The sequence below is a fragment of the Prionailurus viverrinus genome, chromosome B2 (assembly GCF_022837055.1).
Source record: "Prionailurus viverrinus isolate Anna chromosome B2, UM_Priviv_1.0, whole genome shotgun sequence".
NCBI lineage: Eukaryota > Metazoa > Chordata > Mammalia > Carnivora > Felidae > Prionailurus > Prionailurus viverrinus.
In genome coordinates, this window is record NC_062565.1 from 78,583,795 (window position 1) to 78,705,690 (window position 121,896).

The 121,896-nt window shown below is 38.5% G+C and overlaps 2 protein-coding genes, 1 long non-coding RNA gene and 1 other non-coding gene across 8 annotated transcripts; 3 read left to right on the top strand and 1 right to left on the bottom strand.

Annotated features, from left to right (window-relative positions):
* Nucleotides 1–17,975: 17,975 nt before the first annotated feature.
* On the bottom strand, nucleotides 17,976–21,503 carry LOC125166335 (uncharacterized). The gene is made up of 3 exons (XR_007152433.1): nucleotides 21,336–21,503; nucleotides 18,446–18,519; nucleotides 17,976–18,286 (listed from the first exon to the last, which is right to left on the bottom strand). It is a non-coding gene; the product is annotated as an uncharacterized LOC125166335 (long non-coding RNA).
* A 15,940-nt stretch (nucleotides 21,504–37,443) lies between these two features.
* On the top strand, nucleotides 37,444–81,174 carry CFAP206 (cilia and flagella associated protein 206). 5 transcript variants are annotated; one of them, XM_047860395.1, is made up of 13 exons: nucleotides 37,444–37,749; nucleotides 40,505–40,613; nucleotides 41,222–41,305; nucleotides 44,506–44,596; nucleotides 46,031–46,219; nucleotides 47,015–47,173; nucleotides 48,447–48,655; nucleotides 59,641–59,760; nucleotides 61,130–61,328; nucleotides 63,529–63,669; nucleotides 66,738–66,931; nucleotides 70,504–70,647; nucleotides 80,651–81,169. In XM_047860395.1, the coding sequence occupies exons 2-13, from the start codon at nucleotides 40,506–40,508 to the stop codon at nucleotides 80,879–80,881; spliced, it is 1,869 nt and encodes a 622-aa protein (XP_047716351.1). In that variant the 5' UTR covers nucleotides 37,444–37,749; nucleotide 40,505; the 3' UTR covers nucleotides 80,882–81,169. The 5 variants fall into 5 exon arrangements, with proteins under 5 accessions (XP_047716351.1, XP_047716355.1, XP_047716354.1 ...); XM_047860399.1 differs by having other exon boundaries at nucleotides 37,641–37,749; nucleotides 40,501–40,613; nucleotides 80,651–81,170; XM_047860394.1 differs by lacking the exon at nucleotides 37,444–37,749 and adding an exon at nucleotides 38,063–38,162 and having other exon boundaries at nucleotides 40,501–40,613; nucleotides 80,651–81,170.
* Nucleotides 63,910–64,016, top strand: LOC125166861 (U6 spliceosomal RNA). The gene has a single exon (XR_007152570.1). It is a non-coding gene; the product is annotated as a U6 spliceosomal RNA (small nuclear RNA).
* Nucleotides 66,484–121,530, top strand: SLC35A1 (solute carrier family 35 member A1). The gene is made up of 10 exons (XM_047860403.1): nucleotides 66,484–66,488; nucleotides 68,322–68,329; nucleotides 88,973–88,997; nucleotides 90,564–90,741; nucleotides 111,899–112,058; nucleotides 112,251–112,403; nucleotides 115,864–115,930; nucleotides 117,791–117,967; nucleotides 118,412–118,546; nucleotides 120,611–121,530. The coding sequence occupies exons 3-10, from the start codon at nucleotides 88,982–88,984 to the stop codon at nucleotides 120,736–120,738; spliced, it is 1,014 nt and encodes a 337-aa protein (XP_047716359.1). The 5' UTR covers nucleotides 66,484–66,488; nucleotides 68,322–68,329; nucleotides 88,973–88,981; the 3' UTR covers nucleotides 120,739–121,530.
* Nucleotides 121,531–121,896: the final 366 nt, after the last annotated feature.

Genomic DNA, 121,896 nt, shown 5'->3' on the forward strand with positions numbered 1-121,896 from the left:
TTGTGTCTGGTGTAAGAAAGTGGTCCAGGTTCATTCTTCTGCACGTTGCTGTCCAGTTTTCCCATCACCACTTGCTGAAGAGACTGTCTTTATTCCATTGGATATTCTTTCCTGCTTTGTCAAAGATTAGTTAGCCATACGTTTGTGGGTCCATTTCTGAGTTCTCTCTTCTGTTCCACTGATCTGAGTGTCTGTTCTTGTGCCAGTACCATACTGTCTTGATGGTTACAGCTTTGTAGTATAGCTTGAAGTCTGGGATTGTGATGCCTCTTGCTTTGGTTTTCTTTTTCAAGATCGCTTTGGCTATTTGGGGTCTTTTCTGGTTCCATACAAATTTTAGGATTATTTGTTCTATCTCTGTGAAGAATGCTGGTGTTATTTTGATAGGGATTGCCTTGAATATGTAGATTGATTTGGGTAGTATCGACATTTTAACAATATTTTTTCTTCCTATCCAGGAGCATGGAATCTTTTTCCATTTTTTGGTGTCGTCTTCAATTTCTTTCATCAGCTTTCTATAGTTTTCAGGGTATAGATTTTTCACCTCTTTGGTTAGATTTATTCCTAGGTATTTTATGGTTTTTTGTGCAACTGTAAATGGGATTGATTCCTTGATTTCTCTTTCTGTCACTTCATTGTTGGTGTATAGGAATGCAACCGATTTCTGTGCATTGATTTTATATCCTGCAACTTTGCTGAATTCATGAATCAGTCTAGCAGTTTTTTTGGTGGAATCTTTTGAGTTTTCTATATAGAATATAACGTCATCTGCAAAGAGTGAAAGGCTGACCTCCTCCCAAGCAGGGCTATTTGTATCATTTACCCATTTGAAGGACTATCGTTTAATTACACAATAGAATTATCCATTGAGTTATAGATTTCAATTAGAAATCTCATATTTTTAGGATCTCTACAATCCAGAGAATACAATCTCTAGAAACATATGGGATATATAGAGACACATGGGATATTAACTATTACTTTTGTTTATTCAACATGCATCAGGAAGCAACCTACTGTGTGTCAGGTACTAGGTTAGATGCTTGGGTTCTTAGTACATGAAATAGGTGGTAGTCTTTACTCTTGGAGAAGTCAGCCAAGTGAATAGAAAGATAGTGAATACATGTGTTATAATATTGTCAGGGGCTGGAGAAGCAACAATAATGTACTCACAACCCCATTCCCTAATTCATGTTTTTTATTCTGTACTGGCAGATGTTAAAATTTACCATGAGTCACCTTCTAGGCTAACTGATATTTTTGTTTAGTGCTAAGTCCTATCCACATTAGTGAAGGAGTGGCTTGATGCAAATTTTGTTCCCAGCAAAGTGACTTCTACAATCTGAAGGGAAATTTTTCCTAGTTCTCACGGAATTTTGTTCTTCTCAAAATTGTCATATGGCCAAGAGTAGATGGTTATTTTGTCTGTTGGTTGAGGCAAACAGACTTCTATCTGATTAAATATGATCTCTGGGTTCTTTATAAGTCAAGGAGAATCACAGCCTCTTTGGGAAAGGCCTCAGGAAGATACAAAAGAAAATCTTGCAACTGTGGTAACTCAGTTCCAGGAAGCTGCAGAGGGTCATAGTCTGGCTTCATGCTCTCTGGTCTTACATATCCACTCAGTAGACTCTGGCCAGGGAGCATCCCAAACATAACAGGTGAGTTGTGAGAATAAACTCCACAATTTTATTGCTGAGAAATTTAGACAAGCCAGTCTCCAAGGGGTATGTCCAATCACTCCCTGTGTCTCGTCTCTAGGCTTTTATCTGCCTCCATAAAGACACTGATACCCTGAGAAGACTTCTTGGCCAACAGGTAGTATTTGGTAATTCAATTTACTTGAAGTGTGTATCTTGACTGATCTTGACTTTGTCACTCATCTTAACTTTGCAACATAACAATATGCACAATATATTGTTAAGGAAATGCCTAGACTCATCTATCACTCATTTTGTTTTGCATTTTATCCCTTAATTTCTGCATAATTAATAAAAAATAATTTAACATTATTTCCAGATAAGCAATAAAAGAGGTTATTATTGAAATAATTAACTAAAAATGAAATATACTCTTTTGTATTAATATGGTTTTGTAGGCTCCTTGGATCAGATAACAATAGGCAATCATCGCATACCATCTTCATAATTTCCCCATATCTAAGAACTCTTCTCTGTATTATTTATTTGATATTTGATTTAAATCTTTACTTAAGTAAACATCATGCTTTGGGAAGAAAGAGAGAAGGTAGGAAGAATTATGGCCTCATGGAGACTGGCAGGGCAGAGTGGAAATGCTAAAACCAGACAGAGAGAAGAGGGACTAAGCAGGTAATAATGACCCCAAGGGCTAAGAACAAGAGTGGGCAGGAATATGGTAAGGATGGGGAAGGAGGCAGGTATTGGCAGAACCTTGGCAACATGAATTCCCGCAATTCCATGAATTGAGAAAGAAAGACTAGATCCAGAGGTATGAATGGAATTTGGAGGGTAGGTGGTTAGGAGGTTTGGGGATTGATTTGGAAGAACTGGGGTAGTAGACTGAAGTTTGACTGACGCTGTGAACACCTGAGGAATGAGTGTTTAATGCTGGGAGAAGAGTGAAAAGAAGGTATTGATGGAAGTTGAGGAAATAGAAGTTAGTGGAAGCATCAGGATGGGAACCGAGTCAGTACCCTAAGGTTGGGTTGAAGAAAGAGGACCTGAGAGTGGAGTGTGAGAGCAGAGAACTGGGGAGCAGGGAGGTACCAGGAAGGCTAAGGAAGAGGATGCAGAAGGGTACAGAGTGAGTGCAAAGGGCAAGGTTGCACTAAGGAGGAACAGAAGCCAGAGTGTCTGTTGAAATGGGGAGGAGGCAGTTGTTTACCCTGGAGAAATGGACACAAGGATTAAATGTCCACCATTACAGTATGGTCTCCTGAGACTGCAGTGGTCCAGGTCAACGTCCATTGAGTTAAGAGGACATGTTCATGTACCACCCAAAGCTACTTTCAAAGAGTAGTTTGTGGTACAGGTGCCTCTGTGTGTGTGTGTGTGTGTGTGTGTGAAATGAATCATGTAGAGATGAAAAATATGACATCTGAAATGAAAAATACCCTGTGTGGGATTAAGAGGGAAAGATAAACTTGGAGTTAATTGCAATAGAAATCCAAACTGAAAAGCACAAAAAAGAAAACAGACTGAAAATATTAAAAGTCTCAAAGACCTGTGTAACAACATTAAAAAAAAAAAGCCTAACATACATGTAATTGGACTTGCAGGGGGAAAAAAAGTGGGAGATGCAGAAAAAATATTTGAGGAAATGATAGCTGAACATATTCTAAATTTGAGGAAAATACAAAGACACAGATCTATGAAGCTTAATAAACTCCAAACAAAATAAGTAAAAAGAAATCGACACTGAAGCACATCAATCAAACTGTCAAAAGTAAGTGATCAAGAAAAAAGCTACAACGCAACCAGAGGAAAAAAGATACTTTACCTATGGAGGAACAAAGAACCACAGCTGACTTCAAGTTTCTCATCAGTAACTAAACAAGGCAGAAAACAATGGAGCGACATCTTTAAAGTGCTGAGAGAGAAAAACAAAACTAGGTCTACTCAATAAAACATTCTGCAAAAATGAAGGCAAAATATCAGACAAACAAAAGCTGAGAAAATCTATTGTTAGCACATCTGCAATATAATCAATATGAAAGGAAATTCTTTTGGCAGCAGAAAGTGATATCAAATAAGAAGTTGGATATACATAAAGGAATAAGGAACACTAGGATTGATAAATATGTGAGTAAATGTAAAAGATATTTTTCCTCACTTCCACCTCTTTATAATTGACTATTTGAAGACAAATAATGTGTTGTGGAGGTTATAACATATGTAGAAGTAACATGTAACAAATCAAAACCACACTGAGATACCACCTCACGCCAGTCAGAGTGGTTAAAATGAACAAATCAGGAGACTATAGATGCTGGAGAGGATGTGGAGAAACGGGAACCCTCTTGCACTGTTGCTGGGAATGCAAACTGTGCAGCCACTCTGGAAAACAGTGTGGAGGTTCCTCAAAAAATTAAAAATAGATCTACCCTATGACCCAGCAATAGCACTGCTAGGAATTTACCCAAGGGATACAGGAGTGCTGATGCATAGGGGCACTTGTACCCCAATGTTTATAGCAGTACTTTCAACAATAGCCAAATTATGGAAAGAGCCTAAATATCCATCAACTGATGAATGGATAAAGAAATTGTGGTTTATATACACAACGGAATACTATGTGGCAATGAGAAAGAATGAAATATGGCCTTTTGTAGCAATGTGGATGGAACTGGAGAGTGTTATGCTAAATGAAATAAGTCAGGCAGAGAAAGAGGTATACCATATTTTTTCACTCATATGTGGATCCTGGGAAACTTAACAGAAGACCAGCAGGGAGGGGAAGGGAGGAAAAACAGTTACGGAGAGGGAAGGAGGCAAATCGTAAGAGACTCTTAAATACTGAGAACAAACTGAGGGTTGATGGGGGGTGGGGGGGACAGGTGAAAGTGGGTGATTGGCATTGAGGAGGGCACCTGTTGGGATAAGCGCTGGGTCTTGTATGGAGACCAATTTGACAATAAATTATACATAAAAAAATAAAAGTAAATAAACTTAAAAAAATGCCCCCCAAAACCCCACTCCCATGTATGGCAACAATTACACCACATGGGAGGAAGAAGATGGAACCATAGTATAATAAGACTCTTACACACCCGTGTTAAATGGTAGTATAATATTTGACCATGATAAGTTAAAGATGTACAATGTAAGCCCTAGAGCAACCACTAGAACAAAAGGCAAATAGTTATAGCAACTAAGCCAATAATGTATGAATGGAACCACAAAATATATTCAATTAATCCAAAAGAAGGCAAAAAAATGAGAAAAAAATAGAACAAAGAAGAGAGGAGATTAGTAGAAAATAAGTATCAGTATGGCAGGTTTACCCAGCTATATGGATACAGTGTAAATGGTATTCAGTGTAAATGGATTCAGTGTAAATGGTATAATGGTATATATAATGGTAAGTGGTATAAACACTATAATTACAATGTAGAGATTGTCTGATTGGATAAAAAAGCAAGACTCAACCATTTGCCACCCACAAGAAATCCAAGTTAGGTATAAAGACACACAGGTTAAAAGTAAAAGGATGAAAAATGACAATACCACACAAACACTAGTGAAAAGAAAAGTCGATTGGCTATATTAATAATAGGCAAAGTAGATTTAAGAACAAGCAATCTTATCAGAGGAAAAGAGGGCATTTCAAAATGATAAAGAGATTGATTCATCAAGAGATCATGCAACCACAAATGTGTATTCGCTCAATATCACAGCTGCAAATTATATGATGCAAAAACTGATAGAATAGAAAGGAAAAATAAATGAATCCTCAATTATAGTTGGAAACTTCAACAATCCTCTCTTGGTTATTGGTGAAACAAGAAGACAGAAAATCAACAAGGACTTAGAAGACATGAACAACTCTATGAAGCAAATTGACCTAATTAATATTTCAAATAAATATGGAGTATTCATAAATAAGGACCATAAAATGGGCCAAAACCAAGTCTCAAACTTAAAAGGATTGAAAGTATGTGAAATATATTCTTTAATTACAACTGAATTAAATTAGAAATACAGAAAAAGGGGCACCTAGGTGGCTCAGTCAGTTAGGCAGCTAACTCAGGCATCTCATGGTTCATGAGTTTGAGCCCTGCTTTGGGCTCACTGCTGTCAGTGCAGAGCCTGCTTTCGATCTTCTGTCCCTGTCTCTCTCTGCCCCTCCCTTTCTCTCTCTCTCAAAAATAAAGAAACATTAAAAAAAAAAAACAGATATGTGAAAATCCCTAAATATTTGGAAATTAAAGAACTTCTAAAGAACCCACACATCAGAAAACAAAGTGTAAGTGAATTTAGAAAATATTTGGAACTCAGAAAGCAAACCACAAAATAACGGAAAATATTTGGAAAATATATATCTGATTAAGAGCATTAGTGCAGAATATATAAAGAACATTCACAGTTCAATAAGAAGTCAGTCCTTCCCACTAAAGTTTGAACCCTTTGCCAAAGAAGATATACAAATGGCAGTTAGGGGTGCCTGGGTGGCTCAGTTGGTTAGGTGTCTGACTCTTGATTTTGGCTCCAGTCATGATCTCATCGTTTGTGAGTTTGATCCCCACATCAGGCTCTGCAGTAATAACATGGAACCTGCTTGGGATTCTCGCTCACTCTCTCTCTCTCTCTCTCTCAAAAACAAATAAGTAAACATTTTTTAAATGGCAATTAAATACATGAAAAGCTATTCAAAATTAATATTGGGGAAACACAAATAAAAACCACAGTGAGATTCTTGGCCTGCTGCTCTCTGGCTCCTGCTCTCTCCTTCTCTCTTCTGGGGCCCTGCCATCATGGGTCCCTGATCCCACTGGCTGCTCTCCACCCTCTTGCTGCTTCTCTCCAGGGTCCACACTGCACACCACAACACACTTGCCAACTTCACTTAGCCCCTGAGCTGCTGGGCACCTGGGTCTTCCAGGTGGGCCCTGACGGTTCCCTGCATGATGTCAGTTGCTTGGTTATGGGACCACCAGAAGGAAAAAGTAGTGGTGCACTTGAGAGTTTGGACATAGCATGGCTATGCTGGCCATTTCACCATTTACGATCAAGGCTTTGAGATGGTGTTAAATGATTACAAGTGATTTGCCTTTTTTTTAATTTTAGTTTAGAGAGAGAGAGAACATGAGTGGGGGAGAGGGACAGAGGGAGAGGGAGAGAGAGAGAGAGACAGAGAGAGAGAGAGAGAGAGAGAGAGAGAGAGAATCCCAAGCAGGCTCCATGCTCAGCTGGAACCCCACATGGGGCTCAATCCCATGACCCTGGGATCATGACCTGAGCTGAAATCAAGGGTGGACGCTCAACCAACTGAGCCACTCAGGTGCCCCAGTTTGCCTTTTTATAGTTATTGAATAGAGCATCTGTTGAGGGGCTCTTTTATTTTTATTTTTACTTTTATTTTTATTTTTATTTTTATTTTTGGAAGGTCTCTTTTTAAAAGACAGGCAAAAATAGACTTTGGGACTAAGAGAGAGGGCAGCACACAGCCATGGACCTGCCTACCTCTAAGAGCTAGACAAGGCCTCTAGCAGGCCTTTATATTCACGTTTTAATGCTGAAGAGTCCTGGTGACCAACCTCCAAGGCAGCTGCCCTCCTGAACATTTCCTTGGAAAGCAGCAACGGCCATTTCGAAATGGGAACAACCAGAGACTACACAGGAAAAAGAAAGAAAAACCTGGAAGTCCTAGGTGGCTTACCATTCAGCCTTTGAATAAAAGGAACAATATGCATCAAGTTTTTCTCTTTGGGATATTCAGTTGAAATGATTTTTCCAAACTGATTAAGATTTGAATTTTGTGTTTTATTTTGTTCATAGTGCAAATTTTATTCCCAGTTAAATTATCTTCCCTTGTGCCTTCTTTCTCTAATTACCGTGAGGAGTCCCAGCCCCTACTGTAAGGAGAAAATAATGCTTCAGGATATCTTGAGATGCACAGATATGTTATTGGTGGAGGGGGGATGGTTCTGTAGAGGACACATCCAGGGGAACAGGCTTCCTGACATAAGTCAAACTGCTAAAGGGTATCTTTACAGGTCATAGGCCTGCAGTACCCTGGCCAGAAAGATGGGATGATTAGTATATTTTTGTTTCTTTGTTTTTTTTATTAGGTACAGCTTTGTGCTCAGAACTCGACATACTTTCCTTACAAAAATCCTATGAAGTAGATATTACGGGCTTAATTTTACAGATAGAGAAAATTAGTCTCTTACAAATGCTTAAGATCACACAGCATCTAATTGTAAAATGACAAGAGCTAGTCTTTCAAGCCTAAGGACCTCCCTGGGGCTAAAGAGTGAAAGAAAAGCCATTTCACAAAGAAGTAATGGTACTTGGAGTGACATTTCAGTGGATTTTCTGGTGAATCCCAGTTCATAAGCATCATGGATGTTAGTTTAATGGGATGGAATATGCATTGCGTTGGCTCCTGTTGAAATTTTAGGAGAATTGGCTTAAAGTTTATGTTTCCTTACCAAATTAGGCTACTCCCTTTCTTTCCTAAACCAGGGTCCTTTGTTCAAGACAAAAACTTACCTTCTTTCCTTTTGTAGTCCTCCAAATTGGAAGGAAAGCTTTGTAAATTTCAAATTCAGTACAAAATAAGTACCCTTGCCAAGTTGACTTTTCTCAATTACACTGTTGTTCACACTGATTGCTTTCTTTTGGTTCCTTCCTACTAAACAATGTACTAGTTTCCTACCCAGTTGTCACAACTGATTAATATCAGCCTTGGTAAACTGAGAAGCTGTGGGGCCACACCCAGTCCAGATTTTCTGGGAGGGCTTCTCTCCTATAATTTTGCTTGAATGGAAGAATCTCTAGGTACCAGATTTTTGTCGTTATTTTATTGGTTCAGATACTTTTGTGTGACATCTGAGAGGCACTGGTCTGCTATTCTGGAAAAGTCATGACTTACAAAGGTGAAGTAGCAGTATACCTCATTACTTCCACCTGGATACTTTCTTCCATCCTACCCCTGGACTTGATAATTCATCACTCAGGATCTTGATGCCACTTCTGTTGAAACCCTCCCCAGCTCTCTCCATTACTAGGAGACATGCCATTGTTTTGGTTTGCACTGTGCTTTGCAGTCACCTCTGCTCAGGTAGTACTCTACTAACTGTTGTAATGGAGTGATCTGACAGCGTGTCTTCATCCGCTTCCAGACTGAAAAGTTGTACATCTCCCTGTGTATCTTCAGAACCTAATTACATAGAACTTTATGAGTGTTTGGGAAATTGACCACACTTCTCTTGTCTTTTCAAAGATTTTCCACAAGTAACATCAGCTTACAAAGAATTAATTCTATAGGATTCTAGAAGCACAAATCAGGATTGATGCTGTGTTTATATTTTTGGTTCTTTGCTCTAAAAAATACCAGGTTCCCTGTCTCCAGAGTTCTAAAAGATTGTGTATTTTCAAACTGATTTTCAGGATGTAAATACTGACAAAACAGCTAGTATGTATAAGAATGTTGTTAATATGGAGTTTAAAATCACCTCTATGGAAGTCTTTTTTTTTTCTTCTTATTTCTCTGAGCAACTTTGCATGTAAATGTTTCGATTATGGAAAAGAAGTCTTGGTGGGTACAAAATTGCAGATATTTTGTGTTAGGAGGCACCATAATACAGCACTGCTTAGGCATTCTCTGTCGTAATTGCTTATTTGTCTTCCCCTCAGGTCTTTAAGCTCTATGAGGGTGGGGATCAAGTTTGTATTACTAACCATTTTACTCCCTATGTATAGCATGGTACGTGATAAATAATAGGCCTTCAATAAATATTTGTAGATAGAAAACCCCACAATGAAATACCACTATACACATACCCACACACTAATGCCTAAACTTTAAATATGGACAATACCAAATGTAGACAAGGATATAGCGTAACTACAACATTTACCCATTGCTGGGGGCAATACAAGATGGTTCACACTCTTCGAAAAATTATTTGGAAATTTTGTATAAAGATAAATACAGCTTTATCATATGACTACATGATACCATTTGACCCAGAAGTCTTATTTGTAGTATTTACTCAGAAGAAATTGAAACATATGTCAAACAAGGATTTGTATTCAAATGTTCATAGCAGCTTTATTTGTAGTTGCCCCAAACTGAAAATAACCCAAATGTCCATCGATTGGCAAATAAGCAAATTGTGGTGTACCCATACGATGGAATATCACTCAACAATAAAAAGAAATAGCTTACCGGGGCACCTGGATGAATCACCCTGTTAGAGTTAAGCATTGGACTCTTGGTTTCGGCTCAGGTCGTGATCTCACGGTTCGTGAGTTGGAACCCCGCATCGGTCTCTGTGCTGACAGCACAGAGCCTGCCTGGGATTCTCTCTCTCTCCCTCTCTCTCTTCCCCTCCTCTGCTCTGTCTCTCAAAATAAATAAAAACTCAAAAAGATTTTTAAAAAGTAATAACTTACTGATACATGCAACAACATAATGAATTTCCAATGCATTATGGTAAATTCAAAAATTCATCCTCAAAAGACAACTACTATATGATTTAATTTATATGAAATTTTAGAAGAGGCAAAACTCTCATGAAAGAAAGGAGATCAGTGGGGTTCCCAGGAGCCAGGAACTATGGAGGCAAAGAGGTCAATGGTGAAGATGCACAGAGAAACTTCTTGGGATGATGAAATGTTCAATATTACAATTTTGGTGATGATAATACCACTGAATACATGTTTAAAAACATGTATCTAATAGTATACACAATTAGTGAATTTTGTTATGTATATTAAACTTTCATAAAGCTGATTTTTAAAAAATCATTTATAATTACCCCATCTAGGAAGAAACCCTGCAAATGCTCCCATTTTAGCATCTCATTTAAGTCTAGTAGCAGCATAGAGATCTGGAGTCTAGCTTCCTGGGGTAAATCCTGGTCAACCAGCTGGTAGCTGCTGGCTTTAGGCAAATTGCTTATTAATCCTAATATTTTTTAATCTACAAAGTATAGATAAAAATTGTACCCAGACACTTAAGGTCTTATTGAGGAATCAGTAGAATACTTAGCATAGTTCCTGAGACAAAGGAAGTACTCCAAATGTTAGTTATTTTTCATCCCTATAAAAATGAGACCACAGGACACATATGGTTCTGCATTTCCCATGCAGATCCTAAAGCATTTATTCTAAATTGTAGGATGTACCAACTTCATTATATCTTATTTCCTCAGTGTGTGTGTGTGTGTGTGTGTGTGTGTGTGATGTGTGAATTATACCTTATTGACTCCTTGTGGATTTTAAAGTATATTTAGTTTATGATGGGTAGAACTTCTTTTATTGTAGCTTTTAAATTTTTAATCTTATGAAAACCTGCTAAAAGTTAAAATTCTTTTACTCGATTCTTTTTTTTTCCCTCTTTCACCCTGTGGAGTATGTTTATTGACTACAGATGTTAAGCACTTCACTAAGGAATGGAAAGCAGCAAGATAGAATATGTACTTCACCTGAGTGGTTGCATAGAAACCAGCCATGTCTCTGAACCTTTAAGAACTCAAGTGGAAAGTATACTTAGAAATTTAAAGGACAGAATTGTAACATAAAGTTTGAATTGGAATGACTGCAAGATTGTTTCAGGATTTTAAGACTTCTGTCTAAAAGAAGTTAATAAAAAGCATATTGTGGTAAGTCCCTTATAATTATGATTTTGAACAAACCACTTTAAATTATGCTATCGCATGAACTGATAAGGAAAAAATGAATAGAAAGGTAACAGCCTTGCTGAAGCTCAGAGCCCAGGACAACAGCCTAAGGCAGTCGTGGGGGTGAAACTATGCTTGCCCCTGCAACCAAACCCCCAGAAAGAATTAGCTCAGAGACAGAACAGGAAAGAGTTTGTTTTCTAGTGATTTCAATATGCTACAGGAAATAGCCAAGATTGGAGCTGGAGACCATGAATGTAAGAGAAACCCAGAGAAATACCTCAGGGTTGTTGTTGTTGCTTTTGTTGTTGATCTTGGGCTTGGTCCTGGCATTGTTTTTGGAAGGTAATTAGGCTGCTTCTAAATTCAAGTGAAAAAGTAAGCAGCAAGAATATTTAGGGAAATTCCAACAGTACCTATGAGGATGGGCCTTTTCACTATATGCCATTAAAACCTGAAACAGGAGTCCTGGGCGTGAGTAGACGCAAGAATCAGTGGCACAGAATAGAAATTAAGAATAAAATGAGGGTGCTTGGGGTGGCTCAGTCGGTTAGGTGTAGGACTCTTGATTTCAGCTCAGGTCATGATCTCACAGTTTGTGGGTTCAAGCCCCGTGTTGGGCTCTGCTTTGGTGGCACAGAGCCTGCTTGGGATTCTCTCTCTCTCTCTCTCTCTCCCCCTCTCTCTCTCTCCCCCTCTCTCTCTCTGCCCTTCCTCCCCCTCAAAATAATAAATAAACCTAAAAAAATTAAATGAAAGAATAAAATGTAAAAGTATAGGGAAAACTTAAGAATACTGTCTCAAACGACAGAATATTTGATATTGAATCTTCTTAATGTCATTTATTCATTTAGCTTAGGTCAAAGATGGCACTTTGAAGTAGCGAAAAAAAATGACTTATTCAATTAATCAATGGCTTGGAGGCAAGTGGGTAGTCATTGCCAAGTTATCAACTCTTATCTCATAGCACATCAAAAGATGTTCCAGGTGGATCAAATGTTGAAAAGTAAAAATGAAACTGCAAATGTATTAGAAGAAGCCACTTGAGAATGTTCAAATAAATCAGATTGAGGATGGCCATCAACGTTTGATGCAAAACCCAGAAGAAAAAAGCATGAATAAACATGGCGCAGGGGCACCTGGGTGGCTCAGTCAGTTGAGCGTCCAACTCTTGATTTTGGCTCAGGTCATGATCCCAGAGTTGCGGCATCAAGCCCCAGGTGGGGCTCCACGCTGAGCATGGAGTCTGCTTAAGAATCTCTCTCTCTCCCTCTGCCCCTGCCCCCACCCTCTGCTCACAATCTCTCTCTCTCAAATATTAAACAAACAAACACAGTGCACCCAACTTCTAAAAAAAATTTTTTTTAATCTGCTAGGCCAAAAATCGGAGGAAGGCCTAAAGACAAACCACAAACCAAAGAAAATTATTTGCACTTCCTATCACAGACAAAGGGCAAATATTTCTGCTATATATAAAGGACTTCTAGGAAGCAGTAAGAAATAGATCAACAACCCTATAGAAAAATAGATCAAAAATATAAATAGTAAATAGAAAAGAATCAAATGTCAGTTAAACCTGTGGAAAAATGTTCTAATCGCTCAAAATAGGAGCATGCAAATTAAAGCTACATTGTCTACCTATCAGACTGGCAAAGATAACAAGATTATAAACTGCCATGGGGCGCCTGGGTGGCTTGGTCAGTTGAGCGTCTGACTTCAGCTCAGGTCATGATCTCACGGTCCATGAGTTCGAGCCCTGCGTCAGGCTCTGTGCTGACAGCTCAGAGCCTGGAGCCTGTTTCAGATTCTGTGTCTCCCTCTCTCTCTGCACCTCCCCTGTTCATGCTCTGTCTCTCTCTGTCTCAAAAATAAATAAACGTTAAAAAAAATTTAAAAAAATAAAATAAAAAAAAATAAACTGCCTTGATGAAAGTGTGAGCAAACATTCTCATACATTGCTGGAAGGAATGTAAATTGGTACAAGTTCTATATAATTCAATTTGGCAGTACTATTAAAATTAAAAAGCATATACTCTTTGATCCAGTAATTGCACTTCTAGGGGTTGATCCTATAGATATTCGCACATATGTAAAATAAGCATGGACCAGATTATCATTACAGTATTATCAGTATAAATAAAAAACTAGAATCAATCTAAAATAACTGGTTGGGTGAATTATGTAAATTATGATATATCTTTCCAACAATGTAATGCCAATGAAATAATAAACTTCTGTAAGAAAAAAGTATGTGCTGGTAAAAAAATTCCAAGGTCTCCAAAATATATTTTCTGGATAAATGAATACATCATTTAATGAAAAGGTGCCAATGATATGCATAGTATAATCTAGTTATACATTCATGTATTCATCAAATACACTTGAGCAGCTGCTATGTGTCAGGCATCACACTAGACACTTGGGATATGTCCATAAAATAGATGAAGATCTTAACTGTAGTGGAGCTTGCATTCTGTTAAAGGAGACAATCAGTAAATAACAAACATGAACATTATATAGTATATCAGACAATGGTAGGTTTTATGGGTGAAAGAGTAAAGCAAGGCATGGGAGATCCAGAGGGCTGGGGGTGAAGAAGAAGATAATGTGTACCACTAAAAATACCTTGGTCAGTCAGCTGTAGCAATTTCTTACTTGACATATCCCCAAAGGCAAGGGAATTAAAAGCAAAAATGAACTACTGGGACCTTATGAAGATAAAAAGCTTCTGCACAGCAAAGGAAACAACCAACAAAACTAAAAGGCAACCAACGGAATGGGAAAAGATATTCGCAAATGACATATTGGACAAAGGGCTAGTGTCCAAAATCTATAAAGAGCTCACCAAACTCCACACCCGAAAAACAAATAACCCAGTGAAGAAATGGGCAGAAAACATGAATAGACACTTCTCTAAAGAAGACATCCGGATGGCCAACAGCCACATGAAAAGATGCTCAACGTCGCTCCTCATCAGGGAAATACAAATCAAAACCACACTCAGATATCACCTCACGCCAGTCAGAGTGGCCAAAATGAACAAATTGGGAGACTATAGATGCTGGAGAGGATGTGGAGAAACAGGAATCCTCTTGCACTGTTGGTGGGAATGCAAACTGGTGCAGCCACTCTGGAAAACAGTGTGGAGGTTCCTCAAAAAATTAAAAATAGACCTACCCTATGACCCAGCAATAGCACTGCTAGGAATTTACCCAAGGGATACAGGAGTGCTGATGCATAGGGGTACTTGTACCCCAATATTTATAGCAGCACTCTCAACAATAGCCAAATTGTGGAAAGAGCCTAAATGTCCATCAACTGATGAATGGATAAAGAAATTGTAGTTTATATACACAATGGAGTACTACGTGGCAATGAGAAAGAATGAAATATGGCCTTTTGTAGCAACATGGATGGAACTGGAGAGTGTATGCTAAGTGAAATAAGCCATACAGAGAAAGACAGATACAATATGTTTTCACTCTTATGTGGATCCTGAGAAACTTAACAGAAACCCATGGGGGAGGGGAAGGAAAAAAAAAAAGAGGTTATAGTGGAAGAGAGCCAAAGCATAAGAGACTCTTAAAAACTGAGAACAAACTGAGGGTTGATGGGGGGTGGGAGGGAGGGGAGGGTGGGTGATGGGTATTGAGGAGGGCACCTTTTGGGATGAGCACTGGGTGTTGTATGGAAACCAATTTGACAATAAACTTCATATATTGAAAAAAAATAAAAATAAAAATACCTTGGTCAGGTTGAGCCTCTTTTTTTTTTTTAATGTTTATTAATTTATGTTGAGAGAAAGAGCAAGAATGGGGGAGGGGCAGAGAGAGGGGGAGAGAGAGAATCCCAAGCAGTCATCACATTCAGCCAGGCTCAACTCAAGGTTTGATCTCACCATCATGAAATCATGACCTGAGTTGAAAATGACCTAAGTTGAAATCAAGAGTTGGAGGGTTAACCAACTGAACCACCAAAGCACCCCTCAGGTTGGGCCTTCTAAGGCAAGAGTTGAACAAAGCCTTGATGGAATTTGTTTCCATCAAGTTTCTGAGAGAGGAGTTCCCAGCATGGGGGCTAGAGTAAAGGACCCGAGGGTGGGGATGTGTCTGCTGGTGTGGGAGCAGCAGAGAGGTGGGCCAGGCTGAGTTGAGGGATCTGGAAAGAGCAGTAGGAAGAAAGTGAGGAAGACAGTGGGAGACAGATCAAGGCAGGGCCATGTCAGGATGGTGACTTTTATTCTGAGGAATGAGGAGCCCTGTAGGGATCTGAGGCACTGAGTGACATTGTATGACCTCGAATTTAAAGGCCTTCATCCTGTGTTTTGTGGAGAATAGGCTGTGGGAGACAGCAATGGAAGCAGAGAGAGCCCTGGGAGGCCAGGGGAGGCAGGGACTTTCAGAAGACAGGCTGGTGTCCGTCACCTGGGTGACAAGAGAGGGGTGGTGAGCAGTGATCAGATTCTGGAAATGTTTTCATAGTAGCCAACAGACTTTTCTGATAGACTAGACATGGCATGTAAACAGGAGGGTCAAGGATGACTGAGCAACCTGAAGGCTGGGGGTGCCATGGACTGAAAGGGAAGTCGCTGATGGAACCTGTTTGGAGGAAAGATCGGGAATTCAGATTTTGAAAATGTTGACTCGGAAATATTTATTAGACATCCAAATGTCTGTCTAATCAATGTCATCTGTAGATGGTATTTAGAGACATGAATATGTTACTATTTGTATAAACAGAGAAAAAAAGGATATATATCCATTTGCTTGTATATGTATATAATATCTCTTTTCCAGACATATGCACAAAAGCTGGTCATTTTGGTTGCTTATTTAGGAGAGAAGTGAGTGTCTGGGGATCAAGAGTTGAATGGAGTCTTAGTTTTCATTGCATGTCACTTTAAACCTTTAATTTTGAACCATGTGAATATATCACATTAAGAAAATAATAACTATAACTCACATTATAAAACTGCTACATAACTGTTCCTGGAAGTTTTTTTCTTGTTGCTAATTTTTTGTTTGTTTTTAATTTTTTTAATGTTTATTTATTTTTGACAGAGAGAGAGAGAGGGAGAAGCAGAATCCAACGCAGGCTCCAGGCTCTGAGCTGTCAGCACAAGCCTGACATGGGGCTCGAACTCACAGACCGCGAGATCATGACCTGAGCCGAAGTCGGACCTCAACAGACTGAGCCACCCAGGCGCCCCTCTTGTTGCTAATTTTTTTAATGCTGAGAAAAGGATAAATTAGTTTCATGGAGGGCGCCTGGATGGCTCAGTCTGTTGAGGGTCCAACTCTTGATTTTGGCTCCAGTCATGATCTCACAGTTCACAAGATTGAGTCCCAAGTTGGGCTCTGTGCTAACAGTGCGGAGCCTGCTTGGGATTCTCCCTCTCTCCCTCTCTGTCTGCCCCTCCCCTACTCACACTCTCTCTGTTTCTCTCAAAATAAATAAATAAACTTAAAAAAATTAGTTTCATGGATTTCAAAGATATTTATTGAACATCTACTATATATAAGATACTAAAATTAAAAAAAATTATCAAGATGTGGTCTCTTCTTTAACACAATAATGTGTTAAATTTGAATGCAAATCTGTCTTCTGAAACTAATTAGTAGCAAAAGTTACACCTTATTAGGATTAACAAGCAGCTAATTTTATAAAGCCCAGCTTCTGTGCTTTTTGAATACAATAGAGTAAGTAGTTATCTATCGTAAGGCTATTCTGACTCTTGGAAAAAATTCAGAATTATTTTATGATCTAAAACTAAATGAAATAGCTGGAGATTAAAGTGATCAGACATAGAAAAAATATATATACCTGATTCATTCTTCTAATTCTTGCTCAATACTTTCTGGTTCCTGTGTGTTTGTTTTGTTTTATTTTAATACAGAAAAGTACAGAGAATCATATAAGAAGCACCTATATAGTCCACTACTCAGAATGAACAAATGTCAACATTTGGTCATTGTCTTAATCAGCTCAAGGTGCTATAACAAAATGCCACAGACTGGTAACTTAAACAACAAACATTTATTTCTCACAGTCATGAAGCCGGGAAATCCAGAATCAAGGCACCAGCAGATCCAGAGTGATGACAGTCTTGCAGATGACAGTCTGGTTCATTGTGTCCTCACACAGCAGGGAGCAGAGGGAGAAAGCAAAGTCAAGTCTGTGTGTGTGTTTAATAAGGGCACCAGTTGCATCCACAAGGGCTCCATCCTCATGACCCCACTACCTGCCAAAGGCCCCAGCCCCTAACATCACCTCACTGGGGATTAGAATCTCAACATATGAATTTGGAGGAACACATTCAGTCCATAGCATGGTCATGTTTGCTTTATATATTCTAATAACACACATAAAATAGCACAGATAAAATGTAGGTCTTCTGTTCTCTTTTCAGTTCCATTTTCTTCCCTCCTTAGAGATGGTCACTCTCCTGAGTGCACACCCTCCCAGTCTTCATTTTACTATACTTTTGTACTCAGAAATAAGAGATAAACTTTAAATAGATGCTCTTATTTTGAATACATTATTCTGACGCTTGCCTTTTTCACCTCACATTATGTTTTTGAGATCTATCCATGTTGATACGTGTCACCATTTTATTATCTAGAGAGAGGTAAAATCATAGCAATTTTTTAAAAGTTTATTTCATTTATTTTGAAAGAGAGAATGAGCAAGTGGGGGATAGGAGCAGAGGGAGCCTTGCAATCCTCCATCGACTTCATTGCTAAAACAGTAAGTGATGATATGGAGCACCTAGAAGGAATCGTTTAATGTTTTAACTCTCTGGCAAATTGCCTAAGATGAGTTTCTGAATTGCTTCAAATATATGGTTTTCGCCCCAAATGCCCCTCACTCTGTGATAAAACATAAACATGCACTTAGCTATTTACTTGTGCCAGGAGCTAGGCAAGAGTTGAGAGAGGGTCAGTTTTTGGGAGTCTGCAAATGAAGAGGAGAAAAAAGATCTCTGGCATGGCTTTTAATCAATAACCAATCCATCAGCTCTTATTCACAAACTGTGTTTCTAAAGAGTTAACCTATGATTCATCCCTTCAGGGAGACCTCGAACTCAACTTGTGGAATAGTATGAACACTTACCCCTCTTTCATCTCAAAGGATGGCATTAGGGTCCATTTGAGGGTCACTAGGAGTGCCATTGGGGACACAGGTTTCTGCAGAGGGAGAAGGTGATTGAGAAGACAGAAAAAGTGACAATGCTATTCTCCTCCATCATGGACACATCTGTACATATTCTTCCCCCCACCCCCATAATCCCAGGGCCAAGCCACCTCCCTTGCACCTCTCTGGTCCCTATTTTACCTACACTCAATTTTGTATTTCATTTATTTCTATTTAAACAAAAAAGCCCTGGGGCTCCTGGCTGGCTCAGTCAGTAGAGCATACAACGCTTGATCTCAGGGTAGTGAGTTCAAGCCACATGTTGGGTATAGAGCTTACTTAAAAAAACAAAACAAAACAAACAAACAAAAAACACCATAAACATAAAAAGCTTTATGACAGAAAAAAAGGGATTGTTTATAAAAAGTCATGAGGAGGGGCACCTGGCTGGTTCAGTCTAAGCGTCTGACCTCAGCTCAGATCATGATCTCATGGCTCCTGAGTTTGAGCCCCATGTGGGGCTCTGTGCTGACAGCTCAGAGCCTGGAGCCTGCTTAGGATTCTGTGTCCCCTCTCTCTCTGCCCCTCCCTCCCTCACACTCTGTCTCTCTCTCAAAAAAAAATTTTTTTAATTAATTAATTTAATTTAATTTAATTTATTTAAGAATAGGTTATATAAACCTTTAGAAGGAAACATGAAAAAGTCTGGGTGAAAATAAAGTTAAAACAAAAAATCTGGGTGTGGGGGGAAATTGCTGAACTTGAAAAGGGTAAAAAACAGTAGCTTTTAGAGGAAATGGCTTTTGATTTTACCCAAATTAATTCCTTATGTTGCTAAGAAATCTGAGCTGAAAATATACTGCATTCTCTTCCTGAGTAAGTGATATCCATCTCCCAAAGGACCATCTGTGGTCATTATGATGTCACCTTGGCAGAAACTTAAGGACATTAGTGGATCAGATGTCTTGAGTCTTAGTAAAACACCATTAACATTTTAAAATAAATGATTACATAACGGATTCCTACTTTCTTTGTAGAGGGGGCACTTCCAAAATATATCATCAAACATATTCTCTTTCAATTACAAATGGATTCAGATGTAATTTTTTCCACCATGTCAATGTCACACTTTATGACCCATCGCAGAAAAATAAATAAAATGGAGTGTTTTCTGGATTACTGGAATCTAAAAGTAAAGCCAGCCTTGAGGTCATGTTATCGTTTTGTAAAACCTAAAGCTGTCCTAAAGGTTAGCATCAGATTCAGAGTCATGTTTGCCTAGTCCTTATGTGATTGTAGTGTTTGAATAAGTGCCTATGGCAGATGTTTTTCATTTTTCCCAGAACTATGATTTTAGGTAGAAAAACACCTAGCAGTGGCATATCAAACATCATGTCAAAAATGCTAAGGTAAAATCTGGTACTCGATAAGGAAGGTGATTTGACTCCAAAATGTAATGAAAACCCTTAAAAATTGAATTGTTTTCATATCTTGTATAGAGAATTTAGGCTGGAGATGGTAGGTTTGGTCATTCATTAAGCGTTTGTGGAAAACCTATTATGTGCAATCATTGTGCTAAATTTGCAGGAATTAGAGATATATCAGACAGTAGTGGGAGATGATGGGTTTATAAATAATAATAATAACAACACAATGCCAGAGTGCTCCAGGGAAAGCATCAACAATGGGATGTAGGAGTTGTGAGAAATATAATGGTTTAGTCGTGATCAGGGCCTTGAAGGACTAGTTGAATCTCAATTGGCAGATTTGGTAAAAAGAAGTTAGGGTAATCTAAGCAGAGAGAAATTTATGAGGAAAGGCACAGTCAGGGAAATGTAAACAAAATGGTACATAAAGAGGGGTCAAGAGGAATGAAGCTGGAAAGAGAGGTCACAAGTAATCATGGAGGCCCTCCAATACCATGCTACAGAATTAGGAATTTGCTAGTTAAGTCAACACATGATCATGAACATCTTCAAAATGGATCAGAGAAAGATATCCACAGTAAGATCAGGAAATAAGGAGCTAAATCAACCAGGTGATACTCCAGATTCATGACTCAGGAAGCTCTTCAGTTAAGAGGAACTTTTCTATTTAGGAAGTAAAAAATAGGTAAAAGCTCTTTGCTGTCATTATTTGTTTTTGTAATTTGGAACATTGCTTTCTAATGGGGTGAGAAGACCTAAGGATTAACAAATTAAATCATGGAAAAGAGCTTTGCAAACAATAAAGTCTTTTATTTATTTATTTACCAGTTAAATTCCAGTATTGTCAACATCTAGTGTTATATTAGTTTTAGGTGTACAATATAGTGACTCAAAAATTCTATACATTACTCAGTGCTCATCATGATAAGTGTAATAGAGTCCTATTTATTTCTTTCATCTCAAGTAACATGAAACAATCATTTACATGAGTGGAAGAATAATATAACATTAAGGATATGGAAGAGAAGTATTTTATTGCATAAAAACTAATAATACTCTTGAGGATAAAGTAAGAGAGGAGGAGAAAGGACGGTGCGCAGGGAGGGAGATGGAGGAAGGGAACAGGGAAGACAGGAGCAAAAAGGAAGATGGGGAAGAAAGGAAGGCACATGGATACAAGTAGACCAGGTCCACAGAGAGAGACACGGGGTGGGTAGTGCTTAGGCACACAGCAGGCAAGAACTTCAGAACATCCCTCATTTGTTCACTTTCTCCTGACAACTTCTCTTCTTCCATCGCTGGCCCTGTCTCCAAGGTTCTGAGCTGGGCATTTCTCGCTCTTCTCCAAATCAGGAGAACCTAGGGGTTATATTTAGGTCATAGTTCACATGATAAGACTCTCAACAGCCTATGAACAGATAGCAATCTTAGGAATTGCCTACTTTTCAAAAGGCTCCATACATGTATAATTTTACTGCAAAGACATTTCACTTCTCGAAGCACCTTCATATCTACCATCTCCTTTGAGCTTCCAGTTATGTAGAACAAGCATTCTTACTCTCACTGTGCAGATAGAAGAGGAGAAATGGTTGTAAGGTCTTCCTGAGGAAGTGATATCCATTTACCAAAAGACCATCTGTGGCCATTATGATGTCACACTGGTAGAAACGATGATATGAGAGGATCAGATGTCTGGAGAGTGAGTAGAAACTATCTCAAGTCTTGATAAAAAGCAATAACATTTTAAAATCAATGATTATATAACCTATCCCTGTTTTTTCTTTGGGGGAAAGTACAGTTTATATAGTGTAAAGGGTATTAGGATAAGTCAAAAGATCTGAATTTTAATAGTAATAGTGATATTATTAGCTAATAAAAATAGCTACATTTAGTAAACGTTTATGCCAGACACTGTGCTAAACCCCTTATGTGTTATTTCCATTCCCCTCTACTGCAACTGTATGAGGTCAGCACTGTTTTTTGGTAAGTAATAGAGCTAAGGTGTAGGGAACTTAAGTAATTTTGCCAAGTGTTTTAGCTCAGGTTCTATATCACTCAAACTATTTATAACCTCTTTGGGTCTCTTATTTCCTTACAAATTACATTTGTAATTTCTAAGACGACTTGAAAAAGAATGAAGATATAGTTTGTTCATCAAAGGAAGACAGTCTGATACACAATGTCAGGGGTTGCTAATCTTTTTCTGTAAAGAACCAGATACGAAACATTTCCAGCTTTTCAGGCCATACCAGCTCTGTCACAACTCCTCAGCTCTGCCGATGTGGAGCAGAAGCTGTCATGACAACACCCAGGACAAGGATGGCTGGGTTCCAATCCAAGTTTATTATGGACCCTGACATCTGAATTTGGTGTAACTGTCACATGTCACAAAGTATTACTGTTCTTTGTTTTTTTCAAGTAGTTAACAATATAACAATTATTCTTAGTTTACAAGCCATACACAAACAGGCAAGGTGATTAATTTGGCCTGCAGGCCAGATTTACAGAACTTCACTTTGTGCAAAGATGTCACAGATATCTACGTGCACAGAAAAGTTTTCCTAGAAAACAGTTGCATCTACAAAACCGACATGATTGATAACATTATTTCTAAACGATCAGGAAGGAAATATTTTTCGAGTAGAAGAAACTATTTCATCTATTCTTAACAATAACCACTGCCTCTGCAGTGCCTTATACTTGTGATATGTGCCATGTTAGAAGGCATTGCTGGAGGGGCGCCTGAGTGGCTCGGTCGGTTAAGCGGCTGACTCTTGGTTTAGACTCAGGTCATGATCTCACCACTTGAGAGATCAAGTCCCAAGGTAGGCTCTGCACTGACAGCTTGGAGCCTGCTTGGGATTCTCTCTTTCTCCCTCTCTTTCTCTCTGCCCCTCGCATGTGCACATATACTCTCTCTCAAATTAAATAAATAATTTTTTTTTAAAGAAAGAATTGCTGGAACACATAAGAGCCTATATATCCTGGGATTGATGGGGTGGATTCACTAGAAGCTAAGACCAAATTGATCCCAAAACAAGCCCCAGAAAAAGGCTTCTAGGTAAAGAAAGCATTGTTGCTAAATTCAGAAAGAGTTGGTTTTTTTAAAATAAAAGCATTAAACAGGCATTTAATTAAATTAATGGATAGCTTTTTGAGCATCTCTAATTATGAGTCTCATTCTCCTCAAGGTAGTCAGGCTCCTGGCAGCAGCAGACAAACAGGTTTGGAGGCAGTGTCAGTAGAAGTGATCGTGAATATACTGTCCTCAATGACTTTATCTCCATACATAGTCTCCTTGATGATCTCCCAGTCATTAGCACCTCAGATTACAGTATCTGGAAACAAAAATGCCCATCAGCACCCTCTAATCCATGCCCATGCAGGCTCCTGTGCACATGCACATGTTTTGGGAGATGAGCTCTTGGCTGGAGTTCATTCATTGTATTGGCTTCATTAATCTCTTGGGCATTCTGGTATGAGAATTCTTTTCATCTTTTGATACCCTGGCCAACGGCATTGGTTTGTGGCCATCTACTACTGTACCTGTAAATATATTATAAAGGCATGAGATTTAGGATGTCCTATTAGCCTTAAAAACAGGTCTCATTCCTGGAGGGAGTGGCTAACGGGAAGGTATCTCCCCAAGAAAGCGTTCAATGCCAGGGTCTGTCATCTGTGGAAGAAGCAGGAAACAGGAATCTGAATTCTGTCTCATCCCACAGAAGGGTCTTATTTTTCCTGGACCAAGCCCTCTAACGGCCTCATGACTTTGAAGAGGAAGCGTGCCAGGTGAGTGCTCTTGTGGGGTAAACACAAGAATGGAGCCTCAGCAGGAAGGAAGGTCAAGCGTACATTTTGTTCAAGCAGGCCACATCTTTTTAATTTTTTTAAGTCTATTTATTTATTTTGAGAGAGAGAGAGAGAGAGAGAGAGAGAGAGAGAGTGAGGATGAGCTGGGGAGTGGCAGAGAGAGAGGGGACCAAGGATCCAAAGCAGGCTCTTTGCCCACAACAGAGAGGGGCTTGAACTCACAAACATGAGATTGTTACCTCAGCTGAAGTTGGATGCTCAACTGACTGAGCCACGAAGGCGCCCTCAGCAGGGCACATCTTATAAGCAGATTATGGTACTCTTTGTTAGGCTCTTTCTTTATTTGTTTTATTACCCTGGACTTTGGCAAATTCTGAATGTTCCAGACTTTAAGACTGCTGTGAGTTTTAAATTTTTTTTCAACGTTTATTTATTTTTGGGACAGAGAGAGACAGAGCATGAACGGGGGAGGGGCAGAGAGAGAGGGAGACACAGAATCGGAAACAGGCTCCAGGCTCTGAGCCATCAGCCCAGAGCCTGACGCAGGGCTCGAACTCCCGGACCGCGAGATCGTGACCTGGCTGAAGTCGGAGGCTTAACCGACTGCGCCACCCAGGCGCCCCCAGATTGCTGTGAGTTTTAAAAGCAAACGTGTCAAAGCCAAGGTGTTAAAAGGGGAGCAGTGCCCCCCTGAGGCCAGCTCATGGTGGCAGCAGTAACCAGTGAGGTCCCCAAGGGACTGTGCAATGCATCTGTGGAGACTCACCCTCTTGTACCACTCCTGCAAGATTGGGAATTGGTATAAGATGGGGAAGGTCATCTTCATTTTATAGCCTTCAAAATTTCTAAACTCTTTTGTAGAGAAGCATTCTTATGTAGTAAGTATGAGATGATAGCATGTAGATGAGGCATAGGCTGGAGTCTGTGTGACCTCAAGCAAGTTATTCTACCTCTCTGTGCTTCAGTTTCCTCAATGGCCAAATATGTATAAGCATACCTTTCTGAAATGACTTATTCAAAGGATTCAATAAGTTAGTATATAAACATACCTACCACGGTGCCTGGCTCATAGTACATCCTCAGTACAAGTTTCCTGGTATTACTGTAGTATCTCTTTTTTTATCTGCCTGATTAAATGGGACAAAATGATCTTCTTCTCTCAGTCTTCTGACTTACTGTAAAATTAGTAAACTGTGGTAAAGCTGTGGACATCAGCCCCTAAGATCCTAGGGCCAGGCCAGGCACCGCGAAAACTCCTGAAGAATTTTACAACACGGTTCTTGTTCTCTGGGTGCTTATAAGCAAATGGGAAAGGCTGATGTGTGAGTTTAATGGTGGCCACATGGTGTGATAGCCTTGATGGTGTCGGACAGGGGTCTTTTTAGCCTCGCTCGGGCTCAATTTCCTCTTCTGCAAAATGGGGATTATAATAGTAACTACCTCATAGGGTTGTTACGAGAACTGAACAGGTTAATACAAGTGAAGTGCATACAACAGTGCGGATGTGTGGTAGATGCTGGCTGTCAGCATATGTTACCATGAAGCGGTGCGTGGACGATGATGTGCCAACTGGTACAGCAGAGGTCCAAGGAGAGGTCGTTGTATGCTAGAGCAATGACAGAGTCTTCATGAATGCAATAAGGCTTGAACTGAGGATGTGGGTTGGGTGGGACTGGGACAGGCAAAGACAAGTTGAGGAAGGAATAATATTACCAAAAACACGAAGAAGGAAATTGACAGGGACGTTTGTGATTACAGACTGCCGTATTAATTCCTGCATGACAGAACCCTCTTTGAGAATTGCAGTATGTAATAAATGTATTTAAGTGAATATCTTATGACTTGCAAAATGAATATTCAGAAGAAATGAATATCTTCTGACTTGCAAAACAGATTGGGTACTCTGAGTTACTTCTCTCTAAAAGTGATTTATGTCAATTTCTCGGATTCTACAGAATTCTATAGAATTGTTGGTCTGGAACTAGCTTATGCAGTTATGTAGTTGCGGGGAGAAGTGGAAGAATTTGTAGCTGTAGGATCCTGTTTTGACAGTAGATGGCTCCCTTACATATAGGTAAGAAAAGTGGCATGATGGTCTACATAGGAATCCTTTCCATCATTTGTGTGGTTATCATTTGTGTGGTATATCATTGAGGCTGAATTTGGAAGTAATCCTTCTCAGTGTTTTTTTTTTTTTTTGTATGAAAGATGATATTAAAGCAGCAGGAGGAGCTTCCTTCTTAGGAGCTCTGCTTACCTCTGAGGATAACAACCTGATTATTATTCTTTCTGGGAATGAAGAGTCACACACTTGGCAATACTTATTCCCTTAATTCTCTCATAGAGGTTGTTGTTCAGCCTCCATAGTACCTCACTTATACATGCTGTAGACAGCACAAATTTGGTCTTCCAGCCATTCCAACGTGTTTTAGTGATAACACTGATCACACACCAGGAAATTTTCATTTCACCGTTTCTCGACATTTAGACTCCACAAACCTCAGCTTCGTCTCACTCAGTATCAGAAGTAATAGCACTACTCTCTCCTTCCACCACGTGGGTCTTGGTAAACACACTTGGTAAACTCAGCCCCATCTGGTCAGCTTGGCACATTTTCCCATACTATTTCTCCACGTCAGTTTGACCTTTGCTATTGTCTTTTGCTTGGCGTACTGCTGGGGGAAGTACACAAATGGAGCAAATCTGGGTCATTGCAGATTTAAAATAACAGGATTACAGTGTTGGGAGCTTACTTAGGGCTCCCCTTTTTTGTGGCTTTCTAAAATGAGGAAACAAGAAAGGTTACCTGGTCCATCAGTTCCACCTTTGCCTCCGCAGGCCAGTCTTAGGTCTCCCTTCCCTGCACATACCCTATCGACTCTCTTATTTATTCCATGAGCTGCACCCAGAATGTTTTATATAGGATAGACTGGGGCAGCAACATACTGGAAGGAGCTGAGGACTTGTCTAGAAGCTATATTCACATAGCACACTCCTCTTTCTACTTAGATGTGTTTATTAAGGAAGTAAGATGAATCTAACGCTCTTGTCTCTAAGCCACCCCTTGTTTCCACTACTGTACTGTGCTCCTTGGCCTCCCTGCCCAACATGGTAATTGTCAAGTTTGTTTCAATGAGGGATGGAGAATATGAGGCTGGAGTGTTGTGGAGCAGAGTATTTCCTCACCACGGCACTCTCTGTTCTCACCCTCTCAGTCTTTTCAACCCTTAACCTTTACTGAATCATAAAACTCTTTGAGGATCTGATAAAACCATGACCCCTCTCTCCAAAAAAAAAATGCCCACGTACACAGCAGTTTGAATATAGTATCAGGTCCATACAGCCTTAGAAGTTCCCTATGCACCTCTGATTAAAACTGTCTTAGAAAAAGAGATATTTTTTTCCTTCAGAAACAAAAACAAACAAACAAAAAAACAAAAAACCAAAATGGGGCACCTGGGGGGCTCAGTCGGTTAAGCATCCAACTTTGGCTCAGGTCATGATCTCACGGTCTGTGAGTTTGAGCCCCTCGTCGGGCTCTGTGCTGACAGCTCAGAGCCTGGAGCCTGTTTCAGATTCTGTTGTCTCCCTCTCTCTCTGCCCCTCCCCCGCTCATGCTCTGTCTCTCTCTCTGTGTCAAAAATAAATAAACATTTAAAAAAAAATAAAAACAAACAAAAACAAGCAAAAACACCTAACCATTCTACCTGCTGTATCACATTCTTTCTTTATGATGTTTTCTTTTCTTTTTTTTTAACATTTTTTTTAATGTTTTATTTATTTTTGAGACAGAGAGAGAGACAGAGGATGAGCAGGGGAGGGGCAGAGAGAGAGCGAGACACAGAATCCGAAGCAGGATCCAGGCCCCCAACTGTCAGCACAGGGCCAGACGCAGCTCGAACTCACGAACCGTGAGACCATGACCTGAGCTGAAGTCGGACACTCAACCGACTGAGCCACCCAGGCGCCCCTGATGTTTTCTTTTCTTACGATAATTGTTAGCACAGGATCTTCCAAGGCTTTCTGTATCTTAAATAACCGGATGATCACAAGGACCATTTGGTCAGTAGGCACTGTTGTACAGATTAGAAAAGTAAGACCCACAGAGTTCAAGTAACTTTTCCAAGTTCATGTCCAAAGCCTTAATCACTCCACTCTATTTATGTGTTTCTTTTCTAGCATATTCAGCTTGTAGGTTTAAATGAGCAGATGCTATCCAAAAAGTCCATGTATTAATTTCCTAGGGCTGCGGTAATAAATTCACATGAACTGAGTAACTTAAAACAACAGAAATTTATTCTGTCACAGCTTTTAGAGCTCAGAAGTCTAAAGTAAAGGTATCATCAGGCCCCACTACCTCTGGAAGCTTTAGGAGAAAACCTGTTCCTTGACTGTTCCATCTTCTGGAGATTGCTGGCATCCCTTGGCTTGTAGCTACATCTCTCTGTGCTCCCTCTTCACATTGCTTTCTCCTTATTGTGTCTGTGTTCTCTTCCTTTGCCTCTCTCTCTCTTTTTTTTTTCAACGTTTATTTATTTTTGGGACAGAGAGAGACAGAGCATGAACGGGGGAGGGGCAGAGAGAGAGGGAGACACAGAATCGGAAACAGGCTCCAGGCTCTGAGCCATCAGCCCAGAGCCTGACTCGGGGCTCGAACTCCCGGACCGCGAGATCGTGACCTGGCTGAAGTCGGACGCTTAACCGACTGCGCCACCCAGGCGCCCCTCTTTGCCTCTCTCTTATAAGGATACTTGGAATGGTGTTTAGGGCCCACCTGGATAATCCAGGAGAATCTCCTCACTCACTCCTCACTCAGGGTCCTTAACTTAATTACATCTGCAAAGACTCTTTTTCCAAATAAGATAACATTGATAGGTTCCAGGGCGAAAAGGCCAAGACTGGATGATAACATATGTAAACAGTTTTTAACTGGGTGAATGACAGCACCTCAAGAACACACATAATAGATTAATTTCAGCCTTGAGAGAGGTTTCCAGAGCAGTGTTTCTCAACTGTGGCTACACACTATAACCACTTGGGCATCTTGGAGAAATACCAGTGGAACCTATAACAGACCAGTTGATTCAGAATCTTTGGGAGTGGGGCTTGAACATCAGTACTTTTCCAATGGCCCTCAAATTAATAAAAGATATGCAAAACATATGCACAGGAAACTATAAAATATTATTGAGAAAAATTAAAGAACTAAGTACATAGAAAAATATACCATGCTCATGCATTGAAAGACCCAATATTATAAAGAAGTTAAAGATTAATTTAAAGATTCTAGTTGATCTATGGAAACCAAAAAATATCTAACCAGTATTTTTGTGAAAATTAACAAAATTACACTAAGTTTTATATGGAAGGGCAAAGAGCTAAAAATAACCAATATAATCTTAAAGAAGAACAATGGTTATTTTGTTCTTAGCAATATTTATTACAGAGCTACAATAATTAATACAATATGGTATTGTGGCAAGGATGGATAAAAGACTAGAATACAGGTCCATAACAGCACATTTACACCTACTGACTTGTGGTAAAGGAGACACTGCAATATGATGAAGAGGAATGATCTTTTTAAATAAATGGTGTAAGACCAACTGGGTATCCATATGGGGTGGGGGTGGGGGTAGGGAAGAATATTTGCTTCTACTTTACACCAATGACCAAAATCAGTTCACAGTATAGCAGAGATCTAAATGAGAAAGGCAAAAGAGTAAAGCTTCTAAAATGCAACTTAGAATATCTTCACAACTTTGGTGGTAGGTAAGCTTTTCTTTTTTTTTTTTTAATTTTTTTTTAACTTTTATTTATTTTTGAGACAGAGAGAGACAGAGCATGAACGGGGAGGGTCAGAGAGAGAGGGAGACACAGAATCGGAAGCAGGCTCCAGGCTCTGAGCCATCAGTCCAGAGCCCCGCGCGGGGCTCGAACTCACGCACCGCGAGATCGTGACCTGAGCTGAAGTTGGACGCTTAACCGACTGAACCACCCAGGCTCCCCGGTAAGCTCTTCTTAAATAGAACATAAAATGTACTAACTGTAGAGAAAAAGATTGATAAATTAACCTCATTAAACTTAAATGTTTTGAAATTGACTGTTGTACCTGCTACCAACTTCTTATGATAGATTTTTCAGTTCATATTCTATTTTTATTTTCCAAATTCCTCACCCTCCTCTGCCTTCTCTCTTTCAGACTTTGTTCTCATCACAAAGATCCTACCTTGATCCTACCTTTTCTCATAATTTATTCTTCATGTCCTTGTTTGGGGAATTTCTGTAATGTTAAAGAGTTTCTAATCTGTTCTTCTAAGCCAAATAACTTTGTTATTACCACATTAAAAATTTGGATTTACTAGTGACAAGAAAATTGTGGTATATCCATACAATGAAATATTAGTCAGTAAGAAGTGGGAATGAACTATTGATGTACACAATGACATGGATGAATCTCAAAACAATTATGCTATCTGAAAAAAAATAGAAAAACAAAAAATACATATTGTATGATTCCATTTATATAAACATCTAGAAAATGCAAACTAATCTATTGAGACAGAAAGCAGATAAATGGTTGCCTGGGATTGAAGCATAAGGGAGGAATGAGAGGGAGATTACACTGAGACAGGAGGGAACTTTGGGCAGAGGGGCTGGTGATATGTTCATTATCTTGATTGTGCTTATGGTTACCTGGTTACATGCAATTTATTGTACCAGAAGTCTTCAGCAATTCTAATATTGGTTAAAAAATTATAAGTGTCAATAAATTATGACATTTTTGGTATTTTAAGTCATGTTTATTACTCCGTCAACAACATAGCTGATCTATTTTTTTAAAGTGTCTAATACACAAGTGTATCGTTCTCCATTAGAATCAAAGACAGAATTTGTATATAATGCTAAAAAGATGGGGAATTCCTTGCTGGATATGGTATTTTTCTATTAGTTACTTTTTCAAAGTGTGTGTCTCTGGACCACTTGAACTAGAATAGCCTGGAGTGTTTGTCAAAATGCAAATTCCCATACCATGAATAGCAGGGAGCTTCCTTAACCAAAAAAAAAAAAAAAAAAAAGGCGGGGGGGGTATTTATTTTTAGCAAATACTATAATTAATGTGATAATAGAAGCATTTCTCTGATGGAGAATGATGGAGCTCAGTATTACCAATACTACACTTCAACATCTAACCAGAAGGCCAAATTAGAATAGTAAAAGATGAAAAGACAAGAAAGTAATGGAATAACTGATGGTACCTTACTTTCAGACTTACTACAAGCCTATAGTAAACAAGACAGTGTGGTATTGGTCAAAGAATAGACAGATCAATGGAATAGAATAGAGATACCAGCAATATTGATCCGTACAAATGTAGTCAGCTGATCTTTGACCAAAGGAGCAAGTACAATTCAAAGGAGAAAGGATAATCTTTTCCACAAATGTGCTGGAATGACTGGACATCCAGAAACATAAAAACAAGCCAACAAATACAAACTTTAAACCTGTCACAAAAATTAACTCAAAATGGATCATAGCCCTAACTGTACAAAACTGTAAGACCTCCTTGAGGATAACATAGGAAAAAAAAAAAAAACAATCTGCGTGCCCTTGGGTTTGGCAATCACTTTCTAAATAAAAAATCAAAAGCACAATCCATGAAAGAAAAAATTGGTAAGTTGGACTTAATTAAAATTAAGAACTCTATTCTGCAAAAGAGCTGATTAAGAGCATGAAAAGACAACCATAGACTGGGACAGGCTTTGCAAAACACATATCTGATAAAAAACAACAACAACAACAACTATTTCTCAAAATATACAAAGAGTTCTTGAAACTCAACAGCAAGAAAACAAACAACTTGATTTTTATTTAAAATTTATTTATTTTTGATAGAGAGCGTGCATGAGAGGGAGAGGGGCAGAGAGAGGGAGGGAAAAAGAGAATCCCAAGCAGGCTCTAAGCTGTCAGTGCAGAGCCCAACTTGGTGCTTGATCTCACGAACTGAGAGATCATGACTTGAGGCAAAACCAAGAGTCAGATGCTTAACTGAGCCACCCAGGTGTCCCAAACAACTCAATTTTTTAAATGGACACAAAATATGAATAGACACCCCACAAAAACAGATATCCAGATAACAAACAACATTTGAAAAGATGTTTAACATATAGTCATTAAGGAGTTGCAAAACTAAAGCAGTGAGATACTATTACACACATTTTAGAATGGGGAACATCCAACATATTGACAATATCAAGTGCATGTGAAAATGTGGAGCACATGGAACTCTCATTCATTGCTGGTGAGAATGCAAAATGGTACAGCAACCTTGGAAGATAGTATGGTAGGTGTTTTTTTGAAAATTAAACATAGTCTTATGAGTCCGTAATTTCACTCTTTAGTATTTACCTAAAGGAGTGGAAATTCTTTTTTTTTTTTCTTCAAATTTTTAGTTAAATTCTAGTTAGTTAACATACAATGCAATATTGGTTTCAGGAGTAGAATTCAGTGATTCCTCACTTAAATAAAATACCCAGTGCTCATCAGAACAAGTGCCCTCCTTAATGCCCATCACCCATCTAGCCCATTCCCCAACCACTTCTCTCCATCAACCCTCAGTGTGTTTTCTGTCTGAGTCTTTTATGATTTATTTCCCTCTCAGTCTTTTCCCCCCCACTTCGCATATGTTCATCTCTTTTGTTTCTTAAATTCCACATATAAGTGAAATTATATGGTAGTCTTTCTCTGACTTATTTCACTTAGTGTAAGTAATCCCTTTTGAGTTAATTCTAGCTCCATCCATTCATGGCAAATGGCAAGATTTCACTCTTTTTGATGGCTGAATAATATTCCACTATGTATATATACCACATATTCTTTATTCATCAGTCAATGGACATTTCGGCTCTTTCTATAGTTTTGTTATTGTTGATAATGCTGCCATCAACGTTGGGATGCACATACCCCTTCACATCTGTATTTTTGTGTCCTTTGGGTAAATACATAATAGTGCAATTGCTGGTTCATAGGGTGGTTCTATTTTTAGTTTCTTAAGGAACCTCCATACTGTTCTTCAGAGTGGCTGTACCAGTTTGTATTCCCACCAACAGTGCAGGAGGAAACTGTTTTATATCTTCATGGTCAAATGCAGTAGCCACTAGCCACATGTGGTAGGGAAACTGAGGAATTGAATTTTAAATTTCATCTAATTTTAACTAATTTAAATGTAAACAGATCATATGGCTGGTGGCTACCATTCTGGACAGTGCAGGTCTAATGATGAAGAGGCCAGATCAAGAAGGAACTTGCATCCCATGCAAGGGGAACTGGATTTTCTCCTGTAGGTAATGAGAAGTCTCCAAACGGCTGTACATAGGGAATTATACGATCAGCTTTGCCTTTGGGAGTGGAGCAGGCTGGAAGCAAAGGAAACATGTAAGAGATTCCAGTAATGGACCTCAGAACATGGTAGTTAGGGAAGGGAATGGCTATGAGACACGCTAAAAAGGTAGGATATATAGGCTTAGTGATGGATCTGAGTGTGAAAGATTAGGGAGGGAGAGAAGCAGGGTTACCCAAAGCAGGTTTGGGGCTGCTTAAATTACTGGGCCTGTTAATAAATTAAAGGCAATTCATCCCAATAAAGAATGAAGAGAGTGGGACTGGTTTGGAGAGAAGATTGGTGTTAGAGATAATGAGCTTGGAGTGGAGTGAGAAATCCAGGCGATACATTATCCCTTGCAGTGTGTCAGGAGGACCTGGCAATCCAGCCTACCCCATCAGAGGGACAATTGAAAGGAAATAATTTGATGGGTCTTTGGCCTTTATTTGGTCATAAGAAGACAGCTGCTGAAAGTGGAATGTAGCTCTTTTATAATTTCAGCAAACCTGGAATGGGAGCCAAAAAAAATCCCTCCTCACAAAAATGAGGACTTATGGGCTACAGAGCAAGGTGAGCTCCTTGATAACTGAGAAAATATTCTTCCTTTAATAAAGGTTTAGACTGTACCAAATTAAAGTTCACCTTTGGGAGTCATGCCATAGTTCTCCCCATTGTGGGAAGAAATAACAAAGATGAAATTCAATCTGGAACCAAATCCCCACCCCCACACCCCATGCCTACCTCTAACACCTGGTCTCCTAAGAAGTCTTGTAAGCCTAGGGGTTAGTTAACTCAGCCCCCACCTTCTGAAGCCCAGGTACCACTAGAAACTGTTCAGCTCTAGTTTGAAGCATGGAAGGAAGGGGAGAAGACTGAGGGCAGTCTCTTCTTGGGGCTGTGTAAAGGGGTGCTTGGGGATAAGTAGGGCATCCTGAATCAGGAGAGCCAAGGTAGAGTCAGAAGTTCTTCTGGAGACCTATAAATGCTTTCTCCTTTCCCTCTAAAATTGTTATTTCCTTCTGAAATTTATCCAACCCTCCAGTAAAGACGTTAAAGACTTCCAAAATTTCTCTTTTTTTCATTCACCCACACCTATACTCACCTTCTTTATCCAAATAATCTGGTGTGACTATTTCATACCAGGCTCTGTTCTTAGGTCCACAAAACATGTTCCCTGCCTTCAAGGAGCCTATGGTCTAGTAGAAGAGACAGACAAGAAAATAGCCTTCCCTAGAGTACTGACAGCTCTGTCAAATGTAAGTACTGTGGGGAAGGGGAATGGGGAGTGATTGCTTAATGGGTATGGAACTTTCTTTGGGGAGTGGTGAAAATGTTTTGGAATTAGATAGATGTTAAGGTTTAGGACCCTAAACCTAATATTGTCAGGCCACAGAAAGCTTCAAAATAGACATGACTTCTGGAAACACGGAGAAATTAGCCAGGTGAAGAGGGAAAAGGGACATCATCTAGAGGGAGTAACCTATATGCAAGGGAGGCCAGTGAGTAATCCAACATGGTCGGAAAATGGAAAGAGTGTTCTGTGAGGAGGAGGGAGGCAGTTGCAAGAGCTGAGGTTGGATGGGTGGAGCTGAGATCACATCATGAAGGCCCTTACATGCCATGCCTAGGAGGTTGGACTTCACCCCAAAGCCACTCAGAAGCCTTCATGAGATTTTAAGCAGGAGAATGACACAATAAGATTTATATTTTTAAAATATCATTTTAGTATAGGCAAAGATTTGGAGGGTATAACACCGAAGTCAGGGAGCTCAGTTAGCTGGCTGCTGCAGTAATCCAGACAAGAAAAGATAATTGCTTCAGTTAATTCAAGAGAAGTGGGAATGGAGAGAACTGAATGGATTTGACAGACATTAATGAAGACTTGGTTATAAGTTAAAGATTGGGGAAATGGGTGTGGGAGTGGGTGGGTAAAGACAGGAAGACACTCGCAGTAATATTGTCCACATACACAAAATGGATAAGTAGGGCATATCAGAGTTCATCACGGGGGACTCCCAAGGAATGCTACCCATCTCCAGACTTAGACTTGAGAATCTTGGCCACAGAGCCTATAATAGCAAAGGTTGTTGTGCTTGGATCTTGTTTTCCTGATGAGGATTATAAAGGAAAAATAATTTTAAGAAAGAACCACTACTGCCTTCACTTTTTTTTAGAGGTTTCAATTTCATGATAATAGAATTCACGGGTTTAATTTGTTTCATTTTGTGTTTTTATAATTTTGATTCATCCATAATACATGAAAGAGCAGGACCCCATGCTCGGTTATCTGCAGTAAAAGTTTCAATTTCCCCCTGATTTGTGAAAATCTGATCCTAAGGCTTGTTGTTTGTCTACTGGTTGACTCATGTGATAGACAAAAAGATAGGAAACAAAGAATTAATGCTTTCACTCATCATTTGTTACCTTTAAAAAAATGTTTATTTATTTATTTTTGAGAGAGAGAGCACAGCAGGGAAGGGCAGAGAGAGAGGGAAAGAGAGAATCCTAAGCAGGCACCAAGCTCTCAGTGCAGAGCCTGACATGGGGCTCGAACCCATGAACCATGTGATCATGACCTGAGCCGAAGTTGTAAACTCAACCGACTGAACCACCCAGGTGCCCCTCATCATTTATTGCCTTTAAAGATAGTTTGCAATCATAAAGAAAAGTAGATTTTTAAAAATAATTTTTAAAATTTAATTAATTAATTAATTAATTTAAAGTATGGTTGACATGCAACATTAGTTTCAGGTGTACAACATAATGAATAAATACTTAATACCTCATGAAATACTTACCATGATAAGTGTAGTTATCATCTGCCATGATTTGTCACCATACAACATTATTACAGTATTATTGATTTTTTTCCCTAGGTTATGCTTTGCATACCTGCATACTTGTGACTTACTTGTTTTATAACTGGAAGTTTGTACCTCTTAATTCCCTTTACCTACTTCACCCCGTAACATTTTTTCCTGTAGCTTTATTGTAAGGACACAGTAATATAATACATACAACATGCAAAATACATGTTAATCAACTGTGTTATGGGTAAGTTTCTGGTTAACAGTAGGCTATTAGTAATTAAGTTTTTGCAGAGTCAAAAACTTTCGATTTTTGAGGGAGGAGGTGGGTGTCAGAGCACCCAAAGATGTTCAAGGGTCAACTGTCTTTGCTGTTTCAGAAAAATTGTCAGTAGCCTGTTTAAAAATAAAACTTTGTTGATACTGGTTTCTAGTATCGGTTTAATCCCATTTTGTACTTCCACGTCAGTAGGCAGGCCTAATGAACATTACTGTTAAGGAATAAAACCTCATTATCCCAACTTTAGTCGTGGGTGTGTCCTTATAATGTGCTTCCTTGAATGTGTGGTTTTCTCTTCTGACATCTTACACCATCCTATTACAGACTTCCTTTAAACAGGGCATGAAGTCAAACTGTGATCCTTTTTATTTAAAAAAAAAAAAACATGTACTTTTCTATAAACTCCAACAATACAGCCCCTCCATTTTCTTATCCTCTCCACACTGGATCCTGCCTCCCCTGGCTCCCTTTTAAAGGTGGCACTGACTTGGTTAAGTGACGGACTTTTGATTTGGGCTCAGGTCATGATCTCACCATCTGTGAGTTGGAGTCCTGCATTTGGCTCTGTGCTGACTTTAAGAAAAATAAAGCTTCAGTTAGTTCACTAGCAAAATAGGTTTATTCAGGAATAACAGATGACTGCAACTTGGGATAAGAGCGGTAGGCAAAAACAACAAACAAAGCAAAGGAACATTATTTAATTGAGAAGGAGGAAGTTGGGAGGGGTTGTTTTGAATAAAAGTCCATTGGAGAAAAGCAAGAGTTTAGGGGGATGAAGGTTTCTCACTGGCTGAGTTGCAGGGGTAGTCAATTTCTTATAGGCTACAATATACATCTTTCTCTGTTGGGGCCTGTAATTGATGATTCTTTCCTTTTGAGGGTTCTTTTGTTGAAGTGTGTAACTGACAATTCTTCCTATAATTTAATGGTGAAGAGGTAGAGGCTCCCCCTACAGGCTCCCCTTCTAGTCTCTCAACTGCGCTTTTAGTGCGGTTTCCTTTTATTAATTTTTCACAAAAGTAAATACTCTTTTTTAGGAAATCTTGTGTTTTGATACAATTAACCACTGAGGTGTAGTGAACCTGTAGTCTACCTCGGGTTTAGGACCTTCCATATTCTGTTTCTGTTTTTAAAATCTCTTGCCCATCCTTCCCGGGAAAATCTGCAGCTTGGGCCCAGCCACGCCTCCCTACGTTGGTCCCACCCATGCCGGCCCCGCCCATGCTGGCCCAGCGTTCCATCTCCATGGTTACCGGGACCTCTGGGAGTACCCAGCAGCTTGCCGGCCGCGTGGTTACCGGGCCCTCGTGGAGTACCCTGAAGTCCCGCAAAGCGGGGGAAGAGGGAAACCATCGTATAGACTGGCCGCCGGCTCTCCAAGCCACGGTGACCCCACCCGGGGCTCTGCGCCCTTCAGGCGCGAGGAGGGAGCACGGGCAGCGGGTATAGCCCCTGAAGCTGGAGACTCTCTGTGCAGCCTCGGTTGAGACCTAACTGTCGGTCAGAACTCCTTTCCTTGCGCCCAGGCCGAGCGGAAACAGCTTGCTTCCGGCCGGAGTCGCCCAGGCCCGCAGGTCAGACCTCTAACTCGTTCTGAGCCGGCATCAGAGGTTCGGGTCTCTCCGGGGTGCTACTCGCACCCCTAAAGGCCAGATGTCGGGAGATATAGAGCTTCAAGTGGGGAGGAGGAGGGTACTGAGGGGAGTCAGTAGTGACCCCCTGCGCGGGGCCCACGGCACTCGGGAACGCGCACAGACATGGGCGCACGCAAAGACGGACACGCGCACACGCGCAACTAACACTTTTTGAATACTAGTTACACGTTGTATTAAGCGCTTGCGTTATGCCACGTGCTGTTTTAAACACTAAGTGTATAGAACTTACTTAGGTCTTGGGACAACTCTGGGGAGAGGGTAGTAGTCTCATCAAATTTTTTAGAGGAGGAAGCCGACTTACAGAGAGGGGAAGCAAATGTCCAGAGTCTCAGGTACATGGCAATGAGAAAGAACGAAATATGGCCCTTTGTAGCAACGTGGATGGAACTGGAGAGTGTGATGCTAAGTGAAATAAGCCATACAGAGAAAGACAGATACCATATGTTTTCACTCTCATGTGGATCCTTGAGAAACTCAACAGAAACCCACGGAGGAGGGGAAAGAAAAAAAAAAAAAAAGAGGTTAGAGTGGGAGAGAGCCAAAGCATAAGAGACTGTTAAAAACTGAGAACAAACTGAGGGTTGATGGGGGGTGGGAGGGAGGGGAGGGTGGGTGATGGGTATTGAGGAGGGCACCTTTTGGGATGAGCACTGGGTGTTGTATGGAAACCAATTTGACAATAAATTTCATATATTGAAAAAAAAATAACCAAGGAAATGCAATTTCAAAATAAAAAAAAAAAAAGAAAAGAAAATGAACAAGTCACCGTGGATCCGAGGCAGTCTGGTTCTGCTGGACAAAATGCCAAGTGCTACCTTATCTGAACACAAATAATGCTGAGAGTTAGCTTTATCTACCCTAATTGTCTTTGTTATTCTCTACATGCAAAGAAATCCTGTGCTCAGTTACTGATGGATGCTTAGGAAGATCGGAAAACTCAATAATCATTAAAACCTACCACCCTTTACTGGTTTGTAGTAAATGGAATTAATACTTAATACTAGGAGTTCATTTAAAAGTTGTTTGATATTTCGCATAATAGATTTTGATTTTTTTCTTTTATGTTTTTAATCAAAAGTCCAAACTCCAACTTGGATGTGTAGGAAAGAGAATTTAGATGATCCAAGCAAGAATTGTTTTCCAAGAGTCTCATATAATTATTAAAGATCATTTAGTGAATGTGGTGGCATAAGCGTTTCCTCTTTCAAACTGTAATCTGCCATCTGCCCATAGGCCTGATGTTTCTCATTATATCTACCTCCCCAATAATGTTTAGTTATCCAATTAAAAAAATATAAATATGCTTTTGGTGACTATCATTTAAATTGTCAACCTAAAAACAAACCAGTTCAAGGGATAAGGCAGTTGTTTGGGATAAAATGATTGGGGTTAGGGGTGTACAGATTTAGGTAGAAACCCAAATAGTGTACTGATTAAAGGAGGTGGCCTCAGGGTTTTTATGGAAAAAAAAAGTTTAGGTAAGTTTTTAAAAAAGAGCTCATTGGTGCTGACAGGCAGGGCTAGATTTATACTTCATTCATTGGTCAGGTGAAGTAGTCACTAGTCAAAAGTTCATATTTATCATCATGCTTTTCAAACAGGATTTTCTTGTTCTTGATGACTTGGAATGTTGGCAGTTTGGCTTAGTTCAAAGATTCAGAGAAGGGGACGTGTGAGGCAGTTCCCCTGAAATGGCTGCTCCTGCTCTATTTTAAAAATGTCTCTACTTATGTCATTTTCACAAAATTGGAAATATTTCAGTCCCAATTTGACGTCCTGATTGCTCTTTCTGTCATCAACAAAATCCCTCATTTTTGTAAATATAGAAGTTTTTTATCTTTATAGATGCTAATGCATGCTAATAAGTTGAGATAAATAATTGTATGACTCTTTACAAATATAGTAAGAAATCTAAAGAGGAAAAAATCGTATATAAATACTGTTAGGGTGGCAAAGAATTGCACGAAGAGTAGAGCAAGAGGCAGGACAGAGTTTATTTACTCTCCAGGGGAGGAGAGGGGCCAGATATCCAGAGAAATGTCGCCGGGACTTCTTTTGGGTTGGGCCTTTTAAAAAAAATTTTTTTTAAAGTTTGTTTATTTATTTTGAGAGACAGAGCAAGCAGGGTAAGGGCAGAGAGAGAGGGAAGGGGGAGAGAGAGAATCCCAACCAGGCTCCAAACCACCAGCATGGAGCCCAACACAAGATTCGAACTCACAAACTGTGAGATCATGACCTGAGCCGAAACCAAGAATCAGAGGCTTAACCTACTGAGCCACCCAGGCGCCCCTGGCCTAAGCCTTTTAAGGGTTTTGTTTGTTTGTTTTTCTTCTTTAAGGATGTGAGAGGGTTGCACCTGTACCCATGGTGGGTGTGGGGAGGTGGGGAGGGGGTCAATTCTTGTCCAGGTAGAGCAGGAGGCAGCAGGTTTCTCCTGGGGCTCTGTCTGGGGCTTGTCTGAGATGAGGGTTGTGGTCAGGCTAGAGAAGAATATGTTTTATAGTTGGGATCTATAGTAGGGAGGGCCCTGTGACCTAGGAAAACAAAGAGTCAGGGCCAAGTGCAGCCACCTATGAACTTTGTCTGTAAGCTTGGCTGGGGGTGGGGGTGGGGTTTTTGAATAGAGTCATTTCAAATACAATTCTTAAAAAAAAACATTGTTTTATTTAGCTAGAATGCCTCCCACTCAGGCAGAAAGTGTTATAAAGAATATCATTCGAGAAATAGGACAAGAATGTGCAGCCCATGGAGAGACTGTTTCTGAAACTCTGGCAGCTTTTATGGTAAGAATGAATATTTTTTTGAATTACTGCTTTATTAAAAAATAGCCGTAAGTAGCACCCATTTCTCTCTTAAAATTCTGTGAAGCTTTCCTAAATGTTATTCAGTTGAAAACATTGAGACCATTGAACAAGTTAGCAAAAAAATGTTTTTCAATGAAGCATGTCAGTTCTAGATATATAGAAACTGATTTAGAAGATCTTGATTGGTTTTGGAAACATCAATTATGTCATATGTCAGAGTTTTAACGTGTATTTTTGTTCACCTTTGTAAAAATTACTCATTGCCTTGGTCTCTTTGTTCTTGCTTTTGTTTTAATGATACACAATAAAAATGTGATAAAATATTCAAATAGTTTCCCTATCTAGAGTCTACTCACTGCTTTCAAGTTATTTCTCCATATAATTTTTTGAACACCATATTCAAATTTGATGTTTATTGCTTCCTTTCTTTGACCTGTAATGAAGGTGCTGATGAATTGGATGATAATAAAATCAGCTGAATAATCGACCCCTGAGTAATCAGGAGGCAGCTGTTTAAAAAATGGAAACAAAATAGTTTCATAATTATATGAGATCAAATGATTTAATAGATTCTTTCCTATTCACAGGTGAAAGCTGTTGTCTTGGACCCAAGTAATGGCTTTAACATGGATAGAACCCTCATGAAAAGTGACGTACAGAAACTTGTTAAGGTGGTTATACAACAGTTCTCAAATTTTAAATTACTTATTTGCAATTCTGAATACAATATTTGTGTTAGCCATTAGTACTGTGCTTCATGAAATAAGACCCTACCAACTAGTGGTAGAAACAAGTGTGAGATGTATTGTTTCTCATAAAGTCTAGAGATATACAGGTTGTTTTTCCTGGCTTCCTGGGCCACCATCCTGTATAGGCTTTCATGCAATGGTTACAAGATAGCTACTCCATCTCTAGGTAGGTGTGAGGGAAGAGGGCAAAGGGCAAACTGTGTGTGCCAATTGGGTCTGTCACTTTCTATTAAGAAAGTAATAGCTTTCTCAGAACTTTTCTCATGTGCTTACATTTATTGACCAGAATGATAATGCAAGTGAGCCTGGGACATTGATTTCTTTTTCTTTTTTTCAACAGAACAAATCTTTGTCCCAGTCCAGATTGGGGCTATTAGGAAGGACGGGTATGGATATTGGCAGGCAGCGGTATCTTCACAGTATTTTAGAGACCTTTTGTTATTAATCTAATGTTACATTGAAAACATTATTATTTTTTAAGTTCTTTTAGTGTTTATTTATTTTTGAGAGACAGAGAGACAGAGTGCGAGCAGGGCAGAAGGAGAGGGAGACACAGAATCCAAAGCAGGCTCCAGGCTCTGAGCTGTCAGCACAGAGCCCGACGAGGGGCTCGAACCCACAAACTGTGAGATCATGACCTGAGCCAAAGTTGGGACGCTTAACTGACTGAGCTACCCAGGCGCCCCACATCGAGAATATTATTAACTGACTTGTCATACAGTATAAAATTACATAGTACTAAATTAAGATTCATATAATTATTGATTCAGTGTAATTTGTGCTTTTCAACTCTGAAGGAAAAATTGAAGCTCTAGCAAATAATTCATAGTTAGAAATAAAGTATATTTGCCTGAAAACTAGTTTTAGGAACCAAAGAAGGTAGAAATTTTAGACATCATTAGTTTTTTCACGTGTTTTAAGTTTGACTCACTGGATATAGGTGCTTACATATTTATTTTCTAAATATTCCTAAATGTATTTCCTAAAAATTGAACATAATTTTTTTCTCCCAGGCTTAATGATTTTAATTTTAATTCCCTCCTTCACACAAAGGACTTTATAAACAAGGTTTCCCAGGCTGGTGTGTGGATATTTCCTGGGCTCAAGCAAATGGCAGAGAAAATTTTCATCACCCCATCACCCATCGTCTCTCATAGCCAGCAATTCACACAGTGGAGCACAGGTCTATATGCAGCTTCCAGAGGGATCAGGAAGAGCTTTGGAAGCCTGGAGCTGGGGAATATGTTAGGATGATTCTGCAGTAGAGATGCCATGATTACGCAGGGCAGCCTAGAGCTGGGTCTTTCTGTGATGATTGTCTGTCTGTCTGTCTGTCTGTATTTTGAGAGACAGAGAACGTGAGTGGAGGAGGGGCAGAGAGGGAGACAGAGAATCCCAAGCAGGCTCAGCGCTGTCAGTGCAGACTCTGACTTGGGGCTTGACCTCACGAACTGTGAGCTCATGACCTAAGCCAAGATCAAGAGTAGGTCACTTAACTGACTGAACAACCCAGGAGCCCTCTGTGCTGATTTTAAATGTGGTATGAAACCTGTTCTTAGCAATAGGGGAAATGGCCATGATGGTCGGTCAGAAATTTTATTGGAAAGATCTGGAGAAAAATCAAGGAGAGACAGAAAATAAATTTTTCTCTTTTTCAGGGCTCAGGAAGAGTTTTCTTTTTTCCTCTAACTCACCTAATTTAGAAAGAATCAAACTCAATTTACTTTTAATGTGACAGGTACATAAATTATCAATGTACATCTTGCTTCAGAGGACAAAGATTGTTTCCTTTTTTTCTCAATTAAAAATCATGTGGATGAGGGGCGCCTGGGTGGCGCAGTCGGTTAAGCGTCCGACTTCAGCCAGGTCACGATCTTGCGGTCGGTGAGTTCGAACCCCGCGTCGGGCTCTGTGCTGACAGCTCAGAGCCTGGAGCCTGTTTCCGATTCTGTGTCTCCCTCTCTCTCTGCCCCTCCCCCGTTCATGCTCTGTCTCTCTCTGTCCCAAAAATAAATAAAAAACGTTGAAAAAAAAAATTAAAAAAAAAAATAAAAATCATGTGGATGAGTTAATTTTTGTGTTTGTGAAGGAAGTTTGTTTTTAGAACAGTACTTTTCCACCTGGAGGGATCTAGGTGCACAGGCTCCATAAAAGCACAGGGTCCAGGCCTTGGTCTCTTTTTTTTTTAATTTTTTTTTTCAACGTTTTTATTTATTTTTGGGACAGAGAGAGACAGAGCATGAACGGGGGAGGGGCAGAGAGAGAGGGAGACACAGAATCGGAAGCAGGCTCCAGGCTCTGAGCCATCAGCCCAGAGCCTGACGTGGGGCTCGAACTCACAGACTGCGAGATCGTGACCTGGCTGAAGTCGGACGCTTAACCGACTGCGCCACCCAGGCGTCCCCAGGCCTTGGTCTTATATTCAGTCTCCGTCCTCCCAGGAAAGCAGGGTTGGTGCTCAGGAAGGTGCAAGGAGGGTGTTGCCGCTGCTATGTCTGCTGACTGCATATATAAAGCCTAAGGGGTGAGATAGGAAAGAGAGAAAGAATTCAGGTTGATCATCTAATCTAAAGGGGCAAAGCAGAGAAGTAGAATGGGCCATCTATGTGGGAGGAAAATGGGAGAAAACAGACCAGGGGAGGAAATTTTGAAATAGAAACTAGAGCCAAAGAGATTTTGTGAGAGAGGAACAGCCTTTTATAAAATAAAAGTAACCCCCAAAATCAGCAAAGAAGGAGTGTTGCTTAAGAGGCTCAAATAAATAGTAATGAGGGGCTCTAGATGAGCTCTGGACAGGAGCCTAAGCTTCGTGGAGCATTTACTCATATCCAGACTGGATAGACAAACCAAAGGGTCAGATTTCTCGCCTTTGACTAGACTATTAGCCACCTGCATATGGTGATATTGCTGATCTCAGGGAAATAACTTATTACTTCTTAAACGTTGTGGTGGGGTAAACTGTGAAGCATGAAGTCCTCAAAGAGCAAAATAATAAAAGGGGCTATTGGTGGATAAATATCAGAAACCACTGCTTTGATGTTTCTCTTAATTTTTGAAAATACCTGTAGGAAATACTTACATGTCAGAAAATATAACCAGAAACATGGGATATTCTTTTCTAGCTTTGTGTATCTCGGCTATTGGATAGTAAAAATCCATCCCTGGACACCATTAAGATGCAAGTCTACTTTGATATGAATTATACAAGTCGAGGTAACATATCTACCTATTTTGATACCCTTTTTAAAGGATTCATATTGTATTTCAAGTAATAAGGGCTTCATTTGGTTGACAGTGATTAATTTAATTTTTTAGTCTATCTTTTGAAAAATTTTCCAACTTTGAAGAATGTAATGAAGGTGGATATGCTCAATGAGAAAAACATTAATGGCCTTTGTGAGTGTTAAAAGTAAAGTCTAATTATTATGCCTATGATAGTTATGTTTCCAAGTCCATTGTGCTTTAACCATTTTATCGCTAACACTATAATTAGAAATTAAAACAATCAGCCCACTGAAGTTAGAGTTTCTAATTTGCTGATTTTTTTGTTTTTGCTTTATATTATCTTATAGTGCTTACCTAAATTAGGTAACTATCCCAAAATGAAATGAATGATGGGAAATTGAAGTTTAGAACTTATTTCCTTATGTAAGTAGTTTAATATATACATCAAAGGTACACTGGAAACAAGAGAAAAAGGAAAATAAATTCCTCTATAGACTAGACTCCCTCTGCCCCACTGCAATACCATTATTATTAACCATTTGGTGAAGTGTATTGAACTTGCAGTTATGCTACGTATATAAATTACATATCTTGCTTTTTTGCTTCATAATAATGAAATTTTAAAGTGATAATGGAATTGATGAAATTGTAATTTAGATTTTTAAATTTCATAAAGTTCTCAGTTGTTTTTGTGGTAAGGGTATAGATATATACTGTACATGGTTGGTATGTTAATTTTTGCCCTTGTAATAGTAAAATGGGATGTCTTACTGAGTTAGTTGCAAGAATTGTCCTACGTGAATTGTGGTTTCTGCCACAATTAGGCCTAGACCTCACCATATCACAGGAAGAGGGGAGAGGGATATAATTCTCAATGCAACATCAGATTATCAGTAATGCTATTCAAAGTAAATTTATCTAGACCTAAAATAATCGAACAGGAATATTTACATATATGTATATTTATACTATACATGCTTGCATATAGTACACTACCTGGGCTTACATGTAGTGTAAATATATGTGTGTGTGTGTGTGTGTGTGTGTGTATGTATATATATGTTTCTAGTATGTGTGTTTATAATATATATATTATAAATTGTCTCTTATGCTTTTCCTGCTTAATTAGGAGGTTTTAGCCCTCTTAGATATTACTGTTGGGTTGTCTGTTGAAAGTCTTATGTATTTTGAAAAAACATGCCATTTAAAGCCCTGTAATAATCTTTCCTACTAGATTTTTGCCTTGAGGTTACTTACTGACCACTGTTTATTTTTTATTGTGATTATTACATCTTAAGAAAACACTTGTTTTTGTGTAATAGAATTGCCATACCCAAGCTATTTTTTTCCTCTTGTCCTACTTTCTTCTGTGATGAGAATTCTAAGTCAAATATGTGGAACATTGTCCTTTGCCAATTTTAGAGGAATTTCTTGAAGAACATCACCGAATCCTGGAGTCTAGATTAGGCTCTGTTATCAGAGAAATTACAGATAACAGAGCATGCACTAGAGAAGAATTGGAAAGCCTCTACCGAAAGATTGTCAGCTATGTGTTACTACGTTCTGGGCTGGGATCCCCTACAGATATCAAGGTTGTCAGAGAGGCAACAGGTAAAAAATCTGTATGATTCCCATTCCATATGTGAAAAGATATGAACATTGTATATCTCGTAAAAGCTGTTAAATTAAAAGTATTGAAGACTGAATTTCCCTTTTTATCTGGAAAAAAAAATCAGCACAAATAAGAGGTTAAAACTTAGCCAGATTCCTTTTACAGTGTCTATTAACTCTAAAACCCAAGTAGCACCTCTGGAAAGTGCATATTGTTAATTTTCTTGGAGCTGCACATGTCCAGGGATCCATCATTCCTCATGAGAGAAACACTGGCAGCGTGATTAACAGTGCCAGGCTGATCAGGTAATGGGGACTGTTGGAAAGGGAGATTTCATATTGATTAAAGGCGTTGCATTTGTCACCTAAAATGGATGATGGAAAAGGACGCTGTTTTAGCCTCAGGAAGTATTTGCCCACTTTGATAATTTAAGGTAAGGAAGACACAAGATTTCTAGTCCTTTTTGGCTTTCTTCCACAATTATTTTAAAGCAGTGATTCTTCTATTCAGAATTCTAATTAAAAAGCTTGTTTTAATGCCCATTGTCAAAAATTACTGATGGGTGCTTAATTATTGAAAATGGACACAAGGCAATGGCATTATTTTCAGGAGCCCAGCTTTGACATGTGATAAATGTTGTTATATATTCTGTAACCAGGTATCAGAAATGCAAAGAATCATATAAGTAGCTCTGTAAGGACAGGCCTCTCAACTTTCTGCTGAAAGAACGCTATAGTTTAGGATCTGATATCTTTATTCTACCATTTTGTTGTCCTTTTTGTGGTTTGTTTTAGCTGCCCTACAGAGTATTTTCCCTCAGGCTGAGCTTGGGACGTTTCTAACACTTTCTAAGAAGGACAAAGAACGCCAACTGAAAGAACTTACCATGGTTGTTACCGGGATTCGTTTATTTAACCGAGACTGTGGAAAAGGAGGAGAAGGCATTGATGACTGTAGGTATATCCTTAGGTTAAGTCTACAAGTGATGCAGGTTTAAAATCTAACTTGCACAGTGAGGAAAATAACGTACAGTACTCCGCTGGCATTCTTAGATGTAAGGTGTGCAGTTTTGACTCTACCTTAGGCACAACTACTTTCATAATGGATGGTAATTTTTAGTTTTTCTGGGGCAAGACTTGTAGTATTATAAACCACGAAGCTAGTGGGGGAGAGTGAATCAGTAGAAGGAATGAGGAGCCTGCCTCGAGGCCAGTCTCCTTAATTCAATGGGCTCTGTGTGCTTTATTCCAAGTCAAATAACCAATTAAAAAAATAAAAATCACCCTGAAAACAGTGGCTGATGCAGTTAACAGAATGCAAAGGTATAAGAGGGGATATTTGCAAATCTGCAAATCCAGGAGCATTTACTGTGCTGTTACATACTTAATGCATTCACCATCTGTAAGTTTGAAAGCACTCATGAAATACTTGATTAGGGACTCAGTAGAAGGAACTTCCTTATGAATTTGGTATACATGTAGGCCCACTGAGAAGATGTTAGTATCTTTTTACCAGATCACTTATCTAGTATAACAGGGTCAGTTTTTCTGTTTTAAAAACTGTTCTAGAAAGTCAAGTTCCCATTCTTTATAAAGTTCCTTATTTTGCTAGACTGTTCTGTTTTTTTCGGTATCCTGATGAGTTTCCTTTTTTTTTTTTAATGTTTGTTTATTTTTGAGAGAGAGAGAGACAGAGTGTGAGTGGGGGAGAGGCAGAGAGAAAGAGAGACACAGAATTTGAAGCAGGCTCTAGGCTCTGATTTGTCAGCACAGAACATGACGTGGGGCTTGAACCCACGAGCTGAAGTCATATGCTTAACTGACTAAGCCACCCAGTGCCCCAATATCCTGATGAGTCTCTTAAGTCACATACTTCCCCCCCACCCTTTCTTTTTTTTTTAACAAAATACGCCTTTTCTAGAGGTACATGATCGGTAGCACATAATACCAAAGCCCATCTATTCTTTAGATTCTTCTATATTTTAGTGGCAAAAGCTGATCTGCTCTACAATGTCTTTTGTTTGGACAGATTTCACCCCCCCCCCACACCCCCCGCCCAGTTCTTTATTTCATGGTGTAGGGAGAAATATATGAAATATATACCTTCTTATTATTAATTTGGTTAAGAAAAAAAACTACTAAATTTAATGCTCAAAATGCGACCACTTCGTAGGCTTCTTCTTCTTTGTAGATTCTTTCATGTCTCTCAATATACTTTTAAAAACAGTGCCAGCTATTCTACAGGAAGCAATCCCAGCCACCACTCAACACATCGATTCCCAACTTCAGATTGCCCAGGACCAGGCATACCGCTACACAGCCATCCTTGAGACAGTAGCAAAGAACCCACTCTTGAGTATGGAACTTCAGCCATATATGTTAAAAGAAGCACTGTATAATATGCGGCAATATGAGACCTTCCTTCAGATCATTTTGGTGAGTTAATGTCGTAAGATCTGGCCTTTTCCATAGAATGCAACTACTTTATGTATTATGGGCATAAATATTAAAAATATTTATATGTATTGTTTAATATATATTAAACAAAAGGTAGAATCAGGTTACTGATACAGGAGACAGTCTTAATAACTGCTCGGTTTATATTGCATATGTTGGGCTGAGAACTAAAATAGAAATGGGGAAGCTGGATTTTTATTTTAATGAAAAATATTGATAGGAATTGATTTGTGTAGTTGTTGATTGTCTCTGGTGCTCAGTGGAATGATTGTTAGCATGCTGTAGTTAAGCAGAGGTGTGTGTGTGTGTATGTAAGTAATACTGTATTGTTTTCATGCAAAGCAAGTATCTAATGTACATTTTGGCAGGCAGTTGGCCAAATAATTTTTATGTAATTGTTCTTGCAAAAATTGGTTGAAAAGATTTTTATTGCTAATATTTTTATTTTTAAAGTATTTTTTCATGTTTATTTTTGAGAGCACACATGTGCATGCGCACACGCGCACACACATGCACACATACACACATGCACACACACACACACACACACACACACACACACACACACATGAGTGAGCAGGGGAGGGGCAGAGGGAGACAGACAGACAGACAGACAGAGGATCCAAAGCAGGCTCTGTGCTGACAGCAGAAAGCCTGATGCAGGGCTCGAACTCACAAACTATGAGATCATGACCTGAGCTGAAGTTGGATGCCTAACTGAGCCACCCAGGCATCCCTATTTCTAGTATTTTTAGATCTATTGAACAAGCCAGACAGTAACCCCACATAGTTGGAAAATACGGTAAAGTGGTAATTTTAAACTTTTTTTAAAAAGTGGTAGAGCACACTCAGATATAATTTTACTCAGAACCCTAAAAGTATAAAACAGGTATCTAGGTGAAAGGATTGAGGGACCTTTTCACCAAGGAACATCCCTATTCCACCCTAGGGTTCTAGGGGACACAGTTTGTTAACTGCATCTTGACAGTGAGCTGTATTCCTACCAGTCGATGTTTTTTGTTTGTTTGTTTGTTTTTGTTTTTAGCTTTATTGAGACATAATTGACAACACTGTAAGATATTAAAAATGTACAATGTGATGATTTGATGTATGTATACATTGTGAAAGTGTTTCTTCCATTGAGTTAATTAACACATTCATCGCACTGGTCACTGTTTACCTTTACACAATGTCTACTTTCCAATAACTGTGAGACTCAGGGTCAGTGAACTGTCTTTCATATGAGTGAATACCAGTGTCTTGAAGGACAGAACAGGATGTGTTTTTAATTCGTATGTTGATGACTTGATACTCCTTCTGGATGCACTTGATCTATCTTCTCTCCTTACCTTCACTGTAGGGAATAGAAAGAAAGACATCCAGATGACATGACTTCATGGCAAGAAACTAGGTTGTGGTCCTCACAACTGGCCAACTATCTAATTGCCTTCAGAGATGAGGATTGTAAATCAGCTATTCTAATGGTTTAGAATCATTTTTTAATGTTTATTTTTGAGAGAGAGAGAGAAAGAGAGGAAGGGGCAGAGAGAGGGGTGGATAGAAGATTTGAAGCAGGCTCCTTACAGCAGAGAGCCTGATGAGGGGCTCGAACCCATGAACCATGGGACCATGACCTGAGCTGAAGTTGAATGCTCGACTGAGTCACCCAGGCGCCTCTAAACCAAATTATTCTTTAGGTGGATGTTCCTCTAACATTGACTTGTGGCTATCAGCCTTATCTAACTAGTCAGATACTGAGAGGATTTTATAATCAGTTTATCTTGAAGTACACGTAGATGGTAGGATTAAGAATCTCACATTGACTTCATCATCTGTGTTTGGAAGGGATACCATAAGAAAGAACCTTCAGAAACTGTCACACATAATGTAAGGATGTTGTCGAGAATGTCATCCATTATGTAGCATCTTCTCAGAGCTTTCATTTGTGGATCATGCTCAGCTAATTTCCAGTCTGAAAGTCTCGTTGTTTTCATCCTCAGAGCTAGAGGGACAGTGAGTAGAGTATATAAGCAATGAGTGTGGGCTCTGCAACTAGAATGCTTGTGTTCTAATCCTGACTTTGCCACTTACTCAATCCATGTCTTTGAGGAAATTGCTTAACTTCTCTGTCTTGGTTTCCACATCTGTAAAGTGGGATTATTGATAGTCTTCAGTATACAAGTAAGGTAGAACAGTGCCCGGCACATAGTTATGCGCTCAACAAATTGCTGTTGCTGCTAATGTTTATTATTATTTTAAAAATTTTTTAATGTTTATTTATTTTTGAGAGAGAGAGAAAGAGCACAAGCAGGGGAGGGGCAGAGAGAGAGGGAGACATAGAATCCGAAGCAGCTCCAGGCTCTGAACTGTCAGCACAGAGCCCGACATGGGGCTTGAACCCATGAACTGTGAGATCATAACCTGAGCCAAAGTCGGTCGCTTAACCAACCTAGCTACCCAGGGGCCCCAGATAATGTTTATTATTGCCACCATCATTGTTGTTAGGACTTAAGCAGAATGGCTCTATTTTATTTCTGGAGGAGAGCAAACTGAAGAGCTCTTATTTTTCTAGACAGTATCTCAGGTCTAAGCCCTTTGCTGCTTACTCTATTGAGAAAGTTAACTTTCTGGTCTCCCCACTCTTTGTGACTGTTTTATGCTAACTTTAGTCAGGGTCAGAATGAGTTCTCTTAATCATCTGACTCTTTTTGGCTTAATCGGTGTTTTTGTTGTTTTGTTTTTAAATATCCAATCTTCTCCCATCAATCTACCTGAGTTACAGTTAAGGTTGCTTGTTATAGAATGGATATAGGTTTAATCGGTATTATCTCTGGGTTATAAAATATGTCAGTTTATGTTGAGCTGAGAATTTTTCCTATCTATGAAATCTGTGAATATTCTTTTCTAAAGTCACATTATTTGAAAGGATGTATTAATATAACTTTTTGAAGGTTTGAATTTGATTTTAAACTTTTTTTTGCCAATATTACATAAAGTTTATGTAAACATTCATTTTAAAAATTTAATTATAGTCTGGGTAAGGTAGTGAGTTATTTTATTTTCTATTAGGATTTTATCTACTTCAGGAAACAAATTCAGATATTCTTCTTTTTTACATTTCTTTAACGTTTATTCATTTTTGAGAGACAGAGAGAGACACAGTGTGAGTTGGAGAGGGGCAGAGAGAGAGGGAGACACAGGGTCTGAAGCAGAAGCAGGTTCCAGGCTTCGAGCTGTCAGCACAGAGCCTGTTGCAAGGCTTGAACTCATGGCGGCGAGATCATGACCGGAGCTGAAGTCAGACACTTAACTGACTGAGCCACCCAGGCCCCGCAACAAATTCAGATATTCTGAAAGAGACGAGGGAGGGGTGATCACAGTCTTGTTGGCTGTCTTAGCTGAGGGAACAGAATTCTATCCTCTGTGGGGCTCTGAAGTGCAAGGCAGTCACCAGAGAAAGCCACTCATTGTTATGGTGCAAGTAAATGCATTTCACACGTAACATTCGTAAAATGTGTAAGTCAAGACTTTAGTAGATTTCTTCTCCCTAAGCTATGTTCACAGGGCCTATTCACAGAGTAGACAACATTAGACTTCTTGATTTTTTCCTGATAATGCCAGTAAAAAAAAAAAAATCAGGTAGGTGGAATTTATGTTTGTTTTAGACTTGTTGAAAATGTCCGTGGAACAAATTATGAGGAATTTATTAATTAAAAGGAACAAATTATGAGGAATTTATTAATTAAAAGGGACTGGGTGGCTTTTAAAGGAAGGGGTTAAAAATTAAAAGGGACTGGGTGGCTTTTAAAAGGAAGGGCTATCTGGGTGGCTCAGTCAGTTGAGCGTACAACTCTTGATTTCAGCTCAGGTCATGATTCCAGGGTTGTGGGATTTAGCAGCATGTCTGGCTCCACATTGAGCGTGGAGCCTGCTTGAGATTTTCTCTCTCTACCCTGTGCCCCTTCTCTGCTCAAGAGTGGATGCTGTCCGCTTGAGATGCTGTCTCTTATAAAAAAAAAAAAAAAAAAAAAAAAAAAAGAGTGGGGAAGAAGCATGCTGGCATCATATGCTTTTCCAAAGCAGTTTTTTGACTCATTATGAACAAAAATTTTAAAAAAAAATTTTTTTTAACATTTATTTATTTTTGAGACAGAGCATGAACAGGGGAGGGGCAGAGAGAGAGGGAGACACAGAATGTGAAACAGGCTCCAGGCTCTGAGCTGTCAGCACAGAGCCCAATGTGGGGCTTGAACTCCTGGACCGTGAGATCATGACCTGAGCTGAAGTCGGACGCTTAACCAACCGAGTCACCCAGGTGCCCCTGAACAAAAAATTTTTAAAAAGAGATAGCATTCCTAGAGGATAAATTTTATTATTATTTTTTTTCACCAACAGTCTCATGAGAAATATGTTGAAGTGTTAGGATGCTGTCAACTTCATGGTGTCAGATACAAGTGTTTCACAATGCAAAATTTATCTTTGGCAACCAGAGCTCTTGTTTTCCTGAAGTGACAGACCCATTTCATTTATTTCAGGAAAATATCTGCCAGATAGCTAAGGCTCAAAAGTCATAGTTTGTCAGTCAATTGCTCTTCAAGTAAAAATCATGTTCTGTGGGGAGCAAAGATGGTAGTTCAGCTCAAAATTCAATCAGTAAATGTTTTCCTTGAGAGAACTATGCATTTTAATATCCAGCAGATGTGTTTTATATGTACTTTCCATCCCATCTCACTGACTGTTAAAAAGCTTGCTTGTACTTATGGATCAAGATTTAGTAAAATTAATACTTTTTATTGCATCATCAAAGATATTCTTTTTAAAAACTTCTTTAAATGTTTGTTTTTGAGAGAGAGTGCATGTGCGAGCAAGAGTGGGGGAGGGGCAGAGAGAGAGGAAGATCTAGAATCAGAAGCAGGCTCCAGGCTCTGAGCTCTCAGCAGAGAGCCCAAGGCTGGGCTTGAACTTTATGAGCTGCCATGAGATCATGACCTGAGGCAAAGTCGGTCACTTAACCAACTGAGACACCCAGGTGCCCTGTGCATTGTCAAAGATATTCTTTTTTTTTTTTTTTTTTTTTTCCAACGTTTATTTATTTTTGGGACAGAGAGAGACAGAGCATGAACGGGGGAGGGGCAGAGAGAGAGGGAGACACAGAATCGGAAACAGGCTCCAGGCTCTGAGCCATCAGCCCAGAGCCTGACGCGGGGCTCGAACTCCCGGACCGCGAGATCGTGACCTGGCTGAGGTCGGACGCTTAACCGACTGCGCCACCCAGGCGCCCCATGTCAAAGATATTCTTAAGTGAAACTGGCTTTTTAAATTGAAATATAATTGACACATAACATATATTGGTTTCAGTTTTACAACATAGTGATTTACAACATACACATAGTGTATGTGTATATTGCAAATTGACTACCACAATAAGTAACATCCTTCACCGCGCGCGCGTAGTTACAAAAACCTTTTTCTTGTGATGAAAAGTTTTAAGATTTACTCTCTGCAACTTTCAAACATACGATACAGTATTATTAGCTATAGTCACCATATTGTTACATTATATCCCCAGGACTTACCTTACAAATAAGTTTGTACTTTCTGATCTCCTTCACCCATTTCACCCACGGCCCACCCCCTGCCTATGGTAACTACTAGTCTGTTCTCTGTATTTAAAAAATTGCTTTTTATTTTTTATTTTTGTAGATCCCACCTATAAGATCATACAATATTTGTCTTTCTCTCTCTGACTTATATCACTTAGCATAATGCCCATAATGCTCTCAATGTTGTCACAACGGGCAGGGTTTCCCTCTTTTTTTTTTTTTTTTGTGACTGAATAATATTCCAGTGTGTGTGTGCGTGTGCGTGTGCGTGTGTGTGTGTGTGCGTGTGTGTGTGTGTCTGGGTCTGTGTGTGTACACACACCCATATGTATATGCCATATTTTCTTTATCTGTTCATCCATCAATGGTCACTTAGGTTGCTTCCATGTCTTGACTATTGTAAATAATGCTGCAATGAACATGGGGGTGCCTATGTCCTTTGGACATATACTGAGAAGTGGAATTGCTAGATCGATCATATGGTAGTTTAATTTTTTTTTTTTTTGCATTTTTTAAGTTTATTTATTTATTTTTAAATTAATTTATTTTTTAATTTACACCCAAGTTAGTTAGCATGATTTCAGGAGTAAATTCCTTAATGTCCCTTACCTATTTAGCCCATCCCCCCTCCCAAAACCCCTCTAGCAAACCTCTGTTTGTTTTCTATATTTAAGAGTCTGTTAGGTTTGGTCCCCCTCTCTGTTTTTATATTAATTTTACTTCCATTATGTTCATTGTTGTGAACGTTTTGTATCTTAAACTCCTCATATGAGTGAAGTCATATATTTGTCTTTCTCTGACTGACTAATTTCTTTTTTTTTCAACGTTTATTTATCCTTGGGACAGAGAGAGACAGAGCATGAACGGGGGAGGGGCAGAGAGAGAGGGAGACACAGAATCGGAAACAGGCTCCAGGCTCTGAGCCATCAGCCCAGAGCCTGACGCGGGGCTCGAACTCCCGGACCGCGAGATCGTGACCTGGCTGAAGTCGGACGCTTAACCGACTGCGCCACCCAGGCGCCCCTGACTAATTTCACTTAGCATAATACCCTCCAGTCTGTCCAAATAGTTGCAAATGGCTTTTTGATTGCTGAATAATACTCCACTGTACATATATACCACATCTTCTTTATCCATTCATCCATTGATGGACATTTGGGCTCTTTCCATACTTTGGCTATTGTCGATAGTGCTGCTATAAACATTGGGGTGCATGTGCCCCTTCGAAACAGCACACCTGTATCTCTTGAATAAATACCTAGTACTGAAATTGCTAGGTTGTAGGGCAGTTCTATTTTTAATTTTTTGAGGAACCTCTATACTGTTTTCCAGAGTGGTGGCACCAGTTTGCATTCCTACCAGCCCTAACACCATTTATGAAACTAAGGCAGACTAAACTGTTAACTTCCTAGTAAGATAAAATCAACAGATCCACCAGCAGTGCAAAAGAGATCTTCTTCTCCGCATCCTCGCCAACATCTGTTGTTGCCTTAGTTGTTAATGTTAGCCATTCTGACAGGTGTGAGGGGTTATCTCACTGTGGTTTTGATTTGTATTTCCCTGATGATGAGTGATGTTGAGCATTTTTTCATGTGTCGGTTGGCCATCTGGATGTCTTCTTTGGAGAAGTGTCTATTCATGTCTTTTGCCCATTTCTTTGCTGGATTATTTGTTTTTTGGGTGTTGAGTTTGATGAGTTCTTTATAGATTTTGGATACAAACCTTTTATATGATATGTCATTTGCAAATATCTTCTCCCATCCCATTGATTGCCTTTTAGTTCTGCTGATTGTTTCCTTTGCTGTGCAGAAGCGTTTTATTTTATTGAGGTCCCAGTAGTTGATTTTTGCTTTTGTTTCCCTTGCCTCCGGAGACATGTTGAGTAAGAAGTTGCTGCAGCCAAGATCAAAAAGGTTTTTGCCTGCTTTCTCCTTGAGGATTTTGATGGCTTCCTGTCTTACATTTAGGTCTTATTTTGAGTTTATTTTTGTGTATGGTGAAGAAAGTGGTCCAGGTTCATTCTTCTGCATGTCGCTGTCCAGTTATCCCAGCACCACTTGCTCAAGAGAGTGTCTTTATTCCATTGGATATTCTTTTCTGCTTTGTCAAAGATTAGTTGGCCATATGTTTGTGGGTCCATTTCTGGGTTCTCTATTCTGTTCCACTGATCTGAATGTCTGTTCTTGTGCCAGTACCATACTGTCTTGATGATTACAACTTTATAATACAGTTAGAGGTCTGGGATTGTGATGCCTCTTGCTTTGGTTTTCTTTTTCAAGATTGCTTTGGCTATTCAGGGTCTTTTCTGGTTCCATACAAATTTTAGGATTATTTGTTCTAGCTCTGTGAAGAATGCTGGTATTTTTTTTTTTTGATAGGGGTTACAGTGGTAGTTCTATTTTCAATTTTTTGAAGAATCTTCATACCATTTTTCATAGTGGCTGCACCAATTTATTTTCCCCACCAACAGTGCATGAGGGTTTGCTTTTCTCCACATCTTTGCTGACACTTGTTACCACTTGTCTTTTGATACTGATAGGTGTGAGGTGATACCTCACTGTGGTTTTAATTTTCCTTTTCCTGATGGTAAGTGATGTCAAACATTTTTCCATGTACCTGTTGGCTATTTGTATGTCTTCTTTGGAAAAATGTTATTTGGATCCTCTGGCCATTTGTTAATTGGATTTTTCGGGTTTTGTTGTTCTTGTTGTTGCTGCTGCTGTTTTTGCTGTTTATTTATAGGAGTTCTTTGTATACTTTGGATGTTAACCTCTTATCAGATATATGACTTGCAAATATTTTATCCCATTCAGCAAGTTGCCTTTCCATTTTGTTGATGGTTTCCTTTGCTGTATAGAAGCTTTTTGGTTTGTTATAGACTCACTTGTTTACTTTTGCTCTTGTTTCTTTTGCTTCTGGTGTCAAATCAAAAAAATCATCACCAAGACTGATGTCAAGAGGCTTACTGCTCCATGTTTTCTTCTAGAAATTTCAGGGTTTCAGGTCTTAGATTCATGTCTTTAATCCAATATGACTTGATTTTCTGTATGTTTCATCCTTTTGCACGTTGCTGTCCAGTTTTCCCAGCACCATTTATTCAAGAGATGGTCCTTTCCACATTGTATATTATTGCTTTCTTTGTCATAAATGAGTTGACCGTATATGATGGGTTTATTTCTGGGCTCTGTATTCTGTTGATCTATGTGTCTGTTTCTATGCCACTAACATACTGTTTTGATTACTATAGCTTTGCAGTATAGTTTGAAATTAGGAAGCATGATGCCTCCAGCTTTGTTCTTCTTTCTCAAGCTTGCTTGGGTACATGGGGGTCTTTTATGGCTCCATACAAGTTAGAGGATTGTTTTTCTATTTCTTTGAAAAATGCCACTGGAATTTTGATAGGAATTGCACTGAATCTATAAATGGATTTGGGTAGTATGGACATTTTAACAATATTAACTCTTCCCGTCCATGAACACAGACTATCTTTCTACTTCTTTGTGAGGACCACTTTACACTAAAACTTCCACATAGTTATGAACAAGTTCTTTTTGATAAAATGTTAACAGAGTGATTGTTTTAGGTCATAATCAGGAAAAATCAAGTATTTCTGTATGCCTACTCTGTTGGTGTCCTCTGAAAACATAGCTCTGGGGAGGAAGTCTAGAGTATTTTCAATTATAGATTTAATGAAGTTATGTATTGAATGTAACTTTTACTTTGGAGAGCATATTATTTCTGTTTCTTGTTGCTGTTGCACAAATCTGAAGAGACTTTAAGGACCCCATTTTCATATTTTATTTTTATTTTTAAGTTTATTTATTTTGAGAGAGACAGAGACTGCATGAGTGGGGAGGGTCAGACAGTGAGGGGGAGAGAGAGAGAGAGAGAGAATGAGAATCTCAAGTAGGCTCCATGCTGTCAGCGTAGAACCCGACGTGGGGCTCGAACTCATGAAACTGTGAGATCATGACCTGAGACGAAACTGAGAGTCAGACACTTAACTGAGTGAGCCACCCAGACATCCTTCATATTTGATTTCTAAAACAAAACGAACAAACAAGGGGGAAAACTCTATGAGGTAGGCAAGGGACCTATTAGATGGGATAGATAGGATTACGTAGAGCATGTAGCAAGGGGAAGGAGATGCTTAAAGAAAAGTATAGGTAAAATTAAAACAGGATACATGTTAATATCTGTGAATAAAATATTTCATTAGTTGAAATACAATAATATTTGATATTTTAAATGAAGTAATATTTTTGTCAATTAAAAATAGTCTAGTAGGGGTTCCTGGGTGGCTCATTCTGGTGGTCTGACTCTTGATTTCTGCTCTGCTCATGATCTCACGTTCAGTGAGATCGAACCCCGCTTCTCGCTCTGTGCTGACAGCATGGAGCTGGCTTGGGATTCTCTCTCTTCCTCCCTCTCTCTGCCCCTCCTTTGCTCGTGGGTGCACAATGCACTCCCTTCTCTCTCTGTCTCTCTCTCAAAATAAATAAACTTAAAAAAAATAGTCTAGTAAAGCATATGCTTAGGCTCATATTTGAAGACTCAAATACATTTTTTTTTCTCTTCAAGTAACTGTCACTCTTTTACAATGTACTGATAAACCCATACCACCACTATTTCTGGTCACATCTTAGGCAGTACAATATAATGGTTAAGAGCTGGGTTCTGGGCTCCATTGGTCTGGGATAGAACCATGATTCCACCCTTTATTGGCTGTGTATCCTTGGGCACTTTACTTACCTGTCTACATCTTAGTTTTCTTATTTATACTTACTTCCTTTTTGTACTTACAAGTATTTACTATGATGCTTAGCACGTAGAATAAATGTTAGTAATTATTTCAGATTCAGCATTTAATACCTTATTTTCAGATTACTATTGTCATATCAGAAATACATTGTTTTTCTTTCAGTGACATGATTTTTAAGATGTTCTGCATTCTTGGATGTAATTTTAAAAAATCTTGGTATCAAAATTGTTTTCAGAGGAACACCTCATTAATTTTATCATTAAGGAGTGGGAAAATAACAGCTGAACAAAGTTGTGTCGTAGGATCCTCTTCTCAGGAATGCAGTTATACTGCCTGTCAAAGAATACCTTGAGAAAAAGAATACCTTTGGGAAAAAATTATAGCTATTGTATTTCAAAAGATTCACCTATCCAACAAATATTTCTGGAGTGCCGTTGGCACACCAGCACTGTTCTTGGTTTGCAGATACCATGGAGAATAGAATTTCAGCTCCCGTTGTGCTTAACTTCAGGGGATGTAAGGAGCAGGTAGGGCTTAAAACACATGAATTTTTTAGTGACGTTATAAAAATATTAATGCAAATTATGTTGTCTTCACAGTCAGATATAATTACCTGTGCTCAAGAAGTAGAAATGATGATAAAGCAGTTAGGAGCCCAACTGGAACAATTAAAAATGACTGTAAAATCAAAGACTGCTGTCCCAACATCACAAGTCTTTGTAAGTATTTGCCATCAACTTTGACCTTGCTTAAGAGTGAATATACCTTTGAGTCCTATACAATCGAATCATAAGTAATCATAATTATAGTTAATCACTAAAAATATGATACTGGTTTTTATACAAGTTGATCCTGTTCTTTATGGTTGTTTTGTAATAACCGTGTAAGTTGGATGCGGGACTTCCCTCTGCAGACAGTTGCTACTAAAGGAAATGCAGGTATATATTATGGTAGCCATAATACCAGCACGGGCTGTGGCAACAAAACGAATCTGTAATGCAGTGTTGAGAACACGTTCACAGTGGCTGGTTAGAGATTGCCTTCAGCCAAGGGGTGATGTGACTTGTGTCCTTTATGAAGAGACAGAGGATAATCCCTGTGTTTACCAGGCCTGCACTTACACTGACTTTCTGATTATCTGTACCATCATAGGGGCAAATCTGGTAGCCCAAAGGAGGTGTAGGGTGCACATGCAGTATTTTATAGAGCATTTTGAGGCCTTGACAATTTTGTGTAACCATTCCCAATGTTAGGTTTTAAAAGCCAAGAAACAAAAGGCTAAGTTGTTTTACTTTTTAGTAGGGCCTAATTAGTTTCTGTATATGTTTGTTCAATAAGTCAGTGACCTTTAGTATGAATAAAAAACGTTTTATCTCATGGCACCTGGGTGGCTCAGTAGGTTAGATTACCTGACTCTTGATTTCTGCTCAGGCCATGATCTCATGGTTCATGGGTTTGAGCCCCGTGTCGGGCTCTGTGCTGACAATGCAGAGCCTGCTTGGGATTCTCTCTCTCTCCCTCTCTCTCTGCCCCTCCCCCAATCTCCCTCCCTCCCTCCCTCCCTCTCTCTCTCTCTCTCAGCCTCTCCCCAAAATAAATAATATAAACATTAAAAAAAAGTTTTTATCTCACTGATCTAAAATCTTTAACTTGCAGCTCACAAGATATGCCTCAAGATATATCTGTAGACTTTCAGGTTCTTTTAATCATGATTGAACCAGATAAATCTAATAGTAATGAGTCATATTTAGCTTTTTTACAAAAAGAAGATATTTTCCTCTTGGCTTTTTGGGGTCAAGCGTCCATAAATCTTTCTTAGGTGATCGATGTGTTTGGCTTTTTGGGGGGGGGGGGGTAAATTAACTTTATGACAATCACACCAACATGAATAGTTTGAAATAAAATACAAGTTTTTTTCTCATAATTTATGAATCCTATTGCTATGTAGATTTTATTGTTTAACTTCACAAGACTTTGACTTGTCTTCAGGAAGAATTTCTTTACTAACACAAATTTGTTTTTGTTTTTAAGAGCACAGTGATTTGTAATTTTATTAAACAGTTACATTTTAAAAATTCTTTTTTTCAGCCCATCTTCATTGCACTTTCCAATCTGTGGACTAGCTTCCAGGATGAAACTGTTTTGATTAGTGTCCTCAGTAATTTGACAACTCACCTTGAGCCATTCTTGGGTGCTCATGAACTCCTCTTTCCTGAGAAAGTAATGCAGAATCTTCTTGATGGGCTGACTGTGAAGACTGATGTGTGTAGGATGAAGGAACACATGGGTAATAGAAACCATCCTTGACTTCCTCTTCCTCTTAAAAGTGCACTCTAGAATAAAGGCATTCTTTTAAAATTTTCACGCTTGGGGCATCTGGCTGGGTGAGTCAGTGGAGCATCCAACGCTTGATCTTGGGGTCATGAGTTAGAGCCCCATGTTGAGCATAAAGTTTGTTTTTAAAAAAAGTAAAATTTTCATGCTCTATCCTTTTGATAAGGTATTAGACATCTTTCTTGATTAAAAGAGTACTAATGTTCATTATGAAAAGTGCAGGAAACAGAAAATATGTAAGCTAAGTACCTTACTATCCAGTAATAAGCATTCTTTTGTAAAAAAAAAAAATAATAATGTTTATTTATTTATTTTGAGACAGAGAGCAAGTGGGGAGGGGAAGAGAGAGAATCCCAAGCAGGTTCCACACTATAAGTGCAGAGCCCAATGCAGGACTTGATCTCACAGACCATGAGATCGTGATCTGAGCCAAGGTCATGATCTGAGCCAAAATCAAGAATTGGCTGCTTAACCTACTGAGCCACCCACGTGCCCCCAATAATAAGCATTCTTAATGTTATTGTCAGGGTTTTGGTTAACAATGATTTTCCTTGCCTATGTGTTTCTGTTGTAGTCTTAGTGATCTTATTATTGATTTATAGTAGGAGAAGATATTAATGTTTGCCATATTTAGAGCTCTATTTCTTTAGCATGTCATTTGCCATATATCTACCTCAGATTCAGGCTGAAATTTATAAATCAATGAAATTTATCCCTGTAAAATTGAGCTTATTTTAGACCCTTTAAGAGATGCACTGATTCTTATAAGAAGGCTGTCTTTATCAACAAACTGCTTTTTACTTTTTTGGTATCTTTTGTCTTAAAGACAATGTGAAGTTCTTGAGAAATGCCAAAATAGAGTCTGGGTATTGTTGCCTAAAAAGAAAGTTTTTTCCAGAAAATGAGATTTGATAATTTACTCTCTAAATTTCTTTTACAAATTCAAATTTTGTATAAGTGGAGAATAAAAATGAAGTTGTAATTTCCATTCTTCAACTACTGGACTTAAAAAATAAATTTGAAAACTAAATTAGAAAGACTGAAAAGCATCCTTCCAGTTAAAGTTTTTCCTACTTATTTTATTTTATTAAAACAGCATATCTACACAAATACCAAGTGAAATTAAAAAGTTAAAGTCACTTAGGGGCGCCTGGGTGGCTCAGTTGTTTAAGTGTCTGACTTCGGCTCAGGTAATGGTCTCACAGTTCGTGGGTTTGGGCCCCGCATCTGGCTCTGTGCTGACAACTCAGAGCTTGGAGCCTGCTTCGAATTCTGTAACTCCCTCTCTCTCTGCCCCTTCCCGGCTCGTGCTCTCATCTCTCTCAAAAATAAATAAATGTTAAAAAAAAATTTAAAAAAAGGTTAAAGTCACTTCAGCAGTAAATATTAAACTACTTCAACAGTAGATATTAAACTCACCATTATTGGCAAGACAGTTTACTTCTTGGAGTTAAACATGTCACTTTCCACTATATGTCACAACTTTTTATTCACCAGAACACTATTTATCACGTTACTGCTCCAGTGAATTGGGAGACTGAATGTTCTTCTAAAAGAATTTAACACTTGCCACATCTCCTCTCTGTTTTGAGACTTTCAGGCATATCAGGAAAAAAGAAGGTAGGTTTATTTTCCCCAAAGTATGCATTTACTTCTAGTTGTAGTCACAAGGGCATTTGTGGTATTGCTGTTTTGATGTAGAGCCAGACCCAGAAGTATAGTAGGATTGCCAAAGCTAAGAACCTTTGGGATCAGTGTTTTACAGATATGTGTTTTTGTTTGTGTAGAAAATGTGGACTATTTGTTTATCACATGTAAATAAGTAAGCCAGCCACCATTAGGAAGGATTTTTAAAAGTGTAAAGAACAAAGATTGTGCACCTTGTTATCAAAATTAAATTACTAAGAGAGATTTCCTTGAAGCTTTCTGCTCAGAACATTCTCAGCTGTTTCAGGAAACAATAGTCCTAGTATAGGAGCATCACATTTAAAGAATTTGCCCACCTAGTGTATTATGAAGAGCCATACAGTCTTGAATGAAGTTGATCTCTCTCTATTTTAGTCACACAACAGCCAGTCTTTTCTGCTTATTTTCTTGGGTTGTTTACTCTTCTCCTTGACTGAAGTTTTTCTTGTCCTCCTCTTTTATTTTAGAAGATAGAGTACGTCCGGTGGATTTCAGAAAACAAGAATGGCTTTTCCCAGAAACAACGGCCAATTTTGACAAATTGTTAATTCAGTATCGAGGATTTTGTGCTTATACATTTGCTACAACAGATGGTCTTCTTCTTCCAGGTATATTGTGGGAAATGATATTGCTTTGACTTCCCATTTTTTCTTTAAATAAAGCCGTCCTTGTCACTTACTTATTCATTTTTTTTTCACTTATCATTTTTTAAAACTTTATGGGATCTGACGGTGAACTAGGAAAGGAGCCACAAAGATGATCCAGACCAAAATCTTCATCTTTGAAGTGCTCACAGAATAATCTGGTGGACTGACATAAGCAAGAATTACACACAAATGATAAGTGAGGTGCTCGCTTCGGCAGCATATATACTAAAATCGGAGCACTACAGAGAAGATCAGCATGGCCCCTGCACAAGGATGACATGCAAATTCATGAAGCTTCCACATTTAGAAACGAAAACAAATAAGTGATAGAATGTGTATATAATGAAATCTGGATGCTACATTATCATAAAAGAGGGATGACTCATATGGCCAATGAGGGACTCTAGAAATTCACATGGCGTTACTAAAATAGATCATCTTCCAAAGTAATTAGTTGAAAGAGCAACACTAATTTGGCTGATTATGTTGATTAAAAAAATACTCTGTTGCTTTATGGTTGTGTTCTATTAACATAGATCAGGATTTCTGTATAAGTCATATCCACCTAAGGAAATGGCCAATATTTTATCAAATAAAATCTCTTTGTATATATTACTAGAGCTTCTCCCCTAACAAAGAGTAAGTCAGAAATTGAGGTGAAATAAATTATTATCCAAAAAGTGCTGTGTGAATTGGAAATAAAAAGTCAGCTAGGGCTAGAATGAAAACAGTTGGACAAAATTATTTCTGATTTACTTTACACCATTAACCTCTTTTTTCCTTTTCTTCTTTCTTTGTCATTTCTTTTGTTATATTTCATAGTTGGATATTACTTTTTTTATTAGAAAGAATTATAGGAACTACATACAGGCTAGAGAACATGCATACTGACTTTTTTTTAAGTTTATTTTTGAGAGAGAGAAAGAGAGTGCATGTGAGGGGAGGGGCAGAGAGAGAAGGTGAGAGAGAGAATTCTAAACAGGCTCTTGTATTGTCAGCACAGAGCCCAATGCAGGGCTCGAACTCATGAGCTGTGAGATCATGACCTGAGCCCAAACCAAGAATTGGACTCTTCAACTGACTGAGCCACCAAGATGCCCCTGACTCATTTTTTATGGTATTAGATTTTTCATAATGGAAGTAAGAGGTTTACCATAGGGAGCTGAGAGAATAGTATTCTGAGGCCCCATGAGGGTCAGTGATACTGGTGGGGGTGGGGGGGTAACAATCAAAAGCCGTGAAGAAATAAGAAGTGATGGAATATAGATGGTTTCTTTCTTTCCTTCTCTTCTCTTCTCTTTTCCTTTTCTTTCCCCTTCCTTCCTTCTTTCCTTCTTCTTTCCTTCTTCCCTTCCTTCCTTCCTTCCTTCCATCCATCCATGCATCCATCCATGCATCATCCATCCATCTTTCCATCACAAATAAGAAAGGAAGGGAGTCACAAGAGACACAAACGCAAAGAACCATAGCTGTAGGGTGATGACAGAGGTAGCATGATATAATTGAAAAAGCTATGGGCTAAGGTTCGGGAGAGCCTGGCTTCTAGTCTAGGAGGTCTGTTTGGCCCCTTCAAGCTTCCACTATCTGGGATTCTAATAAAGAAAGAGAAATAGGAAAGTAGAAGAGCTTGTGGGGCTATGGGTTTCAGAATCCTCTCTGAATAAGCTAGCCCTGACTACTTTGTTCACTACATTATTTCTGTTTGCTACATTATTTTCTGGGCAGCAGCAAACTGCACTAACTCAGAGGAATTCTGTAGGACTTTTCTCCTTCCATTCAGGACTACAGACCACGTGACTTAAATCCCAAGGCTTACTAACTAGTTAGGATCCTTTTCAATGACTACACTGGTTTTATTGCCAATCACTTTCCCTTGCCTACTCAAGCCTCACTGGCTTTCTTGTTGTTCTTGAACATCTCAAGCCCATTTTCACCTCAGAGCCTTTATGCTTGCTATTTATTCCCTCTACTTGGAAAACTCTGTCTATCCCTCAGATAGCTACATACCTTCCTCCTTCATTTTATTTAGCATTCCTAGATCACCCAATTTAAAATATCAACCACACCCTTCTTCCTTTTATTATGTGTTTAACAAGCTTATTTATTTTTTTTGAGGGGGGTGGGGAATGAATCTTAAGCAGGCTCCACACCCAGCGAGGAACCCAATGCGGGACTCAATCTCATGACCTGAGATCGTGACTTGAGCTGAAATCAAGAATCGGACACTTAACTGGCCAGGTGCCCCTTGGCTTTATTTTTAACCTTTTTTTGCAGTACTCTCTGGCCTATGGTATATTTGTTGATTTGTTGAGAGCAGCAATTTTGTTTTTATTTCCTTAGTGCCAGGAATAGGGCCAATAAATTTTGTTGAACAAATGAAAAAATAAATAAGGCAGTACTATTGTTTCATATATAATTCCCACCAACTATGTGGATATTTAATAACCCTTATTTTTGTAGTATCTGTTCACAGTGGTAAATACTTTCTAACATAGAGACTTGTATTTTGGGGATGCCTGGTTGGCTTGGTCGGTGGAGCATGCAGCTCTTGATCTTGGGGTCATGAGTTTGAGCCCCATGTTGGGTGTAGAGATTACTTAAAAGTAAAAATCTTAAAAAAAAAAAGGAAACGTATTTTGGGTAAGTTGTCCCATTTTTGTAGTTTTTATAAAATTATTTTTAAAACAATGCTTGTAGTAGTTTAGTTAAAGGAGATTTGAAACCACGAGATGACTACGTGCCTTCTCATAAAAGATTTTCAAACATTTTAGATCTGTATAGTAAAATAATTTTTACATAAAACCATTCGTTAAAATTAATTTAATATGAATTTCACATAAAATAGAATTTAACAAAATGTATAATTTAAAATTGCTAATTGTAGCATTTTAACAAAATGAAAACATGTTAAATATGCATAAGTCATATGTTAAATATGCAGTATGTAGGGGATGATTCTATGGATGTATTACAAACATAGAATCACTTACTATTTTATATCTCATTCATTTCCTTTTCTTAATTTTCAGGAAATCCAGCAATTGGAATTTTGAAATATAAAGAAAAGTATTACACTTTTAATACCAGAGATGCTGCATATTTATTTGCAGAAAGTCCTGAAAATTATATTGATTTAATTAAGGAAAAAGCAAAAAAAAATGCAGAATTAATTCAGCTACTGGAACTTCATCAACAGTTCGAAACCCTCATTCCATATTCTCAGGTAAGCAGAGTCAGTATTTTAAGAATTTATGACATTTAAAAGTATAGTTAATTAGAAAGTTATACCTTGTTGTAGAATAGTTCCAAAGTTCAAACAGAGACTGGATCAGAAGAGGGCCTTTAATGCTATTGGAAAGAGATTCACCCCGAAGAAGGAAACTAATGAAATCCACAAAGAATAATGAAAACAAGATAAAGAATCAAATTGATAAATTAGACTGGAAAAATCTGGAAGAGAAAGACTACGTTTAGATAAATAACTGAGTCTGTAGGATTTCCTTATCTAAAATTAAAGAACTTAGCACAGATAACACAGGTGATAACTTAGAGTTGTAAGATAATACTTTCTGATATATTTTATTACCTGATAGGGCAAGCTCTTTCCTTTGCCTTGTATTTTTTTCAAAATTGTCTTAGTCATGCATGGTAGTTTTCTTAATAAATTTGCTAAGTTTCCCCCAAAATCTTACTGAGATTTTAACTGGAATTGAATTAAAATAATAAAAGAATTTTTATGTTTATTATATTAGGTTGTCCCATTCATAGTACCATTTAGTTTTTTTTAATAATTACTAGTTTCATTAATTATATCTTAATAAAGCTTAATGGTTTTAGTTCTATTTTCTACTGTGCCCACTTCTAAAACTGTATGTGATCCCAGCAGTGACTGGTGATACTAATATTAATACATGGTTTTCCCACTCAGTATGATGACCCCTCCATTGAATTAACAATTCTCATATGGAATGGGTTTGTTTCTAGGCTTTTAATTGTGTTCCACTGGCTTGTGCTCTCCCAGTTTTGTATTTCATTCTGTTTTTTTTAAAGCTTATTTATTTATTTTGAGAAAGAGAGAGAGGGAGCACAGGCAGGGAAAGGGGCAGAGAAAGAGGGAGAGGGAGAAAGAATCCCAAGCAGGCTCCACACTGCTGGCGCAGAACCCCATATATGGGGTTTGAACCCATGAACTTAATATGGGAGGTGTATTTTGGGAGGGGAAAACCTAACATCACTCATTCCTAAGTCAAATGCCCCTCTCCAATTTTCACAATTGGTAGCCTATGTGAATACTTTGACCTGAGCCAAAACCAGGAGTTAGATGCTCAACCGACTGAGCCACCCAGGCACCCCTCTGTTTTTCATTCTTTTTGTGATGTCTTCTCATGAATGAAAGTTTTTCATTTTAATATGTCATTTATTAATCTTTTCTTCACGTGTCAAATTTTGTCTTGTTTAAGAAATCTTCATGTATCTTAGATCATAAAAATATTCTCCTATATTGTTTTGTAAAAAAATATGGATTTTGGATTTGCCTTTCACACCTGACTCTTTTTTTTTCTTTTTTTTTTTTAATTTTTTTTTTTCAACGTTTATTTATTTTTGGGACAGAGAGAGACAGAGCATGAACGGGGGAGGGGCAGAGAGAGAGGGAGACACAGAATCGGAAACAGGCTCCAGGCTCCGAGCCATCAGCCCAGAGCCTGACGCGGGGCATGAACTCACGGACCGCGAGATCGTGACCTGGCTGAAGTCGGACGCTTAACCGACTGTGCCACCCAGGCGCCCCCACACCTGACTCTTTAATTGACTTGGATTTGATTTTTGTGTCTATTGGGAGGTGAAGATCCAATTTTAATTTTGTTTCTATTTGAGTAATGAATTTTCCCAGACCATTTGTTCAGTACTCTTTCCTTTCTCCATATCTATAGTGTCTTATATGCACAGGCTTAATTTTTAATCTCTCTATTCTATTCAGTTCAATTTTTTAAAAATTCCTGTATCTATATCTTACTATAGCTTTATAGTAAGTTTTGATACCTAGTAGAGTAAGTTCTCCCACCCTTTCCTCTCTAAAGGATCTTGGCTATACTTGAGTCTTTACTTTCCATATAAATTTGAGAATTTATATTGTCAGGTTCCATAAAAAACCTTGAAGGAATTATGAATTTGCATGTCTATAGACAAGAATTATTTGACCATGCCACCACTTACTTATAATTTACAGAGTTGTAAGATACTTCAAAGACAGTGAAAGGTTAGAATCAGATCATCAGAAATGTATGCTATATGTAGATAATGCATAGTTTTCCATTAAACAATTTTTCCCTATATTTTGGGTCTTGTTTTTTCCTTTCTTTCTGTGTATTTAATTCCCAGCTCTTCTTCAGTGACCTTAAGTACCTATGGAAGTGAGTTTTCTCCCTTCATATTTCAAAGCTGTAGTTCTTATAATTATTTACTTGCCATTTACTTGTACTGTGTAATATTGCTAATCATCTTGCAACATGTTTTTATCTACCCAACTATATCACAACATCATTCTGAAGGCAAAAAAAATTATATCTTATGTTAGGTGGTAGGCAATCAGTAATTATCTGCTGTTTGATTTGAGTAAGAAGTTAATCTTACATGGCATATATATATATGTGTGTGTATATGTATATGTACATATGTACATATGTATATGTAATCTTACATGGCATATATATGTGTGTATGTATATGTATATACATATATACACACACATATACACATATATGTGTATATATATATACATATACATATATGTACACATACATATAATTGAATATTACTCAGGCATAACAAAGAATGAAACCTTGCCATTTGTAACAACATGGATGGATCAAGAGGATGTAATGCCAAGTGAAATAAAGCAGTCAGAGAAAGACAAGTACCATATGATTTCATTCGTATGTGGAGTTTAAGAAACAAAAGCAAATGGGCAAAGAGATAAAGAGACAAAAAAACCAGACTGTTAAATACAGAGAACAAACTTGTGGTTGTTAGAGGAGAGGTAGGTGAGGAGATGGGTGAAATAGGTGAAGGGAATTAAGAGTCCACTTATCGTGATGAGTACAGAGTAATGTACAGAATTGTTGAATCACTATATTATACACCTGAAACTAATATAACACCGTGTTAGTTACACTGGAATTAAAAAAAAAGTTAATCTGTCCCTCCTGTGCACTATGATCTGAGTTCCTCAAACCTCTACCACCCTCTCCAGCAACTTCATATATAGCACAATCATATCTTATTTAGCCTGGAATTAATATTTAATATTTTAATAGTGAGCTTGTGGGTATCCCAGCAGAAAATCAAAATATCCAACTAAAACAAAATCAAGTGTATGCATAGTTTGGGGTTTAGATATATTCTAAAGATGTTTTGATACTTTAAACAAATGTGATTCATATTTAACATTTAATGGCTATTTTAAACTTCAGTCAGTTTTCAACAAAGTATTCATGTATGCTACCGATTGTGAAAATTGGAGAGGGGCATTTGACTTGAATGAATGTTAGGTTTTCCCCTCCCAAAATATACCTCCCATATTAAGTTCACAAAGTCAGGTACAAAGAAAGCCATAATGCCCAGGAAAATTATCACATTTAGTTCACTACTATTAGCTTATTTTCTCTGCTGTCTTTATGAGTATATTCCGTGTTGAAAAATTCTTATTTTTCTAATCTTTTTGTCAGTTTATTTTTAGTTATCTCTAAATAATGCTGCTTTTTAATAAATACTAATTACAGAACTTCATTTCTTTAGATGAAAGATGTTGACAAACATCATATAAAACCAATTACAAAGTGTGAAAGTAGCACACAAACAGATACGCACATATTGCCACCAACGATTGTGAGATCATATGAGTGGAATGAATGGGAATTGAGAAGAAAAGCTATAAAATTGGTTTGTAACAATATTTTCTAAAATTATTTATAGGTTGGGGAATTTGTTTTTCTTCAGCTAAGACAGCAGAAGAGATGATATTTTGTACATGTGTTACATTCAGCCATAAATTAAAGCAGAATTAGTCCCAAAAGTTACAGATCCAGGGCACAGGACCAAAAGGGATTGTTTTGGTACGAGCAGGGTGGGTCTCTCAAGGGTAGTTGTTGTGATAAGATGGCAATGTTCTAGATTCATTGAATCAATTTCTAGAAAATAGGCATGCTGTCCAACAATTTCTACCAGCGTCCCTGGCCTCTAGCTTTCCTTGTTTCTGCTCCTGTGGCTTCTATGGATGTATACAATGGCCATTTACTTGGAACTCTGCCTCATCTTTCTTCTTTCTTGCTTCAGCCTGTGTATTTGCTTCTCCCTCCACTTGGCTCTCATGGTGTGGGAGTTTCCAGGAAGATGGTGCTAAAGCTGAGAGCTATAGGTTAGGGAACTTTAATGTGTTGTTAGTCATAGAGTGGGTAACTTAAATTACTTATATAAACTAGTGGGATGTATACAGAGTTCTTTGCATATAATTTGCCAGCTTTACATTGTAAGATTGTCTTCTAATTTTAAGCACATACGGAAGCATGAAACTATTCTCAGATTATACCATCCAGTGACTAGAACAATGGTAGTTGCTCTCTCTTTCTATATCCATCTATTGTGCTAATCTATGAGATTTAGAGCACTTTCAGCTTCCTCTAATCATTTAAAGTATATCTTTGTCTTTTGTAGTCTTTTTTTTTTTTTTTTTTTTTGAGGAGCAGAATGTTAACCTCTCTTGTGTCCCCTCTTACGTCAGCATGTTCTCTACAGGCACTGAGCTCTCTTGTCCTTCTAATTCTCAGTCACCTTAATCATAAGAGGTGCCTGCCCTCAAAGCTTGGCTTTGAAAATCTCATCCCTGTGTGACTCAGTGGAATACTTCCCTCTCACCCTTTTACAGTACCTTGTCATTTTAGACAATAAGTATTTAGAGTACAAAGGAAATAAACTTTTATATCTATAGCCTTTTCTTAGTATATTTTATCCATCTCTTTAACTGAAATCAGGTATGGGAGTAAATGAAGACTACCCAAATCAGAACAGAGGCTATTTATTCAAAGTTTTCTATAGCAAGGGAGTCAACCATCATCACTGGCCGTTGGCAGAAACTCCAAAGCAGGCAGGGAAAGTGGGAAAGCCTTATAGTGAAAAAAAGGGGAAGGCTTCAAGCATGCTCTGACTGGAGATTGTTGACATGGGGAAAATGGAAGCAGGCTAACTCAAAGTTGGTGCTCTTATGTGAATGGTTTGGTGGGCATAGTCGGCTTTCTCTGGTTGGTCCTTAGTTGGAAGGTGGGGGCGTGGGTAGCAAAAAAATAGGGAAGCTGGCCAAGTCCTGTCTGTTCCGGGCTTATAGCTACAGCTATAGAGGTTGTGGATCTGAGTTCTATTGTCATATAAGGTCTAGCTTTTGGCAGTTTGTATATTCAGTGTCTCATAGGCTTTTCACCAATCATGGCATTTCTCTTGCCACCCTTTGTGGTGGCAGCTTTTCAGTCCCTTAATTTCCTGGGATGAGGAAGGATCAGCTTCCTGGTATGTCTTCCAGATCCTCGTTCCATTAGCATTCCTATCAGTTACTCTTCTGTAGTACATGAAGCTCCATCCCCAATGTTCTTTTGTGTTATCTACTAAACTCACTTGAGCCCATCAGATATATATGGGTAACACAGATATTACACATTTGTTCTTCAGAAACTAATTGTCTAGCAAGTGACACTGATACACTAAAAATATCTCAATACCTCTTGGTAAGTGGTAGAATAGAAGTGAAATAAAAAATGAATCCTGGTGACATTTTAAGTTGGTCTGAGGTATATAAATAGGCAAAGGAGAAGAGGGGAATGATGGTTGGATGGATATGAGAGGTAGAGGTACCAGCATAGGTCTGGATTGGAAATGTTAAAAGAATGGCGTATCCCGTGGGGCTGCACTGCATACCGACTGAACTCTTCTTCTCATTCTTCAACCTCCACTTAATTCTGAGGCTCACCTTAGACCTAATTCTCCTCTGGAATCACATCACGTCAAATGCTGGCTCCCCATATATGACCAGTACAATGTGCTGGTAAGACAAAACTGAGTGTATTGCTTAAAGCTATAGGAGGAATCAGCACCTCAGCAGAGCCTAGGCAGTGTCTTGAGGAGGAAGAGCAAGGTCAGAATGTATTGAGAATGTGAAGTTTGGTGGAAGGTAGGTCTTTCAAAGCCAAGAGTAGGTCAGGGGATGGGATGAGGGCTTGAATTAGATTAGGTAAAGATCATGAAAAAGCAGCCCAGCACTGATGGGAATAGAAAGTGAAGATTTATGGGGTAGGGTGCAGAGAATGTTAGAATCTGTGTGTTGGTACTTACTACTGAACGTGTGTCTTTCGGGATGTTCTGTAGTGAACAATCAAGTTATTTGCTTTGGTAAGAGTCCCTTGGAATGATCAAATTATGCTAATGAAGATGTCCAAATAGAAAAGTCACACTAATGTAGACAATAAACTCAGTGTGGAGGAAGTAGTTTTGGTTCTCAGTCATCCACAGTGTCTCAAAATCTGGAATATTTCCTCACCTTCCAAGTCTCTACATTTTTATTTTATTTTATTTTATTTTATTTTATTTTATTTTATTTTATTTCATTTCATTTTATTTTTATTTTATTTTATTTTATTTTTACTTTTATTTATTTATAATATAATATATTGTCAAATTGGTTTCCATACAACACCCAGTGCCCAGGTGCCCTCCTCAATTCCTATCACCCACTTTCCCCTCTCCCCCCACACCCCCATCAACCCTCAATTTGTTCTATTTAAGAGTCTCTTATGGTTTGCCTCCCTCCCTCTCTGTAACTTTTTCTTCCCCTTCCCCTCCCCCATGGTCTTCTGTTAAGTTTCTCGAGATCCACATGAGTGAAAACATATGGTATCTGTCTTTCTATGACTGACTTATTTCACTTAGCATAATACCCTCCAGTTTCATCCACGTTGCTGCAAATGGCCAGATTTCATTCTTTCTCATTGCCAAGTAGTATTCCATTGTATACATAAACCACATCTTCTTTATCCATTTGTCAGTTGATGGACATTTAGGTTCTTCCCATAATTTTGCTACTGTTGAAAGTGCTACTATGAACATTGGGGTACAAGTGCCCCTATGCATCAGCACTCCTGTATCCCTTGGGTAAACTCCTAGCAGTGCTATTCCTGGGTCATAGGGTAGATCTATTTTTCACTTTTTGAGGAACCTCCCCACTGTTTTCCAGAGGAGCTGCACCAGTTTGCATTCCCACCAACAGTGCAAGAGGGTTCCCGTTTCTCCACATGTTCTCCAGCATCTGTAGTCTACTTATTTGTTCACTGTAGCCATTCTGACCAGTGTAAGGTGGTATCTCAGTGTGGTTTTGATTTGTACTTCCATGATGAGGAGTAACGTTGAGCATCTTTTTATGTGACTGTTGGCCATCTGGATGTCTTCTTTAGAGAAGTGTTTATTCATGTCTTCTGCCCATGTCTTCACTGGATTATTTGTTTTTCAGGTGTGGAGTTTGGTGAATTCTTTATAGATTTTGGATACTAGCCCTTTGTCTGATATGTCATTTCCCAAGTCTCTTTTCCCATTCTATCGGTTGCCTTTTAGTTTTGTTGATTGTTTCCTTTGCAGTGCAAAAGCTTTTTATCTTGATGAGGTCCCAATAGTTTTTAATTCCCTTGCCTTTGGAGATGTGTCAGGTAAGAAATTGCTGTGGCTGAGGTCAAAGAGGTTTTTCCTGCTTTCTCCTGTAGGGTTTTGATGGTTTCCTGTCTGACATTCAGGTCCTTCATCCATTTTGAGTTTGTGGGTCCAAATCTGGGGTCTCTGTTCTATTCCATTGGTCTATGTGCCGGTTTTTGTGCCTATACCGTACTGTCTTGGTGATTACAGCTTTGCAGTACAGGCTGAAGTCTGGGATTGTGATGCCTCCGCTTTGGTTTTCTTCTTCAGTATTACTTTGACTATTCAGGATCTTTTGTGGTTCCATACAAATTTTAGGATTGCTTGTTCTAGCTTTGGGAAGAATGCTGGTGCAATTTTGATTGGGATTGCACTAAATGTGTAGATTGCTTTGGGTAGTAGTGACATTTTAACAATATTTATTCTTCCAATCCATGAGCCTGCACTGTTTTTCCATTTCTTTGTGTCTTCTTCAGTTTCCTTCATAAGCTTTCTAGAGTATTTGGCATACAGATCTTTTATATTTTGGTTAGGTTTATTCCTAGGTATTTTATGGTTCTTGGTGCAAATGTGAATGGGATCAATTTCTTTGTCTTTCTGTTGCTTCATTATTGGTGTATAAAAATGCAACCGATTTCTGTACATTAATTTTGTATCCTGCGGCTTTGCTGAATTCATGTATCAGTTCTCGCAGACGTTTGGTGGAGTCTGTCAGGTTTTCCATGTAGAGTGTCATGTCGTTTGTGAAAAGTGAAAGTTTGACTTCATCTTTGCCAATTTTGATGCCTTTTATTTCATTTTGTTGTCTGATTGCTGATGCTAGGACTTCCAACACTATGTTAAACAACAGTGGTGAGAGAGGACATCCCTGTTGTGTTCCTGATCTCAGGGGGAAAGCTCTCAGTTTTTCCTCATTGAGGATGATATTAGCTGTGGGCTTTTCATAAATGGCTTTTATGATGTTTAAGTATGTTCCTTCTCTCCCGACTTTCTTGAGGGCTTTTATTAAGAAAGGATGCTATATTTTGTCAAATGCTTTTTCTGCATCTATTGACAGGATCATATGGTTGTTATTTTTTCTTTTATGAATGTGATGTATCACACTGATTGATTTGCAAATATTGAACCAGCCCTGCAGCTCAGGAAAGAATCCCACTTGATCATGGTGAATAATTATTTTTTATATGCTGTTGAAATAGATTTGCTAGTATCTGGTTGAGAATTTTTGTGTCTATATTCATCAGGGGTATTGGCCTGGGATAGTTGCCTTTTTTGCTGAGTCTCTGTCTGGTTTGGGAATCAAAGTAATGCCGGCTTCATAGATGAGTCTGGAGTTTTCCTTCCTGTTCTGTTTTTTTTGGAGTAGCTTGAGAAGGATAGGTATTAACTCTGCTTTAAATGTCTGCTAGAATTCCTCAGGGAAGCCATCTGGTCCAGACTCTTATTTGCTGGGAGATTTTTGATATCTGATTTGATTTCTTCACTAGTTAGTTATGGGTCTGTTCAAATGTTTTGTTTCTTCCCTTTTGAGTTTTGGTAGTGTGTGGGTGTTAATAATTTTTCATAGTATTCCCTGCTAATTGCTTGTATTTCTGAGGGATTGGTTGTAATAAATCCATTTTCATTTGTGCTTTTATCTATTTGGGTCCTCTCTCTTTTCTTTTTGAGAAGCCTGGCTAGAGGTTTATCGATTTGTTTATTTTTTCAAAAAACCAACTGTTGGTTTTATTGATCTGTTCTGTTGTTGGTTTTTTTGATTCTATATTGTTTCTTTCTGCTCTGGTCTTTATTATTTCTCTTCTTCTTCTGGGTTTGGGGTGTCTTTCCTGTTCTGCTTTGAGTTCCTTTAGGTGTGCTATTAGATTTCGTATTGGGGATTTTTCTTGTTTCTTGAGATAGGCCTGGATTGCAATGTATTTTCCTCTTAGGACTGCCTTTGCTGCATCCCAAAGCATTTGGATTGTTGTATTTTCATTTTCATTTGTTTCCATATATTTTTAAATTTCTTATGTAATGGCCTGGTTGACCCATTCGTTTTTTAGTAGGGTGTTCTTTAACCTCCATGCTTTTGGAGGTTTTCTAGACTTATTCCTGTGGTTAATTTCAAGTTTCATAGCATTGAGATCTGAAAGTGTGCGTGGTATGATCTCAATTCTTTTATATCTATTGAGGGCTGTTTTGTGACCCAGCATGTGATCTATCTTGGAGGATGTTCCATGTGCACTCGAGAAGAAAGTATAGCTTTGGGATGCAGAGTTCTAAATATATCTGTCAAGTCCATCTGGTCCAGTGGATCATTCAGGGCCGTTGTTTCTTTACTGATTCTCTGTCTACTATCCATTGTTGTCAGTGGAGTATTAAAGTCCCCTGCAATTACCACATTCTTATCAATAAGGTTGCTTATGTTTGTGATTAATTGTTTTATACAGTCGGGTGCTCTTGAATTTGGTGCATAGGCATTTATAATTGTTAGCTCTTCCTGATGGATAGACCCTGTAATTATTATATAATGCCCTTCTTCATCTCTTGTTATGGCCTTTAATTTAAAGTCTAGTTTGTGTGATGTAAGTATGGCTCCTCCAGCTTTCTTTTGACTTCCAGTTGCATGATAGGTAGTTCTCCATCCCCTCACTTTCAATCTGAAGGTGTCCTCGGGTCTAAAATGAGTCTCTTTAGACAGCAAATAGATGGGTCTTGGTTTTTTTTATCCATTCTGATACCCTATGTCTTTTGATTGGAGCACTTAGTCCATTTACATTCAGTGTTGTTATTAAAAGATATGGGTTTAGAGTCATTGTATTATCTGTAGATTTCATGCTTGTAGTGATATCTCTGGTACTTTGTGGTCCTTGCAACATTTTACTCACAGAATCCCCCTTAGGATCTCTTGTAGGGCTGGTTTAGTGGTGATGAATTCCTTCAGTTTTTGTTTGTTTTGGAAAACCTTTATCTCTCCTATTCTCAGTGCCAGGCTTGTTGGATAAAGGATTCTCGGCTGCATATTTTTCCTGTTCATCACGTTGAAGATTTCCTGCCATTCCTTTCTGGCATGCCAAGTTTCAGTAGATAGGTCTGCTACTACCCTTATGTGTCTACCTTTGTATGTTAAGTCCTGTTTATCCCTAGCTGGTTTCAGAATTCTCTTTATCCTTGTATTTTGCCAGTTTCACTATGATATGTCGTACAGAAGATCGATTCAAGTTATGTCTGAAAGGAGTTCTCTGTGCCTCTTGGATTTCAGTGCCCGTTTCCTTCCCCAGATTGGGGAAGTTCTCAGCTATGATTTGTTCAAGTATACCTTCAGCCCCTTTCTCTCTCTCTCTTTGTTCTGGATTCCTTTGATACGGATATTGTTCCCTTTGATTGAATCATATAGTTCACTAATTCCCCCACGTGATCCTGGATTTTTTTTTTATCTCTTTTTTCTCAGCTTCTTCTTTTCCCATAATTATATCTTCTAATTCACCTATTCTCTCCTCTGCCTCTTCAATCCGCACTGTGACTGCCTCCATTTTGTTTTGCACCTAATTTATAGCATTTTTTAACTCATCATGACTATTTTTAGTTTCTTGATCTGCAGCAATAGATTCTCTGCTGTCTTCTATGCTTTTTCCAAGCCCAATGATTAATTTTATGACTATTATTCTAAATTCTTGTTCAGTTATGTTGCTTTTATCTGTTTTGATCCATGTTTTAGTGTCACTTCTTCCTGGAATTTCTTTTGAGGAGAATTCTTCCGTATCATCATTTTGGCTAGTTTTTTGTCCCTTATGAATTTTAAAAGCTTGTTATATGCTCTGCATTGTGAGCACTGCTATATTAAAGGGTGGTCATACACTGTCCAGGGCCTGGCTCTTCAGGAGATGTTTTTTGGAGTGTGTTACTTGTTCTCTGTTGTGACTTTGGTTATTTTATTTCCCTATTCGTAATGATGTTTTGGACTCTCCATCAGGTGTGCTTTGATTTGTTCCTTGAAGTAGCCCTGGAAAGGAAGACAAACAAACAGGAAACAAAAATACGCAAACACACAAATAAAACAAACAGAAACAAAAAACTAAAAACAATCCAAAAATAAAATACCAGGAACACCAGCTACAAATAAAGAACAGGGTGGAGGCGGTACTGATTGAAGAACACATACAAAGAGAGAAATGACAGGGGTGGGCGTTGGGGGGGAGAAAAAATAAACATTGACCAGGCAGAGAGACTAAAAGGCTTAATCCAGAGAGAGAGAGAGAGGAAAATAAGGAGGGATGTGAGGAAAAAGAAGCAAAGATAATATTACCCAGACAGAGAAACTAGAGGACATGATTTTTCCAGAGAGAGAGAAAGGAAAGTAAATGAGGTGTAGAACATGTATCTAGAGAATGGATTAAATATGTCTGTTTAAACAAACCAATAACCGGAATAGCCAGCCTGGAGGAGGGAAAAGATAAGAAGGAGAAATGGAAGGGAGACTATATCTAAATAACAAGAATTATCCTAGGATTAATCCAGGCAATGCAGCAGTGCTAGTCTGGAGGAGGGGGCCGACTGCCTCCAAAGCGTCTGTCCCTCTCCAGTAGATACGCAGTTACCCAGTAGATACGCCTGGTTTGGTGTACGCTGTTCCCGCCTCCACTGTGGTTTCCATGGTGGGATCTCTGAGGCCTCACCTTGGTGGTGGTGGGGAGAAAGATGGCGACCCCCCCCCCCCCCCCCCAGTCTCTTCTCCACAACCCGGTGTCCCAAATCACTCCTTTGGAGCCATCCTCACTGGCCGCAGCGGCAAATGAGGCTGTCTGGGTCCACTGACTCCCGTGCCAGGCTCTTGGCTGGGATTTAAATCCCTGCTCCGTGTGCCCTGGTACTGGGGAAGCACCTCTCTATCCAGGCCCCATATGTGGTCCCGGCTGGTTTTGTCCTGTGCGGAAGCACTTCAGGGGAGAGGACCGGTTTCTCCTGCTGTGGACTGTGCCCTAATCTACCACTGAACCCAGAGATGGCTCCCCGCCTCCCCAGGTGCATGAACCAGGCAGCCTGCCCCAGTCTGAAGAAAGCCCCGCAGTTAGAGATGGGATCCTTCTCCATCCTGGTCCGAGGGTTTTCTCTTGTCCAGATATAGTCCTATGCTTCCCTAGCCACTCTTTCTCTTCCTTTTGGCTTTCTGCATAAGGGGATCCCTCCCCTCCGTGCCTATGCGGCCTGTTTTATCTCCCCCCCGTTTGCAATCACCCACCCATGGCCCTTCAGTTTGTCCCTGTTTCTCCCCGGTAGACTCAGTCTCTTTTTCTCCAAGATTCTTGAGGTTCAAAGTCCTTTGGCTTCAGCCCTTCTTTGTTTGAGAGAAGCGAGAGGTACAGATCCCTCTACTTCTCTGCCATGTTGGCCCCATTTACGCTACGCCGGTCTCTACCTTTTTAAGTCACAGGCTTTTATGCTTCTGAGTTCTTTTCTTGGACTTCTTTGTTACTTCAGTAACTCCTAGTCTCCTTTTTTGTTTGCTTGTTTTTTAAAGTTTATTTATTTTGACAGAGAAAGAATGAGTGGGGCAGGGGCAGAGAGAGAGAGGGAGAGAATCCCAAGCAGGCTCCACACTCACGCAGAACCCGATATGGGGCTCAATCTCAGGGACTGTGATATCGCAACCTGAGCCAGAATCAAGAGTCGGATGCTCAACTGACTGAGCAACCCAGGCACCCCACTCCTTGTCTCCTTTCAATAAAACTCCTCTTTGCTTCCCAGCCTGAGTAATCTGTTTAACTTCATGTTTATTAGTAATCCATAAAAAGAGCAAGATGTAGACTAATGTAAAATATAACCTGAAGACATCAGAACTTTTTATATTAAAAGTCTTGGGTGAAGCCCATTTAAAAAAGAAACGAAATCTTAAATTTTTGTCTTTTAAAAAAATAAACCCAGTATGGTGGAAAAATCCAAGTTGTATAAATCTCAAAATATAATAATGAAGGAATTAAAAGATTATATTAACAAATAATTGGGCTCACTGTTAAGTGTGATCTGTATGTTCTTTCTTTGGGTCCGTTTTCAACATTTTATGTATTTTCTCACTTCTTGGCAAAGGATATTTATTATGTTCTAGTTTTTCTAATGTTTTAATGTTTTGTAGCAATATGCTGTGTTGTAGGGCTAATTTCTTTGTGGACTGAGAAAAAAGATTCGGCCAAATTATTTGTTCTTTAGAGATGGGTTAATTCCTGTGTATTCTCTTTCTTCTTAGGCCAATTTGCGTCGGAAGGTTACTCACTCAGTACAAACTGACCTTAGTCACATGAGAAGAGAAAATTGTTCACAGGTGTACCCACCAAAGGATGCCAGCACGCAGTCTATGAGAGAAAGCAGCACCCGAGTGCCCAGGCCCCAGATTTACATAGCTGGTCTTCGTGGGGGACAGGGTAAAATCACATATGGGGTCAAGGTGAACTTAACTAGAGCTGTTGATGAGACCTAGTTAAAGACTGTATTTTTTAAGTAGATATCACCAAGTTATGAACAGTGGCAAATATTGACAAATATCTTTGCATCAATGGAAATTACTAAATTTTGTGAGTCTGGCACATTCATTGGTTGTGTGAATGTTTTCTGGATTCTGTCAAACTGCTACAAAAAACTAAAAGTTGTTCTCTGGAGCACATTTTTCATTCTATTAAAATTGAAAAATAAAACTCTGCCCACTTAGCTTCTATTTGTTAGAAAAAGTTTGGCAGCATTAAAGGCTGAAATTATGATGTATTTAGATATTAATATATTTATAAGATTATGACTAAGATAGCTTATTTATTTCTAAAATAATTTTTAATGGTAAACATTAAAACTTTAAAACCTAGGCAATATTTTAGCCTCATTAAAGTATTAAATGTTAACGGGATTAAATTGATGTATAATAAACCTCACTAATTTGGAACAATTAGAGCAGAGGTCCACATGAATTTTTAAAATCTGGAAATTTTACATAAAATCTGGATTTCTAGTCCCTTGGGAAAAAAAAGTCAGAATATTTGCCAATACTTGGCTAGTATTCCTGTGAGTAGTAGCTGTGCCCTTTCATAGGTCAAACACTTCTAGTCCCAGCCCCTGCTGTCTTTTTGGTCTCCCGCATTACTCCTGTGCCTTATTTGCCTGGCCCTATAGGCAGTTGTACATAGGGCCCATGTGAATTACTAATAGCTGAATTTTAGAGCTGTAGTTTTATTAACTTCTTTTTTTGTCTTACAAAAGTTTGTCTTACAAACTTCTTTTTTTTTTTTTTTAAGTTTATTTATTTATTTATTTTTTTTTTTCAACGTTTATTTATTTTTGGGACAGAGAGAGACAGAGCATGAACGGGGGAGGGGCAGAGAGAGAGGGAGACACAGAATCAGAAACCGGCTCCAGGCTCTGAGCCATCAGCCCAGAGCCTGACGCGGGGCTCGAACTCACGGACCGCAAGATCGTGACCTGGCTGAAGTCGGACGCTTAACCGACTGTGCCACCCAGGCGCCCCAAGTTTATTTATTTTTAAGAGGGAGAGAGACACACAGCATGTACTCATGGGAGTGGGGGAGGGGCAGAGAGCGGGAGAGAGAGAATCCTAAGCAGGCTCCATGCTTCAGCACAGAATGAGACTTGGGGGTCGAACCCACGAATGGTGAGATCATGACCTGAGCTGAAACCAAGAGCCCGGCACTTAACTGACTGAACCACCCACGTGCCCAATATATATATTTTAAGTTTATTTCTTTATTTTATTACTTTCTTACATATTTCTAATACCAGTCCTAGATAATAAAGACTCCCTGGTGGAGGGACTGTTAAACATGCTTTAATAGCCAGGGGATAATTTATATTTAATGTATTTTTTCTGCCTTGGTGACTTTTAAGGTGTTTATATAATTTGCTTTCTGTATATGTATAGTGTTATCTATAATGTGAATATGTTTCAAATTGCACTTTGCACAGATATCGTAAAGGTAAACTTTAAATAGACTTTCTTTTAAAAACATTTTTTAAAGTTACTTATTTCTTTTGAGAGAGAGTGGGGGGGTGGGGTAGGGACAGAGGGAGAGGGAAAGAGAGAGAATCCCAAGCAGACTCTATGGTGTCAGTGCAGAGGATAACGCAGGGCCCCAACCCATGTACTGTGAGATCATGACCTGAGCTGAAGTACAATGCTTAACTGAGCCACCCAGGCGCCCCCTGACCTACTTCTAAGTGTTCGTAATTTTCATACCTGAAGTTTAAAAATGGTGTTCGAGTATCCTGGGTGGTTCAGTCAGTTAAGCGTTGGACTCTTGATTTTGGCTCAGGTTATGATGTCCTGGTTCGTGGGATCAAGCCCTGCATGGGGCTCAGTGCTGATAGCTCAGGGCCTGCTTAGGATTCTCTCTCTCTCCCTCTCTCTCTGCCCCTCCATTGCTCTCTCTCTAAAAATAAATAGTAAACATTGAAAAATAAAAATGATGTTAAAGATAAGACTGGCTGTTGGGGCAAGGCCTGGGGCTAGGAGTGGGGGGCAGGGTTCTGTCCTTGAAGAAGGTGGGAGGTTAGAGCTAACACTGATTTTTACAGCATCAGGTATTTGATTTTTATCTGTTCTGTCAAACCTCATTCGGTTCTGCAATATTTCTAAACACAGAAAAGAATGGCCATAAGCCATAAGCCATAAGATAAGACATAATTTGGGGTTATCAAGTTAAGGCTGAAAGTAAAATTGCCAAGTGAATAAAAATATCAAACCCAATTTGAAAAACTAAATTTAATATCAGAAAGTGCAACAGAATCAGGATAAAGGGAGCTAGATCAAATGATAGCCTCATCTTTTCCTAGGATCTTGACCATCTTCCCAAGCCCCAATGTTCTCTAAAGATTTCCAACCTCATGCTGGACACTGTGTCAGGCACCCCGATTTCAGCAGGTTACAGGCCAAACTCATTTTCTCTGACAGACTTGTTTCTCCCTCTGTATTTCTTTCTGTGCTTAGAGGCCATCACCATCTAGTCAGTAGCATAAGGTAAAAAAACTTCTTGATTGCCTTTCTCTCATAGCCCCTATATTTAAAAAGTCATCAAACCCTGCTGATTTGTCTTGAATTGTCTTTGGAATCTGTCTTTCTGTTTTCACCATGACCGCTATATTTTAGGACTTAGTCCTATTACCAGATTCATTGGCATAATTTTTCTAGCATACAAATCTGATAGTGTCACCCTCCCCCCTTCCCCCAACTTTCACTTCCGTTGCTTAAACACCTACCAAAACTCTTTTATTACCTAGGAGATGATGGAAAAACTCTTTCATACATGATGTAAGACTTTTCAAAATATATCCATCTACCTTCCAGTTTCATCTTCTGCTCCTCTCATGCTGTCTCCAAACACTATACATATTAGGCAAATTGAACTCAACCTCTTCAAATGTGTCATTGTCTAATACCACCACTCTCTACTCTCGCTTTTCCCTGTCACTTGGAATGTACTCCACAGACACCCTCATGAAATTACACTGTCCTCAAACAGCCTGGTCAGCTTTACCTTTTCAGTGAATATTTCCCCTATCACCTTTAGGAGAATTAATTGCTTCTTCCTTTGAGTTTTCACTACATTTTATTTATACTCTTACTGTAGTACTCAAATAAGTACATACGTGGTCATCTGTAATCTCCCTGTTAGATTTTTGAGATTTGAACTGTGTTCTAGTCATTTTTATATCCCTGGCATTTGTATAGAATTTTGTTGGGTGAACTAAGGCAGAAAAAAAGGAATAAATGAAAGAACAAACTGGAGGCAGGATATTGGTCAAATGATTATTTTAATAGCCAAGGTGGGAACTGATAAAGAGATCAGTAGCCAAATAGTCATTGGAAAAGAAGAGAGAGAGGAACAGAGGAAAAAGGAGATTATTTTTTGAGAAGTAGTAGCAAATAAGGATACGCCAGGTTGGTACAGCTTTTGGAGAAGGCTGAAAGCCAGGCAGAGGAATAGGTTGCCTTTATGCAGTCAGATTAGGACTTTATGTAGTACAATTAGAAAGCCATTGTAGGTTCTTGAGCAGAAGATTGTGGGAGAGAGACGCTACAGTTAAGGAGATGGCTAGGAAGCTGTTGAAAGAATTCAGGCATGTGGTAATGGATGACATGAAGGGGCAAATGTGAGATTTGATGAACAGGATATAACATCTCAGGAAAGGGAAGGAAATATCACAGCATGACCTCAGGGTGTCTACCCTAGGAGGCTGAGGACAGTTGGGAAGAGGAACTGGTTGATCAAAAATGAGAGCATGTTCAGTACCAGAAAATCTGTGTTTAAAGGATGACAAAAATAATAAAGCAGAGATGACTGGAATTTGAACTGGACAAAGGTAATTTGGGAGGTCATCCCCAAGGGAGTGGGGATGGAATGAGGAGGAAGAGACAACATGAGACCAAGGAGCAGTCAGAGGAGTAGAAAAAGAAAGGAGTCTCTGTGGTCAAGGAAGTAAAGTGAAGGTCCACTACTTACTAGCTGTGTTACTTAATATTTCTCTGCTGCAGTTTCTTCATCATAAAAATTGGGGTAATAATAGCTTCTAATTCACTGGGTTGTTAAGAGGATTAAAGGAGTTAACCCATGCAAAGCATTCACATGATAAGTGATTTGTTAATGTTAGCCATGAGAGGAAAGAATCTCTAGTGTCTCATTCTACTGCACTCCCGCCCTTATTTTGTCCACTTTCTATTTTCAAGCTCTCAGTTAGTGCCCAGAATAATGCTTGGCGCATTATGGCTTTCACTCAATGTCTGATGAATAAACAGAAGAGGATGAGAAATGAGAAAAGGTCAATGGAGTCGGCATCTGCTAAGCTCTGTTTTAATAGAGTTGGCTTGCGTGGAAACAGGACTGCAGCAAGCAGAAAATCGTAGAAATAAGTACAGACTACAAATCAGTACTGTTTGGCATGAAAAGAAAAATGAGATTATGGTAACTAAAAAAGGAAGCAGAGGCAAGGGAGAGTTAAGCTCAAATAAATGTTTAGATATTGATGATTATTACACAAGTCCAGACACTGAATTTTTCATTGTCTCCTTGTATTTTCATTATTTTCCTCAATTATAAAATGCAACAATTCTTTTAACTTGTCTTTAGTAATATTACACCATAGAAAAGAATTGTTTTAAAATAATTACCTAGCAAATATAATTTTCTTTATTTTTAAATGTTTATTTATTTATTTTGAAAGAGAGAGAGAGATAGAGGGAGCTCGCAGTAGAGGGGCAGAGAGAGAGGGAATCCCAAGCAGGCTTCACCTCCAGGGCCCAGTACCACGCTTGATCTTACAACCTTGAGATCATGACCTGAGCTGAAACTGGGAGTCAGAGGCTTAACCAACTGAGCCACCTAGGTGCTTCTAATTTTCTTAATAGCAGAATGAACAGTTTGCTTAAATTGTCATGGAAGCAATTATGTTTAGATATCTGCATTTGTCTAACTGTTCTTTATAGTTAATGATTTACTATACTTGAAACTTCACCACTTTTAATAACCTATTGTGTAGCTACATACTTGAATTTAACTGTAACTTCCTTAAGCCTTTTGGTATTGCTTACTGCACAGCTTACACTTTTACTTTATTACCAATGGATATAGTAATGGGCTTCCTTTTATATAATTCATTGAGACTAGGGTCACTCTCATGCCTGAGCTGAGATAGAAGTGAGCAGGATTTCAAGGCAATACTGCAGCTTGATAGTGACAATCAGGAATATCATTATGGTTTCAACTGGTAATAGCCAATAGCTGTTTGAGACACAGGTTAGCATATTATCAGGCAAATGACTCTGTGGTTCACATGTTGAAGATCACTGCTTCTTGCACTAATCAGGGTTGTATAGGACACTAGTATACATAAAAGAAGCACATTAAGTCAACAGGTTTTCCTCTAAGACTTAGGATAATTCAAAATGAGAAAGTAAAATTTAGCTCAGATGTAAAGAATGTAAATATCTGCTTGGCCATTCATTGGGCTGAGATAATGAACAGAAACTCAAGCTAGAAAGTTAATGGGAAATAATATTTTTTCTGAAGGGCATGCTGCAGTAGAATATAATAACCATCCCCTGTTTTGCGTGTCTACTCTCTAACTCTGAAAAATTTTGTTCTCTAAGATCATATACTGTTAGAACCTTGCTGTTGACATTTTATCAGTAAGAATTAAACAGCCTGCTTTTGCTTGAAGGATTTAAGTCACTTTGACACAAAGAAGCAGCTTCAATTTCCAACCTAAGAGGAAAGTCTTCATTTTAGAGGCTCCTGAATACAACAGTCCACATCCAGTAACTTTGCTGTTTTCAAGAAACAGGATCCTGAGACTATTCTTTAGTCCATATCTGATGTGAACTTCTTTTTTTTAAAAAAAATTTTTTTTTCAACGTTTATTTATTTTTGGGACAGAGAGAGACAGAGCATGAACGGGGGAGGGGCAGAGAGAGAGGGAGACACAGAATCAGAAACAGGCTCCAGGCTCTGAGCCATCAGCCCAGAGCCTGACGCAGGGCTCGAACTCACGGACCGCAAGATCGTGACCTGGCTGAAGTCGGACGCTTAACCGACTGCACCACCCAGGCGCCCCTGATGTGAACTTCTTTATAAACAGCCCTGCTTTGAATGTATCAAAACACTACTTCCTTTAAATTTCATTTAAGTCCACATCCTTGTCCCAGATTTTATAACTCTTTCTGTATTTCCAGAGACATCCCACACAATTCCTCTGTTGTGCAGTTTCCCTCACTGGAATGGATCAATAATCCTGCTCTGTCTGAATACAGGTTTGTCCCTGCTGGTCTTGGGCTGGACAGGTTAGGACAAGAGGCATCAAAGTCTAGTCAAGGTTCATTCCAATGGAGTAGGAAGTCTTTCGGGCAATTAAAATTTATTAAGAAAAGTAGGGTTCAGCAGCATAAGTTATGTGAACCAGTTAGGGTTGGACAAAAACAGTCCAACAGCATTTTAAGTAGTGTGCATGTGTGTGTGGGCGTTTGCCTGTGTGTATGTCTCTGTGTGTGTGAGATACTATTCTCTACCAGAAGGAACCACGGTTCCTTGAAGTGTAGTTGATTGCATTGCCTATGACAGGAACAAAATCAAGATTGGCTGGAAACCCTTGTTGCCAGAAATAAAGAATGCTTCAAAAATCTTGTGCAGGTGTAAAGAAAGGAGTAGGCTCACAGGGGCCACACTGGGGTAATTTGAGCATCAAAAGGAGGATAATTATAGTTAATAGAATTGAGACTATAATGATATCCGAAATGGGAAGAGATAAACTGTACAAATCCATAGTTGTAAAAAAAAATTAGGAATGTATCATGTTTTTAAAATTAATTTTAAGTCCACATATGAGGGTTTTTTTTTTGAGCATGTTAAGAACATACACTAGGGGACCGTTACCAATTACAGGAAGAGGTGATTAGCACCAGTGAGCACACATACAACCGGTAAAGGGAAGGTCCAACAGTGTTCGAAAATGAGAATAATCAAATGTCTGACTCTACAAAGCTCCTTCAGATAGTAACGTGATGCTAATAAGGCATGCAAAATTTCCCAATACTGTTTAATAGACTATATATATATCTATATATCTCTATATCTCTATATCTCTCTCTCTATATATATCTATGTAAATGTCTATCTAATGGTAACACATAGAACAATCACTCAAATCTCTAAAAAGTCATTTTAGGGAAAGATGGTAGGGAGATGTAGGCGGCTGGGCATCACAGATTCTTGTACCGCTATTCCTGTAAGGGCTGAGGTGCCTTCATAGTATTTTTAACCAATCCACGTTATCTGGAAAGCCTTTCATTTTGCCAATGAATTTTTCTAACATAGTTTATGCTAATAAATACCCTCTAGTGAAAGTGAAGATTATAGCGGCTGAAGTAAATGCCTGTTGACACGTCTAATATTTTTGAGGCCCTTTTGTTGTGAGAAGATCATGTAGTTAGAATGTCCGGTCAAGTAAATATAATCAATGACAACGCTGACAATAAGGACACTGGCACAAGACTTCTGAAAAATACATAAGTCATATGAAGAGGTAACAATGCAAGGTAATGAGCGAGGTGGAAGTTACAAAAGTTATGGGAAGTAGTTTCTGTTACTTTACAGGTTTTGAGGGTTTCTACAACAGCTTTTGACAGGCACGAATCATTAAGTCTGACCCCGTCTTCATTTGCTACCAAATCACCTTGGTGAGGACTACAATTCCCAGAACGCAACGCTCTGCTCCCTTGACTCCGCTTCCTTAGCCGGCCGGGAGGTGTAGTTTACAGGACGACGTCTTCGACTCGAGTTTTACGCACTTGTCAGCAAGGACTCAGCCGTAAAGGCCTCTTTCCATCCGGGTCTTTCCATTTTCGGAGGTAGCTCCGATTGCGGAGCCTAATCTTGGCTCCAGGCTGGGCCGGAAGTTGGCGGATGGTCGGCTGACCAGGCGCTCTAGGCCGAGCGGTTTTCGTCTCTATGACCACAGGAGGCGGTCTCCGGTGTCCCGAGGGCGCTTGGAGGGGGCGTGCGTCAGTTCCGCGCGGGGCTGTCGGGGAATCATGGCTGCCCCAAGAGGTGAGGCCGGGGGCCGCTGGAACGGGAGAACCTGCGGGGGGCGGTGGCGCGGGAGTGTCAGCTTCTGTCCGCGCCCGCGGGGCTTCGGGGCAAGGCTGAGGCGTCGGGTGTCCGGAGTTTGTTTGGAGCCGCTCCCTGGCGCGAGCTCGCGCCGCCGCCTGTCAGGGCAGCGCCGGGCAGCCAGCCTCCTACTGCGGCTGCCTTCCCAGAGGCGGATTCCGCGCGGGGCCGTTCGGCGGCCGGAGACCGTGCCTGCTTCGACGAGCTTGCAGTGGGTGGGAACCGAATTCGGACAGGCCCGGGCTGCGGCGGACCCGGAGAGGGGCCGGAACGCAGGTCCCGGGCTGGACCCGCATCACCCTGTGGGAGGCAGGACTGTGCTCCGTTCCGGTGGGGTCGTCGCGGCTGCGGTCTCTTCTGCGCCTTCTGCCCTACGGATGCTGAGAGGCTTAAGGGCATGCTCCGGCGCGGAGCCCAAGCTGCGGCTGGTCCATGTGACAGCCACTGAAAACATCACTGGGGCATTAGAACAGCGCTGAAACGTAACGAGATGGAGAAAGCAGTAGTTAAGAGTTCCTTCCCTGGAGAATGTTGTGTGTGGTTAGAAGGAACACTTGATAATTTGGGGTGGAGGGTGAGCCCCACCGCTTTTCCCTCAGGGATGGCAATTAGGGTAATAATGTTTGATGACTAATTGCCATTTCATGAGTGATTCTGATTAACCCCGAAGCACTTTGTTTTGCTGAGTGGGATGTGTACGTTAGGAGCAGAGTTGAATTTCTGGACCTCAGAGCAGTAGCTAGGACAGGTTGGGTGACTCCCAGATTCCTAGTCCACCCTTCTCCCAAAGAGCATTTGGCTTCACCTCTGAGTAAATGTTAAACAAATACTTAAAGCATATCTTTCTGCATGGGTGCTAAATTATTTTCCTGGTTGGGGAACCCACGTTTATCATTCAAGCCCTGCCCAGGGCATTGTCTGTAAGTGCATATCATTCTCTTATATGTATTCTCCCTTTTCAAATAAGTCCAACCTTAAGAGTCTTTTTGTAGTAACACAGGAAATAAGGGGAAAAAGTAAAATTGTTCTGATGACATAGAATAGGGACAGCAAGATTAATGATGAGCAAAACTTCACAATTACAGAACTCAAATCATCTGAAATAGTTCCAACAATGTACAGATTTAGGCTTATTGCCAATAAATATTTGTTGTGTCTTAGGCATAAGTCTTATATGCCCACTAAAAATGTAGAACACTAACATTATATTGCTATATTAAATATTTAATTTAGGATATCCGAAACTGTGTCAGTGTGCTGCATAATCTTGCAGGAACAAAATCCGTGCTTAAGTGGTTAATATTTAAAGTCAGCTGTGTTTTGTGTATGTATGTATGTTTGTGTTCATGTAATTGAAATGTATTGTTTTGAAATAAATGTTCAAATGTCATGGGTTTTAAAAAGTATTTTGTGCTTGAAATTGGAAAGCATTTTGAGTTATAACATTGACTTTTATAAACATAATATTGTCTACTAAATAATATCTTTGTTGTACGTATTTTCCAGAAAATGTCAGTTTATTATTCAAGTTATACTGCTTGGCAGTGATGACCCTGGTGGCTGCAGCTTATACGATAGCTTTAAGATACACAAGGACATCAGACAGAGAACTCTACTTTTCAACCACAGCCGTGTGTATCACAGAAGTTATAAAGTTATTGCTAAGTGTGGGAATTTTAGCTAAGTGAGTATAAATACTTTTTAGTGTGTTAAATTATTAATTTTCACGAGTAGTGTTTCTCAACCTGGGGCAGTTTTGCTCTGCAGGAGATCTTTTTTTGGTTGGGCCCACTTGGGTGATGCTACTGGCATCTGCTGGGTGGGGGCCAAGGATGCTGCTAGACCTCCTACAATGCGTAGCACAGCCCTCCACAACAGTATCGTCCAGCCCCAAATATCAGCAGTGCAGGTCGAAAGACCCTGCTCTAAACCAGGGGTTGGCAAATTTTGATCCTTGGGCCAAATCTAGTTTGCTGCCTCTTTGTTGTAGCAGAGACTGTGGCTCGCAAAGCCTAAACTATTTACCACTTGGCCTTCACAGAAAAAATTACTGTCGTCTGTTTTAGAGGCATATAATGATAGTAATAGTTAATGTTTCTTGTGTTTCCTGTGTTAAGTGCTCTTCATATAAATCATCTAATCTGTATACATTTTTTAGGTAAGTACTGTACCCCTATTTTACCTACATAGCATCTGAGGTTCCTCAATATTACACTGTTAATATGTGGCAGCACTGGGCTTTGATTTGAATCAGTATCATCGTATGAGAATCGTTTTTAGCTAAGGATGCAGCATAAGAGAGGGTTAGGAATAGGGGCTTTGGAGTGACACATAACTTTAAACCTAGACTCACTGGCATTATGACTTTGCATACATCTCTTAACCTCTCTAAGTTTTAGTTTCTTTATTTTTTAATTGCAGAAAATAATACAGGGTTGTGAGAATTAAGTAAAATCTGGTAGGAAATTGCATTGGGGAAAGATTTATGAGATGTGGCCCTTTTGGGTCATGTGGCAGGTGAGAATTCATACAGGTTTCAAGGTGTGAGTTGGTGAGAGTGGGGCACCAGTGAGGAATAGCATGTGTGTAAGCTTTTAGGTAGAAACAAATTTCATATACTTTTAAATTTCACTTAACAGATATTTATTGATTTCCGTGTTACGGTTTTATAAAAAGTGTTGGATATACAAGTATAAATGAAATAGATATGGTTTCTCCTTGCTTGGAGCTTAGGCTTAGTGGAAGAGAGAGAAAATAAACCAGTAAACACACACATGATTACAAATAATCATGTGAAAAAAAATACTCTAAATATGATTTGGGGAGGGAGAAAAGAACAGAAAATTAACTTGAGGCCACATGGTGGCAAGCTTTAATATATTTGAGTTTAAGATCTATTTTGTGGGCTGAGATACTGTGGGAGCTTAACTTGTTAGGTTGTGAGTAGGGTAAAATCTCAGAACTTTCACAGTTTTGTACTTAACAAGATTTATTTTTATGGAGATTTGGCTTCGTTTAGGGGATTCTTCATTCTGGAAAATGTCAGATAAATAAGAGGCCTGGTTGTACCTTTAAAAGGCAATGTTCCAAATGCAAAAACCTGTGTCTAAAACTCCTCAGCAACTTATACACAGCAACCCAAGAGTTTAATAAAATCTTAAGGCTTGTCTTCTTTCAAGATAAATGTAGGGGTATTGAAAGAAGAAGTTATAAGGCAACCCATCTCTTCTTTTTATTCCCCAAATTCCATGGGGAGAATCAATTGTGGCTCAAGAATGAAATAGGACTGTCAAGCATGACATCAGCCATTTTGAACTATAAGGTCAAATCATGATTCAGTTGTTTTGTAACTGTTAGGAATTTTTAAAAACCAATGTGCAAAAAAAGCAGTGAGGGTTTGGTGTAACTCAGCCACTGAGCTATTTTGTGCTAACCCACCTGTATAGACTTTGTTTTATTTTGATGCTTTTCCAGCTTTGTATTGCTTGGTGTGTAGTATTTTCTTATTCTTCAGCTCTTCAATGTTATGGGTATGGTCAGTTGTAGTTTGTTTTGTGGAAGCTTTTTTTTTTTTTTTGAAATTACATAACAGCACAAAAATTTCTTAAACATTTTAAAAAAAATGTTTATTTATTTTAGAGAGAGAGAGAGTGAGCAAGAAAACGGGGAAGGGACAGAGAGAGAGAGAGAAGAGAGAGAGACAGAATCTGAAGCAGGCTCCAGGCTCCGACCTGTCAGAACAGAGTCCATCGTGAGATCATGACCCGAGCTGAAGTCAGACACTTAACTGACTGAGTCACTCAGGCACCCCAAAGTACAAAAATTTCTAAGAATTCACCAGACAAGTCAAATAATGGTGTTGAAATAACAACAGTTTGGAAAACCAAATTCTGTACTTGCTCAACATCGTCATCAATAATTAGTTGCTGTGTCTATCACTAGCATAATGTAAAGTCTCACAAGAGAGGCTCTTTTATGAACCTATACTTGCAGAGTATTCAAGACCAGGGATAACCAAGAAAAAGAATTATGACATGCATAGTTTTGGTAGTTGGCATTTGACATTATATGGATAACAAGAATTTGGCAGTGAAAGAGAATCATTTAAAGCACACAGTTTCTAAGTGGAAAAGCACTGGCAAAAAAATATATAGAATGTGAAACTAAATCCATTTGAAATTACTGGGTTTTTAAGTGAATGTAATTTTTGTGGAGAAATATGTTTGCAAATTTTCATGTGCTTATTCAGAACACATTGAAAGAAATGAAATACCTGCTATTCATAACAAGAAAATATTTTATTTCTTGGAACAAAGAAATTACTTTTAAGAGAGCATCTGTAAAAATGTTAATTTCTTAGAACGGTAAAAAAGTGAAAGATAAAGAAGAATTATTTCAACTGAGGAAGTCACAGACTGATAATTCCAAAGTGAAATGAAAGGCACTGTGATTGCTTCTTTAGCTTGTTCAGCAATATGTGGTTAGACCCTTGATAATGAAACTAAAACATAGCTATTTGGGAAAAGATATCCAGTGAAAATGTTGAAAGTTGGTTCTAGATCTTGAAAGGACAACTGGCTTTTATCAATTCACCTGAAACAGTTTGGAATATGAAAAAGATGAATAAAATACAGACTCCAGGTCACTAAGAATGAATTGAAGTGTTAAGAGTTGCAGCAAATGAAAAACCCAATAACTTTATATTTGTCTTTTTGATTGAATGATGTGAAATTTGCAAAGAAGTAAAAGATTTTCTGGATACTCTTCACGCTGTCATTTATTTGTATATATATTAAAATTGATAACTTAAAAAAAAGGTAGATCAAAGGCAAATAGGATGTTATGTAGTTTGTCAAAAAACACAAGTTGGATATTAGTGTTTTATTTTACTGTGATGGAGAAACTTAGAATATCAGAAAATATTTGTGGGAAGAGATTAGGTTTTGTTTCCAAAGTAGAAGCAATATTTTGTCATTTGGGAGAAAGGATAAAAACTTCAGGACATTGGGAGAATGTGAAAGAACTATATTAGAAATAATTAAAAGTTTGTAACTTGAAGAATCTTCAGAGAAGAAAAAGTGAGAAAAAATTAAATCCTGATAAAATTTCTCTCATATTATGAAAATAAAGTTAATGTAAAAATTAGACAACATGTTACAAATTCTGACTTGAAAATTTGGGAGAATGACAGGAAAAGGAAAGAAACCTGGAACTACTATTTAAATGTAAAAAAGTATTAAAAGAAGTAAAAGCTTCTTCCTCTTTCCCAGTCTTTACCCTATGACAAAATGCAATAACTTTATAGAGTTTATATAAATACTTCAAAACTTCAGTTTGGTCTGAACTTTACAGACAAGTTTGGCTGTTCATTTAGTATTGTCTCTACAGTAATTCTTTTTTTTATATATTAAATATAATTTATTGTCAAATTGGTTTCCATACAACACCCAGTGCTCATCCCAACAAATGCCCTACTCAATGCCCATCACCCACTTTCCCCTCTCCCCCACCCCCCATCAACCCTCAGTTTGTCCTCAGTATTTAAAAATCTCTTATGGTTTGTCCCTCCCTCCCTCTCTCTAACTTTTTTCCCCCCTTCCTCTCCCCTGTGGTCTTCTGTTAAGTTTCTCAGGATCCACATATGAGTGAAAATATATGGATCTCTCTCTGACTGACTTATTTCACTTAGCATAATATCCTCCAGTTTCATCCACATTGCTGCAAATGGCCAGATTCCATTCTTTCTCATTGCCAAGTAGTATTCCATTGTATACATAAACCACAGCTTCTTTATCCATTTGTCAGTTGATGGACATTTAGGTTCTTCCCATAATTTTGCTACTGTTGAAAGTGCTGCTATGAACATTGGGGTACAAGTGCCCCTATGCATCAGCACTCCTGTATCCCTTGGGTAAATTCCTAGCAGTGCTATTCCTGGGTCATAGGGTAGATCTATTTTTAATTTTTTGAGGAACCTCCACACTGTTTTCCAGAGCGGCTGCACCAGTTTGCATTCCCACCAACAGTGCAAGAGGGTTCCCGTTTCTCCACATGTTCTCCAGCATCTGTAGTCTACTTATTTGTTCATTGTAGCCACTCTGGCCAGTGTAAGGTGGTATCTCAGTGTGGTTTTGATTTGTATTTCCCTGACAAGGAGTGACATTGAGCATCTTTTCATGTGCCTATTGGCCATCTGGATGTCTTCTTTAGAGAAGTGTTTATTCATGTCTTCTGCCCATTTCTTCACTGATTATTTGTTTTTCAGGTGTGGAGTTTGGTGAATTCTTTATAGATTTTGGATACTAGCCCTTTGTCTGATATGTCATTTGCAAGTCTCTTTTCCCATTCTGTCGGTTGCCTTTTAGTTTTGTTGATTGTTTCCTTTGCAATGCAGAAGTTTTTTATCTTGATGAGGTCCCAATAGTTTTTAATTCCCTTGCCTTTGAAGATGTGTCAGGTAAGAAATTGCTGTGGCTGAGGTCAAAGAGGTTTTTCCTGCTTTCTCCTGTAGGGTTTTGATGGTTTCCTGTCTGACATTCAGGTCCTTCATCCATTTTGTTAAAGTATGTTCCTTCTCTCCCGACTTTCTTGAGGGCTTTTATTAAGAAAGGATGCTATATTTTGTCAAATGCTTTTTCTGCATCTATTGACAGGATCATATGGTTGTTATTTTTTCTTTTATGAATGTGATGTATCACACTGATTGATTTGCAAATATTGAACCAGCCCTGCAGCTCAGGAAAGAATCCCACTTGATCATGGTGAATAATTATTTTTTATATGCTGTTGAAATAGATTTGCTAGTATCTGGTTGAGAATTTTTGCGTCTATATTCATCAGGGATATTGGCCTGTAGTTCTCTTTTTTTGCTGAATCTCTGTCTGGTTTGGGAATCAAAGTAATGCTGGCTTCATAGATGAGTCTGGAAGTTTTCCTTCCCGTTCTGTTTTTCTGGAGTAGCTTGAGAAGGATAGGTATTAACTCTGCTTTAAATGTCTGCTAGAATTCCTCAGGGAAGCCATCTGGTCCAGACTCTTATTTGCTGGGAGATTTTTGATACCTGATTTGATTTCTTCACTAGTTAGTTATGGGTCTGTTCAAATGTTTTGTTTCTTCCCTTTTGAGTTTTGGTAGTGTGTGGGTGTTAATAATTTTTCATAGTATTCCCTGCTAATTGCTTGTATTTCTGAGGGATTGGTTGTAATAAATCCATTTTCATTTGTGCTTTTATATATTTGGGTCCTCTCTCTTTTCTTTTTGAGAAGCCTGGCTAGAGGTTTATCGATTTGTTTATTTTTTCAAAAACCAACTGTTGGTTTCATTGATCTGTTCTACTGTTGTTGGTTTTTTTTGATTCTATATTGTTTCTTTCTGCTCTGGTCTTTATTATTTCTCTTCTTCTTCTGGGTTTGGGGTGTCTTTCCTGTTCTGCTTTGAGTTCCTTTAGGTGTGCTATTAGATTTCGTATTGGGGATTTTTCTTGTTTCTTGAGATAGGCCTGGATTGCAATGTATTTTCCTCTTAGGACTGCCTTTGCTGCATCCCAAAGCATTTGGATTGTTGTATTTTCATTTTCATTTGTTTCCATATATTTTTAAATTTCTTATGTAATGGCCTGGTTGACCCATTCGTTTTTTAGTAGGGTGTTCTTTAACCTCCATGCTTTTGGAGGTTTTCTAGACTTATTCCTGTGGTTAATTTCAAGTTTCATAGCATTGAGATCTGAAAGTGTGCGTGGTATGATCTCAATTCTTTTATATCTATTGAGGGCTGTTTTGTGACCCAGCATGTGATCTATCTTGGAGGATGTTCCATGTGCACTCGAGAAGAAAGTATAGCTTTGGGATGCAGAGTTCTAAATATATCTGTCAAGTCCATCTGGTCCAGTGGATCATTCAGGGCCGTTGTTTCTTTACTGATTCTCTGTCTACTATCCATTGTTGTCAGTGGAGTATTAAAGTCCCCTGCAATTACCACATTCTTATCAATAAGGTTGCTTATGTTTGTGATTAATTGTTTTATACAGTCGGGTGCTCTTGAATTTGGTGCATAGGCATTTATAATTGTTAGCTCTTCCTGATGGATAGACCCTGTAATTATTATATAATGCCCTTCTTCATCTCTTGTTATGGCCTTTAATTTAAAGTCTAGTTTGTGTGATGTAAGTATGGCTCCTCCAGCTTTCTTTTGACTTCCAGTTGCATGATAGGTAGTTCTCCATCCCCTCACTTTCAATCTGAAGGTGTCCTCGGGTCTAAAATGAGTCTCTTTAGACAGCAAATAGATGGGTCTTGGTTTTTTTTATCCATTCTGATACCCTATGTCTTTTGATTGGAGCACTTAGTCCATTTACATTCAGTGTTGTTATTAAAAGATATGGGTTTAGAGTCATTGTATTATCTGTAGATTTCATGCTTGTAGTGATATCTCTGGTACTTTGGTCCTTGCAACATTTTACTCACAGAATCCCCCTTAGGATCTCTTGTAGGGCTGGTTTAGTGGTGATGAATTCCTTCAGTTTTTGTTTGTTTTGGAAAATCTTTATCTCTCCTTCTATTCTCAGTGACAGGGTTACTGGATAAAGGATTCTCGGCTGCGTATTTTTCTGGTTCATCACGTTGAAGATTTCCTGCCATTCCTTTCTGGCATGCCAAGTTTCAGTAGATAGGTCTGCTACTACCCTTATGTGTCTACCTTTGTATGTTAAGTCCTGTTTATCCCTAGCTGGTTTCAGAATTCTCTCTTTATCCTTGTATTTTGCCAGTTTCACTATGATATGTCGTACAGAAGATCGATTCAAGTTATGTCTGAAAGGAGTTCTCTGTGCTTCTTGGATTTCAGTGCCCGTTTCCTTCCCAAGATTGGGGAAGTTCTCAGCTATGATTTGTTCAAGTATACCTTCAGCCCCTTTCTCTCTCTCTCTTTCTTCTGGAATTCCTATGATACGGATGTTGTTCTGTTTTAATTGCATCACCTTGTTCTCTAATTCTCCCCTCGTACTCCTAGATTTTTTTATCTCTCTTTTTCTCAGCTTCCTCTTTTTCTATATTTATACCTTCTAATTCACCTATTCTCTCCTCTGCCTCTTCATTCCTCGCTGTGGCTGCCTCTATTTTGTTTTGCACCTAATTTATAGCATTTTTTAACTCATCATGACTATATTTTAGTCCCTTGATCTCTGCAGCAATAGATTCTCTGCTGTCCTCTATGCTTTTTCAAGCCCAGCAATTAAGTTTATAACTATTATTCTAAATTCTTGTTCAGTTATATTGCTTAAATTGGTTTTGATCAATTTGTTAGCTGTCGCTACTTCCTGGAATCTCTTTTGAGGAGAATTCTTCTATGTCATCATTTTGGCTAGTTTTCTGTCCCTTATGCACAACAGCTTGTTGTGTGCTCTGCATTGCGAGCCCTGCTATATCAAAGGGGGGGTCATATACTTTCCAGGGCCTGGCCCTTCAGGAGGTGTTTTTTGTTTTTGGAGATTGTTACTTGCTCTCTGTTGTTGTGACTTTGGTTTTTTTATTACCCTGCTCATAGTGATATATTGGACCCTCCACCAGATGTGCTTTGATTTGTTACTTGGAGTAGCCCTATGAAGGAATACAAACAGACAAACAGGAGATACAAACACACAAAGAAATAAAACAAACAACACAAAAAACTGAAAACAAAAAACCAAAAACACAGACTATAAGTAAAGAAGAGGGTGGAGGCAGTGCTGATGGAAGAGCACATACAAAGAGAGAAATGCCGGGGGTGGGGTGGGGGGGGAGGGAATAAACGTTGTTTAGGCAGAGAGACTAAAAGGCTTAATCCAGAGAGAGAGAAAGGAAAATAAAGACAGAGGTGGGGAAAACAAAACGAAGATAAAGTTACCCAACAGAGACACTATATGGTTTGATTATTCCAGAAAGAGAGAAAGGAATGTAAAGAAGGAGGTATCAAGAGGAAGGATTAAATATGTCTGTTTAGACAAACCAATAACCAGAGTAACCAGCCTAGAGGAGGGCAAGGATAAGGAGGAGAAATGCGGGGGTGGGGGGGTGGAGAGTATATGTATATATTCAGAATTGACCTAGAGTTAATCCAGGGAGTGCTGCAGCGCTGGTCTGGAGAAGCTGTCCGCAGGGCCTGTCCAGTTCCAGTAGATACACAGTTATCTGGTGTGAAGGGGCGTGATTTGGTGTAGTCTGGACCCACCTCCACTATGGGCCCCAGGACTCATCCCTCAGGCCCCACCTTGGTGGTGGGGGGGGGGTTGGGAAACGGTGATCCTGTAGTCTCTTCTCCACGGACCTGGACCTGGTGGACTCTGTTTGAGTCATTCTCATTGTGCTGTGGGTGCATATGGGGCATCCCTTCTTGGTCCGCCAACTTCCCTGACCCTGCGCTTGGCCAGGATTCAAAGTCCTGCTCCATGCACTCTGGCACTGGGGAAGCACCTCTCAGTGCAGCCTGATATGTGGTCCTGGCTGGCTTTGTCTGTGCCACCACACTTCAGGGAGGACCGCCTTCTCCTACCATGGACTGCGCCGCCAAGCCCACAGGTTGGGGGGGAGGGTGGTGGCAGACTAAGGCAGACGCAGGCAGGCTTTGTCTTTTCCCACAGCACTCCAGGGAGGGGGCCGCTTTCTCCTGCTGCAGACTGTGCCACTGACCTCGCCCCTGAGCCCCGGGGTGGCGGACGCAGGCAGGCTTTGTTCTGTCCCACCACACTCCAGGGAGAGGGCTGCTTTCTCCCACTGTGGACAGCGCCCTCCACCTAGCCACTGAGCCTGGGGGTGGAGAACACAGGCAGGCTTTGTACTGTCACGCAGCCCTCCAGGGAGGGGACTGCTTTCTCCCACTGCGACTGCGTCCCTGGACTACCACCGAACCCAGGGCTGGCTCCCCTCCTTCCCAGGTGCACAAACAGGGAGCCAGCCCCAGTCTGAAGAAAGCCCTGCAGTTAGAGATGGGATCCCTCTCATTCCCAGTTCGGGGTCTTGTCTGCTGTCCAGATACGGTCCTACACTTTCCTAACTGCTTCCTCTTCCCTTTGTCTCTGCCGAAGGGGATCCCTACCGTCTGTGCCTACGCAGCCTGTTTTATCTCCCCCAGTTTGCAATTACCCACCTATCTTTTCTCAAGTTGTCCCATTTTATTCCTGTTAGATTCAGTCTGTTTTATTCCCAGACTCTGGGGTTCAAAGTCCTCTGGCTTCCGCACTTCTTTGAGAGACGCAGAAGTATGGATCCCCCTACTTCACCACGTTGGCCCTTCTACGGTAACGCTCTTTGCTCAGAATATGTTTAGTCTTGGCTAATTGTTGAAGAAGTACATATCATTTTATAGTATGTAGAGATGGGGGCAGAGACTCAAGAAATTTCTTGAAATTTTTAGTGTCTTTTATAATTAAGGTTCACTTACAGAGAAATATATGACTGCCACATGCAACTAATGTTTCACTTCCTCCAAATATTTTAAACATATAGTCATACTCCTTCATTTATTCATTCATTTATCAAGTTATGTGCTCAACACTTTCAGATGTAAGAAGGATAGTCGCAAACTGCAAAGGTATAGGTCTGTCCTCATGGAGCTTATAGCCTAGTAGAGAACCAGATATTAAGCAAATAACTAATACATTGGTGGAATGTAAATGTAAATGAATGGGTGTAATGTAAATAGAGGATGCTGTAAATAAGTATAATAGAGGGTCTGCATTTGGGTAGGAAGGCTTTCTCTCTGAGAAAGTTACATTTAAAACTAGACCTGAAGATTGAGTAGAAGTTGTGTAGGGAAAGAGCTGAGGGAAGGCAGACATAACAGTGTGTTTGAAGTACCTGAGGCAGAAAGATTCTTGATTTTTAAGGAACAACAGCAGCAAATCACTATGTCTGGAGTGTTGTGAGAAGGGGAGTGGTGCTAAGATGAAGCCGGAGAGGTCTGCAGGATATCAAGACTAAGTCTATGGGCCTGTGAGGAATTTTAGATTTTATCTGATGTGCATTAGGCAATAATTGAATGGTTTAAATCAGGGACCAACCAGTGGTGACCCATTTTGTTTTAAGAGTCACTGATCTTTGAGGAGAATGGATTTGAAGGGTACAAGAGTTGGAAGTAAGGAAGTTTATTACAGGCCAGAGATAATGGCCTACAGTGACAACACAGGTTAAAGAGAAGTTAATGGATCTGAGTTATGTTCTGTAAGGAATATCTATAGGACTTGGTGATGGGTTTTTGTACACAGGTGATTCTTTTTTTTTACTTTTTTATGTTTATTTTTGAGAGAGGGAGAGAGAACATGAGTGGGGGAGGGGCAGAGAGAGAGGGAGAGAGTCTGAAGCAGGCTCTGTGCTGACAGCAGAGAGCCCGATGTGGGGTTCGAACTCATGAACCATGAGATTATGACATGAGCCAAAGTTGGATACTTAACTGACTGAGCCACCCAGGCACCCCTACGGTTGATTTTTATTCATATTAGTTCTTTGAAGTCACCATGGACACTGAATTAGTTAATACTGAACCAGTGCTCCTAGAGGAAAAACTGTTAGGTTCCTGTGAGCCTCTGGTTACAATATTTTCATCAACTGATCAATATATAACCTTGTTTTATATGTGTTTCTGTTTTAAAGACACCTTACTTAATATATGTTGATTTGTTAGCACTGAACTCAACAGCCAATAGCACTGTAACTCATGCCTAAAGAAATCTTATCTAACATCTGTTTTCTCCTTTAAGGCACATTACAGCTGTGTTGGAATTGAACAATATGCTTGGAGGCCATTTTAAATAGCAAAATCACCACCAAAAAGCCCAAGCATGTGGAAAATGTGGCATTCAATAGACTACATTTGTTTACAGTAGAAGAACTGAAACAAGAAGGCAGAGCATTGTTTTTTTTGAGCTCAACTGGGAATGTGTGTATTAGGCAACTCAAAATTTTGGCAGCTCTGTATATGTCTGCCTATGATTGTAAAAGTGCTGAGAGTATTGATTTTGAGGTTACAAATACACTTTAGCAAATAGGTAGATTTGTACATACAGAACCCATGAATAATGAGGATCAGCTACAAGGTGAGGGAAGGGAGGTGTTAATCATATCTGTGTTTCTTAATATAAAAAGCTGGATAGAGTTATTTTTTTCTGAGACAGGAAAAAAGCAGATTTGAGGGAAGGGGATATCAAGAATTTAATTTTGGGTAGGTATAATTAGTTTTTAGTGTCTCTGAGACATCCAAGTGAGCTATGGAGAATAAGCAGTTGCACTGGTAAGTCTGGAACACAGAAAAGAGGTCTGGGCTAGAGAAGTAAACACGGACATCCTTATCACATGAAGTATTTAATCTCATGGGATTAGAAGAAATTGTCAGAAGAGAGCAATCTCATAAAACTATTTTCATTTTCAATGCCTGTTGACTCCATATACCGTAAAGATTACTTTTTTCTGGACAATATACAACTAGAAACCACAGAACCTACATAAAGAACACACAATAATAGATGCAGTATGTTTAGACAAATGGAGGTCAGCTTGTTTAAAAAATAACAAGAGTCAGTCTAGTGTGAAGCAGTGTCCTAGAATTTTGTAAGAGTTAAATTAAGCAGAGTAGGGTAAGCATAACTTCAGTCAAGTGCCCGAATTAGACAAATTAGAATATTTAGGTCCTAGGATTTTGAGTAGAGGCTGTTGTAGCTCCAGGGATTCTGGTGAGCTTGGAAATCTGAAGTCGAGTCACTCGTCTCTTGAGTCAGAACTTTGAGACTTGAAAGGGGCCAATTAATATGATCTCTGTCTAATAAATTTGACCAGACCAAATGGATCAGCAAGGTTCCAGACTCATGTTTTAAATGAATGGCCAGTCTCTCAGGAGTTGAGGTGGTAGGGAGTTTCTCTACCTAGGGAATTCTATTTGGATAGAATTCATGTTGGCAATCCAGGTCAAATGGTGGAGACTCCATTCTCTTTGGATCTTTCTCTTCCTTTTTCCCTTCCTTGGTGTAGAAGTAGTGGGATCGCATCCCCTGAAACATGGGTATTATTAGTATGGAAAAAAAACTTTGTAGGCTGGCTGGCTTGCTGAAACATTGGAAGACAATAGCTTAATTTTAATCTCAAATCTTTTCTTTGTCGTGTGTGTGTGTGTGTGTGTATACGTGTATATATACACACATGTACACATATACATGTGTATATATGCTTACACACACGCACACATATGTGCACACATATGCACATATACATATGTGTACATTACCTATACACATATACACACATACGCTAATATATGTGTATGTGTGTACACATACATGTACAAGTGTGTACACATATGTGTGCACACACATATGTGTGCACACATATGTATATATGTACACACATATATATACATATACACACAAACACACACACATATATGCACACACAAATTCTAAATGAAATTCACTTGAAATTTTTATCTCTGATGTATTTAGGATATTTAACTTTTTTTTTTTTTAATTTTTTTTTTTCAATGTTTATTTATTTTTGGGACAGAGAGAGACAGAGCATGAACGGGGGAGGGGCAGAGAGAGAGGGAGACACAGAATCGGAAACAGGCTCCAGGCTCTGAGCCATCAGCCCAGAGCCCGACGCGGGGCTCGAACTCACGGACCGCGAGATCGTGACCTGGCTGAAGTCGGACGCTTAACCGACTGTGCCACCCAGGCGCCCCTAGGATATTTAACTTTTTCAAGGAAACATAGATTTGCTTTAGTGAGGAGTGTGATACATATTGGGGGCAACAAAAACCATGGGTTTCATTTACATCTCTTCAGAAACAAAGTAAACACACATCTTTCAGGTTGTGGTAAGAGAACAGAAGGCAGAGAAATGCATACTTTGGTGTGGTCTCCAAGAAAACTGAGCATTAAATGAGGAAAATACTTACTGCTATAATATATAATGTTGTAAGTTAAAACTGCCTTAGAAAAACCAAAGAATGATGTTTCTTTTTGTCACCATTGTCAAAAATGAATTTTGAAAACCTAATGAGCAGGCATCTAACTTCTTTCCTTTAGAAAGCAACTAACTACACTCTGGAATATAATCTGTTAATCACTGTCAATATGTGTTATGTGAAGTGCCAAACACCTTACAAGATTGCAGCAACTAAATTTGTTGCAGATATTCAGGATTGATGGTATTTAGAGTGGCAGGCTGCCCGAGTGATCGTGTTAAGGAAACATTCTTTTCTGTCTCCCCTCAAACAGTGAGGGAAACATACAGGTACATACAGCTAATTTTCATTTCATTCGTGTACCTTTATTTTAGTTGTAGCTATTATTTCATCTTCTATTATGAGAAATCTTAGGCTGAGGGAAGATTTATTTGCCAAAGATACGTAGAAAGTGATTTGCAGTGATAGGATTAGAAGACATGTTGACTGATCTTTAATTTTCAAATTATGAGTCTTTTAGAATAGTGAAATAATTGAGCAGTTTTTGATTAGCAAGGACAAAGATAAGAATATAGTAGCATTGTTAGACATTTCAGTAGTCTTCAATTTTGTTTTTTGTTTTTCTCATTTTTTATTTCTAAATCTAACGTTTTACCAAGTATGCTTTTTTTAAAAAAAGCTTACATATTTATTTTTGAGAGAGAGCGAGAGAGAGAGAGAGAGCGAGAGCACACAAGTGAGAGTGGGGTGGAAAGAGAGAATCCCAAGCAGGCTCCATGCTGTCAGTGCAGAGCCCAACATGGGGTTCAATCTCAAGAACTATGAGATCATGACCTGAGCCAAAATCAAGGGTCTGACACTTGACCGACTGAGCCACTGAGGTGCCCCTACCATGTATACTTTATAGTCTTTCTCTGTATGTGTTTGTGCGTTTTTTTTCTGAATTATGTGAGAGGAAGTTTTATACAAGGTGTCCCTTTGTTACCTAGATTCTTTAGTGCATATTGCTTGAAACAATGACATTCTGTTACCTAATCATAAAATATCAAAGTTGAGACATCAGTATTGACACAGTACTGTTATTTGACAAACCTTAGATAATTTTGCCACTTGCCCACTAACGTCCTTTTTTAAAAGTTTACTTATTTTTGAGAGAGCGCAGTGGGGTAGGGGCAGAGAGAGGGAGGCAGAGAATCCCAAGCAGGCTCTGCACTGCCAGCACAGAGCCCAATGCAGGGCTAGAACCCATGAACTGTGAGATCATGACCTGAGCTGAAGTCAGACGCTTAACTGACTGAGCCACCTGGTGACCCTAATGACTTTAATAGTAAAATAATATTTAACTGTTCTATCTCTAGCTTCCTTTAATTTGGGACAGTTCCCCCATCTTTCTTTTTTTCATATCTTTGACATAGTTAAAGAGCATAGTCCCTTTATTTAACAGAATGTCCCTCAGTTTATGTTTAGTGAAGGTGTTCATATGATTAAATTTGTTTGTTTTTTGTTTTGGTCAGAAATATCACAGAAATGATGTCTTCTCAGGGCATTGTATCATGAGGCACGCAGTATCTATTTGCTCCATCACTGGTAATTTAATTTTGATCGTTTAAGGTAGTGCCTGCTGGGTTTCTCCACATAGTTACCCATTTTCTCTTTGTAAATTATAAAGATCTTGTGGAGAGATACTTTGTGACGAAGTAAATACTGTTTCTTATAACACCTTCACTCACTAGTGTTATGGCCAAATGGTAATTTCTTAATTCCATAATTTCTTGTACATTTATTGCTTAGCATTCTACTCTGAGAAGCTTTCCTTTTTTGTCTCTGTCTTTCTCACACACAACATAGATTCATGAATTCATTTTAGGGGTTAGGATCCATTAATATATATTTTGATGCTCAAATTGTCCCAGATTTGGGCAGTGGGATTTTCTTGAAGCTTCTCTGTCTCTCTCTCTCTCTTTCTCTCTTTCATATTTTTATCAATCTCTGAGCAACTTGTTTAGCATAGCAAGGTACCTGTCCTAACCTTAAATCATATGTTTCTTCAAGAAAACTTGTTCCTTTTTTTTTTTTTTTAAATTTTTTGAGAGTGGTATTTAGAAACCATAATCTACCCCAAAATCTTCTGGGGTGTCATTGCTTCTAGGCCCTTTCAGCAGAGGTAGGAAATACATGTATGTGTATACATACACACCTATCTGTTTATGTGTATGTATGTCTGTGTGTATAACCATAAGTTATATAATGTTTGATACCTATAATTACCATCTAAGATCACAGTTCATTTTAACCTTCCCTTACCATATTTGTTCCCTTTTCTAATGGTGATGAGTCTGGCTTCCATTTTCTTAAGATATTTACTTATTTGCTTTAGAGTACATAAATAGATTCAGAATTTCTAACAGACAGCTGTGAAAAAACCTAACTAAAGTTCAGTATTTGTATGTAGGTGTTTTACCTTTAGTTTTAGAGCATATAGTAAAAAGACTGTGTTTTTTAGAATACTTAGGTTAGTTCTCTTTTTCCTCTTCAGTGTAATTTTGTTATTCATTTAAAAAACTGACCCTTTTTTTGTTTGTAATCAATTTTAAGTTTTTCATCCTTGTTGATTTTGTTTATAATTTACAGTAATTTTTGGAATATGAAATTATACTTATTTTAATAAATTAGAACTGTAGAAAAAAAGGGAGTATGGGGAAGAAATAATAGATGGCTACTTTGATAAATGTTTAAAGTTTACATGGACTAATTGGTGAGTTTCAATTATATGTAATATGTGTGTATACATGCTATATACACTGTGTTCCACTGTACTTTTTTTTTCCACTTAAATGTTTTATCTTAGAGTTTGTTCCATGTCAGTACATATAAATCTATCTCATTCGTTTTAAGAGCTGAGTTGTGTTCCATTATATGGATATACTATATATTCTATTCTCTATGGATGGGCATTTGGTTTGTTTGCAGTCTATACAAAGGTATAGTTAACTGTTTTCTTACTACACTGCTGTGCACATGTATGATTACAGTCAGATCACTTTTATTTTTTTTTTATTTTTTTTTTCAACGTTTATTTATTTTTGGGACAGAGAGAGACAGAGCATGAACGGGGGAGGGGCAGAGAGAGAGGGAGACACAGAATCGGAAACAGGCTCCAGGCTCCGAGCCATCAGCCCAGAGCCTGACGCGGGGCTCGAACTCCCGGACCGCGAGATCGTGACCTGGCTGAAGTCGGACACTTAACCGACTGCGCCACCCAGGCGCCCCCAGTCAGATCACTTTTAAATCGAAAACGAAATTACTAAATCCTATTTTTTGGGGAGGGGACAGGTGAGCAGTTTGATGTTGCAAAAGCTCTATATGTGATTAAGTTGGTTTTTAAGAATCTTTGAGTTATAAATTACCAATTTCTAAGTTATAGTCTGAAACATAAAACAGTATAGCGTTTAAAATATTTTGGTATTTCAAACTAGTTACTACTACAGGTCACAGGAAAATTACTGATTAGCTGTATTCTTTACTAAATGCTGTCACAGCTATTAAAACTGACAGTTTTGATTTAAACCTGTCATTTGTGGTATGAAGAAATGGAAGTGCAAACACTTTCGCATTGTCTTAGACCAAAGTCAACTTTGTATTGTTTGTTTTTCACCACAGTCTATAAAGACTCAATAAATCTAGCAGGATGTGTAAATATACATATATTTTGGGTGTTTTTAGTAATAAATGAAATACATTATATAAGACTGGAGAAAATTGTTTTACTTAAAATTATAATTTTAATTATTTTGTAGTGTTATCTAGAATAATGTAGCTGTCAAATACTTACAGATTATATAGCCCTATTCGGTTTCTCCTGTGGGGTTTACATTTTTGACTGCCTCTTTGTACCCATGTTGTAATGGGTTTAGGGTCATAGGGAGGATGTAAAAGTCATGTTCCTTATGATAGGTATTTTTGTCCTCAAGTGACCTCATTATTGGTTTTTATATCTAGTTCTCAAAGTCTTTTATGTGAGTTAATCATACTTAACTTTGCAGATAATAAATTTATAAACAAGATTTAACTTTCTTAAGCTCATAAGTAACTTGTGTTTCATTTTGCACAGTGCCTTGGTAACTAGCCAAGGATTTTATGCCTCCTAGTAGTTCTCATCAGATCAGGAACTGGAAGAATGAGGCCTACTTTTGACCAAACATAGGTCAAAAAGAATTGGTTTCAGCCGGTTGATGGGAAATTTTAGGGGGGGAGGCAGCAGCGGAATCTCTGCAATCAATGTGGAGCTTCAGAAATTTTTCAGGTAACAAAAGGTTGCACACAGATTCTATTCCAGTGATAAAAATCAAAAACTGTTTTAAATAAGAAATTTAATGGGAAAGATGATCTCTTTAAAAAAAATTGTATGTTTTATTATACATGCTTTTTTTCTTATTTAGCAATGTCATTTATAGAATGTAATACAATTTGTTTTTAACAAAAGGTCCTTAATAAAGGATTTGATTTCTAAGAAAATAACAGGGCAGGAAAATGGAAGAAAAAATGGCCTTTTGTTTTTATGTGTTCCTTTTTATACTATATTCAAGGCTGTAATATATTTAGAATTGAGTATTTTTGCTTAATAGTAAAATAATATAGGACTACTAGTGTTTTTTGGAAGATATATTGCAGTTATGTATTTTTTTTTAACTTTAGTGAGTAAAGTTAAATGCAAGCTTTAAGAGCTATACTTTTTTTTTAAGAGCTATATTCTTAATACTGTTGTTAAATTAAACAGGATTTATTCTGATCAATATTCTTATGCCTCCTAAACCTCTTTATTCTTTCTGATATATATATATTTTTTTAACATTTAAAAAAATGTTTATTTTTGAGTGTGTGCATGTGGTTGAGGAGCAGAGAAAAAGGGAGACAGAGGGTCTGGAGCGGGCTCTGTGCTGACAGTTCGATGCAGGGCTCAAACCCACGAATCGTGAGATCATGGACCGAGCCACCTAGGAACCCTTGATGTTTCTATTATTGTAGAGCTTTTGTTTTCTTTTATAAGTTCTTTTAGCATTCTCTGCTATTTTTTATAACTAACTTTGAAATATCTTATTATAATTATATAATATTGCTATAATTGTAAGGCACTACAGTGAAATTTGAAGTTTCCAGTAGTTAGCATTCTGAAATAGCTTGGTTTCTCTAATATCTGTATTAGAGAAGGAACCAGAAAAATATACTAAAGCCTTCCTGGCAGTGAATAAATAGTAGCTCCTAAGCACCCAACACAAATGAGAGAGCCAGAAGAGCCAAAGACCTGAAGTCAGTCCGGACCCAGTGTACTTTACTGGTTTGTCACAATGAAGGAGTACTCAGATTGGCTGGTGATGTCGCACAGGCCCTGCTTTTTTATTTTTTGAGAGAGAGAGAGAGGGTAGGGGGAGAGGGAGACAATCTTAAACAGGTTCTTTGCTTGCTTAGTGTGGAGCCTGATGCTGGGCATGATCTCACAACCATGAGATCTTGACCTGAGCCGAAATCAAGAGTTTGACACTTAACCGACTGAACCACCCAGGTGCCTCTCATAGGTCATTCTTTTTATGTGAAAGCTGAAAGTGTGATGGACAAGGTAACAAAGGACAAAAGTGTCAGGGAGAAAAGGGACCACAGCAACTTTGATTATTGGTGCAGGCATGGTGGTTATTAGAAACAGTAATTAGATACTTATGTAGTCCATATTCCAAATAGGGCATAGAGAGCCAGTGATAAAATGGCCACCTCTTTTCTGGATAGGCAATAATTCATCTGATACCATTGAAGGCTTAGAGTATCTCTAAGGGGTGGAAGTAAAATGGCATTGCCCATAGCAAGGGATTAGGGAAAGAACTAGCCACTATACTGGAGCTTGGGGAATCCAGCGTAGATTGGTGGACATGGTGGTGGAATGTGGGAGATGGGGACAAATGGGTATTTCTCCGTGAGAACCACTCTGAAGATATAGCAATATATGTCAGTATTTTGGAAGGCATTAAAAGTAAAAGTACAAAAGCAGTATCCTGTACTTCATAGTCTGTAAGATTTATATCTTTGCTATTTTGTGCTTACTAGTGAGAAGTAGGACATTAAAGAAAATGTTATGTTTTCTAATACATCATCTTGTTAAGATGGCTCTTTGAATTGTACTCCTGTGGTTCCTTTTATTTTAATGTTTCTCTTTAATTTTGTTATTCAATTCTATAATTGAGGGAAAACATTCTGTGAAAAAAATAGGGTTTAAGGTATTGAGAAAGTATATAGGACATCTTAGATTTGCATTAAAAAGTAATTTAAAGAAGAATGTCACATTAAAAAAAAGGGTGGGGGGCATCTGGGTGGCTCAGTTGGTGAAGTATCCAGCTTCTGCTCAGGTCATGATCTCATGGTTCATGGGTTCAAGCCCCACATTGGGCTCTCCTGACAGTTCAGAGCCTGGATCCTGCTTTGGATTCTGTGTCTCCCTCTCTCTCAAAAATAAACATTAAAAAAACAAAAAACAAAAAACTGTCAAATGTTTGAAGAGCCAATCTTCAGATACCTGGAGAACTCCACTATGTAGAATTTCTCAGTAGTGATCTTTTTGGTATTCTTTCCTTCTTCTGGATAGAGTTTGTAGTCTCCCATCAGGCTGTGTGCATTACTTTTCAGCAGATAGATTTACCATTGTGGTGTGGAGCATGTTGAATTTGGCAGCAGAGGAAGACCTGTAACTAAGAAGGGTGTCTTGTTTTTATGACCTAGGCCACATTTCCTGTCATACTTAAGCATTTTCTTGCATAGGCACAGGTGATCAGTTCGACACTGGACTTTTTGCCCCCCACTTCAGAACATGGGGAATTATTTTTGCAGTCTTTAAATATGAGAAAATTCAGTTACCATTGATTTTGTTGACCAAACATGTAAAAGGCTCATTGTGACTGTCATTAATTTTGAGTTAAAACCGATCTCCCTGCAGAAATATGGTCTTGCCCCCTTAGGATATTATGAATTGCAGTTAGGACCCTTTTGATAAAGCCCTTTTTTTGGTGTTGGTTCTTATTGTAAAACATTGTTTTATTTTTATTTTCAGGAAATTTTCAACAGGGGAAATATGAACCATATTAGCTAGCTCCTCCTGAGGAAAAAATAAGAATAGTTAAGAGCTTGCATATACATCAAGTAGCAAACTTATATACACTACAAATAGTTTTGTTGATATTAGTAAATTATTATTTCCTGAAAAATTATAGATATGTACTTCAGTTTTATGAGAATATGCTTAAATGTATTATCTATACTTCATAAGCACTTAACGGATTTACAGAGAATATTGACTTGAAATTGCTCAATCCCTATCCCAAGTAACTTCCATAACTACCAACGACTCTTTGTAATTAAAAACAAAACAAAACAAAAACCTTTAAAAATAGATACACAACCTAATTAATTAAAATAATGAGGGTGAATTTGATGTAATGGCAGTTAAGGTGGGAGGGATTACATTAAAATTTTATAGGTAGTATTAGCAATTCCGTTTTCCTGTTATGTCATTATTTATAAATATACTTAAAAATTGCTGGAGCTTTGACCAGAGGTTGATGATGGTAAACCTAATTGTCTTATTTTCCCAAATAGAACTTGTAATTGTTTTTCTTTTATGCAGTTATGTTTCTTTTAATCTAAAATTAGTTGACAATTATAAAAACAAGTTTGCTAAGTTACATCAGTGTACCTAACACAATACGGCTATTCTGTGTGAAGGATTCTTATCAAAAGGATGCTCTCGGGGTGTCTGGGTGGCTCAGTTGATAGAGCATGCAACTCTTGATCTTGGGGTTGTGAGTTGGGTGTAGAGACTACTTAAAATCTTAAAAAAAAAAAGCTCTTTAATTTTCTTTCTCACCCTTTTGTTTTCAAAGAGAAACTGGTAGTCTGGGTAGATTCAAGGCGTCTTTAAGAGAAAATGTCTTGGGGAGCCCCAAGGAACTGATGAAGTTAAGTGTGCCATCATTAGTGTATGCTGTTCAGAACAATATGGCTTTCCTAGCTCTTAGCAATCTGGATGCAGCAGTATACCAGGTAAGTGGAGGTAGATGACAATGAAAAGTGAAAAGTAAAATCTCAAGTTAAAAAACAAAAAAAAAGTTTTTATGGTGAAAAGACTTATTAGCCCTTTATCACATTGTTTTTTTCTCCATAATTCTATTAATATCAAATATTTGTGTCAGACAATAATGTTATGAGTTCATTAATTTATTGTTTTGTTTGTAGGTGACCTATCAGTTGAAGATTCCCTGCACTGCTTTATGTACTGTTTTAATGTTAAACAGGACACTCAGCAAATTGCAGTGGATTTCAGTTTTTATGCTATGTGGTGGAGTCATACTTGTACAGTGGAAACCAGCTCAAGCTACAAAAGTTGTGGTAAGAAACAAAACGTTCACCAGAATAAAAGAGAACACTTCCTTAATCTTATAACACTTTAGACCATCACATTGATGAATGTAGTACATTTCTTTGAAAATAATCTTTGCCCTACAGATAGGCTTTTTTTACTCCCTTATAATGTTATTATTAATAATATAACTTAATTGTCCCCCTTCCTCTATTTTTCTGGAGGAGAATATGCATAAAATGTTAGACATGGAAGGTACCTTAATGTAATCAATCCCCTTCATTTTATGGATGACAAAATTGAAGTCTTTTTTTAGACAAATCCCAGAACATTAAAAAAAAAAAGTTTATTCATCTATTGTGAGAGAGAGACAGAGCTCATGTGTGCGCGAGTTGGGGAAGAGCAGAGAGAATCCCAAGCAGGCCCCACGCTCAGCGTGGAGCCCGATATGGGGCTCGATCCCATGATCACAATCTGAGCCAAAATTAAGTCAGTTGTTTAACTGACTGAGCCATTCAGACTCCACAAAATTGAAGTCTCAAGAAGTGACTTGTTTAAAGTTACAGTTAATAGCTAACCTGTTACTAAAATTGTGCCAATTTCATACAGTTTGTATGTTCAGAACTTACAGGCCTCTTTTAGGCATTTTTCTCAAGAACACCAACACCAAGGGAAGTTTTCTTCATCTAATTTTCATCCTTTCTCTGAACTCAGAAAGTTTTTCTTGTAATCTTTTTGCACACATTCCCACTGTCAGTGATAGGGATTACAGGGGGAGTAGTGTTTTTACTGATATAACTAAAACAGGGCCAAAAGTGCCTTTCTAATTTTCAATTTAAGACTTAAATGGTACCTACCTGATTTTCAAAAATATGTTGTATACTTTATCGGTTATTTTCCCAAAGAGAATTAGGAAGTGGGACTCTAGTGAATGATCTTCAGGAGTTTTCCTTTACAATCGAATACTTTCTTCACCTTTTAGCAAATAAAAGACTATGGTTCTCCTAGAGGTATGAGGCAGCTGGAGATGTATAGAGGGCGTGTGCAAGTAGGAAGTCAGTTATTTTTTACGTAGTTTCTAGCCTAAAACTACATGGAGGATCCCCCCCCCCCCCCCCCCCCCCGGAAAATGAGGTTACAATGAATGTTTATGGTTTTACATGATATTTAAACATGCTTATATCCTGGTGGCATTTCAAAACACTGATCAAATATACACTGCACATTTAATTTAGTTGTAGACCTTGCAGAGAAAGAAATTTATTGGGAAATAAGGCAAACAAAAGTTAAATATGAACTTTAACACTTCACACCATTAGGAAAGATGTTAGGTCCACCGCACATAGGTAACGTATGTGAAAAGCTTAGTAAGCTAAAGCAGATTATTGGGCAGTTTTCCTACTTTTGGACCACTACAAAAAGTTCTTTCATATTTTAAGCAAAGTGCAGCTTCTTGTAACTGCCTCTGTTTTTTGTTCTTGTCAGAATAACTCAATTCCCTACCAACTCTATAGGATAATCCTTTGGATATTTGAGGAGTGTCACATCACCACCCTCCAGGTCTTTTTTTTCCTCCCCATTGAGACAACCTTGTTGTTTCTTTCTGTATTTTCTAGAGATTTCTTGATTCCCTTCCTCTTGCCCCAATACTTCCTTGTATTTCTCTTCTAGATGCATTATTGTTCCTCAGTAGTCTTAAAACCTCACACTGTCTCTAGCCTTTGACTGAGCAGATGAAGTGTAACTTGTGAATTACCTCTTTTGTTCTGAATACTAGAGATTTGTTAAATTATCCTATAAGTTTCTGGGGGGAGGTGGAGGGAAGATAGCCATTCAATAACTGATTATACACACAGTTTCACACAACATAGTTTATTTCAAATGTGTCATGTGCAGTGGGCTGCTTCTTCTAACCAAAATGCAGGATGTATTTTAGTATCTTGTTAGCTTTGGTTCATCATTCAGGCATTTGAGGTCCTTCCAGATCTTATTATCCATTATTAGGTTTTTGAGTGTTAGTGTTCTACAGATTCGACAAATATGTCTTTGGGTCTTCCCTGAAAATTTAGACAGGAGAGGACCAGAGTTCTGTGGCTGTGCTTTTAGATCTCTCTTTAGCTGGACTTTTCCCCCTTTTGCTCAATAATCCTTCTCTTCTCTCATAGTTTTTATAGGTCTGCCAGGAATTTGAGAGTGCTTTAGCTAGGTAGTTCTGGCTTGAGGTCTCTTGAAAGTTGCAATCAAGATATTGGCTATGGCAGCAGTCAACTGAAGGCCTGACTGGGCCTAGGGGATGTTTCTAAAGTGGCTCATTCATATGCCTAGCAAACTGGTATTGGTTGTTGGTGTAGCTTGATTTTATTCCATTAGCACTTTGCTGTATGAGAATTCACTCAGCTATGGATAGAATTGTACTACTATTCTCAATACATTTCTGTCTTGTTCACAAAAATATTATGTAGATTTGTCTTTTTTTTTTTTTAAATATACTGTCTCTATAGAATTCCCCTCATCATACTAACTAGGAATCCCTTCATAAGGAAATTTGCTATGTCTCATTCTTAGGGAAGCCATATTATTTTCTAGTGATGACCATTAAACTTTTTATGTCATCTGTTCATGCGTTTTGCTAGTAAGTCATTAATAACAATAACAGTTGCAATCACTTAGACCAAGCTTTCTCTCTCAGACATTTAACATAAAGCAATACTCACCTATATCAGGCTGTTTTGAATAAGGTATGTGCTTGTCATAGTATAGTCATGTGTCTCTACTCTTTAGTTTCAGTGTTACTACTGAGATAGTATTTATCTCTGAGGAAAGACTGATGAAAGTTCCTTAAGGGTTAGTTTAGGGAAGAAAGAGAAAATAAAGTTGAAATAGGTTAGGGCACATATACATGCATCTTTTAGCACAGAATTATGATTATATACATCTGTCAATCTCTCTCATCCATGAACTGTTTAAGAACCACAGCTGTGTATCATCTTTTATTTTTATTCATTTAGTACATAAGACAGCATATCTGGTACATAGAAGGATACTATTAATATTTGATAGAAATTTAGTAAAGTAGGAAATCTTAAAGTCGTTACTTCATTTTGCAGGTGATAGGAAATACAAGAGTTAAACTGTTACCATTTCTGTGATTGAGGCTATTAGGGCTTGAGTTAAGGTGGTGGCAGAAGTTAAAATTAAGAGGCAGGCTTCAATGCAAAATTCTGTGCTAGGATGACTGCCTGCCTGTTATTAGGAATAGGCACACATGTTCGGTAAGCATGGCTGCAATTTGAGGGACAGCTTTTTAATTTAAGTGCTTTGGTTAATCTCTGGGATGGCCTTTTGTTTGTTTCTATCTTAGTCTGTAGACGAGCTGTGTCTGATGTGGCACATACTTTCAATAGAACCATAACAAATTTTTGTAGTCATTTGATCTCTTGGATGAATTCTATTTATGAGTCACTAATAACTTTTGAAACATTATTGCAGGTGGAACAGAACCCATTGTTAGGGTTTGGCGCTATAGCTATTGCTGTATTGTGCTCAGGATTTGCAGGTAAATTATAAATGCATTGCTTTATTCTGTTAAATTTTCTAAAAAAACATTAATAGGGATCTAGTTTATATTATTTTATTGTAACCATTTTATTCCCAATAAGGCTTATCTTACTACTTATAGTTTTGTGTCAGCTGTTTTTTCAGCAAATGTGTGGTAGTGTTTAATTCGGTTCAGACCTAAGACATTACTCATACTTGCAGTAATCTAAGAACATATTTAGGTCATGTTGACCATCTTCAGTCCAGATAAGAACCCAAAAGTGAACAAAGACTTCTAACAATGGACAAGTTAGCAGTTAGAAAGCTCCAGTACCTCTTTCCATTTCCTGGAAGTGGCACTATCTTCAGGCAATATCCTCTTGCTGTGGGATATGAAGTCGCCAGCTCAGTATCTGTTTTTTCCTGTTACCCTCAAGTTCTTCCTCTAATAGATTAGGAATTATGGAGTAGGGAGAAAAGGGGGTGGGGTGGAGAGTACCTCACCGAAAAGTTAATACATAAAAGTAACAGCCAAAAAGGGAGGGATGAAAACCGAAATCATTAACATAAAATAAACATGGAAGTCTAGAGTCATATGTGTAGGAACAATCCTCCACTTAATCAAGAAGAGACAAGGTGTGAATGTTCAGTGCAACATGTTTTAGAAATAGTTCCAATAGAGAAGAACCTGAATTTTTTTTTTAGTAAAGAGTATATTAGTCATAGCTATGTTTTTATTATTTATCTTTATTTGTGCTATTTCAAGAGTTAGGATTCTTTTTATTTTTGACTAGGAAAGTAGGCTGGATGTGGAAGTGAAATATTGCTTGTGAAAAAGATCTTTGATAAAAGGGGAAGATCTAAATTGAGACATATATTTAATGATAGCATCATGCTAAATTTTTATCCTTAGGAACTAGCAAATTAGAAATAAAAATTGAGTTACCCAAGAAATATGCTATTAGACTTTTAAAAATGGGAATAGGAATAACCATTACATGTTTCTTTCCATTCTCTGGCTCTAGCACACATTCACCAAAAACAGCCCTTTTTTCCATTATAATTTTTAGTTGATTAGTATTTGGCAGTTTCTAAGTCTGTAATTAATGTGTTTATAATGAAAATCTTTAATATCCTTGAATGTCTCCATGTGTTCACTTTAAGTATAAAACTTAGTGGTATGTGATTTTGCGTGTGTATGATGAGTCATTTGCTTTTCTGGAGTATCTGGAAAAACTATGGACCCTCAACCCCAAGAAAATGCACATACATACAAAATGTATTATCTAGTGAGTGAGTTCATGGTTTTTCTGACATTGTTTAAGAACTTGGTTTGTGGAACCTTGCTTTAAAGGAAAATGGCTTCACTCAGCAATTTCTATTTAAATTTTATTTTGGTTGTGTTACTCTGAAAAAAATCCCAAGCGGTTATTATATAGGTTATTTTGTAAAGCTGGGAGTTTTCATTACTAGGCAGATATTAGAGGGATATGATTAAGATAATTGACTCTAATAGTATAGTTTTCCTGCTGACCAAAAGAAGTCTATTATTGGCATTAACAGAAAGCTTCTGTAATCTTACTGCTACAGTAATGGGAGAAATTGTTCTTAATAATTTATGAGTTTCCTGTTGTATGTGGGTTAGAAAATTCCCTCTTAGTTACTAATTTTATATGCTCTATAAAAATACATGTTGCTAATGTCAAAATGCCATGTGTCACAACCAGCATAATAAATGTGCACTTGATGTAAAATGTGTTTGTTCCCTGAATCATATACTTTATGACATTGTCATAAGTCTGGGTTATTGTTCTAAATGAAGGGAATTTTAAATTAATTTTTAATATCTTTCATATTTGCATATCTAATTTTTTTCCAGGAGTGTACTTTGAAAAAGTTTTAAAGAGTTCAGACACTTCCCTCTGGGTGAGAAACATTCAAATGTATCTATCAGGGATTGTTGTGACATTAGTTGGCGTCTACTTGTCAGATGGAGCTGAAATTAAAGAAAAAGGATTTTTCTATGGTTACACATATTATGTCTGGTTTGTCATCTGTAAGTATCCAGGAATTAACAAGTTCTGGGTAGATCCTTTAAAAAAAAAAAAAGTCTGTTTTAAGCCTTTGATAGCATTTTGAAATTGTTCCTCTGCTACTGTGAACACGTTTGAAAATGTAATTTTGGTTTTATTGACTGACTTTGTGGCGTAACTCTCCCAAAGCAATTTTGCCTTCACGATCAGTAGTATCTAATATGTTAGCAATAAATGTGTACAATTTAGTAGTAGAGCACATAGCCCTCTGGGCATGTGAAAAACAATGTTGTTTTATAGGAACTATTACTCGATTTTAGTACAAACTCTCTCAGATGGCTGCTTCTAAGGAAAATCGTATTTTCCTAGGTAAATTAGTATGGCATCTCTGGGGGTGAAAACTGCTTCACCATCATAGAATGTTTCATTTTTTGAGTGTTAAGATTTTCTTTCTTTCTGTATACAAGTTCTTGCAAGTGTTGGAGGCCTCTACACTTCTGTTGTGGTCAAGTACACAGACAACATCATGAAGGGCTTTTCTGCAGCAGCAGCCATTGTCCTTTCTACCATCGCTTCAGTGATGCTATTTGGGTTGCAGATAAGTATGTCTTAGTTTGTATTTTTAAGTTTTTAAAAGAGCTTCTCACTTCCTTGACTCATTAAATATGGCAGTTGGTCATAAATTCCTTGTTTTGTTATAGTTTATTCTACAAATGCAGAAGTTCATTATCTTATGGGATGTGGGTCAGCAGTACTGAGGTTGTTTCCATGGTCCTAGAGCTTAGCTGAGGGGTACTGGTTCTACTGAAAGTGACAGGGCTACTGAGTTACTACAAAGAGCCTTTCTGTAGTCAGGACCTCCCTGTTTCCCTGGTTTTAGATACAAGACAACCTGAATACTTCTTGGTGAATATAGTATGATTAGGTTTGCAAGGAAATACAAGGACTTTAGGGAATGATTATTTTCAGCAGTGCAGTTACAGTAAACAAGGCTTTTTATGAGGGGGAAAGAACAGAAAATTCTTTCATGTCCCCCTTAGTTTGTACCTTCCTAACTTTTGGACGTAGGTATAAAGGTATTTTTGTTTCTTATAATATGTAATTAGTACAAAATTCATTATGATAGCTGGCATTCTGGCACCATCACTGTACTAGTCCTTCTAATATAGACTTCCCTAGCCTACACCCAGCATTAAGTTGGATCCTGAATTATTTAACATTTCAGGGTGCTGTAATAATCATTTTCCTTACTGATCAATTATACCACAATCTGTGAAATATCGGCAATAAGTAAAAGAAACAGACTTGGCCTGTATTTATGTTTGATTTTAAAATTGACTATTGTTATAAATGCAAATAGAGGAACATCAAGCTTGTAGAAATCTTTAAAAAAATTTATTAGTTGTGCAACTTTGGGGAAGTTACTTAACCTGTGTCTCAGTTTCTTCATCTGTAAAGTGGGACGGATAGTCTCCTAGGGTTGTTTTAGGTAAAGTGATTAGTGCCTGGCACCCAGTAAGTATTCTGTCGAAGGCCAACCACTTACCATTTCAGTATCACTACTTATAGGCCCTCCTTTAGATACATTTCTTACCTGATTTTGGTGAACTTTTAATTGTACTTCTGATCCTTATGCTCAACAAATCCTTATGCCTTTTCTCCTAAGGAATACTTGGGGGCAGTAAAAAAAAAAATGCTTTTCAATTAGAACACCTTACCAATCTTCCAGTTTTCTATTTAGATTTAACTTACCTCCCCCTTTTTTTTTTTTTGACGGGAAAGCTAGACTTCTCTTGTTAGGAGTGAACTAATAAAATCATAGCTTGATGTCATTTCTCTGCAAGCCATTTTTAAAACTGATAAGATTGTGCTGTTGTACTCCATACAGAATTTGGTTCAGTTTGGAACAATATACAGTTTTGACATAGATTTTGACATAAACACTTATGTATGAAATGCTTACTTGTCAAGTTTGGGCAAGTTGTAATTTATGTCCTGATTTTCGGGATTAAGACCAAAACAAAGAAAAAAGACAAGGCTAGCAGAAAATGAAATTGTACTGTCATCATTTCATCTCCTTTTCAGAAATCTTCATTTTGAGTCATTGGTTACTTAACTCGAAATTTTGTGCTCAACTACCTTTTACTCTAAATTTTTACAGGTTTCTAGTACCATGGAAAAGCCACATTCCACTGCTCTTTTTTAAATTACAGCATATAGTGCGGGGTGGTGGTGCCTGGGTGGCTCAGTTGGTTGAGTGTCGAGTCTTGATTTGGACTCCGGTCATGATCCCAGGGTTATGGGATTGAGCCCCATGTTGGGCTCAGCATGGAATCTCCTTAAGCTTCTCTTAAAAAAAATAAATAAATAATCTTTAAAAATTTAGCATATAGGGAAGTTAAGTATGTTCTTTGTCAGTGGTCTGGGACAGGCATACTCGTATTCTCACAAAGCATACAGTCTCTTTGTACCCTTTTTGGGGGTGGAGAGCCAGAATTGATTCTCTCTGTAAACCTTACCATCTATAAAAATAGAACACTGATAGATGTATTTTCCATATGATCTAATGGTATAAACCTATAATCGAAAGATTTCAAAATTTAAAATGGATTATTGTTATATAGTTTTAAGGACACAGATACAGATTAATTTTTTTTTCTTTTCAGCACCCACCTTTGCTCTGGGTACTCTTCTTGTATGTGTTTCTATATATCTCTATGGATTACCCAGACAAGACACTACATCCATCCAACAGGGAGAAACAACTTCAAAAGAGAGAGTTAGTGGTGTGTGATTTCAGCCTCAAAAGACTCTTACCAAGACAAAAACTGTTTGCATTAAACTAGAGCCTTAAGTCAATCCGAGAAGGTAGCTTAAACAAAAACATGTTAACTGTGTCATAAGAATTAAGAAGAAAGCTATCTGAATGAACTGCTACAAAGATTTAATGTGACCTGTTTTGGGTCAACCTGTTTTGTTTCAGAATGAAAGACTTTTATTGTATATATAATGTATATAGAAAAGTATGGAGAGGGTATGATATTACAAAAAAATCATGTGAGGATACAATATTCAAGTAACAAGGTTTGGGACAAGGTTAAGGGTTAAAGTGCCAAAGCCATTTCTGTACGAACTGTTTTCTTGTTCAGGAACCAGGGGAGAAGGATGACCCCTCCTTGTTCTCCAATTCATGTACAGTATTTCATCCCAGCAGCAGTTAAGACCCAGCTAGCTCTTTTCTTACAAAAGAGAGGCATAACCAAGCCAGGCTAGTTCAGAAACAAACTGAATGTTTAACTTCTCAAACTGAATCTATTTCATAATGCAGGCAATGACTTCTGGGTGGTGACAGAGTACTCCTGTTAAGTGCTGTATTTGTGCCATTCATTGTCTGGATTCGTATTTCTTTGCTGTTAGATGATCTACTTTTCTTCAAAAAATATTTCTAATGTCACTTTTGTACTTTTTTTTATAAAGTATGTTTAAAACTATTGGGCTGTCAATAATTTGTGAAATTTTAGTGTTTTTAAAAAATTTTCTATAATGTTAATGGGGAAATTCAGCAATAAACTTAATTTATATGCAATCTGTGATCACTTTTTGTATCATGATTATGACCATTAAAATAATGCAAAATGTAAAAAAAAAAAAAACACCAAAAACATTAAATTTTTCATTTTTTCTATGTTGGAACTGTATCAGTTAGGGTTCTCTGATGACATATAAACCAACTCTTGGCAAACCTGAAGCAAAAAAAAAAAGTTTATAATTTATAAGAAAGACTACAATCAGAACTAGGGCTCTAAGCTATAGGAGATCATAAACAACAGTCTTCAGGGAGCTGCTTTTGGAAACACTGGCCTCTAACCATCACTGTCCCTGTGTCATTTCACTCAAAGTTCAAATACTGAGGTGGCTACCACAGATCTGGGAAGGGGGAACGTTTCTCCAA

Coding starts and splice junctions, on each gene's coding strand:
- CFAP206 (XM_047860394.1), top strand. Junction 47,174..48,446: donor AGGAGAAGGCATTGATGACT/GTAGGTATATCC, acceptor TTTTAAAAACAG/TGCCAGCTATTCTACAGGAA. Junction 59,761..61,129: donor TCCCAACATCACAAGTCTTT/GTAAGTATTTGC, acceptor TCTTTTTTTCAG/CCCATCTTCATTGCACTTTC.
- SLC35A1 (XM_047860403.1), top strand. Junction 117,968..118,411: donor TTATGTCTGGTTTGTCATCT/GTAAGTATCCAG, acceptor TCTGTATACAAG/TTCTTGCAAGTGTTGGAGGC. Junction 118,547..120,610: donor GCTATTTGGGTTGCAGATAA/GTATGTCTTAGT, acceptor TTTTCTTTTCAG/CACCCACCTTTGCTCTGGGT.